The sequence below is a fragment of the Barbus barbus genome (genome assembly GCF_936440315.1).
Source record: "Barbus barbus genome assembly, chromosome: 19".
In the NCBI taxonomy this organism is placed as follows: domain Eukaryota; kingdom Metazoa; phylum Chordata; class Actinopteri; order Cypriniformes; family Cyprinidae; genus Barbus; species Barbus barbus.
In genome coordinates this window covers 22,429,702-22,536,707 of record NC_136747.1, presented here as the reverse complement: position 1 = coordinate 22,536,707, position 107,006 = coordinate 22,429,702, and the positions used below count along the sequence as shown (strand labels likewise).

The following is a 107,006-nucleotide window of genomic DNA, read 5'->3' as shown; positions in this document are numbered from 1 at the left end:
TTTTATTTATACTTAAAAATGTAATCTAAAAAATAAAAAATAAAATTAATTATAACAATTAATACAATTCTTTATTATCATTATTATTATTATTATTAAATGTATTTTCATAATATTATATAATATAAAAATATGAAAATTAAAATGTAATATAAAAACTACATATATAAATATTTAATTACAACAATACAATTGTTTATTATTATTATTATATTATATATATATATATATCCAGGGTTTAAATTGGGCCGGGGCCGTCTGGGCTGAGCCCCGGCACATATATAGACTCCAGGGCTCGACATTAACGCTTCATTAATGCCAGACAAGTATCACTCACCATTACCACTGTTTAATAGTTCTATAAACAGTTCAATGAGCAAATACAATAATATTAGGTCACTTACATTTTAGGCGGAACCACGGCGCATCTCAAAGCAATCATCCGATTCATTGCTGAATGATTCAGTGTTTTGAACGAATCGGTTGAGTCAAAGTTTCATTAGTCCATGCATAAACATCTGATGAACGACTCAATGACTCACTCATTAAACGCTCACTACTGGCACTTACAGGCGTTTTAATTTCGTTGAAAAGTATCATTTCCACCATCATTTCTTGTTTGCATATTCAAAAAAAAATAAAAAATCGAAAAGAATCTCATAATTTAATGTAATTGTATTTTTCACTGTAAATGATTTAATTTGATAACGTATAGATAATAGCAATCACATTATTGTAATTGAATTTATAGATCAAATGTAAGAATTTGAAATGAAAGTTAATGATTAGTGGGAAAATGCCCTCTATAAAGGTAAAACAACATGCAGATGTATAGCCTATGTTGCAGCTGATAGAAAACCAATGAGAATATTGCATTAGAATAAATAATATCTGCACAAAAAAAAACACACACATAATACATATATATTTCCATTGTTCTCATTTGTAAGTTGCTTTCGATAAAAATGCCTGCTAAATTACTAAATGTAAATGTATATATATATATATATACATGTATATATATATATATATATATATATATATATATATATATACACACACACACATATATATATATATATATATATATATATATATATATATTTATACATATACATGTGTGTGTGTGTATATATATATAAAAGCTAGATACCATAGAGCCCCCCACATACCAAATCCCAATTTAACCCGTGTATATACATATATATATATGAACATATTATTAATATTAAAATGTAATATAAATATATATATATAACAATTAGTACAATTGCTTATTATTATTATTTGACAAATTTAATCATTTTTGTATATAAATATATAAGTATATGAATATTATATTAAAAATGTGATATAAAAACTATATAGAAATATTTAATTTAATTATAACAATAAATAAACAATTATTGTTATTATTAAATTTTCATAATATTTTCTACAAATCTTGTAATTTTATATATATATATATATATATATATATATATACATATGTAAAATTGTGTGTGTGTGTGTGTGTGTGTGTGTGTGTGATATTTTACAATTTTCTAAATATTTAAATGAATATATTGTTTAACATTACATAGTTTAATTTTAATAATATTTTAATACTTGGCCTGTAAATTAAGTCAAGCCATTTAAAAGTCTATAAATCTTTAGCAAGCTTTTAGTACATTTTTGCAGCCGATAGTTAAACATATTAGGTCATATCCCTCATTAACTACATTTACAGTTACAGTTAACCAAACCCAAAGTGACAGCATGCATAAACATACAGTGTACCAAAAACCCATTTCGCCTGGCCTGCCTGTCATGCCCTTTTAAATACAGCTATTGACATCATAGTTAATTGGCACATGCTGGGCGGACGGTTATTTCTAGTGAAAGTTTGTGCACGGGACTGCAACAGACATCGGTTTTAATGAGCTGATGTAGGACGGACCGTTGTGACCTCCACAAGAGTTTACCAATGCTTTACTTTGAGACCGGAAGGCAACTGGCACAAAGAGCACCTTTTTAAAATCTGTCTTGAGACAGACTTGCTCTCACGATGGGACAGTTGACAGTTGCTTTCAGTGTTTGTTTTGATGCTGTGACCCAGTGTTGAACTGAAATGCCCTCTGATGAATTGATTCAAAACAAGCAGTTGATAAGATAAGCATTAATAATGGTGAAGTGATATCAAATGTTTAATAAATGAAGCCATGTTGCGTCTTTAGCAGTGAGACCATAAGCAGTCTCTGTAAACAGTACTGAGTGTGAGTTTGAACTAGCTGTTCTTCCCTTCAGGATAAAAGCGTCTCTGTGTCTTCTGTAAGGTATGAAGGTTGGAAAAAGGTCAGCGCAGTTGAAGTAGACATTCTCTGTCATGCTAAAATGTGTTTATAGAAATAAATAATGATTGATGGTTTATTGTTCAAGCTGTCTCAAAAACGTTCAAGGAGTAGTTTGCCAAAAAATGAAACCTTCCTGTCATTCCCAACTTTTTCTATTGTAAACAAAAGAGGGGGATTTTATTATTATTTTCTAAAGGATATATTTTAGTTTTGTTGGGTTTATTTCCTTAGTTGACCTGTAGATGTCTGACCCTAGAACTTTATTGACTTTCTATGCTTCTCTCGCTCCCTCTCTCCTTCTTGCATCTGTCAACCTTTGACCTTTAACCCTACAGGAGTGTCAAGGAGGAGAAATGAAGCATGTGTTGACCGTGAAACAGATACCATCACTATTTTCTCTGTCTCTCTCTTATTTTCTCTCCTATATAAAGGTCAACTGTTCTGACCTCACCAGCTTCATCTTATCCCTCTCTCCATCTGCTTTCTATCTCTCTCCTGATGTTTATCTGTCTCACTCTCTGTCATTTCGTCCTTCTCCCCTGGACCAGTCTCCCCCGTGTGACAGTATGCCCTGCCCTCACTGTTTACTTGTTTATCTCTTTTTGTCACATCTCTTTTTGTCTTTCTGTCCCTGATTCATTCTTTCTCTTAGTGACCATTCATTATAGTGATGTATGCACAGCTGTTCTTGAAGGCGCGCGCTAGAAAACATGTGTTTTCCTTACAAACCCCCTGTTGACAGTGTCTCGCCTTGCCTTTTCGCTTTTCATGGGATCACAGCCACGGTGTGTTTGACAAATGGTCAAAATAATGCTAAAATTCATGGTAAGATAAGTAGAAAATGTCAAAAATAATCAATTGTACAAATGTCACTCCAGCAACTCACACTGACCTATTTGCCTAGATATATATTTTTTTTTTTTTTTTTTTTTACTTATTATATAGCACAAAAGATAATTATAAATGAATAATTATTCAAATAACATAATAATGCAAATAATGTTTAATATTTAGTTTTATTAGTTATTAAATGTAATATAAACTTTTTTTGTTTATATATATATATATATATATATATATAAAATTATTTTTTATTAAAAATGAAAAACACTTTTTATACAAGCACACATATTTAAACTATCCCATTCTCATAAAACCAGTTCTTATATTCTTATGCAGTTTTAAACAAATGAACACCACTGAACGATTCCTGTTATTTTACACCATGGGAACAGCGTTAACCTGCTTGCAGTGAGTTATGGGCTCACATTAGACGTCTGTCTGAGGTTACACCTTTACTCCATCAGCAACTCAAATCTGCCATGTTTAACACTCTATGAAACGACTGTCCAACAGAAACATAATATACAGGTAACTAGCAATACAAATAAGGACATACATTGTTTTGAGACTGCCTCAACAGGTCTCTCTCAATGTGTTGTTGTGAATAGGTTAACATTCAGTTCTTTAACTCAGTGTTGTATAACTCATGAAGGTTTATTAGGGAACCAAGCTAAAAATAAAACAGATGCACAGCTGAAACATAACTTCAAAACTTGATGCTTCCAGATGTGATCCAAGACATTTGGAACAAAATGGAAATACTGAACAGATGCTGGTCATGTTCCATAGGGATACATTATACTGTATATACTTGAGATGATGTAAAATTTGATTTTTCCAGAGACTACCTTAGACGGCCCATCAAATGGGTGGTTGGCATAACTGAAAGCATGAATTACATATTCTATTTAAATCTGGTTTTGTTTGCAGAGAATGTTTGCCAATGTCACTAGTGAATTTAATCAGCATTCCAGTGCTGGACTGTGCTTCTGAAGATCATAGCAATGAACCCTGATGCATTGTTGTGATGTTCACATTAAAGGAATAGTTCATCTAAAATCTAAAATTTGCTTAAAAAAAAAAATGTAGTCAAGTCACCTTTATTTATATAGCGCTTTTTACAATGCAAATTGTGTCAAAGCACTGCACAATATCAAAAAAGGAAAATAATGTGTCAATAAGTTTATATGGTGTCTTGCAATCAGGTCGACGATATCGCTGGAAATGAAGCGTCCCCAACTAAGCAAGCCAGAGGCGACAGCGGCAAGGAACCAAAACTCCATCGGTGACAGAATGGAGAAAAAACCTTGGGAGAAACCAGGCTCAGTCGGGGGGCCAATTCTCCTCTGGCCAAACAAACCAGCAGTTCAGTTCCAAACTGCAGCAAGTACTTACCCTTGTGCCATCCAAGCTTGCGTTTCCATCAGCCTTGCATCACTTGCTCACCAGTGGATCCTCTGCAGTGAATGGGTGCCGTCAGAATGAGAGTCCAAACAGCTGATAAAAAAATAACAATAATCCACACAACTCCAGTCCATCAATTAATGTTCGAAACCTGCATGTTTGTAATAAGCAAACCCGTCTTTTCAGCCTCAAACCATGGCTTCTAACTAAAATACAAGTCCTCTATCCGTAATATAGCTTTATTCAGTGAATCAGGAGAGAAATATGCACAGATCAAGCGCCATTTAAAAGTGAAACAGTCCAAAACAGTTCTAAACAAAGATGTTGCTTTTTCACTAGAGGAAGCGTTATTATGGATTTTGGCAAGAAGAAATGGTTTAATGATGGATTTGTTTCTTACAAACACACAAGATGTTAATTGATGGACTGGAGTGGTGTGGATTTTTTATGGATTATTGTGAAGATTTATCAGCTGTTTGGACTCTCATTCTGATGGCACCCATTCACGGCAGAGAATCCATTGGTGAGGAAGATTTCTCCCAAACTGTCCTGATTAATAATCAAACTCATCTATATCTGGATGGCCTGATGCAAAACCTTCATTTTTGGGTGATTTTTTTCAAAATCCCTTCATAATTATAATGCAGTTTATAGCCTTTTTTCCACTTGCTGAATATAAAATTGTTAAATGTGCTTATGATTACATATTTTTAGACAAAGAAAAAGGCCACAAAAAAAATCTCATCCAGGCCAGGAGACTTCAAATCAATGATTAATGCTTCATATGTGAAAAAGTGAAAACACCCTGCAGCATGTTTTTAACATTCATGCTGTATCCAGACACGCATAACTCATTTTCAGATGTCTGAAATGACTTATTCAGAGGAGAGAACACCTGGAAAGCGCGACACTCCAGTACTGGACTTCATTCATATTATATGATCTAACATTGATGATAAACCATGGGTCACTTACGATGCAGAACCAAACAGGTGCTCTTTGAAAATGAGCTTCATATGATGTGCTGTCTGGCTAATTCACCAGCAATTAGTCGCTCAGCTGTTATTCTAATATTAGCGTACAATGAAATGGTTTTGCACAGGATGGAGCGGGGCGGATTACATTTGCACTTAGTCAGGCCAAACGCAAAATGTGGTGCAAGTTTCTATCGAGGTCAGCCACACTTAGTCTTGCTCAGACCGTGGAAAACCTGCCTAGGCAATGATCCTCAAAAGCTTCTATTTATCTGTGGGGATTTACTAATAGCAGGACAGATGGGACGGCCGTGAGGGGAGGGTGAAGAGGGTGAACAGTTAAACGTGGCCGATCCCTCCACTCCAGCGCTGCTGTCCGGCACACGAGAGGATCCATATGGAGACGGAAGAGTATTAGTGTAACGTTCATGTATACAGAGGGGGAAGGGAGTCAGGCGACAGCTTTACCTCTCAAATCTTCTTAAGTAATGAAACGGAGTGATTTTGATCACCCTGCTTTGCCTTTCATGTGGGACGAGAATCTTTCTGAACTTCATAGTAATGCACTTTTCTAATGCATTCCTTCCAGTAGTTGTTGTGCCAAAATGGCTAATGTTGGTTGCTAGCAGCTTTAAAAGATGAAAACATCCAGATTTCCTGTTAAAATGAATGTGGTGCGGAAAAGCGTGCTGCAGGAAAGGTTTTCAGTTGGGGCAAATTGTCACACTTTTCACTAAAGTGAATATTGTTTTGTTTTGAGAAGCAAAACGTCTGGTAAGACTATACAGCTATATAGTTTTTATAGTTTTAAATGCAGCCAGGGCTAGTTGTCACAGTTTTCCTACTATATTTTTTTTAAGTCAGTTTCTGTACAGACAAAAGCTACAGAAACATCATTATTGCCAAAGACAAAAGATACTGTTTCTTCATGCCCCAATAGTTTTAATAGAGTTTTGAACTAGTTGTTTTAAAACAACATATAAAACCATTTCGTAATAAAACCACATTTGACTTCAACTTTTAGTTACGGACATATATGTTTTCCCAGTGTGACAACAAGCCCTGGTTTCCCTATTTGATTGAAGAAACAACTAAATATATCCAGCAGTTTAGATAATTTCTGTTTTTCCACAATTACTTTTTTGAGAAGTGAAAAGTTTGACAACTCTTTGATACAAAGCATTTTTAGATACGTCTGCAAACTCCATGAAACTCAATCCTACAATTAGTCAATAGTCATTGCGGTGAATAAAATCAAAATATGAGCGTGCAGTGGTCAGTTGAGAGTCTTTACCCTACAACAACGGAGTATTACCACCGCCTAGCCCTCCTTTCTAGTCTAGTTATCTAGAGGCTTGATGCAGATGGCAACAACCAGGGTAGACCTACAACAGCTGGTATAGGTCTAAGCTCGTAACAAAAATGGATCATTGGGCGCAGCTGTATGACAAGCCACCAAGACTACGGACGGACGCTTTACAGATATTTTAGTCTGTGGGGCTTTGGGAAATGACTGGTCTTATTAAACGAAAATCACAGAAGGTTAAGCAGCTGCAAAGCTTCTGAGGTATTTAAAATTTCCCCCCCTGACTATTTCCCCCTGACTGTGCATAAGACTTCCTGGTACGGATTAGAGGCTGCAGCTACATGTGGTGTTGTGGCTACATACCTTCAGTCAGTCAAAATCCAATCTGCTGCTTAGTTTTCCTTCTCCCCGGGCCGAGAATCGCCAAAAGCCAAATGGATGATGGAGAGGGGCAGGAAAAAGACAGAAAGAAAGAGATCAATATGAAGATAAAGCGTGCAAAACTTTGTTGGAGATGAATCGTGGAAAACGGGAGAAAATGATGGAGGAGACGGGATGGATCTGTCGTTTAGATGAAAGCGGAGATGAAAGACAGAGAAAATCAACCTATGACTTACAATCTTTAAGAAATATCACCCTCGGCTCTTATTGGGCCATCACACTCCCTAGAGTAATGATTTCGATGAGGGCGAGAAGGTGTGCGTATGAGAGAGAGAGAGAGAGAGAGAGAGAAAGGCGACGTAGTCTTGGATTTCTGTCACCAGAAACTCAAGCCAGAAGAGAAATCTATGCTTTTAAAACTTAACATTTCTGAAACGTTACATTCCATGAGAGGAAAACATTGGCTAACCCCTCCTTTGGTTCATCGGCTCTCAAAGGGTCGGTCTAAGCTGAAACATACCTAACCACTCGACTTTCTGGTTTCTAACCAATATGGCAGCAATTAAAGACATATGTGGATTTTCATATAAGAAGTTTTCTAAAGGAGCATATACAGACATGCATATCTGCATAGTATCAAAACTTATTTGGTTTCTTTGAATTCTAACCAATATAAAATTAAAAGTAAAATAGGGTGCACATATTGTATGTTTAATAGAAATTCATAAATTAGAAATGGCTTAAACTGCTTTTATAAATGTATTTTTAATTTTAAAAAACAAGGTATAAAAAATAAATGCTTAACCAATTAAAAATTAGCTACAGTGACATCACTCTCATACATGTCCACCAGAACCTAACATGACAGTAGAAGGTAAGGTGCATCCTAATTTGCATACTTATTCTATGACATTTTGCAATATAAATAGTGCAAGAAGTGCGTTCACATTTTTTTTTTTCAAGCACACCTGAATGAAGTGTAGAATGTTGTGGTGGCTAAAGAGTCATATATAATATAAAAAATGAGTCATTATAAAATTCAGACACTACATTGAGTATAGTGCACAAGTGTATAGTTTATAGTGCGTCATTTGGGATGCGGCTTAAGTCTCTGTGCCAGAAATAATTCTCTATAGTGCGCTTCACTAAATATTAAATAGTATATACACCTTCTGTGTACAAATATTTAGCGAACAAAATTTTTGGCACCCCTAGTGCAGTTAGCTCTCTTAAAGACATGTTCAAATAAAACACCAATGGTTTTTGTTATATAGCTTTGATGGCAGTAGCCTACTTATTTCTATTTATTTATTCAGTTATTTTATTTTTTTGACGTACCATCCAGTACTAAGCGATCATGCAGCTATAGTTTCCGCCTCACAAGATTGAATTTTCTTTTTTTTTTTTGCACAAAATTGAGCACAAATGGACTAATTCCTAATCTTTTGTGGTTAATAAAACACGTAAAAGCTGTTGAAACATACTTATATAGGCTATTGTATGTAAAAAGAATCCTTGTCTGTGACCTCCTTTGGGGGTTCAAGCCTTACGGGGGGGTCATGCGTCACCAGATCTCCCTTTATTTAGTTTCAAAGGACATGGTCTTCTAAAATGGCACATTTTCTCTTCATATGCTTGATAAAAATTAAATAAAAATGCCATGCACCAATGCATATGAAAAGCGCACCATATGTTGTTTTCATATGTGACCTGAATTCCTTTGATGGCCAAATGTTTAGCTAAATGGAGGCATTTGCAGTAGTTCAAGTCTAATCCACCTTGCAAGGGGACAGGCGCTGACATGTGTTTGAATAAACTGCTGCCCCCTACTGATAGAAAACAGTAATACATAATTTGTTCTGAGTATAATCTGTGAAGGATATTTATTAGAATTATTTATTACCAGCAGGCAAAAGCCACCATTCCTCTCCAACAAGATTCAAACTACACACTAAAGCCATTCCAGGCAAGCACAGCTTTAGGCTGGACTGAAATCAAGGGCATGAGTCAAACTCTTAAAAAATACTCTCTACAAGCTTCAGTATGAATTTGCATAAGGTGACTTATAATGGTGGAGTTAGTGCACACACACATACACGTTCAATCGCATAAATACTGAGAAAAGCAGAGCACTTTGCATACTTTTCTATTGCATTGACGATTTTCATTCTTAAGCAGAAGCTTCACTTAATTTATTTAGCTTTAATTGTTCGATAGCATATGGGAATTCAAAACAACAATTTGTGTAAGCTATAAGGTAAGTGTGCCCTAATAAATTACTCAGACAAAGTCCTTTTATATGTCCTCTGCAGTCTAGAAGCCACATATTTCAACAAATCAAAATTCTTCTTAACCATCTAAGGCAAAAACAGCAGCGATAAGCATTTGGTCTGGCATTAGGCGTATGTTGAGTAAATATCTTTGTAAATGCTGCAGTTGACAGCTGAGTTTGACAGGTCTGTCCTGAAAGCACATGGCTAGAGGTTAAAAGAGCAGATGTTTACGATTGTATTGTGGGTTACAAAATGAAGCCTTGTGTAACAATTTGGAATTTCTGCTCTGTTTGGAGATTAATAAACAAGAAACACTTTAATACAAGGTATATTATATCACTACAATATCTGCAGTGTGGGAGGAATCTAGTATACAAAAACTTTGAGGCACATTTCCTACATTGGAACAGAGAGGTCACTGATTATAAGTTGGGAAACATATATTTTTGCATATATATTGTGTTTGTGTGTATATATAGGTGAATATGCATTTTAAAGAGTTTTCTTGGGTATATAGGATGGCATCAGCAAATTAATAATTCATCAGTAATTCAGCAAGCAGTGCAGCAATAAAGGCCTCTCAAAACAAAAAGAAAAATAAGCAGAGATTGATATTGGGTGCAATTAAAAACAACTGTCTCTAAAATCGAATTATAAAAATGATAATCAGTCAGAGTTCAGTTCAGTTTTGTAACGCGTGATTGAATAGTGACACGTCTTACAGGGGTTTGATTTGCATTACGATTGGCTACCAGCTCCTGTAGCTGCAGAGCTCCACCTCCAATGAAACAGAAAGCAGGGCACACAGGGGCAGAGCAGTCCACAGGCCCTTCCCATAGTGGGCGGAGAGAGTGGGCATCGTAAAACGTGACACGCCCCTTCTCAAAGTCGAGACACAGTCCTAGTCTCGGAGGCAGTGGATAGGTGACGCCAGTTGGCGATGAAGGCCCATTGCCATTAGTGAAGCCAGACTCTCGGTAATTGGCGTTGCTGTGATGGGAGTTGGCGGAGGAGGGCAGGTAGATCTTGCCCATGCCCATTGTGAGGAAAGAAAAAGGGGGAGGAGAATCTGACGAATCCTCGGCTCCACTGTCATGGCCGCTGTCTGGATCATATCTATCAGACAGACAAAATGGATTCAATACGGTCAAAGCTAGCATGAAAAATGATTTTGAAGACAATGGTGTCATCATCCTTCTCAATTGAGTTTCAGTTTTGTTCTCATCCAGAACTTCAGAAATGTCAGTGCACTCAATTCGAAGAAACTCTGATATCATGGAACTTTTCATTTACACAAAAGGTGGAAAAGGTTACATTTAAAAAAAATGCATCCTAAGAAAACTAATGTTCTTTTAAGAATGTTTTTTGGGGGGTGGGAAGGGGTGAAATGGATCTATTATGGCATCAATGTAAAAATCCCCCTTTAAAAGCAGTTTTCATTTAGATTTTATTATTATTTTATAATTGCAATAGTTTTGAACATAATAAAATCGTGTAATCATATAATCGCGTTTGGTCTCATACTGTGTCGCGTGTCTTGTCGGTGTCTGCACTTGCTTGGCCATTTTTTGTGATAAACAGGAGGGTGGGTCCAGCTGAATTCAAGTGGTGATTTGTTAGATAGGTATGAAAAAGGTTATTATACCGCAGCAGAGGTCACGGCAGCCGTCGTGTAAAGCCCTCCTCGTGTGAGGACCGAGGAGTGTAGGGACCATCAACTCTACCGTGCGACTCCACCGGACAGGGACACCGGCAAGGGATGCGGGTGTCGCTTTTTATTTTTCCTCTTTCCTACTACTTGTTTCACTTCTGTTTCAGTTTTTATGACCATTTCTTACTATGTGTAAGTAAGTTGTTGTTGTTGTTTTAAAACATGCGTGCTTGACTCAGTGTTGATGTCTGTATGGGTTGTTTATTCAGTTTTAGTTTTATTTAATTTTAGTTATTTTAGTACTTCATACTATATGGAAATGAAATACTATATATATATATATATATTGAATTTATTTTTATATGTATATATAATAATAATAATAATAATTCATTACATTTATATAGCGCTTTTCTGCTTTTTCTAAGCACTCAAAGCGCTCTACATTGTGAGGGGTGGTGTCTCCTCGTCCACCACCAGTGTGCAGCATCCACCTGGATGATGCGACGGCAGCCATAGTGCGCCAGAACGCCCACCACACACCAGCTTACTGGTGGAGAGGAGACAGAGTGATGAAGCCAATCAGTGTAAGGGGATGATTAGGAGGCCATGATGGTCAGAGACCAATGGGGAAATTTGGCCAGGATGCCGAGGTCACACCTCTACTCTTTTCGAAAGACATCCTGGGATTTTTAATGACCACAGAGAGTCAGGACCTCGGTTTAACGTCTCATCCGAAAGACGGTGCTTTTTTTTTGGACAGTATAGTGTCCCCGTCACTATACTGGGGCGTTAGGACCCACACAGACCACAGGGTGAGCACCCCCTGCTGGCCTCACTAACACCTCTTCCAACAGCAACCTAGTTTTCCCAGGAGGTCTCCCATCCAGGTACTGACCAGGCTCAACCCTGCTTAGCTTCAGTGGGCAACCAGTCTTGGGCTACAGGGTGATATGGCTGTCTATATGTAGATGTGTGTGGCTGTACATACACATGTAGTTGTTTTTTTGGTGTTTGGCTTAGTGTTATGTTAGAAGCATTGTTATACTCATACCTTTTGTTGTTTTAATATTTTGAATTGTTTTTAGCTTATTTTATTTTATTTTTTTTCATTTAAATGTTTAGTATTGAAATGTTGTTGTATGTTTTTGTCAATTTTATTTAATTTCTTTATTTTCTTAAATGTGTGTATATAGTATTTACAGAGTTTTGACTTTTAGTTTGTTACTTTTTCTTATTTGTAAGTCGCTTTGGATAAAAACGTCTGCTAAATGACTAAAAGTAAAGTAAATAAAAGCAAAATTGGAAGTACCAGGTGCCATATCTTAATATTAACATATCTACTTCCTGTTCTCATCTCAGCAGTTCTTTTCTGTCCTTTTCCTTTATTCATTTTGAGATTTTGTTCTTACCTTGGACTAGCCATATCTTGAGGCAGATGAAACCACTCCTGAAGTTTGGATTCCAGGCCCACTCCAACCTGTAGAACAGAGTCAAGGACAAAAAAATGAGGGAAAAAGTGATATAAAAAGAAAAGTTACAGGGAAGACAGTTCATATATTTTTCTTCTTTACAGAACTCGCCTTAACCAGATATGAGCCGGGCTCCACTGAGCATGCCCAGTAGTGTCGGCCCTGCGTTATGGCCACGTCACCCACAAGCAGATCAGCTGTCAGGTGACAGGAAGTGAGTGCGCGATCGGCGGCCTGCAGCAGGGAGAGACCGGGCACACTGCGAGCACACCTCTGTTCCTTACTCACCACCAGTCTGTCCGAGTGCAGACCCCAACGAGAGTCCAGGTAAAAATTCAACACTGTCGGGGAGGCGGGAGGAAGACAACAGCGAGGGAATACGGGAGAAATTTTGAGAGGGATAGAAGAAGAAGGGAAAGAGGGACAGTATTAAGGCACCAAAAGGAGGGACGTAAGAGTGGGCGGAAAGGGAGAATAGAAGTATAGAATATGCAAAAGGAGGACAAGGCATAAAAACAGTAATCAGGAAAACAGTAAACAAGGAAAGAAGACAAAGAAATGCACTCTGGGAATAGCAGGGTAAAATCAAGACTGCAAAAAGCAGGAAGATTTGTGTTCCAGCAGACAGGCAGAGAAGAACAGGTGTATTTCCTCATTTGTATTTCAGAGATAAAGACTATTCACATTAAAATCTAATTTATTTAATCTTAAAAAAATCGGATTCATGTCTTTGTATCTCTTGCTTTCGTGTTGGCGTTTTGTCGTGAACATCTGCCTTCTGGTTGGATGTTGCAAATCTTGGATTATTATTTGTAACATGGGCCTACGTTTATTGTGATTAATAAACATTATGGAGCATTAAAGTTTGCTTATGGCCACATTTACAAAGCAGATGGGTCAACATTCACATAATGTTTCACTACATTGAGGGTTTTGTGTGGAAAATAAACATACTGGTGGTTTAAAGAATAAATGGCTCAAATAGTCAAATGATGAGGGAATTATAAACAAGAAAAAAATATATAATAACAGAAAGATTTTTAAGGGCTTTAAAAAGGGAGCAGGAAAATAGCGCTGTTATCACTAAAGCTGGAAAACATGGAAAAACCAAAGGTTGTAGAGAAGGAGATGGGAATGGATAAAAAAAGAAAAAAGATAAAGAGAAAAGAAGATAAATGAGCAGATGAGTATCATTTGGGAATGAATTTTGTTTGTGTTGAAAAATCCTCAGGTGTTACCTGGAGCTGGTGGTGTGTGTAAATATACTTCCTCACTGTATTCGCCAAAGCCGGCCTTGTTGCAGCCTCTCACCCTCAGCACATACACACTGTCCATCTCCAGCCTGTCAATCACCGCACAGGTCCCGGTCACCTCCTCCAATCTCTGCCAGCCCCAACGAGCAGCAGCCAATCCCCCGCGAATCCCCCCTCTCGCCCCGCCCCCTGGCACCACGCCCCGCCGCCGGAATTCCACAGAGTAATGCCAGGCAGGAGTGGAGTCTTGAGGCAGCCGCCAGCATAAGAAGAGCTGGTCGTAGGCGAGGGTTCGCTGGGTGTCAATCACAGGAGCGAAAGGGGCTGATGGGATAGGTAATTTTGGTTGGGGTTAGATTACATGACACTGCAATTATATTACTTTTTGCAAGTAAAGTAGTTTTCACCATAATATTATGTGTTTCAGATAAGTTACTTTTTTATGTATTTATTTACTGACAAATATGACACTTCTCCCAGTAACTTTCTGTGAGCTTTTCGTGAATTTCTGTGCATTAGTGTATACTAATATGTCTGTCATAACACATTATCATTATATTAGCAGGGATTCTGCAGAGCTTTTAAAATCATATTTAACCTACACCATGCATCCATTTTCCAAACCGTGTTTTTGGCTTTTCCTGAATCATTACGGGACACCTATAATATGTGTTTATTTTCAGACTATTTTAGACTGGTTCAGGTAAGTACTGCTGCAGAGTAGCCCAGTACCACATAAACAGAGAGAAGTAGCTCCAGCTACAGTGTTCTTCCACAAGACGCATGCAGTTCTGTTTATTAACCGCTAGTGCGGCAAAAGTTACGGACTGCAGCTTTAAGATATGTTTTCTTCAATATATACCTTTGTACTGAAAGTAGTTCATGTACTAACATAACAATACATGAGAATTAGAAGTTGAATGATGTTGGATTTTGCTGTTATGATAATGTGTTTAAATTAAAGCTGTTACAGAATCAGACTACAGTGATCGTGCTATATTGGTTCTTTCTGTGAATAAAGTTGTACAGTGCGACCAGTGTAGTCCGATTCCTAATCTAATGGCTCATATGAGTGGGCTTTTTGAATGACTCTTAAGAACCGGTTTGTTTTAGTGACTCAAATTCATACAATGAGTCAATCAAACTGCTTCCAGAATGAAAAGTTTGTGGAATCTGGGTTTTTTAGTGAGTCAAACACATTCACTTTACTGTGTAATTGTGTAATTAAGGATTGCTAGTCTGAAATAAATCAGTGTAGTGCTGATCTAACAACTCATTATGGATACACATCAAAGATAGACATTATGAGTTTGTCGGCAGTATTTTATAAAATGTCGGTGATCATTTATTCCTTTCCCTACCCTGAATGAAGTTCAGGTCTGTGAGGAGTTTGAGCTCTCTGGAAACATCAAGCTGGAAGTGTCGGAACGAAGGATCAGCAGAGAGAGAAAAACGCTGCATAGATTCAATAGACTGGGCCAATCTGCCAGAAAGAGAGATAACAGTCCAGTGTTTTCGCATTTTGGGAACAGACATCAGTATTATCAGCAGATAGTAAGGGGGGGTAAGCCATCCCACCTGTTGTGTGTTATTCTGGCTGCATGCACAAAGCTCGATGGGTCATTTTCTTTGAGCAGCTCTTGAGCGAAAGCCATCAAGCCGGCGTGCTCCAGCAGGCTCCGTTTTTCGGCCACCTGATTGGCCAAAGCCTCTGCCCTTCTCTGCCGTGAGCTTTCCAGAGCCTGGGCCAGCATTGTCTGCCGCTCGGTCAGCAAGGCCATTATCTCCTTCACGCAGTGAGAGAGCTGCTCTTTGGCTGATACGCTGTTCACCTGCATTCATGCACAATTGCTCAGCACATCAAACACCTGCTTTCCTTTTGTGACATAGAAGGGAAAGGTGGCCGTACCTCAGTTTGAGTGATGGCATTCTCCAGTTGTGTGATCTGAGTCAACACTGTGTCCTGATTGGACAGGATGTAGTTCAGCTCCTTGGTGATCTTGTCCTACGGTTTAAAAACAACACACAAGATTTTTTATTTAAATCTAGCGCCTTTATTGAGAAGGTTAATAATAGTGATGTTTTTCCTTCTTCATTATAGTTTGGCATCAATTATACAAGTAGAAATGTAAAACAATGAAATGAATATGTGATATGATGCATTTGTATTTTTATAATATTTGTTTTTAGCACTAAAAAAATAGAGACAGCCCATTTGTGATCAGATTTTGTAAAGCTTTCAAACGTCACTGTGAATGCGAAATATCATCTTATTGGATTATTTAGTGACCTCTCATATGCTTTGGATCCTGGGAATATTATCATCCTAAAGAAAAAAAAACTAAAAAAAAAAAAAACTACAGAAGAATCACCCACAATGGTGTGTTTACTGCTGATTTCCTGGCTTTCACGAGTTCATAAACTATGGATCTAAGACATGCGATGAATAGACTTAAACATCACAGCTAAACAAACTGAACACCATTGTGCAAAATGTTTGTGATGGATAAACTCATCTGAACACATGACTTTCCCCATTGTTGTAGTTTTTTTTAAGATGCTTCTAACTCCATATGATTACAGTAACTGCTTAAGGTAATGCACTGGCACTGCCATTAGGTGGCACTGTTGTAGCTTTTTAAAAAATGACTTTATTTGCCCATACTTTGCTTCTAAAAATGTTTTAAATAAATTTCTCTACAAGAGAAAAACATGGCAGTGTTTGACAGTGATTTATGTCAGGTACTTCATTAAAATCGAGATGAATTGAAAACACACCTTAAGAGTCTGGTAGGCTTGGGTGACGGGCGCAATCTTGTGACCCGCATGGATTCGACGCAGTTTACAGAGTGAACAAAGAAGCATATGACATGATTTACAGTAAAACTGCAGCCTCTCCTGGTCATGTTCTGTGCATGTCAACACCTAGAGAGACGGAAAGAAACTTTACGAGACACTATGGATAAAATAAAGCTGCATCTGCATACTCATTTTGTGAAAATTCAGTTTCACTTAGAAATACAGCATATTATGGAAGTAAAAGGGGTTGTGAATGCAGTTTGGTGTGAGAGGTAATCGGGTAGTCATCTCACCTTTGGCCTGAAGTTGAGGGTGGGCTGAACATGTTCATGCTGGGCGCGTGGAGTGCCCCAGGGGTGGTAGAGTTTGAAGCACTCATTACAGAAGCTGGCTCTGCAGTCAGTACAGCCTTTAGTGGCCTCCAGGGCCTGTGGGGGTTTACAGAACTGACACATCACAGCCACACTGCCCAAGCTCACTGTGTGCCTGTACCTAGAGAAAGCCAGACAAACAGAGAGATCCTGCAGTGAAGTGTTTGTTTATATGTCTATGTGGTTTTATTCATGTAGATACAGTAACACACAGGGAAAATTGGGTATTCAAGATTCTGCTTAAGATCAATAGGCCACTCATCAAATAAATAAACAAGAATAAATGCTGAAAATATATTATATTATATTATTATGTATTTAAGATTCTGTTTCACTAAAATACACTAATCAAATAAGAAAATAAGTAGTATAAATGCTGAAATTGTTTTATATTATATTACATTATATATTTACGATTCTATTAGATGTAGATCACTAATCAAATAAGTAAATCATTACGAATGCTCAAATGATATTTGTTGTTAATAGTAAATATGATATTAAACTATACCATTACAAATATTAAATGTAATAGAAAATTGTGTATTTAATATTTTATCTAAGATTATTAGGCCACTAATGAAACAAGTACATAAGTATTAATGCTGGAAATGTATTATATTATAAGTATTACAAGTAACATAATATAATATATTAAATTAAATTGTGTATTTAATTTTATTTAAGATTACTAGGTTACTAATCAAGCAAGCAAATGTATAAAATCCTCAAAATGCTATATTATATTATTATATGTTCTATTATATTATTATAATATTAAATTGTCTATTTAAGATTCTATTTAATATTACTAGCAAACAAGTATAAATGTTCAAATGATACATATTTTATTACAAAAAATATAATATAATAATGTGCATTTAAGTTTCTATTCAAGATCACTAGGTCACTAATCAAATAATTTATTAAGTATAAACACTGAAATATATATTATATTATTACATTTTAAATATATAATATATAATTTCAGTGTATCTGATTGTGTGTATTTATTACCTTTCTACAATTCTCTCCAGTGTAAGGTTCCTCATGCACTCAGCCAGTCCTCTCTCACCTAGTTCTACATCTCGTCCACAGGGGACGCAAGGAAAAAGCATGACAGGTGGAGGGCCTTCCTTTCGCCTGCGGCCTGGGTACGTCCCAGGACCTAAACATACACACACAGTGAGATAAACTAAATATATATCAACCTGTTTATATGACATTGAAGATGGCACATACTCTACACACCTGAGCGCAACAGGCGGTCCACGCGGTCAGATTTAGGCATGGGTCTGCGCATCTGCCGTGGGGACCGTGTGTTGGGGGTGGAAGCAGGCGAGTTGGGCTCCGGGGGGAGCTCAGGCTGGGGATAGCCGCTCTGAACCAGCACCTCGGAGGCACACATGAGACAGACGCTGTGCAGGCAGGGAAGTACAATAGGCTGCTTCACAATGTCCTTGCACACAGGACACTGCAATTCCTGCTCCATACTCTTCATATTGGACTGAAATAAATGAATGGAGGAGGAAAAGAAAGGGGATGAGTGAGAGAAAGATAATAGAAGATCTTACAAGTATTGACTACAGTGAAACACCATTATAAAAAACACTGCATGTGCTACAACTATAAAAGAGACTTTACAAACAGATAAAACTATTTTTTTAAATGTAGTACATATACTGTACTACTATTCAAAAGTATGATTTTTTTTTATGTTTCTGAAAGTCATCTCATTCTCATCAAGGCTGCTTTTCATCAAAAATAGAGCTGAATTTTTACTCCAGTCTTCAGTGTCATATGATCCTTCAGAAATCATTCTAATATGCTGATTTGGTGCTCAAGTAACATTTCTTATTATTATCAATAATGAAAAACATGCTGCTCAATATGTTTGTGGAAACCATGATATATATATTACTTAGGTTCAAAGGAACAGCTTTTATCAATAGATTTTTTAACAGTGTATTCTTTACTGTCAGTTCTTATGAATATAAATGTATCCTTGCAAAAAAAAAAAAAAAAAGTATTCATTTTTGTATTCATTAAAAATGTGTCGTGGTCTTAACATTATAAGTTCAATGCACTACCAGTTGAACTACAGAAAAATTTAAATAAAAAAATAGCCTAAATAAATTACAGATAGCAAGCAGTAGCCCCTTCCGTGATAAATTTAGGTCCTAAATTTAGGTCCTTGAGTCATATTTGGGACAGAATTGTTGTGCTCTATTAAGAAATATGTCTCTGATGCACACTGATTTTAAGAAAGAGGAAAGTGGTGGATAAAATGAGTGATGAGACTAGATTTCCATGCTGCCTGGTTGCTGAGAGAGACATGCACACCTTTATAAATAGCTGTCTCTGGTGCACTGCTACTGGCCTGCAATGCTCTTTAAAAATGGATAGTGACCTGATGTTGATGATTTAAGCAGACAGCTGGGTGACATTGGAAGCTCCGGAAAGGCCACATCAGCTAAAGCATGACCTTGTCCATCAGACTAGTACAGTATAGACATATTTGTGGTGACTGTTTGAAGACTGAGCAACAGCACAACAAACAAATCTGACACCTGTTTTTCTCAAACATGCAGGAACATACACAATTTGCATCTCCCTAAAAACATATAGTATGGACAAACAAAACTTGTTAAAATGAGCTTAGTTAGCCTACTTTGACCTCTAGAAAGCACTGTGAAAAATCATTTCTAGTTAACTGAATCTGAAGATCACTTCCCAGTGCAAATACAAAACGCTAGTTATAATTATTAGTATGCTAGTTAGTTAACCACCGGCCCGTCCAATACAATGGTAATATGTTCCTAAAATCTAACCGCATATCTTTGTATTATACACGTTTTACCCTTTCAATCATACTTTAAATAATCGAAACACATGCTTTAGGAAGGCCTACAGCAGCTTAATGGGCATCTTTATCATCACGCGGTCATTCAGCAATGTCACCTGGCCTTATAGGTAACTCCATCTCACAATACTAAAGACTTAACGTGATTTTAGCCCAAAATGAACGCGACTGAGGTTTGACCTACAGACTGTAAACCGGTTAGCACGGTGCACCGGTTCGTGCTGTATTCGGCAGCGCCCTTACCTTCACCTGAAATCTGGGCGCCATTACGGGATGCTGCTGTCTTTACTTATGACAGCACTGCTGTCGCAAACCAGTGCGACTTACCGAGATTGACCACACACATTTCATTCAAGCATGAAAAGCCTACATGCGGTTTCCAGCCAGCTAAAAATATTACATCGATAAAACACCGCATGCCGTAGAAGCATCACTGCCACATGCACCATGCGGATTAAATACATTGTCTATTATTCTTGTAAAACATACCGTTTATGGTTCGTTTCGTCGCAGTAGATCATCATATGTCAATGGGCAAATCTTCCGTCGGCCGCCATTGCCTCTTACATGTTGTAATGTAGGTTAGTAGGATGTCGCTACACCCGCACGCAGCTGGAGATGCTTGCAAACCGACGCTCTCAGTCTCAAACCCGCATCCCGTTTCCGTGGCAACGAGCACGTCCGCTTCAGCAGCAGCAAGCTGCAGGTTACTGCCTCAGCATAGCCGAGCCACAACTGAGCTGCTGAATTTAACTATGTGTTTTAGTCAAACTGACAGTCTAATCCAAACATTGTCAAACAAAAACATTGTAAAAAAAATATTGATGCAGTGATGCTTCATGAAGCTTCGAAATGTTTAGGAATCTCTCGAATCAGTGATTGGAGCTGGTATCGAACAATCGCGAGGCTTCCTACGTCTTTCTGTTTCGAATCTTGGTTTTGAAAATTCCGATGGTTCGCCGCCAAATGGCTTTGATCTGATGAACCAATGAACGAATGTCCAATGTTACGGTCAGTTTTATAATGTAAGTTAATTTTTGAATATGAATGAATTTTAATATGTAGGTCTATGCGTGTATAGTAGCTAATAAAGGAGAGTGATCTTTGCTTCTAATCGGCCTGTCCCTTCCTAATAACACACAAAACAAAAAAGACGAATTTTACAGAATAATGGTATTTAATTGTTGCATTTAATAGATTCCACTTTCATTAAACTATTTGCAATTGGTTTGTAAAAGGTGTCATTATGTTTGGGCTGAGTTTTCGTTTTAATTTAAGCGATTTAGCCAGCAGATGCCGCCAGCATGTGGTGTTTCGAGCGCTTCGAAATACTGAATCGGTTCAATTGATTCAGAGTTTCGAAAAGCTTCGTTTCTCCTGTCACTATCAGAAGATTAAGAAACACAAAACAAATCAAATGAAAACATTTAGTTTCATTTAACTGTATAATATTTTAAATGGTTCATCGGTATTCTGTATGAAACTGTGATACAGAACAGCATTTACATTAAATATTAATCTATTGTAAAATTATAAATGTCTTTGCTGTTACTTTAATGCGTTTTTTAATTTGTTTGAATTATCCCTAAGCTTTGGATAGTAGCGTATCACAGTTTCCACAAAAACAAATAAATAAATAATAATAATAAAGCAGCAAAAATAGTTTTCTCTTGTTTGCTGGGTGTGTCAGAAATGTCAGCCCAATCAGCAGCAATGTGTATATAAACCACGTGGTATTAAAGAGACAGATCGCACAATGGGTCCAAGTGAAGTCATTTAGAAATGTGTCCGATGCAGCTCGGTATACACAACAACTGAAGATATTAGTAGACATGTTTGTCGTAAGAGTTTTATAGTAACATAGCATATCAACATGATGATGATGAATTTGTAAGTAAATGTAATTAACATCAAAATAAATTCACAAGAGCAAGTATATTGTTTGCACATGTTTATTGACATTAAAGGCAAAATAACTGAAATAATAAGAGCACAAGTATAGATCTGGAACTTCTTTAAGTCTGTCTAAATATCATGTAGTAATTGCAATGTCTTCTGGTCCATATCCTTTCCTCAGGAAGGTGTGCTAGACACTGATTAATGTAACATAAAAATACTATACATATTTATATATTTTGCTATTGTATTGTGGAGTGACACTTTCGTAAACTTTTCTATGCTCCTCTGATTATATAATGGTAAATATTACAATATCATAGCACAACAACAGTGATCAGCGATAATGCTAAGCCTAATACTCACAATAAAAATAACAAGGTCATATAGATCATAACACAGCCTCGGAGGTAAGAAGTGGATTATGCTTCACCTGAAATGTTTGTCTTTTCATCCTGAAATGCGAGGCAAATGTTGGATCACAATAATTAGGAACCACAGTTTCCACAAATCCCTTCACTCCATTAAGATGTTCTCTTTTATTCTGGATGGCAAGGGCAGTGACTGTAACATCGAGCGTATTTTGCAGCATTAAAAATGTATTTATACCGAATTAATTTATATATAAATTATGAACAAAATGAACACACAGAGTGGCCTTCTCAGCTGCCATAGTTGCAACTCTTGTGTCATCAGAACAAGGTGTTCAACGAACCACCGTTTCCGTTTAATAAACGTTTTGCACCGTTTTTTCAGGGCTGAACGTGGCCCTGGAGTAATGATGCTGAAAATTCAGCTTCGCTAGCAATAAATTATATTTAAAATATAGCCTATTTAAAAAGAAAACAATTAATTTAAATTGTAATAGTATTTTTATAATATTACTGTTTTTACTGTATTTTTGATCAATTCAAATAAATACAGCCTTGCTGAATATAAGAGATTTCTTTCAAAAACATTTAAAAAATAATCAGAATTATTCCAAACTTTTGACTGCAAGTGAATATGTGTATTGTACAATTTCTGGTGTTTCATCTAACATTACTTTGCCCCATTGAGTCATGCAATCTAGCTATATAGAACACACAAAGTCCGCTCAACTCATACACTTAGGTATGCTGTGCTGTAATCAATATATTGCTCAACTTCCCCTGATAAGACCTTCTCCTGCCCATGGGCTCGGTCATATAAAATCTTGAGAGAGATAACCAGCATTTCTCAAATTCTTCACTCAGACACCCAAACGGTAAGCTCTTCGTTCTGATGTTTAGCCTGTTGAATGCATTGTCAAGATCAGTTGTGTTAATATTAGATTCATACTAGCTTTCTACAGTGAGCAGCCATGCCATCCGAACTAGAGACCGCCATGGAGTCCCTCATCATGGTATTCCACCGCTACGCTGGAAAAGAGGGCAAGAGCGGCACCCTGACTCGCCGTGAACTCCGAACTCTGATGGAGAACGAGCTCTCCGGGTTTCTCAAGGTGAGGAACTTATGTCATTCTCTCACAAATACTAGAATTCTGGTCTCCTCTCTTTCATTTTCCAAGACCAAATCTCTTGTTTATCAAACATATTTCACTCCCTTTTCCCACAGTCTCAGAAGGATCCGACTACCATAGACAGAATAATGAAGGACTTGGATGCCAATGGAGATGGGGAGGTGGACTTTGAGGAGTTTGTGTCTTTGGTTGTGGGTTTGTCCATCGCTTGTGAGGCGTGCTATAGAATGCAGTTAAAGAAGACACAGAGCTGGAAATGAAGAGGAAAATGATCCATGCATACAAAATGTAAAGTTGATCCCGTTGTCTATTAAAATGTCTGATTTTTTTTTACTTTTCTTTTGAATTTGTGTGTGTACATTAGTATCGGAGGAAAACCATTAAAGCTACTTTCGCTGGCAGGTTAAAGTACAGTGGGTGTGTATGACAGGTCTTAACGTTCTTTGGCCTACAGACAGTAGGTCTATTCTTTGAGCTTTAAACCGTCTGTGCTAAAAACAAATATGGTTTTATTTCAAATAAATCTTTAAAATATTCAAACGTCTTCATGTGCAAAACTTTATATTTAAAATGTCTATCCAGTTATGCCAAGTATGATTCATATCCTGCAGTTTTTTGTATTCCTCGTTGTCACAATACTTTTACTAGGGTGTGTTCCAAGCTGTTAATGATTACAATGTAAACCCAAGGCTGCTCGGCTGGAAAGAGAGTTATGGAAGTTAGAACTCAGTAAGCCTTAGTCAGGGTAGCACCATATTTCATTTTTTGACAAAAATGAAAGCGAGGTTGTAAGGGACAGAAGTACAGTCAATTTAATCGATTGTACTGTTGTTTAAAATCATACCAAATGTTCATCTAATTTTATTTTATTATTGTAAACAAAAACTCCATAAAAGAGTGTTGAAAGTTGTGAGTTGTGAAAATTACACAAAATGAACACACAATGACATTTTACTGTATGTCCAGTTCATTTGACATTTTTGGAGTCATAATTTTATATAAGATGAATAAAAATGTTCACATTTCTTTAGTTACAGTACATGTTGTCATTAGTCACAGCAAGTAAAGCTCCAGAAACTATTTCTTGCTTATGTTTAAAGAAACCTGTAATTTTGTGGGCTCCTTGTGGTCATGTAATTTTACATTGTATTCAGTTTAGCATTTTAGTATCCATAATATATAATATTACATAATATGTTCTATTACAACTATTAATACTAGTGCTAATACTATAATAACAATAAAGATCAATAAATAATAACAAAAAAATAAGCCTCCATTGCCACAAGACAAATATGCATGATCAGATATTTTGACCATAGCACAATTGCCAAGTCATCACAGTCTTGCTTACTTACACGGGGCTTTGCCAAAGTTGCTGATTTTCAGACAGTTGCCACCTTGTTTGCGCTGCTAAAAATACAAATAGCAAACCACCCCGTCAGCAAAACCAAATAATCCCAACTGCAAATAATGTTTCGTATGTTTCCTTGTATACCGCAAGAGGGCAGAGAAGACCCGTACAAGATCCATACAAAAATATCACACTCTGCAGACATGAAAAATAAAATAAAATCAGTGTCCACACCTAGGACCCTCTAGCTTTATCATTCAGTAAGCCCAACACAGAGTTGATGAATGTTATATTTTGCACAATGTTGCGTTTTCCAATATATATATATATATATATATATATATATTCCTAATTTTTTTCACCCCCCGAATATTATATTGAAAATAAATTAATTCGAAACTGGATATGGGTTTTAATAAAACAAATAATAATTTTACAACTTATTTTTATAAATTAAGTTCATAAGTTAATTTTATAATAAAGTTTAAATCTCTCAAACAGAAATGTAAATAATCAGCATTCTATTAACTTTACACAGATTTATTTATTATTAATCCACATTAATTTCTCTTTTATTACAGTTACTAAGGCAAAAAAAAATTATTTAAAGCATTAATATATATATATATATATAATTTTCTTCATCAAATATATATATATTTTATATTTTATTTCAGTTTTATTTTGATTACCAAAAATGTTTTTATAATAGCTTTTTTTACAACACTGGGTAAAGACAAAAACATATTAATAGTTATAAAATAGTCTTCATTGTGTAATTTATATCCTTTTGGTGGGGGTGGGGGGGTGACCTAGACATTTTAATTTATTTTATTTTTTATTACAAATGATTTATGTTGCTCTGAGGATGTTTTTGTTTTGTAATCTTTCCACTAAGCCACAATGGAAGTGGTTTTGCACGCTTGTGTACAGAGACTTTGTGATAGATGCACGAGCTATGAAATGCACTTCTCTATGTAAATATATATCCTGTCTTTCTCTCTGTCTGTCGACATGTCTCAGTGTGCTCAGTGCGGGTCATAGGTGAGAGTGACATTATGCAAGAATTCCTGTCTGAATCAAACGAGGTAAGTACAGTTTGTAGGCCTATGTGCAAACACAAATAGTTTTACTCAACAACACCGTTTCATCGCGTGTCTTGTGTTAAAGAACCACAATGGCATAAATGATGACGTGTTACGAATAGCACTGCCTGATAAAACCACAGCCTCAGTGAGAGTCAGAAAGAATAGCACCACTGACCAGGTCTACCAGGTAAAATATCATACACCACAGACTGACTATTCTTTTTCTTTTTTTTTTTTCTTTTTTGTTTAGTTATACTTCCAAACCCAACACCCAGTCACACACACACACACACAGACACACACACAAACCATGTTGGCTGCCATGTATGTTTTGTTGACCCTGGTTACTCTGTATCTGATTTGTCACCTGTAAACAGACTGACTATTCAAATATCAACTCAATGACTTCAACAGAAGCTCATCTGAGCCATAAACAACTATCATTTTCCATACCATTTGAACTGTGGTAACAAATAGCTACACTAGATGTCGCTCTAGCTTTATAATTCAGTATAAGCCCAACACAGAGTTGATGAATGTTATATTTTGCACAATGTTGCGTTTTCCAAAGGTATGTTGCTGTCAAATATACTGTATATAATGTAGACGTGTATTAAATGTAGGAGTAATGGAATGTAATTACACTATATTTGTGATTAAGCTATAGGCTAGTGTTTGTGCATTTATAATAAATGTATTTAGACTACTGTTTTACATATAAATAGGCCACCAAGAAACCATATAGTTGCATTTTTACCACAGTATTGAGGTGCTATATGTGTGGTTTTAACTCTGGTTATCATGATGTAAATGTATGGAAGAACAATGGTTAATTTTAATAAAACTCAAACAGTCAGAAAAATTTAATTCCACCATATAAATAAGGAGATTGTTGCAATTTTTATAGATGTTACTGATTTTGATAATGAACATAAATTTACTACTGTCGACTCAATGTCAAATGTGCATTTCTAAAGACAAAAAATATATTGTTATTATTGCATATATATATATATATATATATATATATGGGCGTGTATAATTATAATATGGGGGGGGGGCATGAAAAAAGGTTGGGTACCACTAGTCTACACAACAATTTCAATAAAAATTTAAATAAAGGTGACGTAATGTAAAAAGGATTTTTGGAGATAAATTCACAAAAACTATGAGCTAGGTGTCTGAAACCAACGTACAATGAATAATTAAATACTATTAGTGACAACTTGCCCCGGTCCCTTTTTATATTGCATTCTGTTCTGGTATCTGATGATACTTTATTCTGTTCTGGTATCTGATGATACTTTATTCTGTTCTGGTATCTGATGATACTTTTTAGCTATGGTAAAATTGTATCGCTCTAGTAGCTTTTTCTACGCAACTAACTTTCAGTTGTGCCTTGAAAACGTATATCCTCTTACATAATTCACCAAAACAAAGTGACAGGCTCCACAGAGGCTCGGCCCCATCTAAAGACACTGGACACTGTCTGTGAGGGAAAGTGAAAGAAGTATTGTGATGCTTGGGCGGGTCAAGCGTATTTCTGGCTTGTTGTTTTGAAGGCCTACGGGAGGAGAGGGGGGTAAAAAAAAAAACCTAGTTAAAGATGGCGGAAGTTGAAGGAGATGAGACTGCTCGGCCCGCAGCAGCGCCCCGCGTTAACGGATCGGGGATGGTCGGTTCTGGTAGCCAGACCCCGACCATGGTGACCTCGGGTCCCCGCGTGGTTCGGATCGTAAAGTCGGAATCGGGGTACGGATTCAACGTCCGCGGTCAAGTGAGTGAAGGCGGCCAGCTGCGGAGCATTAACGGGGAGCTGTACGCTCCTCTCCAGCATGTCAGCGCCGTGTTACCCGCGGGTGCGGCGGACCGGGCCGGTATAGTGAAAGGAGACCGAATCCTAGAGGTGTAAGTCTTTCATTTTCCACTTTATTACACATTTTAGCCTAGAAATCAGCATTGCTCTACTGTCTGTCTGTTTGACACAGCTTGTTGGCTTGACGTTATTTTTGCACGTTAGCATAGGGATCTGTGGACATGTTTAAGCTTTCGTGGCCGTGCATGCCAACACATCCCTGCTAATACAATAAACCGATCGTTATTATGTAAGACATGAGCAGATAACGCGTACTGGGAAGTTCTCGAACGCTGAACGGTTGTTGTGCAACAGGATCATTGGTTTGGTGTATTCAATACTTGTGTATGGCTCCATTGAAGCTAAAGTGTTACACATCCAGAAGAGTCTCGCACCCTGTGACTTGTTGATGCATGACAGTTGCATGATCACATGCTGTCATATTGATCTCTTATCATTGATTCAGCCGATAAATGCAGTTCCTGACACCTTAGCATCCTAAATTGTACTTGATTTCAACGTCGGTTTGCCTGGGAAGTGCATATGATTGATAATTTTAAAAAGTAAGCAGTCTATAAAAGTGTTCAGTTCATACGTGTTTTTAAATGGCCAATACCTGTATTTGGAGCTGGATAGCTGATATAATGCACATATAATAGCAAATGAGATTTCATAAAATTTATCAATTTAAAGAAACATTTTACATGATATTTAGTGATAAATATCCCAATATTTTGGACGCTTTGAGATGTCCATTTTACTGCTTTTAATAGAGCATTCCTTGTGTCAGAATTCACAATTTCTGTTTTCTGGTATTTGTTAGTGAATGCGGTGTAAAAATGGTTTCATTTCATCATACACTACGGTAGAAGGTTGTGGTCAGTAGGATTGTTTTGGTTTTGAAAGAGGTCTCGTACTTGCAGGATTCTAATAGAAAGTTCAGAAAAACAGAACATTTTGATCAAAGATTCTTTTGTAACATTATAAATGTTTTTACTTTCACCCTTGATCAAGTTGTTTCCTTGCTAAAATAGCACTTGCTTACAAAAAAACCCTATTAACCTACCTATACTTGCGCATATAACCTTGATGCCATAATTAAGCTTTATTAACCTGTACCCATATGCTTGTTTTTGGCATGGCATGTCAACCACAAATAATAGCCATTTGCTTAAACTTCACCAAAGAATATATGAAAATACATGTCTGTAAATTTTGACATTAAGCCGAATAACTGATCTTATTGATAGGCCAGTGTTAATAATATTAATTTTAAAATATCGGCTGATTACTTGGCCTTTTACTATATATTAATATTTATATAGTAGTGTAATTTGCAGTATTTACTGCATTGTGCGACTGTGTGAACCTTGAGAACAGTTTTAAGAAAGTATCTTCCTTCATATTTTGCATTATATTTTGCAGACGCTCTACATTGCATATTAATTTATAAGCTGCATTATGCATGTATAGAGCCACGCCGCTGGCCATAATTAGTCATTGGAGGTGTCACAGGTAACGTGATCAGCATTATAAAAATGAGACATATTGGGGTCACTGTTTTATCTTATGGGAAAATCAGAAGTTGAATAAGGCTTCACAAGGGCTGCAGAATGTGCTGTAGTGCTGTAGTCTTCATTATGTCAGTCCCAGTCAATAAACTCAAATGTTAGTGGTGAGCTTTTGCCAGCTTCACTCAAACCACTTTCCCCACACAGTCTTTATCACCTGAACTCGATGTGCATTACGGTCATCTAATTTGTGTGTATTACATAAACTCAAGGCATGCGTATGTAAACGAGGAAATTGTTTGTGTGCTGCACACTATTGTCAGGAGACTACAAGTGTAGGCTATTTCTATTATTATTCTGTTTTCTATATAAAAATTATGCTAAACTATTTTATAGTTCTTTTTATCACTCATTGTTATCTTTAAAACATAACTTTTATTCACATTGAGCATGATCTGATTCGATGTTGCTCATTTTATCCCATGTTGACATATTACATTCATTGAAAAAGTCATGAAAACATTTACCCCCCCCTTGAAAGGAAGGAAATGCAAAGGGTTCATAGGGACATGAAGGTTGTTACTTACTCAGCCTCGGTCAAGTTAACTTTAAAGGAATAATTCACCCAAAAATGAAAATTCTGTCATTAATTACTCACCCTCATGTCGTTCCAAACCAGTAAGACCTTCGTTCATCTTCGGAACACAAATTAAGATATTTTTGATGCATTCCGAGAGCTCTCTAACCTCCCATAGACAGCAAGGATCCTAACACCGATCAAGGCTCAGAAACGTAGCAAGGAGATCGCTAAAATAATCCATGTGACGTCAGTGGTTCAACTGTAATTTTACGAAGCTACGAGAATACTTTTTGTGCACAAAGAAAACAGAAATAATGACTTCATTCAACAATTCGTCTTCTCCGTGTCACCCTATAGCACCATTTTGGAGAGTATCACATATGTAAACAACATATGCAGTGTATGTATGCGTATACGTTTTAAACGATTTTTAAAGAATCTAACTACACTGTAAAAAAAAAAAAAACGTTGAGAGAATTTAAGAGTTTAAGGCAACTAGCTTCGGCAGATTTTTGAGTTTTCTCAACTTGTTGTTTTAAGTTTATACAACAAAAAGTTGAGAGAACTCAAAAATCTCCTACGAAAATGGGTTGAGAAAACTCGAAAATCTGCTGAAGCTGGTTGCGTAAAATTTTTTAAGTTTGCTCAACTTTTTTGTTTTTTTTTACAGTGTAGTGATTTGGGATAATAATTGCGATCTGGAATTTCAAGATTTTATTTATTTATTTTTGTAATGTTTTACCATGATCTTTTTTCTGTCTGGAAATATTCTTAATACGTAAAAGGATTCATCAGCCCAAGGCTGATTTCCTGAGGAACTCCTTTGAGGAAGAAGGAGTGGGTTTACAAACCCAAGTTTATTTATGAGCGTTGAGCTGTTTTTCCATTTAGTTTTTGGTGTCTCTTCAGTCCTCAGGTCAATCATATAAACATGAATATGTTGAAGAAGGAAAAGAAAATGAATGTGGTATGCTTATAATAGCCTATATCAAGTTTTTTCTTTTTAGCAGTTAGCAGTACTTCCAGTCTGAAATGAGGAAGTTTACAGTAGGGAATCATTGCAATCACTAGCTGGTCATGTGAATGTCATGTTACACAACAGTTTGTTCCTGTTCCAAACTCGTTATTCAGCATGTTCAAGTTTTCAAGCACGTGATTTTATATGGATCCATCTGATTAAAGTATGACACCTTGGCATAAGAGATCCTATCTTAAGAGAACCTAAGTGTCAAATTTTATGTTTTTTATTTGTTAAAAAAAGTGTTCCTATTATGCAATAATATGCTAATAATGTTTATCCCAACTGGGGGATGTAAATCAATTATTCCTGAAGAATTTTAGATTTTTAATTTCCCTCTCCCGTTTAATATAATCAGATCACTAATGGATTTGTTTCTGTGGTAGTGTTTCACTGTCATGAAATATATGGTCTCCCTCCATCTGTCACCTGGTTTATGAATTAGTGATGGTGGTAATAATAAGTGATGGGCAGGTGGCATGTGCTTTCTCTGTCATTGTTTGTGGACTCGTGCATATGCAATATTAATTCATAACTAAATGAAGATCCCAATGACCCTTAACCTTTATTAACTGAAAAACTCAACCAGCTGCAAAAAAAAAAAATTCTAACTAGAGACTTTTTAAAAAAGACATCATCAAGTCCCTAAATGAAATGTAGACTACTTGTTTGTTTCCGCAAATGGTATAGTGGCTTATTACACCAGTTGAAAGAGAGTAACTTTGTCTTAATAAAGAAGAAACAATGTTTGAATTGTTTTATTATTTAAGTTCTCATCTCTTGATGCAGATGTCCATCTGTATGTTAAAGGGCTTATTTGCATGCAAGTTACAGTTAAACGTAAAATAAAATAAAAAATGTCACATTTTTGTTCAGCGTCATCAAATGCAAATATTGAGTTCATTGATGATAATAATAAGAAATGTTTCTTGAGTACCAAATCAGCAAATTAGAATGATTTCTGAAAGATCATGTGACAATGAAGACTGGAGTAAAGGCTGAAAATTCAGCTTTGCCATCACAAAAAAACTGCATTTTAAAAATATTAAAATGGAAAATATTTATTTTAACTTTTTAAGTATTTAATAATATTTCACAATTTTATTGTTTTGACTGTAACACAAATGCAGCCCTGGAGAGCGTAGAGAGACTTCTTTCAAAAGCATAAAAAAATGTAACTGACCGCATCTTAATATTTCACCTCTGTAACTTGACACACTTTTTTTGCGTCTCTCCTGCAGTAATGGGGTGAGCGTGGAGGGGGCGACGCACAAGCAGGTGGTGGATCTGATCAGAGCTGGAGAGAGGGAGCTGGTGTTGACCGTACTCTCTGTGCCGGCACAGGAAGCGGACGGACTTGAAGGTGGTGAGGAAAGCGCAATGCAGCCCAATTATGACTACAGCGACAAGCAGGCCGTCCCCATTTCAATCCCCACATACAAACATGTGGAACAGCACTCAGAGAAGTTTGTGGTGAGTCATGTAGAAAGAACGAAAGCTTTTTACTTTTTGGCTGTTGTTTAGTGCTGATAATCTTTGTGTTCTTGCTCCTCCTGTCTTAGGTTTTTAATGTGTACATGTCGGGCACACAGCTGTGCTCGAAGCGTTACCGGGAGTTCGCAATACTTCATCAGAACCTGAAGAGAGAGTTTTCCAACTACAATTTCTCAAAGCTGCCAGGGAAATGGCCCTTTTCTCTGTCTGAACAGCAGCTGGACGCTCGCAGGAGGGGGTTGGAAGAATACCTGGAGAGAGGTGAGACAGAGGACAGAGAGTGGAGGAAATAAAATGTCAAATGAACCTCCAGCCTTTAATTCTTATGTATTACTTTTTGACCTGGACATTTTATTTTGTTTTATTTTATTTTATTTTTTGTCAGACTGTCCAGATTTTAGACTGTGATTTAATTTTAATTACACATTAATTGATTTTTATTACAAATGATTTATGTTGTTTTGAGGATGTTTTTGTTTTGTAATCTTTCCACTAAGCCACAATGGAAGTGGTTTTGCACGCTTGTGTACAGAGACTTTGTGATAGATGCACGAGCTATGAAATGCACTTCTAAATATATATCCTGTCTTTCTCTCTGTCTGTCGACATGTCTCAGTGTGCTCAGTGCGGGTCATAGGTGAGAGTGACATTATGCAAGAATTCCTGTCTGAATCAAACGAGGTAAGTACAGTTTGTAGGCCTATGTGCAAACACAAATAGTTTTACTCAACAACACCGTTTCATCGCGTGTCTTGTGTTAAAGAACCACAATGGCATAAATGATGTCGAGTTACGAATAGCACTGCCTGATAAAACCACAGCCTCAGTGAGAGTCAGAAAGAATAGCACCACTGACCAGGTCTACCAGGTAAACTATCATACACCACAGACTGACTATTCAAATATCAACTCAATGACTTCAACAGAAGCTCATCTGAGCCATAAACAACTATCATTTTTCCTTCCTTTTCAGGCTCTTGTCGTGAAGGTTGGGATGGACAGCATCATGGCCAGTTACTTTGCTCTCTTCGAAGTTATTAACCACTCGTTTGGTGAGCAATCGCTCCATTTTCCTTCAAGCATTTATGTTTTGAAACAGTGTCTGACTCTTAGGTTAAACTTTTAGGTTTTCACTGTGGAAATCGGTTGACCTTGTTATGAAGTCAAAAGTAATTGTATTTATGATTCTTATTAAGAGCAATTAAACTGCCGCTTTGTGATACCTTCTTAATCAAATGTTTTGACCCAGCTGGCAAGCTCAGATAAGGTGTTACCCCAGCACATAAAGGACACCGGGCCTTGTTAATGGAGCATGAACAGAACACATTTCAGTGTAAATAATTAGCAAAACCCTTTTTATGTAGACTTACAGAACACTCTCAAAGAAAAAGTTACAAAACTATCACTGGGGTGGTACCTTTTAAAAACATACTAATATGTAATTTTAAAGTAGTTCTATCATGACAACTCTTTAGAAGATTTTAGCAAGGTAATGGATATGACAATGTTAATGTATTTGGTCTTGGCAGAATAGATATGCTATGCTGCTGAGTTGCTGCTGCTGTTGGTTATTGCTGTGGTTGTAGATTATTGCTGCTGCTACTGCAAAACAAGTACAGGAACTTGCTACTGCCAATGCATACGCTCATATGCTGCTATGAGTATTTAAGACATACTGTTGCTGCACAAATATTATATATAATAACCTGTAGCAGATCTATACAGGTGGAGCTGGGGACGTTGGAGGGTTTCAAAAGGAACTCTGAAATGCTCTAGTGGATGCTAACCAGCCATTTAAATGTAAAAGAGAAAGCTTATTGGCTGTGTATGCAGCATGAACCAATCAGCTTATGCCAAGTAGTTTAACGCTGTGAATATTATCAATTTGCATTAACGACCAATCTGCCTTCTCCATCTAGTTGCATAACAGAACTTGACCTTAGGGTACTGCCCAGTGACCTTTGTTTCTGAAAGTGAGGAATGTTTTGGTGTTTTTTTTGTCTGTAAATAATGAACATGTGGTTATGCTACATATGATGGCTAAATGGTTCTAAGTATCAAATATAGTGTAGAAACGCATGACTTGTGTGGGGCTTTCGAGCTTCAAAAATGCAGAAAGTGTACCAGAAGAGTATGATTAAAGTGGTCCATGTAAATTTTGCACTATTCCCAGTTAAAAAGTATTATTATTATTACTATTATTATTATATTTTAAAATATAATTTATTCTTGTGATGCCAAAGATTAATTTCAGAAATATTTATTATTATTACTAATGTTGAAAACAGTTGTACTGTTTATATTTTTGTTGAAACTGTAATACCATGTTTTCAGAATTCTTTGATAAATGGAAAGAATTTGAATTAAACTTAATTTATAATTTATTACTTTGAAAAAAAACTTACTGACCCCAACTTTTTAAGATTTTCAGTGAATTACAAGATTTAGTAACACTTTATTTTAAGGTGTCCTTGTTACACGTTACATGTACTTACTATTGTAATGGCAATACATTATGCATAATTACATGCAAGTAACCCTAATCCTAACCCTAAACATATAGTACATACATGTTGTTTATTAATATTACTCAGTACTTAAATGTATAATTAAGTGTAATTAAATGTATAACCCAATATTTAATTTTGTTCATAATACAAAGCTGAAGTCTAATGAATTAGATTGACCATAAATCAAACTGTTTGTATGCGCAGTTTACTGAAAATCCCTCTTTTTCTGTGTTGTCAGTGCGCAAATTGGCTCCTAATGAGTTTCCGCACAAGCTCTATGTTCAGAACTACACATCTGCTGTGCCCGGGACGTGTCTCACAATGCGGAAGTGGCTCTTCAGCACACAGGAAGAGGAACTGCTGCGGGACAACCCTGTCGCCCTGCACTACTGCTTCCATCAGGTCAGTCCCAATGGCCTTAGCCAGTGCTTTACTGTCAGTTCTTTCCTTCATTGCAAATTATATATATATATATATATATATATATATATATATATATATATATATATATATAGATAGATAGATACATATATATTGTCTCCAGACTTTTAAAACTGTCTTTATGACGGACACTTGTAGACTAAAACAATAAGTACAAACACATTACAAGAAATGCAGACCATAAACAGCACAAATGGACTTTGTACAGCTAGCAAGGTGTCTGGTTAATGTCTCATCTATTACCACACCTGCTCATTTACATTTTATTCAACATATTTGTATAGCTGAAGTCATATAAGATGCCTCTAAAACAAATTCATGGTTTTCACTCAAACAGCTCTTCAGCTTAACCTCATATAATCATATCAGTCAGAGCTATTCATCTTTTACATTCTGTGTTTTTTTTTCAGGCACAGGATGATGTGAAGAAGGGATTCATTAAAGCAGAGGATAAAGCGTACCAGCTGCAAAAATTAGCAGAACAGAGAAAGATGACCACGGTCTCTCATACTTTATCCATCATAAAATTCTGCATAGAAATGCTATTTATCTTTTTGTTGAAACCTGTCAATAAAACGTCCAGGCCCCACTTCACCTCAAAATCAAATAAAAATGATAAGAAAAATAAAATCACAAATTAAAAGCAAACGTTTTCAGTATATTTCCCTCAAAAATTCGAATTACTCTAAAGCAAAAAAAAAAAACTTTATCATTAGTGTAATGTAAAAATACATATAAAATATGGCACAAATTGTATATTTGTACACTCAGTTTTTATTGATATTTTGAATTGTTTTCAATTGCTTGTTTTTTTTTTCAGTTTAACGTTTAGTAATTTTATGTTTTTGTCATTTGTATTATTAACATGTTTGTATTGTGCCCAGTGTTTTTAACTAAAACTAAAAATATATAAAACATTGTTAATTGAAATAAAACAAATACTATATTAGATGGAAAAACTATAAATAAACATAAAAATGCTGCCTTGGCACCTTTTGAAACAAAAGATGTTGAAGTCCTAAAATTACTCAGTCACTATTAGTAAATGTGTGTATCTCTATATATATATATATATATATATATATATATATATATATATATATATATATAAAAAATTAGTTTTTTTGTTTTAGTTAAAAACACTGGGCACAATACAAACATGTTAATTGTTCTAAAATAGTCTTCATAGTACATTTTCTTCTTCTTTCTTTTTTTTGTGGCGAATGTGACCTGGACATTTGACCTTTTTGTCACAAAGCAAAAGCATTTAATAACACATTTTGTGTTAACATAAAATAAACATTTGTGTGTTTGTACTTTGTTTTCAGTATCTGAGTCTTTTGCGCTCATGTGAGGGATATAACGAGGTGACGTTCCCTCACTGTGCATGTGACTCACGGAGGAAAGGCCATGTGATCACAGCCATCGGCATGAAGCATTTCAAACTGCACGCCTGCACAGAGGATGGCACTCTTGAGGTGGGCAAATGATACCTACATTATTTTTAGTCCCAGAATGATTCATTTGCCTCTATATATATTAAAGCATATCACCGAATTCTGTGAGAAGATGTTTTGCCATAGTAATACTTTATCTGTGACTCACAGAATCAGGTGATCATCTTTGAATGGTCAGAGATGCAAAGATGGGATACAGATGAAGAGGGTATGGCCTTCTGCTTTGAATATGTGCGCGGAGAAAAGAAACCTCGCTGGGTCAAAATATTCACTCCTTATGTAAGTCACCCAAAAATGAAAATTAAAGCTTCATCATTTACCTGTTGAATTGTTTCGTAAAACATTTTGAACGGAAATAGTCCCTGAATTGTGTGCTTGTGTTCCCCTCTCCAGTTTAACTACATGCACGAGTGCTTTGAGAGGATTTTCTGTGAGCTCAAATGGAGGAAAGAGGTATTAATAACTAGAGTTAGAGTTTCTTTACCTTTCTTGTCATTTGTTATTAATGAGTTTCTTTTTGATATGTTAAAGGTTGAAGACGAGGCCTCAGACAAAGGCAATAAGAACTTTAGTAATAATGGTAAGAAGAAAACCTTTTGCCCTCATTTGCACTGAAACCTGAAATACTGGTTCATTCTTACCACACTTACTTTATAAGTATCAAGTACAGAGTCACATGTCATGTGTGTGATGATCATTTGAAGCGTCAGTGCATAAAATGAACCCTGCACCTTCTCGAAAGATCAAATAATGGAAATTTATTCCTTTATTATGTAAAACAAAATGCAGGAAACGGATTGATTCAGAACTGTAGGCTAGCACAGATTGGAAATACTCCAGCAAATGTGCTTTTTATTATTGAACACTGCTTAATTAATTGAGCAAATAATAAATTGGCATATTTTATTTGTGCTTGTGCAATAGAAGTGAATATGTGAAATTATACAATAAATTGTAATGGTTTCTGTACTACATTTATAATAATATACATTTATATTAATTAAATAATTTGATCATATACTCATTTAAATATAAAGATAATTATATCTTTGATTTTTTTATTATATCTTTAAATGTAAAGATAATTATACTTTTTTTATTATAATGGATAATATATAATATGTACAAATATTTTTAAATATAAAGATTATTTAATAAATTTTATATATGAAACAATATCAATTTGAACAAATATACTATAGTTAAATATGAAGTATAATAATTATTAAATAATCTTTCCATTTAAAAATATTTCTAAATAATGTATTAAAATTATAATGTGTGTGTGTGTGTGTGTATATATATATATATATATATATATATATATATATATATATATATATATATATATATATATATATATATATAAGTAAAGTAAATCTGAAGATTATTTAATACATTTTGTGATACATTATCATTTGTAATAAATATAAAATATTATAAATATTTTAAAATATAGTTATATATAATTTTTAAATGTAAAAAATATTATTATTATTATTATTATTATTAAAAACTAGCATACATATGTTTTATTGTGTATTTATTTTTAAACATTTATATACAGTATAATATTTTGCATTTGTTTCGATGGGTGATACAACATTCCCTTATACTAAACTATACGGAGATAAAGTGAGTAGTATTCACCATCATGTCAACCCACTGAAAATGACGGATGTCTTCTGTCATTGGAGTGTAAATGTGATTTTAAACTTGGTGGACCTATAAAACAGAAAGCAGAATTGATAAAAGATCTATTAATTGTTCAATAAAGCTAATGACACGATTCTGTATTGCAGATTACCTCTCGCCGCTGGAGCAGCAGAAGGGATGGTGCCACCTAGGGGGCGAGATTGCCACTTCCTAAAACTCCTCTCTAGAGCCCCTGTGGAATTGCGCTGGATCATCACACTAGAGCAGACCATAATGACCATCTTACCACGGCAACACCCTAGCGACGCCATACCAACCACGTTTCCCACGGAGACAAAAGTGTGCCTTTCATATGCAGAGTGTTCCATATGACAACAACGGCAACGCAAAATGCCATCACCGTGGCAAAGCAGACGCATAACTATCGCTGCGGGGATGTTTCGCACCAATGGGTTCTGCTGTCATTTCATCAATAGATACTTTGAACTCGCATAAATACATGTAAAATACCACATAGGACGAGACCTAAAGATCTTCCACGCCGTCGGTTTAGAAGACACGCTCTTCTGTAAGTCTACTTTAGAGCACTGTTATCACGGCAGCGAAGTAACGAATGACCACTTTGTGATTTGAACAGCAGCCGCTATTGCAACTGTTCAAAAAAATCGATATATACGGGAGGGGGAAGTCATGCCTTAACAAAAATTAATTTGTGTAGCAAGGTCACCGTAATACAGTATCTTTCTAAAATTATATTGTGATGGCATTATTGCTTGATTTTCCCCAGTATTGCTGACTAAAATTAGTTAATTTTCATCTTATTTCCCATTAAATGAGGAGTTAATAAGTGTGTGGGAGCAGTGAGAAGTGTGTGTGTGTGTGTGTGGAGTGACAGGACAGGTGTAGTTTGCATAAGCGACCTGTAGGGGGTCCCAGCATCAAACACACAAGCAGCTGCGCTCAGGATACAGTTGTTTTTGCATCCAGTTTATTTGTTGGTCTCAGAGGAAACATCATGGAGTCTTCGTCTGAGTTAGTTTTAGTGTTATTTATTGTTTAAGACTGCAGAGGCTTCCCTTGCTCAGTCATAGAGAGACCGCAGCACCACACACCGTACCTGCTGACAGGATCTGAAGTGGAAAAACAAGGGATAGATTGGGAATATCAGAATAGTTTGCACGGTGTTTATTTTCTTATATGGTTTGAGGAACAAGAATTGAGGCAGCAGGCAACTACTTCAAATTAATTTACAAATTTTTCTGTTTCTCTTTCTTTCTTTAACGTGTAAGTAGAGAACCAGAGCTTAAAATATAGTGTAGCCAATAAGATATACCATAAAGGACCTTAGTGGGCCCCCCTTGACACAGGAACAGGCACATTTTGACCATTTTCTTAAAGGAATAGCTCACCCGAAAATGAAAATGTACTCATTCTCAGTTCGTTTCTTCTTTGCTTTTCACTTCACAAGATGTAAATTGATGGACTGGAGTTGTGTGGATTATTGTGGTGTTTTTATCAGCTGTTTGGACTCTCATTCTGACGGCACCCATTCACTGCAGAGGATCCACTGGTGAGCAAGTGATGCAAGGCTTAATTTCTCCCAAATTTATTTACATTTTGGATGGCCTGAGGGTGAGTAAATATTCAGTCAATTTTCAATTTGGGGTGAACTGTTCCTTTAACAGACATGCATGTCTAAAGCTTTGCATTCCAGCACAATACAGTGATAAATCAGCTTATCCTCATCCAAATGCTTAAGCCACCTTGGCTACGATGCCCTGATCAATAAGTGAGTTTGTAATATATATATATGTGTGTGTGTTCTACATCAGATTGCTCTCTGGTTAGAGTAAAGGCTCCTGTTATAGCAGCACAGTAGCAGCTATGGTCTAAGCATATTTACAAAAACTTCATTTGTGTATTCGGTCCCGATTATTTCTGTATATGATTAGTTCAGCCAGTTTATCAATGTGAATGAAGAAAAAAAAAAAAAAAGACCTGTGTGTTATGCTTGTGTAATTTGTCTTTTCGTCAGGAGTGCAAGTGCTACACTTTTTGTATTGTTCGGAAATGTCAAAAGTGTTCCACCTTGTAATGTTCACCAGCGCTATAAAATATTAATTGTTTGGTCAGTGTTTCTTATTTTGTGTCAATGTGCCAGGGGAAAAAAAAAAGAAAATGAATGTACCAGAATGTATTTATAACATGGATGATTTTTTTTTTATATATTAACTTGAACTGCAACCATTTAAGATCATCATAACGCTTCAGTTAAAACTTAAGACACTAACCAGCTTTTAACCTCCCACATAGTGTTGTCTTAACTTTAGGCCCACCTTGAAAGTATTATTAATGTTTTGAGTGTTTTCCCCAAAATTGGTGTGTCGAGTCGATTACTGGCAAGTTCAACGGCTAGATGTCTTTGTTCTGCGCTTCATCTGTACATTTTACTGCTGATGTGTAGTACTGACAGAGTCTTTGTAGCTTTTCTGACTGAAAACATTCATTTATTTTTCTGCTAAATCAAGGGGATTGAAACAAGGCCTTTGCTGTGGTGGGTTTAGAAAGGGGCTTTGTATGGAAAAAGATATAATGCATACGTGAAGGAGATAAACAGGCGTGCATTATTTCATGTAGCCTAGATAATGGCATAAATTAACAAAAATATCGGAATACAATAGTTTTATATCTGAAATGCGTGAAGGTTAAACTAACCAGAGTTATAAAACATGAAAAAAACTTTGAAGAAACATCATGTAGGTTGAAACATTGTAACATACTATTTTAAATAAAATGACCTATTGAAAAAAAAAAATAAGTTAATGTGTTATTTGTTGTTTGATTTCTCTGCAAGCCATTTTTAGTGCACCCTAGCCTGTTAGTAACCAATTACATTAATGCATTTGAATTAATATATGGACATTTATGAGTGCGAGTCAAATTGCATGCACTTTGGTGAAGTACATTTATGAAACGCAGTAAAGTATAACCTCTATTGAAACTTACACCTGATTAAGTTGCAACAGAACTAAGCAGTGTGTGCCAACTGTGTTGGCACTGAAGACTTTGATAGAATGGCTTTTTAATTAGTGATAGAAGTGGCATTCATTTTTAATGATCATTATTACATAAATGAGTCTGCTCCTGGGTAATGATTACGATATTTTTCAAGGTAGGTATACAATTATATAGGCAATTATATGTGATCATGTACAACCATCTCATTTTTTAATGCTGTAGGTTTTGTAAACAATCTGACAGCGACCCTATTAACCAATCATAAAATGGGGCGGGGCTACTCATCGGCTCGACCAATAGAAAATAAGAATCATATTGGGAATTGGGTTTAGAAATATCATAACTTTGTAGTTTGGTTCTGATAATGGCGCACATATCTCTCACAGCTGTTACTTTTGATTGCTGTTTACCTTTATCATCTCAACAACACTTGGCAGACTTAAAAACAGGAAAAGGCACTGCACCTTAAGGTATGTCATATCTGTTAATGCAAAATACGTTTAAGTCAAATGACCTGAAAAAGTAGTTATGTAGGCTATGCTTCAAAACAACATAGCACCTTTAAGAATTATTTCAAATAAACAATGAAACAATAAAATTCATAACGGTATTCATAACAAGAATATATCTCATTGCTGTGATTCCCACCTTAAGAAAAAATATAATTCTGTAAGTCATAATAATGAGATACTTTCTCGTGTGGGATGCTGAAGACCAAGCGGTTGCCGTGGTAACGAACAATGATGCTTTGTGCTTTTGAAATGAGAAGTCTTTATGAAGCATGTGATGCATGAAAGGGACCGCTAATAAAACTAATAGATCAAAGAAATAGACATCTATAAATTAAGTTTATATGCGTAATGGCTTTCATTTCTTCATAAAATGCCTGTATTTCTTAACTGAAATATTAGTCTGGAATATTTGAAGCCGTAACTATCTGGCAGAGTAACTTGCTGGTACGTGCAACAAATTAACAAGACTACATGCAGAATATTTATCTGAAATCGTTATTTAATGATAGGTTATACAGTTTTAGTTTACAGAACAAATGTTTGCGGTGTTCCTGCATGGCTTTGACCAGCAGATGTCGCTAGCGTGCCGCCACTCATGCACTGCGCATGCGCGAAGTAAGTCTTTCGAGAAAGTTTCTCATTATTACGAGAAAATAAGTAATTATTACGAGAAACTAAGTTATTATTATGAGAAAATAAGTCATTATTACGAGATTATTACGGGATATAATTATGAGAAAGTATTATGACTTACAGAATGATATTTTTTCTTAAGGTGGCGGGAACGGGCTTCCGTACTCATGCGCAACCACTTGGGAAATAATTTGCCTCAAACCAGCTAAATATTTGAATGAAATTTAATTTATTTATTATCACAAGGACTCCAGGGATTTAACAAGTGAATTAGCCACACAAGCACGCGCCTGCCTGAATGTCAATATGAGCAGAGAGTTCAACAGGCAGATATGTTTCAGTAGACCAATTACTATATCACACAAAAAACAGCTTTCAGCAGATAAAAGACAAGGCTACAGCTAGTGCATGATATTACATATTTGTGCTGTTAACTGGATATTAACTGGATATACTCATCTAGATTCATCTAGACAAAAACTCGTGGTATTTATACGCAAAAATGGACTTTGGCGTGTATGCTACGCGATGTGTAGAATCAGGGTTGTGGGGTAGAATTTGTTGGCGTGCATATAAACTGCGTATAATATGCACGCCAACAAATTTCGTATCGTATGCACGAGAAAACTGCGTATTATATGCACGCCAAAGTAAAAAAAATTCGTATCAGTACCACTAGTTTTCGTTTTTATTTGGCGTACCATTTTCATGAAAGTTTAAATTATGTGAGTAGAAAAAATAATGCAAAATTATACACGAGACATTAAACAAACACACTGATGCAGGAAATTGATTGCATGAGACAGCCATTAAATATATTAGAAAGACATGAGGGTGAGAATAATTTGCTTCATTTATGGAAATATTCTCCTGGTGTAGAGAAACTGTCAAGTACACAAGTGTCAAGTGGGGTTATTGAAGTAAATAATTAAAACTAAAATCAAAACCATATAATTAATTACTAGAAATACATAACTGTTAAACTAAATCAATGTATTGAAAATATTATTTTATTTCAGCTAGTTGCCAAGGAAACTATTTTCATTGAGTTGAACTTGATGTACATAGAATGCCAATGATAATTAAAACAAAACAAAACAAAACATCAGTTTTTGTGTTTCTGCCACAGAATAAAAATAAGGTAATTGAGTTTGCCGTTCTCCTGTAGTTTGTCTGAATTTAATTTATAGTACATACGTGGATACTTATATGGTATTAATGGTCAAGCTCTTCATTCAGTTTAGTGAGTCTTCATAAACAAATGATTCATGAGCTGGATTTTTTTATTGAATAAACACACAGCATGCGCAGTTTTGAGTCAGTTTTGAGTCAGTTCTTTGATTGAATGAATCAGACTGACTCATACTGAATTTAATCCAACAGAGCGTTTTCTGAATCAACATCTGGTTCACTTATTTCTGACTGATTGTCCATATGACAATGATTGAAATAGCTGATTTTCAGCATTACATGACATTTTACACTATAACCCATGCTGTGCACATAAACATAGGTACTTAAGAGACTTTAGCACGCTCCGCCCTCTACATACATAATTACATCATCATAAAAGCACTGTAAAGTTAAGAGGGATCGAGAATGTAATAAATTGCCGTTGCAGGATTGAAGGATGAAGCTGTCCATGGGGTTAGAGGGAATCAATACAGCTCTAAAGTGCAACGATCTGCAGAGGTCAAACTGGATGAAGTGTCCGTCCGCTTCACCTCAGATCTCAGCTGTCTGAAGAGTCTTTGCCTATAAGTGCTTGATGCTTGAACTATTAGAGTCTCAAGGAGGGATACTGTGTTTGAGAACGCGCAGTGGTCACTCCGCTGGACTGAAGGTGTTTTAGTGAGCCAAATCAGTGCTAACAAATGCTCCCATGAGACAGTCATCAATCCTGGAAGCATTCTCACTGCATCTTTATTCTATTGCTTTTACATATTACAGTGCTGTTATCTTATGCTAATTATATATATATATATATATAATATTATGTATTAAATTTAATCATAAAAGTACTGTAACATGTAAGAGGTTTAGATATTAATGTAATGTTATTATTATTATTATAACGTGAAATATTTGCATTTTAAATAATTATTACTATTATTAATACATATTATTATGATAATAATAACATGTAAAATGTTTTCATTGTTATTTTTACTACTATTATTAAATGTTAAAAAATACAAACAAATAAAAGTTTTAAACATTTTAAACCTAAATAAACTTTAATTAAACTTTACCTAATTTGATATGATATAATCATAGGATCATCATGGGATTTTATTTTATAAATATTCTATTCTTTATCCTTTTTCGTTTGTTTAGATAAGATACAAAAAGGGATACGGTGATAGAGTCATCTTAAAAAATATTTTCCAAATAATATTTTCACAAACTTATGTGTAAACCTTATAAATCATCACTGGGAGTTTGAAGCATTAAAAAGTTTGAAAACCCCTGACCTACAGAACACATAAAATTCTCTCACTTATCTTTATTCATTCCTTCCACATTCATTTACAGACCTGCATCTTTATATCTTGTTTTATTTTTCCCTAAACAGCCCCATCCCTTTCTCTCAATCACTCTCTCTGCCTCTCCCTTGTCATTATTATCGACCGTGCCCATCTTACCCCGTTAATTAAAAGCCATTGATCGCCGGCTGCACGCCAGCAATATTGTGGACGGCGTCACAGGAGGAGCCATTCAGAGATCAGCCGATATGTGTTTGTGTGTCAGTCTTTAAGAGGGACAATGAATGACACTGAAAAAAGAACAGACAATTAACAAATTTAGAGAGCAAATATTCATGCATCTTCAAATATTGCTGCCTTTCTTGAGAGCAGATTGCTTGTTATCAACATGCTTCCACCCTGTTACCCTCTTACCTGATAAGGACAAATTGATCTGATTTTAAACTGACTTTATGCATTTAAGGCTCATTAAGGATTCAATTTCACACTTTGTCGCACCATTTTGAGCCCTCGTTCTCACTTGCAGTACACATAGTTATATAGTTATAAATCCTATAGATCTTTACAGTTACATTCAGTTCTTTATATTTCATGCACACCGAGAAGCCAATCTATCAATCTAATAACCACAGTATCGTCATTGATGCTCAAATCCACAATAGTTTTACCTTCACACAAGACTAGCTCCGTCCTTCTCCGGCTCATGCACACAATCATCATCTCTGGCATATCTCTGCAAAAAACGTGTGCCATCACCTTTATTTGCCACACATACCCACTCTTATTCCCCTATATCCTCTTTTTCTCCATCTGAGTGAGCACGGTAAATCTGGACAAGTCAATGTGCCAGCACAGCACATTCACGGAGAGAGGCGAGTGAATTACTCTGGCAGACGAGCCATGGCTGCTGCAGTAATGGCAGACACATGCAATCTTTATTCATTGATGCACTGACTGAGAGCCATAGTGCATGTTGGGATAGGAAATTGAGCTATATAGAATTTCAACTCTGTGGGGATGTCTCATCATAATGTTGTCAAAATTGCAACGGACATTTACTTTTCTAAAATGCCATTTTTGGCCCAGCACTCTGAAAATGGTTAGAAACTGTATTATCACAAAATTTACTGTCACATAACAAGTTTTGACAACAACCTTTACATTAATTAATTAACAGATTCATCCACACTTTGATATTCATTCATAAATGTTTATTTAATTTAGAAATACATTTTATCAGAGAAATATGAAATCAGATTTGAGCCCCATTTACTTCCTTAATACATCCTTCCATATAACATTTAGCCATTTTTCTCTTTAAAATATCCTGTTTTATCCTGAAATTCATCACAATATAGAAGTAAAAAGCATTGTTAATGTATTTGTGATCTTAATTGGTCTTGATTTTAATATAATTACATCAGAATCTAATAATCTCATTGAATTACATGTTATTGTAGTTCATAACATTTTGTTTGGAGTGTTTTGGCAGTTTTGGGGGCGGTGTACGCAATGCACGAGTGTTTTCCCTCGTAAATCCACCCAGGGGCTGAGACGCTGTCCTCTCTCCCCACCATTAACTTTCCACCCTCCCTCGCTCCATCCCCGCATCCCTCCTTCATGAACGAGTGATCAATTAAAACCCTGTCCAGCCGGGACCACACGTCAGCATTTCCCCATCTCTGTCTGTTTAGAGATCTAGATTTCCTATTTGTCTGCTCCAGTAGCTCACGTAACTCATGATAGGATATACACACTGTGTGTGTCAAGTTGCATGAGAAATACTTAGAATGGCATATGCGACCCTGGACCACAAAACCAGTCTTAAGTCGCTGGGGTATATTTGTAGCAATAGCCAAAAAAAACATTGTATTGGTCAAAATTATTGATTTTTCTTTTATGCCAAAAATCATTAGGACATTAAGTAAAGATCATGTTCCATGAAGATATTTTGTAAATTTCCTACTGTAAATATATGATATTATGTCATTACTGAAAGAGCTTTGCAAGAGTCTGACATGAGCTTTGCAATTTATGGCTTGTTTAGACAACCTTTTAAATGTAGGAAATAATATGAAATTAAGAATTACATTTATTTAAAAATAACAGGCACAGTCCTAGTCGTCTCTCATTGTGCATCAGCAATGTCACACATTTCCCACTCTTATTTTCAGCTCTATCATTTTCCTTATTTAAGCTACAGCCAGCCATGAAATGACGAAGCACAGACTACATATTAGAAAGGAGTACTTTATTCAAAGATGGGAAATGGTTTGTGTCTGCATCTGAGAGAGAGAGAAAGAGAGAGAGAGAAATTTGAAAGTAATTTGCTTGGTCCCCCATTAAGACGAAATGGCTGGCATTTCATAAGAGCACAGCGAGCAGCAGCAATCTTTTGGCAGAGTGTACCTTTTTGGATGAACTTTAATTAATACCGTAACAACCACTAATTGCTATAATGACAGTAGCAATAAAGTAGTACTTGCGATATGTGCTGTCACCAGAAATGTTTTGCAGAAAAAAAAGTTTTCCATCTGGTTTATCATAAAAATTCACCTGAAAGATTTACTGGCCTAAAGGCAGATTTGTAACACTATACAGTCCATTCAGTGCAGAACCACTATATGCTTCACTCTGAAGACCTTCACTGTGAATTGTTCATCTGGAACTCTATTTCTGTTTTTCTGTGAATTGCCAGGCCCAATAAGTCACAAAGCAAGGGCCTTAGGGGCCATTCATACAGAATTTGTTCATAAGATGCTGGGTAGTAGAAAAAGGACCGCTAGAACCGTTCATGCGAAAGACGTGAGACACAAACGCAGCAGTGAAACATCCTTCTAGTCCATGTTTACAAGCTGACAAGCTGAACAATGGATGCAAAAACATCCTCCATTTGGCTTTGAACAATGTCAGCACAAATCCTTCTCAAATCATTTCTTAGAATGGAAGCATTAAAGTAACTTGCAATTATTACTGACGATCAATAAAAGTGATTTTCTTTTGGATTACATAATGCAAATAAATAGAGTTAGATTGTGATGTTTTTAAACTGGATTTAACTGGTCTAGGTTTCTTTTTTGACGATTATTGGGTCAGCACACTTTTAGAGCTTTAGGGATTGATTAACAGACCAATCACAAAATAGGTTACAACAGTTCACGTTTGTTCTGGATACATTAATATTTTATTTACTAAAAGGATTGTGTTGTCTGTTATCAGTGCAAAATCATCACAAAATGGTAAGGATTTATGCTGATATTGTGCAAAACCCCACTTTACCCAAGGCGTTTCCAAACATTTGTAGGACACTGTATGTGTAAGTGGGAAAAACAGAGCAAGAAAGAGAGATTTACTTCAAATACCCGTGTTTTTTTAAGTGACAGTAGAGAATCAGCACACAGTTGCTGTTGCTGTTGTTGTGGCTCTGCTCCTACTTAGATATTCATAGGATCATCTCTGAACACCTCACACTGTCTGTCATTTCACAGAGATGATGGGAGAGAGGAAAGGAGATTCTAGCCATGTCTCTACTGTCTTTGTGCCATTTCTCCAGTATGTCTCAGGGGATTATTAGCCTTTCTTCCCACACTCTCTCTCACTTCCCTTCCGCAGTATGTTTTTCTCTCCTCATCTGTTTTGTGACGGTTGCACTCACTGTTTGGATTTTTTGGGGCATGATACGCTATTTCTCTCAAGCTGCGAAGCCATTCTTCCTCTTGCCAGTAAATGTTGCTGAGTCTCACTTACCCCCCGACCATCATCTCCGTCTGTTTCTGTCCATCCCTCTCTAATTCCCCTATCATTCTTTCATTTTCTTATCCACTTGTCTGAACCACTTCTTCAGCCCATCCTTCTCTCGTTTTGCGCTGACTGTCTCTTTCTCTAATACACGCTGTCTCATTTTGTCTTTCATTATCCTTGTTCTGCTCTTGCCTCATCGTCTTGTGAGGCCCTAATCTCTCCATCGGTCTGCCTCTCTGTCCACGTCAGAGGGGTATTCCATCTTTCACTTCTTCTGTATCTCTCCATTATTTGAACCACTCAAACCCTCTAGCAGTTGTCCAACTCTCCTTTCTGTCCTTGAAACAAGTGCCTTTTTCATTTTTTTAAGATGAGATTTTTTGATCTGGGTTCATATGAGCCATTCACCTCACGTTTGCCGCTATTATCAATATTTCTCTCTCTCTTCTGCTCTTCCATCCCTCTCTCCTCGCCTTCCCATAGATGAACATTACCAAAATAGATTTTGACATAGAGTTTTTGCACTGTGCTAGATGTAAGATGTACAATGTCACACAAGTTTGAGTAACACTTTACTGGCCGTTCCTCAGAGGTTCATGTTGGGTTATGAGGCATTCGACACAGAAGATCAATAATCAGTGGATCACTTTTTATGTTTAAGTTTTCATTCATTCCATAGCCGAACATTTTACCATATAGCGAACCAACCACTTTGTCATTTACAGACACCTTGCAGTGAAGGTCTTTAGCGTTCCACCATCATAGTTCAGTTTGAGATGTCTGAGCGAGCCTTAAATGTCCAGTCAGAAGCGTTCTCAATCCAGACCTCAAGATTCTGCATTATTCCAAACACAGTCTTGGAAAAAAGCTAAGTCACTGTTTTAGGGAGATGAATATTCCCCATTTACGGTCAAATCCAAGTTTCCCGAATGCACGTTCTTTTCCAACAAAATAATCAGATGAAGTCCTTGGAAACTGCCTCCACAAAGTTAGGTGCTGACATAAGAATGGAGATGGTGCAGATGATGTTGAAAACGCTGAATGCCACCAGACAAAGTCGGTCGATTACGGCTGCAGCAAACTTCCACTGTTCGGCCACACTGTCGTTCTCATCCTGTCCGCGGAACCTATCAGCAACGTATCGCACCTCTTCTAAAATAGCCTGAAGCTGTGGGTCTCCTCCGCCGCTGGTTCCTGAGCAAGAACAGCCTCCGCCGCCACCAGACACTGTGCTCGGACAACCCGTGGCCTCCAGATTGGGAGTGGGAGGCGGCGGAGGGCTGCAGAACTGTGAGGGCAGGTGAGGTGGCGGACTGGAGCCTACCGCTGGAGGTGAAACCACCACAGGACGCGGGCCGCCTGACATGCTGTTTCTTTGCACAGATTCGGCAAGCAATGATGGCGGCGAAGCTTCATCGAGACTGGAGAACCCGATGTAGAGCAGGTTGCCATTGTTGTTGGCACTGTTGGTCTGGTTGTGAAGATGGTGGGTGTGGCCGGTGGCTGCGGCAGCTTGAAGGAGGCTTTGGGGATGAAGCGGGTGTAGCGTAGAGGACATGTGGTGGTGGTGGTGGAGGTCTACAGAGGTGGAGCCGGGTGCGTTTGGGAGGCTGCCGCTCTGGGAACCCGAAGAGCAACGTCTTAAGTGAGGGGCACAAGGAGGGCGCTCAGGGTCTTCACTCTCACCAGGACGCTTCATACGCAAAAACCAGGCCACCCATTGGAGCAGGACTAGCTGAACCTAAGAGAAGGCATATGAACAGGGAGAAAGGTGTTTCTCTTGTAGTGTAGAAGTACTTTACATATTTCATTTTTTTATTGGTTTGTTTGTTTGTTTTTATTTTGTATATTGTCTAAAATTTTGAACATTGAGTGATAAAATGTACTATATACTGTATATATTAAATTAATACATTTAAATTTAAATAGTAACTTTTTAATTTGTGCAGAAAAAGATAAACTGAATCAAAATAATATTGTGCCTTTCTATTCTGACAGAAAGTCTTGGTTATTTATAAATGGAAAAAAAATTATATTGTAAATCCTCACTCCAAGCTACTCTTTTATAATCAATACTTATTCAAAAACGTATGATAAATAAAAGCCATCTGTCTTGAACTATATGGGTTTCTCACTACTACTCATTCCAGTGTTGCTAGTTGTGAATACTGTAAGGATGATTTATTCAAAACCGAATTAATAAAACGGTGTAATTTGAGATATTTGGAGATACCATACTTTTCCTTCAAGTTAAGAATATTATCTTTGTATAAATCTACAATCCTATGGTACCAACTTTTAAAACTGAATCAAATTTTACCCATATCCTGCTTTCTCAGTAAACAACATTAGCTTTGAATATTAAAAGTAAAATCCAATGCGTAAACTGATAATTTTATGTATTTATGTAAGAGGAAGCATGCATTTCACAGCAGTGTGTCAAGCCATTTTGAACTATATACTACATATGCTCTACACGTACAGTCTAAACAAATGGTTATACAGCACTGTCTGAATAACAAATAAAGCAAAATAATCCATGCAAACCATTTTCGGCTAGCATCTGCTGAGTCAAGAAGGGAAAAGTTTTGGAAGGAAAAGAGTTGTAAAACAGCAACATATGCCAGCAAGGACTATGACGCAGAGAGAGATAAAGAGGTGACAAGCTAGAATTATTCAGCTGCACTGCCGAGTCCTGGCCAAGGAGAGGCATAAAGCATGGCAAAATGTACGACTAGTGGGGTTGGCAATGCTTTTATCCACAGAAAAACTGCAGTTTAAGCAACTAGATCCTTTTTTGGCATCTTCACACGTTTTGGTGTATTAAAAGATCACTCAATGCAAGCCAATGCATGTTTGGCTATCATAAACAAAAGCAATGCAACTCGTGCATTATCAGAAACTTTGCAGAAAATATATAATGACAAAACAGGCATTACCAAGACACTCTAGACAGTTGAGGTGTGTGTTTGCCCTTGAGGGTTTGACAAACATCATAACAACATCTTTCCCTGATCAGTATCCACCTTTTAGCATCTTCTTCTGAACTGTCTCTTTTTAGCTCTTTAGATTGTAAGATAACTACCATTGCTGTTACATAAGTGTTGCTTTTTCCCAGTTGTTCAGATAAAGGGGGTTTTCTTTTTCAACACCTTTGAGCCATGGCTCTGGTGGACATTTTCTACACATGTCGTGCATTCGGTGTGAATGTTGCTAAAAGCTGATCCCAGGATAGGAACCTAGGACGTTGTGCTCAGGCAACCGTCACTATTATTATTGCTCATACTTTGAGTTAGAGATTAAATAAACCTCTAACTTTCAGTATTAATCCTCAAATTGTGCAGCTGAGATGTGCTACTACTTTTAGGAGCAGTGAGGCACACAATTTTTGTCCGGCGGCTAAACTATTCCATGGACTTACATTTAAGGAAGACAGAAGTCATGTCTAAGGGCCAGAAAATCATTGAGATTTCTAAAAATCCAGTTGTGACGCAGAATTGATGTTAGTGTCATTGAGTAAATACACCTGTCAGCTTTCTCTTGTTGTTGCATTTGGCTTTGTAAGTGAATGGGGTTCGATCAGCAGGACCGGGGCACATCAGCTGAGCTGCTAATTGGCTTGCAGAACGCTCAAATACGCTCATTCATCAGCGCCGACAGATCACAGATCTATATCCATCTGCATCCTATTTACTCATTTAGTCCCCTTCTGTTGGCTTTATCTCTATTATCACTGAATAAGTAAATTACTGCTTTCAATGCAACTGACATGAGGAACATTGCTGCTTGCATTCGCGGATCAGGGCATTGATTGTGTATATGTTTGTGAATAGACGTACCCATTTGGGCATGTTCCCTCCATTGGGGTCATGATGGTGATATTGGAGCACAACCACCGTCGCAATAACTGACATTCCAACAATGATCATTATACTGGCAAAATACTGTCCTGAGAGAGAAACAAAGAGATAAAGGAAAGCATAAACATTTCATTTATTACTCTCTTAGCAGAATAGCCTTTAATCATCCAGTCATGCTAGTGAAAACCAGGGCAAATGTAACAAAAAAAAGGGGCATTGATTATAAAAGAGTGACGCAGGGAAGAAAGGCAGAATGAGGAACAGATGAGTGAACCATAAAAACTCAATCATAAAGGAGAGGGGGAAGCGCTGTGGGTGAACACTCTTCCAGCAAACGCATTTCTGCAGATTACATCTTTGCGGCTTCTGAGGGCCTATAAACCAGAGGGTGGGAAAAGAGAATGGGGGGGGGGTTTCCTGGAGGATCATCTCTAGGCCGGTTTCATTTTTATTTTTCTCCTGCTTCTTCTCTCTCCTGACCTGCTCATCATTTCCAGTTAGCAGTCTTTTACGATTCATGTTGCAAATTACCATGAGAAGCCAAGTGTATGGTTGCCAAGACCAGAGCTTTTGGCCGTGATACAGAATGGTGATCGATTTATTCTTCATTGGTGCAATGTGTGCATCATTCTCAGCACACGTAAAATATACATCCTTATGCACCAAATTTTACATTTCATTAACAAAAAGATCAAAGGCTTGAATGAAGACTCTAATATATTCAAAGAGCCCTGTATTGTCATTTGCAAAAGAACTAAGAGGGATAGTTGCTGAAAAACTGAAACACTTTATGAAACATACTATAGGAATAGTTCACCCAAAATTTGAAAATTTGCTCACCCTCAAGTCATCCGAGATGCAAATACGTTTGTTGCTTAATGAGAACAGGTTTTGAGAAATTTAGCATTACATTACTTGTTTACTAAATTGATCCTCTGCAGTGAATGGGTGCCGTCAGAATGAGAGTCCAACGGCTGATAAAAACATCACAATATTCCACAAGTAATCTACATGACTCCAGTCCATCAGTTAACATCTTGTGAAGTGAAAAGCTGTGTGTTTGTAAAAAAACAAATCCACCATTAAGACATTTTAACTTTAAACCACCACTTCTGCTGAAAATAGAAGTCTGTGATCACTAATAACATTTCCTTCAGTAAAACAGTTCATCCCCTGTTGTCCTCTTACATCAAAATCCACTGACGTGTTTATAACTGTTTTGATCTGTGTTTGCCTGTAAACGATGCTTGCACATATTTCTCTCCAGATTCGGATGAGACAACTTTTCTCCGGAGAATATTACACATAGAGGACTTGTATTTTAGCTGGAAGCCAAATGTCTTCATGATGGATTTGTTTCTTACAATCAACTTTTCACTTCACAAGATGGTATCTGATGAACTGAAGTCATGTGGATTACTTATGGGTTATTGTGATGTTTTTATCGGCTGTTTGGACTCTCATTCTGACGGCACCCATTCACTGCAGAGGATCCACTGGTGAGCAAGTGATGTAATGATAAATTTCTCCAAATCTGTTCTGTTGAAGAAACAAAATCTTGGACATCTTGGATGGCCTGAGGGTGAGTAAATTTTTGCAGCGAATTTGTATAAACAATTCCTTTAAAATGTTAAAATACTCACAAACACAGACATGCGTGCTTTACCTATTAGCGGGATGGAGTCTGAGGTTGCTGGCATGATTTCTGCCACCAATAACATGAAGACTGTTAATGAGAGTAGCACAGTAATACCTGTGAATAGGTATAAAACAAAAGAAATGACTGCATGAAACATACATGTAATTGCATAATAATTTATACACATATAACAATATATTAAATGTTGACTGCTCCAGGTCGATGAACTGAACTTCATGAAACTCTATGAAATTAAAGTTTATTTAATCTGAGCTAATTTTTGTATCTCTCATTACTATAAATCATATTAAGTGATGTCTACAAGTTTAATAATTGTATTTATTTTTCTATTCATTGGCATTAAATCTCCAGCCCGGCAGTGTAGATATTAACATCTGCCATTGAAAAACCAATAGAAGTCGACCACTAAAATAAATGCATAGTTATACAGCATCTCTAGTTATGTGCGACATTGGCACTACATAAGATGCCCAAACACAGCTTCTTATTGGATGTAACTCATCTTGACAGAATTTGATTGGATCTGATTGGACGGCAGTGCAGGACTTGATGGAGTGATACATAAAGTGAATTACATCAGGCCATTTCTCTTCCTCAATCACTCTTTAGTTCAGTTCAAGTCATCTCCCTCCCTCTCCGGCTGCTATCCATCTCTCTCTCCTCTCTCCCCCCACACACACACAATCCATCCATCTCTATCTGCTGTTTAAATCTGCTTCTGCTCTCCCACTCAGCCTCCTTCCTCTTACATATGTTTTTGTTTAGATTTATAAGTGCTATCTTGGCATAATGAACACTCAATAAAATTATTGTCACAAATACTCCACCAAATGAAACTAACTGAATTCATAAAAATAAAAATAAAAACATTCTTGGCTTTACATCAGGGCTACCATTAAATTTTTTTATTAATTAATTTGGTTATATGCTGATTAACTGAACACAATTACTGGACCTTTCACTGTTTGCATTACTTTGTATTACAGCCTGTGCAGTAGTGGTGGGGATTTTTCAGTAGGTGGCAACAAGTGATTTATGAGTGAGTCACTGAATTGTTCATTCAAATGATTCATTCAAAAACACTGAGTGAGTCATAAAACGAGTTACTCTCTTAATAAGCGAGTCACTGAGTCATCTACTTAACTGATTCATTCGAAAACACTGATTCATTTAGGGATGAAATTAGCACTGTTTATTTAAAAGTAAAAAATAAAAAACACTAGAGTGCAAAATTAAAATAAAAAAAATGTATACATAAAAATTCCTTCAAATTAACACAGTGCATTGTGCCATAATTTTGCTGAATTTTTTTTTTATTTATTTTTTTTTACAATGAATGAGTGACTGCCTATAGAAAAAAATAGAGTATAGGACAAATAACTGCCAGTATTGTTAATATTTGGGGGGGGGGGGCAATTAAATATACTTACTACCCCTTATGTCGTTCCAAACGTATATGACTTTATTTTTTTCGGCAAAACACAAAAGATAATTCTTATAACATAATGCGCCAAATAAACTTACTTGTTTTTGTACGCGCACGCTAGTGTATGCGTACAGTCGAACGTGTAGACTTTCAAACTATACTCAAAGCCTTTCAAAGTACACTCCATTTTGGTAGATTATCCCTAGAATAACATAAAATTTATGTTTGAACTTTTTTTGAGGTCTATCCTAAGCTAGTTTCTGATACTACATTTATCAAAGATGTTTCAATATTGCAGGCCATGTTCCTGGAAAGTGCAATGCATTCTCTCTCTTTCACTCTCACACACATTGACTCATCACTACTTTAATTACATCAATAGATTAATTGTCCATATGAGTGAACAGCAAAGCACTTCCCTTCACAGTGCTTGCAGTGATACACATTCTTGAATTGAGGAAACTGCCTCTTTTCCATTCTCTTTTGTTGCGCTAAGCTTGTCTTTTCGCTCTCCTTTACTTATATACTGTGAGTTCATGCCTCTTTACATTTCCTGACAGACATATCTAAAATCTCTGGTGACTGCTTTAGCTCCTCTTTGAACTGTCTGCATCTTTTGATGGCAAAGGTCTCTTGACAGAGAGTGGAAAAAACGTGGATAAAAGCCCTTGATGTAAACCAAGAGTTCATTCGACATGGCACAGCTAGGCACTATCTATGAGATGAGCACCCACACATTTTCTTTTGCATGTCCCTGCTCTCTGTTTTGTGTCTAGACCTTGGCAAGGCTGTGGAATTATTTTCTCCTCGGCACTGAAATTGAGAAATGCAAAAATATACAACATCTTTCTTCCAAATCAGTCATGTTTAGTTATAAAACATGGACATAATCTAACTCCAAAAAAGAGGATCTTTAAATTTGATGCCATCTCCACTTTTTCCTGCTTCCATAAGCTGCCAATATATTTCTCTTTCCCTGTCTGTCTTTCAAAATACCTAGTGAAATCTTCTCTCCGGAGTCGGCAGGCAGTAGAAAGATAAGCAAGGTCATTGATGAAAGGAGAACGCAGGGAACGAGAAGGTTTAAGGCGTAGTAGAGCGTCCGTCTGCGGATGGTCACCACAAATGTCACATCTGGGTAGGGTTCCTTGCAGCAGTCATAGTACAGCTCGTTTCTTGAGCCCGGCACACCTGATTAGACACAGAATGTGAGGAAAATAAAGAGTATATAATGAAGGAAGGATAAAAAACGTGTACTTGTTTTTTCTGTGGATTGGTCTCATGTTCAAAGAGATGCTGTTGTCCTCAAGAGCAGTCGAAGCTGCTCTTCCACCTTTGATCTACTAGAGAAAAACAACATCCTAATCAGCAGATGCCAGCCAGAAGCAAGTTCTTCTCTGCGACTGAGCATCATCCTTTTGTCTGAACATCATTAGAGATCACCAAAGTTTTTTTTTTTATAGCGTCCTCGGTGGCCTTTCAAAAATGTAAAAAGCAAGAAGGAAATCAACACTAAAGTGGAAGTGAGAAACAGACTGAAATATTTTCCCATTAGATTCTGCATCAGGTTTGACATCTGTGTTTGGTAACAAGACACGGAAAAACCAAAGGCATTTTGTGTCATTTTCTGTAGTTAGTGTCATTATATGAAAATAAATGGCAAGCACATTCTTCAAAAACACACCTTTTATGTTCTACGAAAGAGGAACGGTTTAGAACAACATGATGAAACAAAATGACCTAAATAAAAAGTTAACTAAACTGGGGTTCATGAGGGAACTGCAGGAGTTTCACAAGTTGATGAAAAGCTAATAATTAATTATACAAAATGTAAAGTTAAAAGAAATAGCTGCATGGTAATTGTAATATGATCCAGTGTATTCGGTATCTTAGAGCAGCTTGGTATCTTTAATAATTTAACTTACCGTATTTACACATTTATTTACATTTTTTGGGACAGACGTTTACAGCAGTTTTTCACCAAAATAAAAGCTCAGTGATTTAAAATGTTTAAAGCTTGAGGGTTTGTTTGAAAGTGAAGAATTTAAGACATAATTATTATTATTGTAACTTGTAGTGTTAATTTAATGGGCTGAGACACTAACACAAGTAAAAAGAGGTTTGTTTCCACTTTAAAGTCCAGCTATAAAGTCAAAATAAACCTCTTTTTACTGTGAACATGTGTCATTGAATTATTGAAATAGTAATTCTCTTGGGTACTACAAGTAAATGTTTTAGGTTAACCAAAAGTTTGAGAACCCCTTCTTTAAAGCATGGTTACATAATCAGATTACATTTTTCAAGGAACTAATAAAGTAACACATTACTTTTCAATTAACAAGAAAATTAACAAGAGTTACTTTTTCGCAAGTTACTTTGATTTCCTATTTAATCACTGACACATTTCCTGTCCCCGTGTTGACAGAAATTGGGAGCAAGTGCAGAGGCATTTTCTTCAGCCTGATGCTTATTCATTTCACTCTTGGTGTGAAAGGGCCTTTACAATCATCAAAAAATATACTCAAATGAAACCAATCTATGATTTTTATATAACTGATCTGATGTTCTAACCAAGTCTATAATCAGCAGTTTGTTCAACAAATCACAGATTGATCAATAATGGCTATAATTAAGTGAAATCCAGTGAAATAAGTACCTAAAGCAGATTGGACCAGTTATTGATCATAAATAAACAATTCTGACCACATAGAAAATCAACAACCATAAGCTGATTTGGTAACACTTTTTAAGGTGTCCTTGTTACACGTTACATGTACTTACTATTACAATAACAATTAATTTATGCATAATTACAGGCAAGCAACCCTAAACCAAACCCTAATCCTAACCCTAATAAGGTATAAACGGAAGTACATGTAGTTAATTAATATTACTCAGTACTTAAATGTATAATTACACTATAACAAGGACACCTTAAAATAAAGTGTAATCGCTGGTTTTAATTCCAACAGGGCTGTATTGCCAAGACCATGTAAACCGTTGCAGTCTTTCTAAAAATGTTAAAGAAAAGTTCAAGAGAGTGACTGGCATGATATTACAGATGTGCACAGCAATTTAACGAATTACACAATGAAGCAAATGAGAAGAGAGTCGGTAAGAGACAGAAATGTGCAGTGCAAGATGTTTTTCCAGTCCGCTTCCTCTTATCCACTCAATTTAATTACATTAATTTGAATACTAGCAGGCTCGTCGGATGAATATGAATGGACATGAATTTAACAAGATGGGCTGGATATTTTCTTTTCCAATTCTGAAGCCATTTCAGTTCTATACAGCAGGTAAGAGGCCTATAAGTTTTAAAGGTGTACTTACAACATCTGTGTTTTTCAAAAATATGCAGTATGCATTTGAACCATTTAAGTATGCATCTGCCAAAATGACTTCTCGCTGCCTGAGCCGTTGGCAGTTACTACAGCAACACAAAGCGCACATCATAATCTGCCTGTGGGTGTTACGTTCGCTTGGTTGTGAGAAGCTTACAAGAGATGTTGTCTCTACACACTCACCCACAAGATCCCACTCTCCGTTGGGCATGTAGCCAGAGATATCAGCCTCATTCATCTGGAGATCTAGCAGCCATCCGTCAAACGTCCACGAGCCGAATTTAAGCTCGCACTGCTGGATGTCAAACGGAAACCAGCGTACATCCACGTTACAGGTGCTCATGAAGATACCTGGATGAAGAGAACAAATATGAGAAAAAAAGAGGAAAAATATCAGTGATTTTCATTCTGATCTCAACTGCTTGACGTATGTACTGCCTCGAAATGCCACGGTGGTTCTTCATCAGCACCGTATTGCAGCAGCCAACGCCAAATTGAATCCAATTGACCTTTTCACTGGAGTAAAACCAGACAGTTAAAAGATACACATTCAGAAATGCCGGAGCCCTAGCAAACACCATTACATAAAGACCTTTATGCACTGTACAGATAACCAGGCTGACACCCTCATTATTATTACACACAGACACAGACACCAGCTAGATGAGTCATATCAGAAACCAAATAGACTCACTCAAGTTTAAATACCGCAAATTAGGCAGATAAACTTGTTTATTGTTTCAAACAGCTTGCAAATATGCCATTTTGAACACTGAAAAGAAAAATGATGACAGATGGATGGGACCAGTAATAAGAGTAATTAGTTTTATACCGCAGAGCGGTTGAAGAGCTTCCTAATCAGAAAGTTCCATATTTATTGAAGAAATCACACTGGAAATGGAACAAAGATATGAAAAGGGAAGTTTATATTGCCTCTGAACACTATTTAAACAATCCAGCAAATTTGAACCTTTTACAGCCTGTTCTGAATATGTGATTCTCACATAGCAAACATATTTACATGCACAAGGACTAAATCGTCACAGATGTATAAGTGAGAAGTACTTGTGCTTGAATGGATTTATTGAAGAATAACTGACAAACTAGCCGTAGCACAAACACTTTTCAATTTCTAAAGTGTTCTGAGTGGCTGTCAGAGAGTTGTTATCTGGTTTCTGTGGTGTTTTCGGTGATTGCTATATTAATGGCCTGGTTTCAATCACTTATCAAACTAAAAGCAGATGTATCATTCATGCAGTAATCATCATTCATGATGAGTGAGAGTGATGTTTTCTGTAGGAGAGCATAAGTAACTCAAAGCATTTCAGTGCTTTTCAAAGAAAAAACAACAACAGAACATGCTGTTCATTCCCTTGACTACGCTAAATACATTTTAGCCTTTGAAAAGGAGAGTTTCCAGAGCTGAGGAAAAAATGGATAAAACAGCTAAAAGATTTCTTACAAAAAGAGAAACATTGATTTTCAGAGAAAAAGTGATATTTTTCAGGTCATACATAATGTTCTGCTGTACTGACCCAATCCACAAATCTCTTCAAACCGATCTACACTGCTTCTGAAGATTCCTAAATAATTCACCTCAGTACTGGGCCTCTGATATGAGACAGAAGATTCTCTTTAATCTATGGTCCAGATGAAGACTAGAAAGTCTTCTGAAAATGGTCCCAGGATCTCAATTCTACGGAGCCCCTTAGAGCTCATGGTGGTGGAAAGATTTCGGGGTGGGCGAAAAAATATTTTTCAAATCTTATGCGTTCTCTAGTTTTGCGAGGGAACGCAAACATCTTTGCAAGAGATCGCAAAGATGACACGTCTTTTATGGTTCATTTTCACAGCTTTTATGAATTGTCTGTCATCAACTACTGTTGTTTTCTCAGCCGATCAGGTAGTTGTTGGTTGCTGGTGTCACTGGTGGTTTCCAAACTCTTGATTTCTCCATGCCCTTTGTTTTTGCTATAGCTCTAATTGACTTCCTCTTTTCTTTTAGCATCTAAATTGCTTGCTTTTCTCTCAAAGTCAGCTTCCTCGTCTTCATCCTGGTTTGTGTGTGTCATCATCGAATGCAAGATTCAGAATGCAGAAGTAATGGATATATATTGATACAACACATTCCCTGTCAGACCTCTGTCGTCTGTGTCTTGTGTTCCCACCTCATGTTTCCTTATTTGGTTTGTTTCCTGTCCTTGTTTAGCATGATTATTAGTTCATTCTTGTCCACCTGTGTTTGTCTCATTATCTATGATTAGCCTGTGTATTTATAGTCCTGTCTGTTCAGTTTCGTGTCGTCTGGTCTACTTGTTACTCCCTGGTTTTCCTGTCTGTCAGCCTTGCCTTGTCTTGCCCTGCCTTGCCCTGATGTCTACATTAAAGACTGTTCATTTGAGTTTACTCCTCATCTCCGTGTTCTTGTATCGTCCTTGTGTGTGCACCGTGACATTCCCTGCTTTTAATATCTTAAGAATTAATGCAACAGGACACAGCTGATCACTTAGAAAGACCTGTGAGGCAACTGTTCCAATACTTATGCTCTCATCAGATAGAGGGATGAAACTCTAAAAGTGCTGAACTTCTTAGCTGGTAAAACATCTATGTGTTGAATCACCCAATAATAAAATGTGACATTCTGTAGTTTTGTCTCATATTCATCTTTTAATCATATTTGTAAATGTCTTGACTCCACAGCCAACAGAGCAATTTTGTCTTTACTGTTCCAATACTTTTGGAGGGCACTGTATATCCCCAAGTTTAATACTTAGGGTTTTTGCATATGAGCAATTACATGAGTATATGGTACAAAAGTATATGAGCAATTTGAAAAAAAAAAAAAAAAAAAAACTGTCGTAGGGACAAACTAAAATATGCCGCTGACAGTGAAACAAAGTGGAGGGAGTCAGTATGTGACTCACTTATAAAAATTAGGCAGCCATTGTCTTTGCTAACCAGACCCCATCTAGCGTATAAAAACCTCTTCTGATATCTTGATATTTAGAGAAAGCTTATCCAGAGCAGTTTACAGTACACTCAAGAGCACAATGGTGACTTTTTCAAATCAGTTTAAATCTAAATCAATACCGGACTTAAACACAGCTCAGTCTAAGCACCTCAGACCTCCGCTGGATTTTTGCTGCCTTTCTTCTTCATGTCGACAGCTTCTACTCCAGGGAACCAATGACTAATCCTAAAAGCTAATCAATAAGAATGGCTAGCGAGCTAGCAAACCCACTCCCGCTAAATAGATTCTTCAGAGGCATGGGGTAAGCAGTACAGATGCTGAAAAATATTGAATAAGATGACGCAGGGAAGAGCAGAAACCTCTAGCTGAGTGAAGCAGCCGGTGCATGCTAAAAGCCTCTTATGAGCGATTAGACATCTGCTAATCATGTTTTCATATGTCTGGGCTGATATATGTAATATTCATGTAGTTTTAAGTGTTTCATTGGTCACCACCACCTTTTTGTCAGTAGTATATATACACAATGTTTCATTATACCCGTTTGCATTGTGAGGACTCTCTGAGATAAACAAAATGAGAAAGACTCAGAGCCAAAACCTCATCAAGTCAGTCTTTGTACAGCAAAAATAATCAAAATGGTCCAAATACACATCCTGATTTTGTGTAACTCGTTCAAACACATGCAGGCACTGTATTTCGCCTTGAATCTGTCAGAAAAATGAGCCACCAGCCCTACAGGGCATCTCCTGTCAGTACCAACAGGAATGCCACCGCAAACGCAGACGAGTCAATATTAGAATAGGGTAATCTACTCTGAAATTAAGTTTGCTGTCAACACAAGCCGCTCATTGCAGATTACTTCTAAATGAGTCTCTGATCTACTCCACACTTATAGCAATCATGTACATATCATTCTAAATCAGAGTATTGAGAAATCATGAAAGCTTTCAAAAACACATTCAGGTCACATTTTATTCCAATTTTAAATAGAAAGAAAATCAAGCCTTTCCTATAAATGTATTATTTTATTTTATTAATCATTTATATTGCATGTTTTCTGTGTGTGTTTTTTTTTTGCATAATTTGTATTGTATGACAATTAAACAAATACATTATAAAATATATATATATATATATACATTTTTTTTTTTTTTTGCACAATGATTATACATTGTCGTAGTTGTTTATAGCTTTTAATTTATGTTGATTTAAATAAAAAAAAAATTAAAAAATATTTAATAAAAACTGCAGGGTGTCCTTAATTGTCAAGAAAATAATGTATATTAAAAAATAATTAAACAGACTTTTTTCATTACAAAATACACTCTGGACATGATTTATATGATTTGCTCATTAGAAATAGTAAATTCATGAAATGAGGCAAATGTGGTAGATTTCTAGATGTTGTAACACCTTTCACTGCATCTTCTTATTGCTATCTGTGTGCATAACATCACTGACTGACACAGATGCCAGGACAAACAGTTTCAGCAAATAAACAAAGCTTTTTTTCTCTCTCCGTGTGTGTCCCTGGCATCTGCCCAGATCGCTGGATTACCAAAATCTGTTCACGCCCACAAGCCACTAATGAATAAACATATTTCTGAAAACGAGATGTGAGATTTTCTCTCTATTTATGACTGCCTTTTTCCTCCCTGCTTTTCTTCTCTCCTCGTCTCTCTGCCTGACTTGACTTCAAAAAGGCATTTGATTTCTGTTTGCTACTGAGGGACTAGATGACTTTAATGTGAGAAAGAGAAAAGCAGCGTTAAATTGCGATGAAATCAGCATGAGCTGCAAAAACGAGCCATTGGGGCATGATCTGCTCGTGATAGCAAATGTGAGATTGTTTGCATCTGCAGTAACTCTGAGGGTTATTTAAAGACTCCAGCTTTAGTGCTGTGTATGAACCTGCATATATGCATGTAAGAGATAGAGGTGTTTTTCTACATAGATATAAACTGTGAATCTATGAGACTGGAGAATCCGTGTTATTGCTTCAGCCTGTATTAAACGTACCATGCATATATTTTCATCAAAGGGAGATTTCCGTTCTCATTCAGTTTTCCAAAAATAAATGCAATATGCATTTGCAATGCATATTCTTAAGCACTACTGCCCTCAGAGGAAATAAAGTAGCTGCAACATAATTCATGAACTTCCCATTTCCTTTTGCACCATAAACGTCCCTGTTTCTGATGTACAAGTCTATAAATTGATGACCCGTGAACCATCATTTACTATGACACATGAAAGAGGCTTCTTTGATTTCCATACTCAGTATGCAGAGAACTCTTTAATACTTAAACGGCTTTAAAAAAAAAAAAAAAGAAGCCATTTAAGTATTAAACATCTTTTCATCTGTATGAATGCATTTATACCAACAATATTCATGTATGCTTCAACTGTTGCACTTCCCATAAAGCAGGTGACCTTTTCCTATGTTTATTTCCATGCAGAAATCCTTTTATAATGCTTTACTTTGAATACCACTGGTGTTTTTGTGTTATGAACCGCAGCATACTATTGCTTTTATCATTATATGTGCCATATACCTTCAGCATAAGCATTCACACTGACCTGGAGGCAGGTAGTTGCAGTAGCCACTGGAGTTTACTACAATATTCGATTTGAAGGTGGAGTCAAACTTGTCATCTGCACTGCAAATGGAGAAAGGGTGCATATATTAGACATTTTATGTTGGGTATCAGGAAATATCGCAAGCCAGATTCAAACAATGAGCACCAAACATTAATGTTCACATTTAAAAAATACCAAGCCACAGCTCCAACATCATATTTTTTTCAAGACAAAGACATGATTAACATTCAGAGACTGTGATAAGGACAAAATCTGGATGCAAATTTAGATAGTCATCAGATTAACTCAAAATGAAAGCTAAATATGAGAAAAGATTCCTGTGGTTCATAAGGTTATAACAAGGTACGAATGAATAATGTCCTTTTCAAAAATTAGCTTAAGGCCATGATTAAATTTAATGCACATCTAAGTAGCAAGCTCCCAAGTGAATCAGCTCTGAATAAAAAAAAACAGAGAGTCTACAGCGAAGGATGTTAATAGGCTGTTTGGACACCAGCTCTTCGACTAAACGATCTGCTCTTGCCCAAGGACCAAATTTTCAGTTCATTGATCTGTAGTTGCTCTTCTGTTTAGCCCCACACTTTGAATTATGGCCCCAATACCGCAATCCTCAATCACACACACACAAACTAACATCTGCTGATTCCAGTTCCCAAGGATTCTTTGGCCAAGCACACGCGGATAGCCATTTTTGATGATCATTTCACTGAAGGATTTTCTTCTTATTCTGAAGCGTCTGCCTGCATGATCACTGTAATTACTAGATTTCATATCTATTTCTTCATATCTCGTTGAAGGATGTACCATATACACTTATTTTTCCAAAGTGAGTTACAAATGAGAAAATAGGTCCTCAGATACAAGACGCAAGATGGAAATGTCTCCCCAAAGGAGAAGAGCAAGTGAGAATAATACTATTCAATGTAATAATATGAATGGAAAAAGTGTCTTGTTTCAGTAATACAAATGCTTATATACCTATTGTAGAGCAGGAGGTCTGGTGTCCACACTTGGTCTGTGGTGAAGCGAAGGTTTTTGACACCTGGGTACTCAGATTGGTTCCACTGCAGATAATGATCATACCAGTGCTGAGGAATATATAAAGAACTGTGTCAGCCGTTTCAACACATGTACATGTATTCAATTAGCATGCTTTATAAGGCTGGATTTAATATTTTGACTCATGACCTTTATAAAAAATTACAGTGAGGCACTTACAATGGAAGTGAATGGGGTAGATTTTTGGAGAAATGTATCATTTTAGAAAAGAAAATACATCAAATCTGTTTGTATTATTTGAGCTTTAAAGATGTTTTAAGAGTGAAACTGTCGTATCAACAAAGTTTTGTGGCTTTACTCTTAATAGAGTGAGTATTTTAATATTTATGGTTTGGCCCCATTTACTACCATTGTAAGTGCCTCGCTGTAACCCAGATTGTCCTTCATTTTCTTTACAACAAGTGGAATCAATATTATGCTACAAATGCCACAAATCTGTACTGAACCCAGAACAATTGATGTCCTAGAGATATACTGATATATCATTAGGTCACTTAGTTAAGCAAAACTATACTAACTGATGTGGCTTACCATGTTTAGCCAGATATTGGTGGTCAGTACTTGATTTTTCTCATCCTGTATGAGCAAGAAAAGTTAGAATGAGTTCAAAATCAATTGTGAGCTTAAAAATAAATGTCATAAAATGACAAATGTAAATACCACTTAGGGAGTGAAATTAAAAGTCAGCCAGTGAAAGCTGGAAATAGATCACCATTTTCAGCTCTAGACAAATTAAAAAAGTATTTTGACCAAAGAGCATCAATATGCTAATAGGTGGTGACAATAGAAAACAAGGTGAGCCGATGGGGTAAAAAGGGCTCAGAGAGCAGTATGCAGAGCATTTGAGAAGTATATTGCAATTAATTTAATGGGTCAATAAAATATGGTTACCAAAGATGCCACAACAGAAAAAAATAAAACAAGCGAAGAGGAACTGGACAGAAAAACATCTTGGGGTATCCGTCCTCCATACGCCACAACACAAATGAAGGCAATAAATAGATAAAGAGTGACTTACCACATCCATGATCTGTATCAAGCTCATAGACAGAAAGACAGTGAGAGGTTGAGAGTCGTTTGCAACAGGCCTTTCCATGCGGTTATAATCCTTCAGGAGGTTCTTCAACAGGGTCCGCTGGTATGGACCTTGCACAGACACTGACAGAAAGACATGAATGTACTGTACAGCCCAGAACAGAGACTTCAAAACAAGACATTCATTCACTGAGCCGAGATAGAATGATAGACAGATAGAACGATAAAACAACAGTCAGTCAGTCAGTCAGTCAGACAGACAGACAGACAGACAGACAGACAGACAGACAGATAGTAAAGGACTGAACGGTAATAGAGGTGAAGTGTAAGGGGGGGGTATAAAGTATGTCTCAGATATATGCCACCTTTGCCAATTGCTAATTAGTGTCATTAGCTTTTACCTTAAATTTTGCTGTCATAAGTATATCTGTGAAGGACCAGAGTTTAAAAACTCAATTATTTCTGCCTAATAGCCCCAGAAAAGAGGTTTAAAAGCTGCGTGAAGAGTGAAGTGAGTGAGTGAGTGAAGTGAGTGAAGCCAAGTATGGTGACCCATACTCAGAATTCGTGCTCTGCATTTAACCCATCCAACGTGCACACACACAGCAGTGAACACACACACACCGTGAACACACACCCGGAGCAGTGGGCAGCCATTTTATGCTGCAGCGCCCGGGGAGCAGTTGGGGGTTCGGTGCCTTGCTCAAGGGCACCTCAGTCGTGGTATTGAGGGTGGAGAGAGCGCTGGACATTCACTTCCCCCACCTACAATTCCTGCCGGCCGGAGACTCGAACCCACAACCTTTGGATTACGAGTCCGACTCTCTAACCATTAGGCCACAACTTCCCCACGACGAGTGTGTGTATGTGTATGGCACGTGTGGAAACGGTATGACCGAATGGAAGAGAATAAATTTAATATTTAACAGCAAGAATGGACTTGAATTTATTACTCTCATTCACACTAGAAAAGCAGTGTTAGCCTTCAGCCACAACAACAGGCTTAATATCATCAGATTCCTGCTGGCATTCTCAACTGACTATGACCACTACCAGCAATGAAAAGAGAATATAGAGCTTGTAGCATTACTGACATGACAAATCCTTCAGGGTCATTCAGTGTTGTTTAGCAAAAGCATCAAGCAATGTTTTTCAGGTACAAAGACATTCCCTAAAGTGCATCAGACTGAAGATAAGCCGAAAACCCCCTAGAATACATGATTACTAAGATTAAGACCATAGAAATAAAGGTGGAGGCATGCCATTGTTTACATGAGTGAAGTAAGCAGCGTTTACCCTTGTGGTGATTGACAGAATTAGAAGAACATGCTCTGCCCACTTACACATCTGAACCTATATTTGAAGCTCTCACTCTTCAATCAAAACACCAAATGTGAATATAGTGAGCGTGTAAGTGTCATGTGTTCACCAATAACTTAAGACTCAACCAAGTAGGGATATTGGATACAAGAAATAATATATATTTGAGGATAATTAAATTTAATAGTTAAAATGTTCCTTCATCAATGATCACAGACTCTATATCCATAACCTTCTATCTGGGAATTATTTTACATGGTTTTACTCATTCAAAAACAGAAAGATCTGGAAATTTGTGCAGATTATCTTTGATGCCTCGGCCATCTCGTGCCACTAAATGGCGATTTAACCCTAAATTGTTACAGGATGGAAGTTTTTGCAGTCAATTCAGAAATAAATTTACTGAGTTTATTGAAATGAACCAAGGTTAAGTGGATGATACTCGAACACTTTGGAATGCAGTTAAAGGATTTATAAGGAATAACTCAATCTCATATGCCTCTTTCCTTCAGAAAAACCGACACAAAAAGATAGTTGAACTGGAATCACAGCTCCAGAATCTGACTAGAGATAATAGGCCTCATTTACGAAACGAATGTACGACCGAAATTTGGGCGTACGGTCGTTTCTACGCAAAACTTGGAATTTATCAATATGTCAGATTCAGATTGGGAATACCTGGCTGAACCGATCACTCTTCAGGAGCTGGAATCAGCAATTCGATCTATGAATAAGAGGAAATCCCCAGGCATAGATGGCATTCCAGTCGAATTGTATACTACTTTTTGGTCTGATTTAGGCCCTCTCATGTTAGATATGATCAATTTTTCAGTTACTCAAGGCTCATTTCACCCATCTATTAATATAGCTGTTATTTCTCTCTTGTTAAAAAAAGATAAAGATCCGACTTCCTGTTCTAGTTACTGGCCACTTTCTTTGATAGGGACTGATGTTAAATTATATGCTAAAGAACTATCTCGTCGTCTAGAGAAATTTATGAATAGACTAGTTCATCATGACCAAATGGGATTCATTAAATCTCACTCAGCTTCGGATAACTTACGCAGGTTATATCATATTATTAATTCAAAGAATAGTTTGTCCTCCCCTTGCGCAGTATTATCTCTAGATGCAATGAAAGCTTTCGACCAGCTAGAATGGAACTATTTATGGGCGGTTCTACAGCATCTGAGCCTGGGATCGAGTTTCATAAATATGATAAAAGTTCTGTATGCTAATCCAGCAGCCACTGTTCTCACAGGTACTGTTCGCTCTAACCCATTCTTTATACATCGAGGTACTCGTCAGGGTTGCCCGCTTTCTCCTCTGTTATTTGTCCTATCCTTGGAACCCTTAGCTCAAGCGGTCCGACAATCTGAAATTATTTCCCCCATAAATATACGCAATACTCATCATTATATTTCTTTGTTTGCTGATGATATCTTATTGTTTTTGGAGAAGCCATCACATTCTGTTCCTCATGTGTTGAATTTATTTGACTATTTTGGATCTCTCTCTGGGGTTAGCATTAATTGGAGTAAGTCATGTTTACTTCCAGTCAATTCTAAAATTGATTCCATGTCCCTTTCTATATCTATTCCATTGGTTCAAAACTTTAAGTACTTGGGGATAGATGTTTTTCCTTCCCTGCAGGAAATCGTCTCAAAAAACTATAATGATATTCTAGCCAAAGTATCCTCAGATTTGGAAAATTGGTCTCGTCTTCCTACTTCTTTTCAGGCCTGTATATCGGTGATTAATCTCCCACGTATTAATTTCTTTTCTTCCATGATTCCTCTCGCTCCACCGGTTGGCTACTGTAATAAACTAGATGCATGTGTTTCACGGTATATATGTGATGGGAAACGTCCTCGTATTAAACTGGCTACCTTACAACGATGTAGATTACATGGAGGTCTTTCTTTCTCTAATTTTAGACTGTATGCTCAAGCCTTTTCCCTCCGCCCTTTAGCAGTTTGGTTTGATCCTGACGCTTCTGTGTCTTGCAGAGCAATTGAGGAATCTATTGTTTATCCGTATAAATTGAAGCATCTTGTTTTTTCAGGAGTTCCGCTTAGGCAGTGTAAATCTCGGTTTGGTCCCATTGTAACCCATCTCCTCTCCACATGGAGGGATGTTGAAAGACGTTCACAACTAGTTACAGAATGGCCTAGGCATTCGCCTATTTTCCACAATAATAACCTTTTATCAGGCAGTACTCCATTTCATTGTCCGCAATGGACTCATAATAAAGTAAACACTCTGGGAGATATCTATGATGATAGTGGTTTAAAATCCTTCCAGAATCTTATAACACAATATAATCTGCCAGGCACCTCCTTTTTATGTATTTGCTCATTAGATCGGCCCTACAGGCGTATGGGGTGCCTTGGAACTCTCAACTGCCTGTTCACCCTTTCCACAAACTAATCCTTCCTTCTGAGGAATCTCCCTCCTCTGTTTCAGTCATCTGTCTCTTTCTTCTTGAGCATTCATGCAAACCTTTATCTATTACAACGGTTTGGGCTAAGGATCTTAATGAGGATGTGCATGTTTTATTTTCCGATCAGGTATGAGGTATGTTTAAATTGTCTTCTAAAAACCCTAATCACCAAATGATTGGAAATTGCTGCATAGGGTTTACTGGACTCCAATGAAACGTTTTTATATGAATCTGTCGTCGTCTCCTAAGTGTAGTCTCTGTTCCCAAGGAGTTTTAGGCACGTTTTTTTGGGGAGTGCCCCTCTCTCTCACCTTTTTGGACTCAGCTCTCACGGGACCTATCATATTTGTTGGGTACTGAGATATGTTTGACTCCACGCCATTGAAATAATGGATAAAAAATTGTTAGTCATCCGTTGGAATCCTCCTCACACAATGGACAGACGAACCTGGACGGTGTATTTGTTGGACATTATCTCAATGGAACTCTCTACTTCTCGTATACATGGATCTAACGTGAAAACTCTAAATTCATGGCATTCAGCTTTTAATGTTGTGTCTTCTTTTCTAAACTCTTTGTAAAAAATATTTTATTATTATTTGTTTAGCTATTAATATTAATTAATGTGTTTATTATTATTATTTATTTTATGTTATTAATTTATTTTCGTCTACCAAGGGGTGGGTTTTAAATTTGTACAGTTGCTTTTTGTTTTGTACTACTGTTTCAAAAAATAAAACAGTTGTTAACAAAAAACAGAAAGATCAACCCTGGACACATAAAGGAGAAGGTATTTATTGCTTTATTGCAGGTTCTGAGAAATCATTTCTTGAACTTACGGTAGAGGCAAGTAAATAATAAGAGCTACTGACAGAAATATCTGAAGAATGGAAGTTGTAATTTAAACAAAAATATCTACCTACTTTCGAGTCTGATAGACCTCAAGGCCATTTTTATTGATATGTGTTATTTTTTCTAATATTTAAATAAATATATTTAATCACTGAAATATTAGCTTGATACTGCATGACTGTTTCATGTTCTAATGAGAAACAATAATATACAAACACGCAGCTGCCCTTCATGAAAAATGTTACATTTTTAGTGTTTAAAAAGATAGAAAAATGTAATTAATTTTCATATTCAAAAACTCCCTGGACATTGTATAAAATTTAAAGATATCACTGGTTTGATTTCTTTTATTTCTCTGCGGTGTGTTTTAACAAATTAAAATGACATGTCACCTTTCTGAAAAGTGCATGAATACTTTGTGGTAAAAGGAAGTGTTAATGCTTCAATAATATTAGTCTATCGTCTACTTCAGAAGAACTTAAAATAGAGTCAGAATAAAGACTAAATCTTAAAATTATTATTGCCATTTTCCCACACATTACTGGATTCTCTGAAAACACAAAATAAAACATAAAAACACACATAAAATTAGTCAAATCAATAGAAGCCTATACTTTTTCAACATTTCTATCAACACACTTCATTTTCTGGAACTGAAGATGCTGAATATTCTATGGTGTGACACAATTTTAAAAATTATAAAGAGAATTATATAGTAAGAGAATGTACGTGAAACAAATCCAGATGGCCTGATGTGAGACTGACAACCCAAATAAAAGTTCTGCTTTATGACAAACAGGCGAGAAGAGAGGGAAATAATGAAAGAGAAAATAGAGGCTTTCCATGGCAACACAAACACACTCCCTGTTTCTACTCCACTGCAGCAACATGTCCACTACAACACCGGAGATCTGAATCTACAAATGCATTCTGTGCCTCCGTCACCTCCATGCAGTACTCGTGGATTTAGAGAAATGAGCGAGAGAGAGAGAGAGAGAGAGAGAGAGAGGGGAGAGACGGGAGGGGGAGAGAAGGTGCAATTTATGATTGCAGCTTCTAATTCTTCATGGCAAAGCAATTTTGTTTCATTCTGCCTCTCGTTCCCTCCGATTCCATCTGATTTTTCTCTCTCTCTTGACTGCAACAGTGGTAAAAACACACACGAAACATCTGGTGGCATAAGGTTGCCCACAAGCAAACAGGTCTGCAGAGCGCACATATGAGAGAACCAAAAAATAATAATAATAAAATAAAAACCCAAGATTTTATGCTGCTTTCTTTCTAAATGTTTGCCTTCTCTTTCCCAAACAATTATTTCATACACACATTTATATACTTACATGCATGTGCACATAGTGAGGAACCTACCCTGGATCAAAGCGGAGATCCCACATAGAGTGAAAGCCAAAGAGTGCCACATTCCAGGAGATATGAAGGAAAAGCAGGGCAGAAAAACAGGAATATGTTCGAATATGGAAAGAGGAGAAGGAAATATCCTGGTGGAGTGAAGGAGAGGAGAGGAAAGCAAGAGCTGGCTTGATGCAAGCAGTGGACAGAATAAATGTGGAACAGAGAGAGGGGGAGAGAGAGAGAGAGAGAAAGAGAGAGAGACTACCCGCGATGTCGGCAAATCGCAGCAAGTGAGAGAAAAGGGGGGAAAAAAACTGATTGATTCGAGACTCACAAGTCAGCTTTCTCTCCAGCCAAATCTCTGAGATTCCCTAAGAAGGACAGATGAATGAGAAGGAGGATTGGGAATACAAAGGGAGGGAGATCAAGGACAAAAAAGGGGAAAGGGGAAACTGATCTTCCAGTCTACCTAAAATAATCATGTTCGGTTAAATCCTAATCTTTCTTTTCTCTCTCTTTGCCCCACTTTCCATTTCTATCATATGTGGTTTTGTAGAATCGCACAAATTCTCAAAGTGAGGCTATCATCTTCAGAAAAAGTGAAATGCATCACAGCAGAAAAACTTTTGTTATATAAAAGATTCAAAAGGTATACGCATTGCTGGATTTGGGGGTTTTGTCATTTTAATATATTATAGGCTAAGTTTGAGGTTAGTATGATTTTAAAAAGAAATTCTATTTTGATTCAACAAGGCTGCATTATATTTATCAAAAATGACAGCAGCACAATTGTTTGAAACATTGTTAATAATGAGAAATGAATCTTGAGCACCAAATCAGAATATTAGAAAGATTTCTGAAGACTGGCGTATTGACTGCTAATAATTCATCTTTGCCATCACAGGAATAAATGACATTTTAAAATGTATTAAACATGATGAACACAAAGTATTGTGAATAAAATAGGAAAAATTAAAAGTAGCCTACTAAACAGAGGTCTGAACTTATCAAAATAATTGTGTCCTCAACAGCGATACTATTTTATTTTGATACAAACGCTTGAGTTGACCAAGACAAGGCAAGGCAAGTTCATTTATATAGCACATTTCATACACAGTGGTAATTCAAAGTGCTTTACATAAAAGAAAGTGAAATAGACATTAAAAATCAATAAAAACATGGAAATAAAAATAATAAAAACAAAATGATATAGAAATTGATTTAAAATAAATTTAAAGAAAATGATTATACTTAAAATTCATTGCAGTCAGTTCGGACATATAGCACAGTGCTCATTCAAATGCACAGTTAAACAGATGAGTTTTGAGTCTTGATTTAAATGTGGGTAATGTTTTAGCACATCTGATCTCTTCTGGAAGCTGGTTCCAACTGCGGGCCGCATAATAGCTAAAAGCGGACTCCCCTTGTTTTGTGTTAATTTCATCAATGCATTGGCAGAGGGAGTCAATGGGGCTGTAGTCATTTGGAGATAAGGCTAGGTAAATCTGGGTATCATCAGCATAGCTGTGATAGGCAATTTGGTTCTTCCTCATTATCTGACTTAGTGGGAGCATATACAGGTTAAACAAGAGCGGTGCAAGAATTGAGCCTTGTGGGACTCCACATGTCATGGCCGTCCACTTAGACGTATGCTCTCCTATACTCACATAATAACCTCTCCCTTCTAAGTATGACCTGAACCATTTGAGTGCCATCCCAGAAAGCCCGACCCAGTTTTCCAGTCTCTCTAGAAGTATGTTATGATCGACAGTGTCAAACGCAGCACTAAGATCTAGGATTATCTTAATGAGTGCTGTCTCTGTGCTGTGATGTGCTCGGAAACCAGATTGAAAATTGTCCAGGTATCCATTTGAGTTTAAGTAGTTGTTCAGCTGATTAAAAACTACCTTTTCAATAATCTTACCTATGAAAGGAAGATTTGATATGGGTCTATAGTTGCTCAACATGGTGTTATGAAGATTGCACTTTTTCAGGGCTTAACAACTGCCGTTTTAAGGGAGTTTGGAAAAGTCCCAGAAAGAAGGGAGGTGTTCACCACAACAGTTAAGCACATTTTTGAAAAAGGATGTGGGAAGTGTGTCAAGATAGCAGGTTGAAGATTGCTGTACTATTTCTTTTAAAAATTTTGTGATCAATTTTTTTTTAAAACACACATCTTTTTGAAATTGCGGTCGAATCTGTGTGACCTCTGCATGACTTGAGGATGTGCCAATCTCCTTTCTGATATTATTGATCTTCTCAGAAAAGGAGGAAGCAAACTCATTGCGTTTGCTGTCGGAGAGCATTTCACTGGGAATCTGACTTGGGGGGGTTTGTCAGTCTCTCAACAGTCGCAAAAAGAGTCCAAGTGTTGTTTAAGTTACTGTTTATAAGGTTTGAGAAGAAGGTCTGTCTAGCTGTGGCTAGTTCCACATTGAAAGCATGAAGGCTGTCTTTATAGATGCTATAGTGAATTTCGAGTTTCGTCTTCCGCCACATCCGCTCAGCTTTTCTGCATTGTCTTTTCATGCTCTGAACTGCTGTTGATTTTCTCCAAACTGATTTTTGTCTGCCAGTCTTGCTGACCTTTATCGGAGCAATATCATCAATAACATTCTTAACTTTTGAGTTAACCCTTTAAGACCGGCTGTGTCGTCGCCGACACACTAAACCAAGCTGTATTCATGTTACCGTAACTCTTCAACCGTTTGCACCATCACAATAATTCAAATTGCTCCTGACAGAAAACTACATGCGCTTTTCGGCAATATATTGCTTATTACGGTAATTTCTTGCGCTCCGTCGACAAATGACGGCTGATTTCCGGGAGAGCGGGGAGGGAGAATTTGAATGGAGCGATAGGGAGCGCGGAGTTTTGGATTGCATAAAATAATAAACGAAACAAACAAAAACATGGTGAAGGAGGAGTAAACAGCATAAGAGTCGATTGGGATGATTTTTGATGAGACTTTGGGAGCAGTCTGAGTGAGACTTTTTCACATGTAGTGTGTGCATCGCTATAATGAGTCCGTGCATGTAAATGTATGGGTGTATGCATGTGCACGCATTTACATGCATGTATAAATGTATGCGTGTATGAACAAAAAAGCCTCCTGAATGAAAACTGTGCAACCCAGTGTCCCAAAACTACTTGTATATATGTAATATAGTTGAATTTTGAAGTAAGAAGTGTTGGATTATTTCGATCACGATTTTTCTCTTTTTTATAAATAAAAAACAGAAAATATTTTACTGTTGTTTTTTATTTTTGTCTATTTAAATTCTGTTTACAAACTCAACACACGACATTAATGGTCAAAAACTGTACTTTTTTGAAAGCCGTCTGTTTTCTGAAAAAAATGACACCTTGCACTTGAAAATAGCACATTCTGTTAGAATTTTACAGTCAAATAAACAAAATATGTAAAAATGACCTATTTTACCCTTAGGTTTTAAAGGGTTAAATGACTCCAGGAGAAGATCAACAGGGTCTGCAGAAATGTAGTGTTAATGATATTGCCTCCATAAATAGCACACTAGTGCTCTCGTTAATGCATCTCTTACTGATAGAGACAGATCTAGATTCAGTGGTGACTGAGATCAATATATCAAAGAAAATACAGAAGTGATCAGATAGTGCTACATCATTAATAACAATGGATGAAATGTTTAGACCTCTACTGATGAGTAAATCTAGAGTGTGTCCTCGATTGTGTGTGGGTCCGTGCACATGCTGACTCAGGTCAAAAGTGTTTAAAACAGTTATAATTTCTTTAGTAGTTTTGATTTCTGCATTATCTATGTGAATATTAAAATCCCCTGCAATAGCAAAACAGTCAAACTCTGAGGAAATCATTGCTAACAGTTCAGTGAACTCATCAACAAAGGCTGGAGAATATTTTGGAGGCCTGTAAATAATGATAAACAGGGTGCGTGGAGCACCTTTCAGCACAATACCTAAGTGTTCAAAAGACAAATACTGACCAAATGACACTTGCTTGTAATGATAAACATCTTGACAGGAACACTGTAGCTCTCCCTTTGCCTCAAAAGAACAGAAAGTAGATTAATTATATTGAATAACTTTAGTTAGACACACAACACTTAAAACGCTCGTGGAAATATATATACGCACTGATACTGATAGATACTTTGCATTGAAAAGTGGTGGGGACACCGCACAACTCGTTTTGCTATTTGTTTATTTAATAACCGAATTTACTTGGGGACTGAGTTCAGAGTTGGAAATGCACTTAATTTTCACTTTGATGTATACATGCATCACATTCACAAATATGTCTATAAACATCCGAATAAGCAAAACGTAACATTCACAATGTGAATGTTACGTTTTGCTTATCACAACACATCCAGGGTAGCTAATATCAATCAAAATACGCAAGATAAATATGGTGAACTTACCATTTCATGGTCAGCTCAGCTGCAGCGTATTCATTAATTGCACAATTGTGTGTGTGTGTGTGTGTGTGTGTGTGTGTGTGTGTGTGTGTATTACGATTCATTCTACTTTGAATTACTTGCATATGTTCTCTTAATACCAGCCGGACAACTTGCTGAAAGCAGGTGTGATCGATGCACGTGCTGAACATGGAAGAATCAACATTAGGTCAAGAGTCAAGACAAGCCCACAAAATGTTTCCTCATCCAATCAAATAATTTAACCAATCCTGAACTAAACCTTGTGTAAAACATGAATGAGAGTTAATTTGTGTTTAAAATGGTGAAACTACCTTTATTAATTAAATAATTAAATAAATGAAATTGTTTTGACGAATCTTTTTTTTATGTTTTTATAAAAGCTCCATTTTTACCTCCCCCACCCCACATGTAAAGGCTAGTTAACGGTAAATGTTGCTACCTATAGCATAAATGTTAAAACATCAACAAAATTTTATTGAAGCAGCCACGCACAGTAAGTTACTTTGCTTAACACGAAAAAATATTATATTTAACTTACGTGAATATAGACATACTGTCGCTAATCATGTTTTTTGGCGGCCACTGGAGCGCGCTGTGACTTAATACAAAACTGAATTAAAGGACTATGAACTAAAGACTTGTACTTTTTAATTGTTTTTATTGTGAAAATCCCAGTCATAACATAGAATTGTCCTGTTGCCTAAAAGGTTACTTCTATGTTACTTCTTACATAACTTAATTTTTCATATAACACTTAATCATGACTTGTAATAATAACCGTGACTTGTGACTTTTTAACAATGCCTCAAGTGAACTCACCTCGTTGCGTGGTTGAAGAAGAACCGTCGTCCACCTTCTAGTCATCACTTGATCACTTGATGACTACAGTGAGTGATGATTTGACTTGTGGACCAGAGATATTGTCTAATTAATCTTCTCAAAAATCTCAAATAAAATATTTCAACCTTGAAACAGTATCCAAACAATACGAACATCGTAAAAATAAAGGTACAGGATCTGTAGACTAATTATAGGGAAAGGAAACTACATATTCCATGACGCATATCGCGTATCTCGCGATAGTTTCACAACGAGACTTAATATTCATCTTTGAGGACGTTGAAAAGCTTCTGACCGGCGGAAAAATTTGTTAAATTAATTAATTAGATTATGAAGAGTGCCGATTTGTAGATGGTGCTTTTCCTTTAATACATACCTTACGCAATCTATTTTTCAGTTACTTTTTAAAAGTGGTGGGGACAATATCGAGCCTGGTAAAAAGTGGTGGACATGTCCCACCCGTCAATTACGTCTATGGATATATATCCGGTTTAATGCAATGGGACTTTGATTATCTAATGACTATCGCCCCCCTAGAGTCAATAGAGTCCTAAGATTTCTTACCGCCAAGATCAATCGGAGCGCTTGCACTTCCGGCCTAAGAGTGTCTAAATTGCGTTGCATTACAAAATGCGATCAGACACATTTAGTAAAGATTTGAACATCACATCACAACTCAATGTTAGAGTAACAACAGAAAACAACAACACATTAGCATAAAAAATCTAACAAAACCATAGCAGTAACAGCAATCATTTATTCTTCCGCATTGCATGCTGGAAATTAATACAATTTAATATGAAATTGTTTGCTCAGAGGTCTCTTTTAGGCTAGCTGGGGCAAAATTTGGAGGAATATTGTTATTCTAACATGTCAATTCAAAGTAATTTAACACTTTCCTATCTGTGACTCTGAAAAGCTAGACACAATGTGGGCTGATTGCTTTTTTACAGTGTGAAATTTACCAAATATACACAAAAAAAAAAAATTGGTGAGGCATACCAGTAAAGTCAAGCATGTTCAGGCATGCCTGTGTGTGTGTTAATGGGATAACAGAGATTATGGAGGGGGTTTAATTGAGGAAGTGCTGGGATATGCAAGTGGCACACAGTAATGTGCTTAGTTAAACTCCTCCTCTCATTCGTCCTGACGAAGTGCTGAGACAAGGGCCGGGGAATGGGAAACCAGAGAGCGAGTGAGAGCCCTATAATAGATTACCCTATTACTACAGATGCCCTTCGGTAGCCTATACGCATGGCGAGGGAGACGAGGTGAGCAGAACCCACAGTCAGGCGTCTGGAGAGGCTTTCACACCCCACTGCTCTCTGAGAGAAAGCCTAACAGCGGTTTAACATATAGATATGTCATGGAAAACAAGCGTTTAATATATCAACTAAAGACAGCGGCATTAAAAATTATGATGGCGAGATGTTTTTTATGCATTTAGCAGGAGGGTTTCTTTCCTGTCCAGTTTTAGGTGCTATTGTTTTGTTTTCATAAATCATCTTAAGAGTATGTGGAAACCTATAGTCTATCAGGAATTGATTGGACTGTGAAAACTGGCCATTGCATAACAGAATGGAGCCGGTCCTGATTGTGAGTTTAGGGATTCTCGAGGCTGAAAGTCAAGTTCTGATCCCAACTGAACACCTCTGGTGTGACTTTATATGTAGACCTTGAGCCAAAAACTCAACACCAATGACTTGTATAGACACTATAAGGACAAAAGTGTTGGGACACCCTGTTCTTTAGAACAGAAAAAGACACTAACAAAGATGGAAACATAATTCATGTATTTAAAAACTGTATTTCCATCTCTGTTGCAACAGTTTTGGACGCGTCTAAAATGACTGTACCCTTATTCATTGGTGTTTGGTGATGAGCTTTTGGCTCAAGGTCTGTATATAAATAATATAAAGTCACACCAGAGGTGTTCAGCTGGGATCAGGGCTTGGCTTTCTGCAGACCAGTCAAGTTCTTCCACATTGACTGAATCAATCATGTCTTTTTGAACCGTGCCTTATACACAGAGGCACTGTCATGTTAGAATAGAAAAGGGTCCTGTCCAAACTGCTGCTATAAAATCAGAAGCACACAATTCAGTAGAATATCATCATATGCTTAAACATTATGATTTGTACTCATAGAAGTAGTCAAACATGTTCATTAGAAGGGGGTGACCCAATACTTTTGGCAATATAGTGTAGTTGAATGTATAAACATGCAATTTATTCTATAAAATGATCATTAATACGCCTTAAATATTATTTTGAAATTATTTGGTTTCTATTAACCTACATTTTAACTCATTATAATAATTAGCCTACTGTTAGATATATATTTTTATTATTATTATTTCAATCAAATGTATATCTAGTATTTATTTTAATAAATGTAACTTTATTGTTTGTATTTTAATTAATACAATTTTTTTTTTTTTTATAAATATAATAGTTCGTCCTGTGCAATTTATTGATTAACATAGCTTTGTTTGCCAACAGAGCATGTTTTGATGACGAATAACAAGGCACTCAAAAGTCATATGTAGTCAAAACAGAAAACCACATGTGCTAAAACAAAAAGCCAAAGCAGACTTCTGGGCTTCAGATTTTCTGACACTATGTGGTCATTTTGGGAACTGCATTGTATAGAACTGTTGAAGCTGGCCTCTTGCTCTGGTATGAAACAGAGAGCAAAGTGTGTGGTATTTAGACTAATGTTCTTCATAACGGGAAAATTATTATCCATAGCTTGACTGCATTGTTCCGAAACATGGTTCACAGGAGAACACCATGTGGTAAAGATGCATCCTGATGATTTCATAAGAAACAATTTGTAGACAATATATCTACATCTATCTATAATAAGAGAAGGTACTGGAGTATGCTAAAGTTTTGACTCTTGAAAGTAATCATGAGGTCCTCCCATGAGGCTGCAGTTTCATTCCCACAAGGCATCATTAGGCAGCCACAATTTTCAGTTGATTTGGTTAAGGAGGGACACAGACAATTTAGCCCACTGGTCTCGATCCTGGAGGGTAGAGAATACAATTGAATTGATTTCATATATCATTCAGGAGCCACTGAAGATAGCAGTTCAGCAGAGAGAGGCAATCAACTAATGATCTGGGAAACTAAATGACACGGCACCAGTGCTTCCTGACAAAGGCTGCTATCTGTCAATGTGCAGCGCTGTGTAGATGAGTTTGAGTATTCTAGCACAGACACATTACTACACTTTATAGCAGATTATTGACAGTTCATCTCATATACAGTATTGTAAGCTAACCGCTTTTTCTGATGCATCTTTTCATGCATCACTTTATCTTGCAGTTCTTCTCTCAGGTAACGATTAATAAAATGTCATCCATTAATGCTATTTGAACATTTCCATTCAACACAGTGGGTTACTATGTTCAATAACCCACTCATCTGGGTCTTTGGTCCCTTGGCCTTGATAATGAATGTCGTCTATGTGAGTATTTTATGAATACTGGGAAGAAACGCTTTTTGAAAAGCTATTCAGAAATCTTAATGCATTTTTACTGCAGGGTTTTATTACATTTAGCCAGAACCTCAGTAATATGACTTTTTATTAAGCAATACTACATTTTTTTAGATGGGTATTTTTCATGGAAAATATGCAGGCTGTTATCTAATTGTAGGATTTTTCAAATCATAAGTGCTCACTTCCATTCATTGTTGGTCAAATTATATACATAAAACCAAAACATTTTGATTTGGATGTTTTTTTTTCTCTCTTTTAGCAATATTACAATTACAACAGCAAGGACATATTAATCAAAAATGCCACTATAAAGACTTCATATGTTACAAAAGAATGTTTCAAATAATTGCACTTTTTAATTTTCCATTCATTAAAGCATCTTGAACAGTTACAACAGAAATATTAAGCAGCATAATAAAAGACTTGCTCTTTAAATGATATTAGCATTCATGGTAGTGGGATTCTTGAGCACCATCATTTATTTTCCTCAGAATAACTTTGGCAAGGGTTGAATAGTTGAAATAGTCAATATTCTGATAAACTAAATCACCTGTGTGGATGAAGCAAGACATTTTGAATAAAAACTCATCACAACATCATTGTAGCCCAAACATTTTATTGAGACCGAGAGAAAAAGAGACACTAGGTTGGAGGGTGTTCCTGTCAGTTCTTCAGACCTCTATAGGCGATTGGATCTACTTCTTCATCTCGTCTGAAATAATCAGGCAGCTGTCACTGGGGCTGGTCCGTCTCCTCCCTCTCTCTCTCTCCAGAAAACATCTTAATGCTGCTTCCTTCTAAAGGAACACCCTGGAGAAACCAAAATAAAAAGAGAGGTCGTTATCAGAAACAACAGCTAAGCTCATTAACAACAAAAGTATGAATAACACCCCTCAAACATTTGGAAAGAAGCGCACATTCTGTTTTTATACTGTATGCTTTTGCGTGAAGTTTCATTTCTGTGCATCCAATAACAAAAAAAGACTTCAAACGGATTTCTAAAACACTTTTGCTATTAGTAGGACAAAAAGATCTCGCATCCAACTCGCACCATTCACTGGTTGAGCCAGTGCCCAAATAAATAGGTCTAATAAAGCTCTATTAAATACGCTAATTAACAAACCAGTGGCTTATTTATAGTTGTCAACACATATTATGCTGGATTTAACAGAAAACAACTACACACTTCACCTTCAAATAGACCAATGCAATGCTTTGCTTAATGCAAATGAATATTTGCTTCTGCTAGCACAAAACCACACACAAATGTTATATTTCAGAATATCTCATTTGCAAGAATTGATAAGGTTTGAAAGATATCAAAGAGACTCTAACTTGAGTACACCGCAGACCTGTGACAACAAGAAATATAATATGAATGAATATTCAGAAACAATATCATGCACAACAAAACCCGTGAAATACTGCAATAACAAATTATGGACAGATCAGCTTATTAGCTTTATATAAACTGACAAATAAAGAATGGGAAGTGCTTGAGTTTGGGGGGTTGTCAGCATCTAAACTCCCAATAATGACTGAGAATAATATCATACTCGATGAGAAATGATTTTAATCTATCATAAACTGAGCACAGTGCAAAATAATGTTGGCGCCAGTCAGCAGCTGCTGATAGTTCATTTCAATGCTATTCACAATACAGTGCCAGCGTTTACCTACGTGGCATCATCACAGATCTTCCAGCATCAAATGTAAGCAAAAGCTTACAGTGCAAGCAAAATCACTCATTTCCATTCAAATGACTCCACTAAATTACAGTAATTTACAGGATCCACAGTAAAAGCCAACAAATATTAATGAGACCTCAAAGTCTGCATTTCAAATGGTCAACTTGGCTTATGCATCATTCTTTACATCCACAGCACATTTTCAGGCAGCATTAAAAATTACCATTCGTCTTATTCCAAATATATTTGTACTTATTTGCATTGTTTTATCACTATTGCAACAATACTATTGTACTGTAAAAAAATAATTTAATTCAAATTTTATTTACAGAACAATAGTCAAATAAAAATATATATATTATATATGGAAGCTACAGTATCAAATACATGAGATATTTATTTTAGATGTAGTATGAAATAAATGTATTTTAAAATGCATTTCAAACTGCAGCAAAAAAAATTTTTACCTCCAATTTATGCAATTCACATGACTAACGAGTCTCAGTGCAGAAAATATGTATAAATGTATATAAATACTATAAAGGCGCATCCCTGATTCTTATAAAGCAATGCTGAAACTATTTTTATTTTAAAATTAGATCTACTACAGCTAATGTCAAACCTCCAGACAATAACTTTAGTAGAATAACAGAAACTCTCATAACCCCAATAACATGGTAACTACCAAACGGCTTACAGTTTGCTTCCTCCATTCCACTGTTGATCCTAAACATGTCTGAGTTTGAGTAAAAACACAAACGAACCTTCTGTGAGTCGAGCTTTGCCTCCGGTGGGCTGACACAGCACAGTTGAGCAACCGACACAAAGCACGACTGTCTGTGCGTGGCTGAACACTGTTGTGATCTTATAACATCCTGAAAACAAGAGAAACATGATTAAGACCATTCAGGCACTGACCAGTCCAATTATCCAGAATCAGGTGAAGCACACTCACCTGGACACTTGACATCCATGAAATACGAATTGGGACTCTGTACGAGACGCTTCTTCTTGTGACTCCTCCTCTCCTCCTCGGGGGTCGGGTGCAGCAAGTCTTTTGCGAGCTATTTACATACATAATATGATTTTACATGAGAAAACTGCCATTAAACACCATTTGACCAGCAACTTCACATAAACATGCATTAAAATATAGCGAGCAACCTATCCAGACAGCATTTTGGGCATTAGAATAGCATTACATGACGTCCAAAAATACTGTCTAGGTAGGTAAATAATTATGTTTTGAGAAAACCATGCAAAAGCCTTTGCGTCTTGATCACTTTCAGTTAATTCTGGCAACTCCAGAAAGCTGCATGAAATCATTTACAGTCATAAAGCAATTGGTAACTTCTCTCAAGCGTAGGTATTACACAGTTTAGCCGTTTTGAAATATATTTTCATAATATCAGACATTTTATGAACACGTCGACACTTAATCGTGCGTCACATTACTGTTAAACGTCCATGTTTTGTTGTATGTGCGCCGCCATCTTGATGCAGGGCGAACGCACGCTACCGAACCATTCAAGACTTAACGCTTATTTTTACGTTAATCTTCTAGTTCACGTGACAACGCGCACATTAAGGTCAGCCATAAGAACATGTTCTTGAACGCGTTTCGATGTTTAGGCCTTAATGTCGTGTAAGTGGTGCATATTGACATGTTTTTGCTCTCTGGTACTCACTGGCATGTTGGCGAAGATTTAGCCGCTGCCAGAAAGGAAGTTCTAGGCGGAAACAGACGAATATCATCGGACGTGAGCGGAAGTGAGGCATCGGACGTAGATCGCAGACATGTTAGTAGAGGCAGATGAGGTCAATAAAAGTAATACAAACGGGGAAAAGAGAGAAAAAAAAACTTATTTTGGCTAAGTTTCACATACATAAATATATCTGCATCTGAAAATAAAAAGTATTTTTACTGTTGCTTTTTATGTTATTTACTTTTGATCATTGTTATGATGGCTTTATGTGGGCCTGTGTTTTGTACTTTTTTTGCTATCTATCTATCTATCTATCTATCTATCTATCTATCTATCTATCTATCTATCTATCTATCTATCTATCTATCTATCTATCTATGTAGGCCTACTGTTCTTTTCTCATATTGTTAAACATTATTCGGCTGTTTGAATAGGTCTACTTAATAGATTAAAAATAAATATAAAAAGGTGCAGAAACACACAAACTGTTTAACATGTGTCCTACATATATTTTGGAAATATATGGTCAACGATACCTTTTTTAAATGATATTTAATTTTTTATTAATTCCTACTAAAGCTGTCTTATAAACAAAAATGATACCATGATGCTGGGATGTTTTTTGTTTGTTTGTTTTTTGACAATAATCATATAAAAATATTCAGGCGCATGATTATGGCATTCATTCAGTACTATTGACATTGTATTAGGCCTCAAAGTATTACAAAGTATTATATTACTATTCGATACCTTGGTATTTTTGTAAGCGTTGTTTTGTAACACAAATGCATTAATTCATAAGTGTTTCTGTTAATCTTATATAAGAGTACTGTTCATTGCTTTATATGTTGAACTGTTTAATGAAGGGAGAAAGTAGGAATATGCAGCTGGTGACAGGAAGGTTTTTCTAGGAGGAAGGTCGTCTCAAGTACGCTAATATTCATGGAGTGAGCAGAACCTAGGAGGTGGAATCAAGACTGCTCACTTCCAGCTAATCATGAGAGACAAGTGTCTGCAGATGTGCCCATCCAGAGACTTCAGGCAGCTGGGAAGCACCATGGTTCACTGCGACTGCTGTAGCAGCTCCTGATCAGCATTCCACAGAAGACAGTTTATCTATAGGGGATCAAGGGCAATTTGCCTACAATAGAATAATGAGTTTGCTGATAGGATCCTGTTGGTTACAAGCCCAGGGTTTATGAAATGTAAAAGAGGATGCTCAGTATGATACATCGGGCGGCTTAAAAATAATTGCCCATTATTCTGGTCTGATTATCTCTAACACATATCATTGAATTTATTCAAAATAACCAGAGTTAAATGGGCCAGTTGTGTTTCATCAAATTGTGGTCAGGTTATTTACACAGCCACTGAAAATGGCTGCTTTAGCATTAATCTTCAAATGATCTCTAGTACATGTGTGGACTCAAGTGGCTGAAATGGTAGAGTGCCTCAGTATGTGAGACAGTTTGATCAATGCCTGCCTATCAGAAGAGCTAAAAACCCTATTCAGACAGCGGAAGTCAGCAGCATGGCAGGCAAATTCTTATCTTGTATTCTTATTCTTATAAATAAATAAATGATCAGACATTTGATAAAATGCACAAATGTTATTAACATAAAATCCCTTTATTAGTTGTGCTGCTTCACGTCAAACACCCTGTTTTCAGTTCTTCTGTGGCTCTAGGTAATATTTTCGTTTACATGACTTTTCAAAATTACTACAATATTGTGTCTAATATATACCACAATATTAACTTCTTCTTATTGAATTGTTGTAAACAAATATCACATTTACAACTGGTCAGTGTTCAAAAATCACCGCACGTAAACCTAGAAGAGTGATTACTGATAGGCTGTCAAAAAAATCACATTTTAGAGAAGAAAAAAATCACCCACTGACTTTCAAAGCTGCTACGATTTTCTAATTCGACCACCTTGATAGAAATGAGTGAAAATTATGATACATGTCTTTCAAATTTAGTGAAGTTACACAAGTTTCCAGAAAAAAATAATGCTCAAGTAAAGTAGCCATACACAGATACTCAAAAAGTGTAGGCCTACTTATAAGTAGCCTAGGTAAGTAAGTAGCCTAAATGTAGGCTAGCCTATACTGTTCACCTCTGCTTTTTAGAATACAAAATAAACTGGATTCAAATTGAAATCAAATTCCATATGCCTACGAATAATGTCTATAATATTTTGTAAAATTTCTTTAAGAAAGTGAAACTAATACATTGGTTGTACAGTAGGAATATCTTCGCCACCGTCACTTAGGCTACAAACAACAGTAGGGAAATATTCGCCAATATGTAGGCTACATTTAGCGTTACAACAGCAGACTTTAAATTTAGCTAATATGCCATATGCCATCTTTTGACATATTCAGTATAAACATAATTTAAACAACGCAACTAACAAATGTTGCACATTTCTACACTGACTTGTTGGTCTAGACCTAGGGGTATGATTCTATGATTAGGGTGCGAGAGGTCAACCCTGGCCGAGTCTGGAGTTTTAAAACTAAAAGCCAAAATTCCTCTGCAACTGTATTTCATTTCATGTCTAGTCATGTACAGCAGCCCAAGGCGCCTGTCAGATATCGCGAAGTGTGGTATTATTGTGCAAAAACCTACACATACAGTTCTGAAAAACCCCTTGTGCTTAGGCTATTTATACTTCAAAACAGAAGGTATACCTCAGAGTGTTGTAACAACATGATTTGTTCTCTGTATTTTTAGTCCCTTTGGTAGGAAATTGTCTCCTATGAATTTAAATGCAATGTAAGAAGTGTGAATGTAAGGCAAAAAGAAGACAGGACACAAAACAATATTAGTGTGCAGTATGCTACAAATGATATAGGATTTAATTTATAAAACATTTCACTCAAAAAATGTATTTATTACAACGAAACATCAAGGTACACATGAAATTTTTAAAGACTGAAACAGTATATTTTCTTAGAAATGTATCCCAATAAACTTTCTTTTATTTACAACTTCAAAAGCCTTTTTCTACGTTCTTGTTCAAACATTTGGCCATAACTGCATAATACCTGTATTTATATTTTATTCATTTCTGGCATGACACTGACCTCATTTCATGTTTGAAATGATGTAATGATATCATGTGACAAATAAGGTCATCTGACAATTGTTCATCATTGCATAATGCAAAGTCTTCTGCTCTGAATATAGACGTTTTCGTAAAATCCCTTGTGTTGGATTGGCGAGATCAGATATCAGTTATTTATCTGCTCCTCCTGGTAGGTGGAGGTGGAAATGGCTCCGTATGGATCCACAACTGTTTGAGCGCAACGCACAATGGTAAAAAACAAGAAGAGGCAGAGAAGAAAGAGAAAAAAGAGGGCAAAACCCAAATCCACATCGATCTCCAGCCATGATGAAACTGGTGGCGCTGGCTGGTCCATCTGCGTCACTCCAGAGATTGCTAGTGTTGAGAGTCAATTAAAGACCCACCAGACCTTTTAGCTACAGTCTGTACCAATGTTAAATGGATCATTCTCCCACAAGGAAATTGAGATGTTATCCACCCTACCTGTGTTATTGTTTCCTTGAAATTTAGTCAAAATCCATTGGTGGAACTGGGACAGAGTACAATGGCAACCCCTCTGGCAAACGCACAGTTTCAGTGTTGGTTTTTTTGACAGGAGAGCTTCAGTGTGGCCTTGCGAATTGGATCCCATCGAGAATGGTCGTTTACAGTGTATGAAGCCACATCACCCTGATTAAAAAGGAACATCATTATCAAATTGAAACAGTAACATCATACAGGCTTTGTAACTAAATATTTGCCGCCCACATTTGATGTCAAATTAATTAAAGCATGATTTAAGGCATGATGAATTATGAATCAACTGAAATATAAATAAACTTGACTGGCTCTGTTCCCATTACTTCATCAAGACACAAAAGACATAAAGGAGGAATATTCATGCTAAAGGGTAAGATACTGCCACCCGTCATAGTCCTCTAAAGGTGCAGTTACATTACATATATTGTCTCTTTTCAATAGTGCAGTGTTGTATAAAGAACCTCTCACACAAAAGTCAAGAATTTCCTGATCCTGTGGATTCCTATGACTGGGTTTCAACAGCAAAATTTGAACAATGGTTATGTGAACTCAACTAAAAATTAAAGTTGTGTTGTGTACAATTGTGACCCTGGACCACAAAACCAGAGATTTATACACTGACAGCTGAACAAATAAGCTTTCCATTAGTGTATGGTTTGTTAGGATAGGACAATATTTGGTTGAGATACAACTTATTTGAAAATCTGGAATCTGAGGGTGCAAAAAAAATTACAATATTGAGAAAAATTTTGCTAATGTAATAAGGTGACATAACAGATATGGAACCTCAAAAGTGACAATTGTGAAATCTCCTCACATGAAGTACATAGGAAACGTGATGAAATGCTATTCATTTCATCACGGGGAAGTCATGGCCTAATGGTTAGAGAGTCGGACTTGTAATCCAAAGGTTGCGGGTTCGAGTCTCCGGCCGGCAGGAATTGTAGGTGGGGGGAGGGAATGTCCAGCGCTCTCTCCACCCTCAATACCACGACTGAGGTGCCCTTGAGCAAGGCACCGAACCCCCAACTGCTCCCCGGGCGCCGCAGCATAAATGGCTGCCCACTGCTCCGGGTGTGTGTTCACGGTGTGTGTGTGTTCACGGTGTGTGTGCACGTTGGATGGGTTAAATGCAGAGCACGAATTCTGAGTATGGGTCACCATACTTGGAAGTATGTCACTTAATTTCCATCCTTCGTAAACTTCTTCACCTCCTCACATGCATGGCTTTCTCTTTTACCACTCATAGACCTCTGGATACATCTCATTACCCATGCTAACCTCTATACATGATACACCATTTCTGCTCTCCCTCTGACAATCTTTCAGTCAAACATCGCCGTTCTTCAAGTTTACCTGGTCCACCTCCATCAAACAGAGCGTTTGCATATTTGCGGCCTCCTCCTGGCACCCAAGCAGTTATGAATAGTTTAACAGGAGTTGAATAACATTGTATTGAGCCTGGCTGTGCCCTTTACCGAGGGCTCTGGTCCAGTCACCTGTCCGGTTCAAATGTGTCCGTAACTCAAGCCTCAGACCAAAAAGGTAAAAACTGCCACACGTCACATCAAGAGAAAGGAGAAGGAAGGACAAAGAAGAGCGTGACGGAGGACAGGAAGGAGAGAGGACGAGAGTAGAAAGACAATACACAACTGCAATTAAGTTTGCCACCAGGGGCAGCGTGAGGGGAAATTGAGTCAATGCAGGGAGGCGATAGCTTTAATTTGATTGGCTGCCAGGCCAGACAAGGGATAGAACAATGATGTAGTAAAGACATCCTCTCCAGTTAGCAGTCTGCTGGCTTCTACACTCATGATCAGGAGAATGAGAGCAGGAAGCAATAGTTGAGTAAAGTAGAGAGATGGGTGATTTCCAAAACCTCTTATAAATAATGAACAATCCTAAAGAGTTTTCATTAGGGTAACAGAATAAACCTTAGCCAATGCACAACTATTCTGGTGCCCCATGGAGGTAGATCGCATTTCAGGTACAAAAAAATAAATAAAAAAATACATGCACTGTTACTGTGTTATAAGACATATTAAATGACATGTAATTATTTAACAGTAATTGTTAATGGATATATAGAAATATACAACAATTAATGTTAAATAATTACGTTTTAGTATGTCACTTAAAATATCTTTATATATGAATGAATGATGTATATAATATTAAATTCGATAGAAAGTTGACTATATATATATATATATATATATATAGTCTCCGGGTTTTCCAGTAAAAATATACTAACAAAATCATAATATTTAGAAAAATCTATACATTAGTTCACTCAGTTTAGTTTGGACTCATTATTACTAATATATCCAAAAATGATTATATAGTCTCTTATGCTCAATCAGGCTGTTTATTTGATGTAAAAAAAAAAAAGAACTGTAATATTGTGAAATATTACTGCAATTTAAAAATAGCTGTTTTTCTATTTTGTTATATTTTAAATTGTAATTTATTGCTTTGATGCAAAGCTGAATTTTCAGCATCATTACTCCAGTCTTCAGTCACATGATCCTTCAGAAATCATTTTCAATCTTCTGATTAAGATTTGCTGCTCAAGAAACAGACTATTATTATTATTATTATCAATGTTGAAAACAGTTTTTGCTGCTTAATATTTCTCTCTCTCTCTCTCTCTCTGTATATATATAGTCAAAATATAATTATTTTCTAATATATAAAATATATATAAGATATACATATACATATTAAAGTTTTAAATTAATTTGGCATCATGCACTCACCTGCTTCCCATGTCCCATCCCATTCTCCTCTGAGAGCCGTACAGACCTTATCTGGATAGATTACAAACTAGCACATGATTAAAATGACCCATAGGCCAGGGTATCATAGAGATATGGAGAGAGAGAGCGAGAGCTGGATCACTGCTGCCAGCCATGGACATCTGAACTCCAAGCATACGGCCGCTGTGACCTTTACGTGTGCAGGTAGAAAAGCGACACGGCCACATTACCATAGAGGACCAATTACAGTCAGTGTGTGATCACGCTAATGGCTGATCTGAGATCAGATTTCAGCCCATAACCCTACATTTTGGCTAAGAGTCATAGCGTGGTCGGTAACTGATCTCAGATATTAAAGTGGCAGTTAACTGTAATGTGGTCCAAGGTTCATTACACAGGGGAGAGTCAGGTAGCCACAACAGTGGAGAGTTTCAGCGGCGGTATCACACACACACACATGCTGTGCGGTACAAACATTTTGGGATGTGACAAATCCAAAAACAAACTTCTAGCATGTTTACATTTTACATATCGCATTTATTTGATTGGGAGATTCTCTCTTATTAAAAGAAGCAAAATGGTGGCATTTATGCATCTACTACTTTTATAGCCATTAAGTCAAATTTAAACACTCAGGTCACAAGGTCAAATTAGACCATGGTGCTTAATGGTAAATAATATTAACAGAATTGTAAGCATATGGATGCAATGTGGAACTACACTTTTGATTTCTAAATGTATTTAACGACATAATTGAATGTAAAATCTCTAAATACACTTAAAAAGCAAAGATTCTACTCACAGACAGACACACGTAGCCAATATATCAAACATCTAATTTTTCTTTTAGCTTTGAATCTTCAGGATCTGCATAAATTACAGTTTTGGGGTCAGAATTAATACTTCTATTTAGCAAAGACATTTTAAATTGATCAAATGTGACATCATATACATTTACATAGTTACTAAATAAATCCGATTGTTCTGAAATGTCCAATCCTGAAAAAACTACAGCAGCACAATGGTTTTAGAATGATTTCTGAAGGATCATGTGACACTCAAGACTGAAGTAACTGCTGAAAATTCAGCTGTCATCACAGGAATAAATTACATTTTAAAATATAATGAAATAGAAAACTGTTATTTGAAATTGTAATAATATTTCAGAATTTTACTGTATTTTAAATGCAGCTTTGAGCACAAATATAAACCATTAAAAAAAACAAGCAGACAAAAAAATCCGTCATCCAAAAGAAATCTTTATCTTTCATCATTGAATAATGAAGATACAAAATACAACAAAACACTGGCAACATTGGGACACTGTTCAAATTGTTTATGTTTGTGCAGTGAACCCACAGTCGACAGGATGCGGTGAAGGGGAAAGATTGGTCCTGGCACTGGCCCGCGAGGAGAGATGAAGTTGAATGGATGTAAACAGAGAAGGAGTGAGAGAGAGGAGGATGGTTCAGCTTAAAATCTAAAGGCTATGAGGTCGAGAACACAAGGACAACAAGCACACATGGAAATTACACAGATATACATTTACAAATAAGGCACTTGTGACAACATTTGGAAGCTAAAAATAACTTTGTAAAGCCAATCTAGATGTCCCCTTTCCACTTGCAAAAATGCATTATGCTGAGCACCTGTATTAACACTGACTTTCATACGTTAACAAAAGAAATACTGGACCACAATTTATAAACCTGTTGCTTAAATTATAACAAGAGGTCATGTGGAACTGAATGTGACACTTAAAAGGATAGCCCATAAAATTAATCTCAACTTTTTTCAAAGCTATGGAATCAATTTCCCATAAATACCACAAATGCAAGCCAGAGTTTCATTTATGTTAAACAGTTTGCTAACAACACAATCATTATAATGCATTTTACATTAGACGGGGAGTTACAAAGTGCATCCAGCACTCGATACTGATTGTTATTGTAATTATTCATCATATAAATGGAAGAGAAAAACACTAACTACAGGTTCTCCTGCCAAGTAATTTGTTTTTGCTCTTTACAAAGTCATTTTCCACATACTGCATAAATTATCAGCTTATCAGGTTTGCTGAAAAAAACTGGACCTTAAATAAAAAATTATCTTAAATGAAAAAACAGAAAAAAATACTAAAAAACCCCCACTAAAATAACTGTAAATAATATATTTAAGAATGCATTTTTAACAGAAATGTGTTACAGAACACATGCCGACCAACACAAATATTAGATATGAGATTCTTTCACACACACACACTTGTTGCTTCATTACAAACTCAACAGACAAATGTTAAATGTAAAAAGCACCTTTGGGACAGGATATCATGGCGATACAAATCTTTAGAGTCTTTGCGTCTCTGTAAAGTGGTAGTGTTGCAAAATTGGGTCAGTAATGTTTATTAGTGCAGCTGGATTGGGGAAAGATCAAGTTTTCTAAGTAAAGCAGGTGTGTGAAGGTCACTTGGTGAGACTGTTATTATATAGCAAACAAATGGGTGACACAAAATAAAAAATTCCAGTCAGTTTCCAGCAACTTCAGAACTCAAATACTGAGGGATTCTTGGAAATCTGACAGTTGACCAGACAAAAATGCCACAATGTATTACTGAAGTAAAGGGAGGATAATAGTGTGTGTGTGATGCCCAAAAGACAAATAGGAAATTAAACATGAACAGCAGTACAACTTTGTACTAATAAGGCACTAAACATGTAATAAACCGGAGGAAGTATTTCCAGTAAAGCAAGTGAATGTTGAATTCACTAACATTAGACAAGATCCTGAACAAACCAAAGGGTTATTTAATTATACAGTGCCTATTAATAGTGTTTTAAATAGTTTGCAAGGGGAAAGAAGTTATATCGTTTCTCCTTTTCAAAGTATGTCCGTTTCCAAAAATTAGTATCATATATATCTACATGTATTGTGAGTGTGTGTTTGCTCTGGGCCTTTTCAATCCATCAAACACCCCTGGCATTAGTTTGTTGGTCTGGTCCGTGTGTACAGGAAGGGGAGTGCTGTACCTCCTCTCTCGTCTCTGCTAGTAATCACTCAGTCTTGCGGTGATGGTTGTTGTTTAGAGGAGAGTGGCCGTTCTGGACTGGTCCATTTTTCATTGGTGCTTTCCTGTCTTCCTGTTCTTCCTCATCGTCCTCAGAGTCTGTTTCTTCTCGGTCACTCCTCTCGTCCTCCACAATATTCTGTGGCATGACAAATGAACTGTGATGAAGCTTTAAAATCCTTGCAATTCATACTTCTTACAATTTTATGTAATTATTTCTGCCTGAATCACTTCAAAGGGTAGTTCATACAAAAATGAAGGTTGTGTCATCATTTACTTACACTACACTCATGTGGTTCCAAACTAATAGAACTTTCTTTCTTGTGGAACACAAAAGGAGAAATTTTGAAGAATGACCAAGCTGCACTTTTGTAGAATTAATTGGATGGAAACCAGGAATAGCGATGGTCACAATTGTACGGAGAACAGCAGCTTGGACACTTTGCTAAATATCTTCTTTTGTTTTTGTGAGTGAGCCAACCATTTAAAGTGAAATGGTAAAACACATTTTTGTTGAGATGTTACCAGATATAGAAACGTTTGGGGTTAAGTTTTTTTTTGTGTGTGTGTTTCTGAAGGAAGTCTCTTATGTTCCCCAAAGCTGCATTTATTTGATCAAAACATAATATTGTGAAATATTATTTCTATTTAAAATATTTTTTTAAATATATTTTACACTGTAATTTATTCCTGTGATGGATTTATTCCTAATGCTGAATTTTCAGCATCATTACTCCAGTCTTCAATGTCATGTGATCCTTCAAAAATCATTCTAATATGCTGATTTGCTGCTCAATACTTATTAATATTGTAAACAGTTTTTGTATAAATATTTGTGGAAATTAAGATTCTATGATGGAAAGAAAGTTCAAAAGAACATTTATTTTCAAAGGAAATTGGTTGTAACTTGTAGCACTGTAAATGTCTTTCCTATAACTTTTGATCAATTAAAGGCTGAATAAAAATATTCATTTATTTCATAAAAAAGAACTGTGACCCCAAATGTTTGAACGTTAGTGTATGTACACAATAGAAGATGATATATGATACATGTACATGATAGATATTGGATATATAATTTTAAGAGGAAAATGTACATTTATGGGATTTTTGTGAGGCTACTTTTATCTTCTCGATTTGAAACCAGCTGTCACTGATACAGAACTATAGTGCATAAAATGCCAAAATATAATATCCAAAGTAGTCCAGGCTGTGCTGGATAACTTACATTGCCTGGCAAGAATTTGATGGCCATACGCAGAATGAGTACGGCCCAGAAGATGTGCAGACACTGCAGCACAAACAGCAGCCCATTAAAGAAGTAATATCCAAAGAACGGAGGATAAACAGTCACCGGATACACCCAAGTACAATGCAAAATCCTGAGAGACACAGAAAAGAGAGAAAGTGCGAGTTAACATCTGACATTTACCTAGCAATGAAGAAAAAAAGCCATCTGGAGTTAGTTTTCGCAAAGGTTTATATTAAACAGTGTGACATTTCAACCAAACTTTGAGACAGGCACAAATTCCTATTTATAGAGCTTTCATTTGCTATCTCTTGACAAATACAGAAAGTGGGTCAAGAGAAATGCATGATTTATACCTTGGGATCAAAATAGAAAATTAGCCAACTCACCAAAATGGGAAGATGATGAGTCTGGTGATGATAAAGATGGCAGCAAATACGATGAATATGTAGTTGCACGTTTTTCTCCAGCCGGCGTAGTTAAACATTTTGGCAGACTGTTGGGACAGACAGAGATGGGACATGTGTCTGTGAGTCTTGCACACAAGCACCACTAAGAGGCAGTGTTTTACACCTGCATTCATAACCCTGACTAGTACATACTGTAGATTAGATGATGTACTGAATTAATTTTGTCATTTACAAGAGCGACATGACTTTACAAACACATAAAGCTCAGTAACAGGAACACAAAAGATTTTTTTAATAAAAAAACATTTGTCGCACAATTATTAATATCATGTAATGGACATGACTTTGAGTGTGTATCATCTAGATGTAGATGTCACAAAAGCCAAATATGTAAACAAGACTTACGTGATAAAATCATTTGTTCACAGAAATTGAAGAAAACACATTACAATCACAAAGTATGTCTGCGAAACACTCGTTTACTCACAGAAAACTATTCACGATAGCATTCTATTACACAATCTGATGTGTGGATTTCACTTAACATGCATTTATTATGATATTGCAAATGTTTGAAAAACATTTTCTGTCTGTGTTGAAGTGTAACGAGGTCAAAGCTCCCAGGACACACAGTCTCTACGCTAATGTTCTTCAGATGTTCCATTACCTCCAGCAGATAGTCGGAGGCATCGTGCACCAGCATAATAAGGGTTCCTGCTCTGATGTAGTTCACACACCAGGAGAAACTAATCAGCAGGATGGTGGCAACATGGTGCACTATTTGTTCTTTAAAGTCCTGAAGGAAAGAGAATAAGAGAAAATATTAATCTTACCTATAAAATAACGCAATGGTTATGGACTTATGCCATAGAAATGCCATGGTTTATTAGAAGTACCATGTTAATGACATAAATATGGTAATTCTTCAGAAATATTCTTCAGTACACTGTCAATCAAAAGTTTAATGTTTTTATGATTAGGAAAGAAAATTTAAGGGACTGAATTTGGATTTCAACATGCTCTGTTGGAGAATATTAGCAAGATATTGCCAAAGTTTAGACTCAAAGTTCAGGATGAACACAACAGACTAGGAGACTGATTTATTGAACCATCACTTAAAATAGGTGACCTATTAAAATTCAGTTTGTGAAAATACCATCAGGTGACATTCGATCTGCTGGATGGATTTTATTATCTCAGGCAGGTGACTTTTTTCATGTTGCACTAAACATGATGCACTCCATGAACAGATTTGAAAGATAAACTGTTTAAACTAGCCCAAGTTGGTTTTAAAATGGTTTTGTCAAGCTGGTCTGAAAAGTGTCTAAAATCTGCCAACAGAGTAGCAAAGACAGGCAAACCAACTTAGGCTGTTTTTTCAGCAGGGTTTATAGTAAATCATTGGGCAAGTAATGTAAAGTCGCTGATAAAACTAATCCTGCTGTACTTTTACTGTTCACTAATGCTTTGTGGAATGGCTAGACTTCTCTCTGTGCTGGAAATAGACTATACAAAAATCCAAATTAATGTTATTAACAAAGGGCTCTGTGAGATAAGAGATTTTCCACAGATGCGCAAGTAAAATATTAACTATCCTCAAATGCACGCACACACACACACAGCAGGTAACACTCCACACCCAAGCTGGACATCTTGGAAGTCCTTTTGATACTAATATTGAAAAAGAATGAATAGTGAGTATTTCTATGAAAAGGATTGGGTTTCTTTTTAAAGTTTAGGTAGGGATTTAAGTTTAATGTGTTTGGCTCACTTTTCGCTTGACGTCTGATGCAACGCTGAAGAGGAGGGACATGTAAAAGCCTAGTTCAATCATGTAGTACCAGTACTGAGAAGGCAGCAGCGTCTAGAGGGAGAAACCACAAAATTTAGCAAGATGACATTTCAGTATCACTAACAACAGAACAGCGATGTGGGTTAAAAGACAGCGGGCTTTACAAACGACAAATTCATTTACAGATTATTTATTCTGCTGTACATGACCCGAAGCTTTAAGGAAAGGTACTGTGGCATCAGTTTGCATATTTCTCATGTGAAATTCAAATTTCTACGATCCTCCTTGTTAAATCGTATTTACATAAGCTAAGCAATATCAAAGTTCACTGAAAGATCATTATAGATTTAGACAAGATTGTGGAGACACATTTTACACCCACAATCAATAGAAGAATGAAAGAAGGGAACGTACCAGCATTGGAAACCCTGTCCACATCTCCTTCATATTGTAGAACCAAGGTTTCTGCACAACACAAATAATATGAAGACAAAAGTGCTCTCATATTTCATCTCAACAAAAGCGCTGCAGGTCACAAGTATGACATTACGTGAGTTATAAACAGGAGGGGTTGTGGTCCACCAGTAGGGGTATTTGAACAGCCGATGCCAGAATTAGAGAGCAGGTTGGCTGATAGATGATAGATATAAAGCACAAGTCAAAGTTTGCTTGGTTGGTTTGGCTGGTGTTTTAACGCCATTCCAGCTGTTGGCTATCATTGGGAATAACAAGTTGAAATTTGCTTTGTAATAAAACTGTAAAATGGGTAAATCAAACATTTAGAGACACTAGATTTAATATGTTTGGTTCTCGTGATCTTAACATTTTGATCCAAGGCTTTTCTTTAAATTCTTAAAATTAGTTTTGTAGACAAAGATAATTTGTCCCTACGTATGGTTTCGGAATTTCTCTTCAAATATCTGAGTGAATTCTGAGTATTTACCCAAAATGCAATCAAATATTTGAAAACAAACATGTGCTTTATCCCTGGACAAAGATAACAACCGTTTTTGGAAACGTACTTGGGTTAGCAAGCCAAGAGAAAAATGTTTCATAATACCCACACATCAGCTGATTAATGAGGCCAATATTACAGGAAATAAATATATATAATAAAACAAAGTAGGTTTAGGTTCATGCAATGAACTTAAAATGGCCAAACACTGATTATATACAAGTATATGCTACTGAAGAGGAAAAGGGAAGCATGTTTAATACTCACATCAATAAGTACAGCAAGGCCAGCAATGAAAGCAAGAAGGTAAAAGGTAAATCTCCAACTGTAAGAAAATGCATATTCATTTCAGCAAATAATATCCAGAAGCTAACACATTATCAGCAACATAATATACAAAGCCAAGCATCTCTCATATGAACAAATGACATTATTTTTTGGATTAATAGTCCAAAAACATTACTTGATCACCAGCCATTCAATTTAAGGGTCTAGACTCATTTTTTCATTATGGAGTTACTACATACAGTGACAAAATGTACAAAAAGGAGGCAAAAAAAAAAAAAACACATACAGTCCACTCACAATACAAACACTACTATTACAAGCCCACATCACGACCACCAGCCCCTACAACTCTATTTAAAGCATCTACAACCTACTGTTGTGACTGACAGCTGGAGACGGCATGATAAACTAATTTAAAGGATGTTCCAGGCTCAATACAAGTTAAGCACTATCGACAAGCATTTGTGGCATAATGTACATTACCACAGACAATAAAAGATGCAGTTCAGTTGGACACTTACAGGTAATGCACTTTTGAAATATGAAGCTTTTATTTATGTTAAAGCGCCTACATGAATTACATTTGAACTTCAAATTAGCCTAAATTGTCATTTGTGTTGTAGGTGCATGGATTTTTAGCTATTCAGAAGTATGAATGTAAAAAGCTTTACATGGTCATGACAGGATAAATATATATACACACACAATTAAACAATTGCTCAGACAAGGTTAGTATCACTTTAGTCTTAGATTGACAAGTATATTATCAAGAAGTATTCTTTAAAAACTGATTGTAATGTTTGCTGCCTAACAGAGTAATTTTATCAGCAATTTTTCAAAATTAAATGAATAATTATTTACGCACACTCAAGCCATCTAAATGAGGATATATTTCTTCGTCAGAACAGATTTGAAGAAATTTAGCATCACATCACCAATGTGTCACAATCACAATCACATCACAATCAATTTGCGGTGAATGGGTGCCGTCAGAATGAGAGTTCAAACAGCTGATAAAAACATCACAATAATCAACAAATAATCCACACCACTCCAGTCCATCAATTACCATCTTGTGAAGTGAAAAGCTACATGCTAAAAAAAATAAATAAAAAATAAAAAATAAAAAAAAATCCGTCATCAAGACATTTTTAACTTCAAACCATTTTTTCTGGCTAAAATAAAAGTCCTTATATTATTGCTTTCACCAGATCAAGCACGGTTTACAAACTAAAACAGGTGGATTTTGATATGAGGGGCCAACAGGATGGACTTTTTCACTGGAGAAAGCATTATTATAGATTATGGACAAGAAGTGAAGGTTGAAGTGTTAAATCTTAATAATGGGTTTGTTTTGTACAAACATGCTGCTCTTCTCATCACAAGACGTTAATTGATGGGCTGGAGTTGCGTGGGTTACTTGTGAATTATTATTTTGTTTTTATCAGCTCTTTGGACTCTCATTCTGACGGCACCCATTCACTGCAGAGGATCCATTGGTGAGTAAGTGAAGTAATGCAAAATTTCTTAAATCTTCTCATGAAGAAACAAACTCATCTACATCTTGGATGGCCTGATTTTCATTTTTGGGTGAACTATTTTAAGGTAATCAACATTACCCCAAATGCTTTGGCTTAGTCTTAACTTTGTATTGAACCCTGTGCATTCCTTTAATTACATGTGTTTGATGTGGTTCTGAAGCACAAGACAAATAAATGTTGAAATGTCAAGGACAAGAGATTAAAGGACCAACCCACAGTTAGTAAAATACATGGGTACATTAGCCAAATTTAGTTTTTTAATACCACATACCGTTTCTCCTGTGTGCAATAGCCTCCCTACCACCTAATGGAAAATTGATGTGTTTTTTCTGTTTTACAGTGAATTTCTTGTATAATAATTCCATGTTGTACCACTCAAATTATCAGTGAGCATTGTTACTTAATCATTTTATAATGTTCACGACATTAAGCAAGCTAATAAAATACACAGCATGGTGGAACTTATGGCTATTTATGATAGGATGGAAACGGGTTCAAATAGTCTGTGTGTATTGTTCTGCACCTGGCCTCTCTGAACTTCTTCAGCTTGTTTGGTCGCTCTTCATTCCTTCGTCGCCTGAACCATCTGTGGATCTGTCTCTCCGAGTACCCAGTCTTTTTACCTAAACTCTCGATTTCGCTCTGTGGAGTAACAGAGAACATGAAGGGTCACTTAATGGTGAGATATGACTTTAAGGGTATGACGGTATGAGATATGTCACTCAAGAGTGGACAAACAGTTCAGCGTTGAAAATGTGTGTACATATACACAAGATAGCAAAAACTGACTTGCTGCATACATTTAAAGCAGCTTGTAAATGTGGAAACATAAAAAGTAAAGGGTTTTACTGTATTGGTAAATTTGGGAGTGTAGTACCTGTTTGGGATTTTTATTTGTGATTCTGAAGTAGGACTCCAGCGTGGGGTTGTGTGCCGCTCGCACTCTGACTTTCTCCTTTATACCCAAAGAAGCGGCCAGTTGAATGGCCACTGTCCTAAATTTGAAAAACTTTATTAAACTTTCAACACTTGAGTTGGAAAAACTGACATATTTAACCACAAACGTAAAACGATTACTGGGATATTTCCAAACAGATGAAATTATATATTAAAAAAACTCCTTCTGAGCTCATATACAAAACAGTATGTTTTATTTACTCCATATTACACTACTGTGCTTTCTATGTTTTTAACCAATTCAAATAAAAACGGCCACTAAATGTGACCCTGAGATTTTTTAAACAGCTTTCTCGCTAGATGAACAGCATGTGTTAATATGTACACTTCTGATAAAAAGTCTATTGCATAAACCATATGTTGCAAATACAATATTGACACTAGTGAAAAACACATAAAACACTAATGAACTAATATGCTGAGTAGGTTTCATGCTGACCTCTCAAAGATCTGTCGTATAATGAGGAAGGCGAGGGCAATGGGCAGGGTCACCCAGAGGTCAGATGGCTTTGAGTAGTGGAGACCATCGCGGTCCTCCAGGTCAGCCCAACCCAGGCCTTCTGGAAACCACAGCCTCTCGTTCCAGATCCACTCGCTCAGCCTGGACAACATCCTGAGGCAGAGGAGAAAACAAATATGACATATTCAGATATTTTGAAGACTACTAAAGAAGACCTCATGGGGCTTTTGCAAGTGTGAGCTGCTTAACTTGTTTTCTTAGACTTTTAATGATAACTTAAAGTGCTTTTTTAATGATAAATATAAAAAAAAAAACTAAAGGATTATAGGAAATCTACTATACATATATACACATATACACACACACACATTATATATATAAAAAAATAATTCTGAACCCAAACTTTTGAATGGTAGTGTACATGAAATCGGGCAGTGGTGTTAAAGTTTTGAGAAAAAACAAATATAACACACTAAAGATATATATAATAATGTCCATTTATTAAATGAAAATGATAGATGCAAAATACCATATATTTTTAGCTACTGCTGGACAGATACGCTCGTTTATAATGTGCTTTCTATGTTTTCAACAAATTCAAATTCTTGTAACAGATTTGGTTCACGGCTTGTAACTCTTTAACCAATACTTTTTAAAATGCTATAGGAAAAATTAATGGGAATGAATGAGAAATTAGAGAATTGAGAATTATTTTTACATCAATAATTCAATACTACATACCGGGATTGCTTAGAGGACGGAATAATTAAGTTTGTCTACATAAGCAGCTTACTAGTGTACATGTCATCGTCCCACAATATTGATAGTCCACATTACTCAATCTAAATATGAGCTCAAAACCACTGATAAGCTATTGTGTCAGAGCAAGCTTTCCTAACAAGATGAGCTCTCCTGAGAGGTACATACACACAGCCCTGGTACAGACCATTCACACAAATTAAAAAAAACACGCAAAGGACTTTTCAATGAAAGCCCCTCCTTATCGTCGTGCTGTCAGTGACACGGTTTGAGCGGATGGGCCGCCAGCTGTACTAAAGCCTGCTCCGTCTCAATGGAGTCATTCTGAGAGGTCAGCATGACATCATGGGCTCTGTCATTGGCTGGCAGTGGCTGAAAGGCTGTACTGTCACCTGTGGTAATGAGTACTGCTTGGAGGCGGCCGGGCCAGAGAATGAGACAGATTCTCTTCCTTTCCGTGCCATTCAGTGTGAATGAAGAGCTAAAAGCACTCTGATAAAACCAACTGTCAGAATGCTATCCGAGCAAGGCCTGAATATATCAGCAATATCAAAGAACGAATAAAGTTTAATAAAAGAACTGCCACAGATGATGATACAAAAGTGGTGCAAGCCAATTAATGTACTGAAGTACTGAATCATAGATGACTAAATAAAGGTCAACGTGCCTTCCGATTCATTTTTATTCTTTGAAACAACTGGTCAAGTGGCAATCCAAGACATTTTTTCATCTGCACAACTACAAACAAACTATTTCACAAACTTTGGCGAGTACAAGATAGCAGAATGTCTCTCAAAGGACTTAATCAGTTGCCAAGCATTAAATAAGACAAATGGACTTTGAACCCTGAGACTAAAGACTGTCTGGCAACGTCAGCTTTTGTTTGCAGTCACACTCAGCTTTGAAGAATTGTTTAGTTAGTAAATACACAAACTATAAAAAGCAGCTGGAATGCTATGGTTGTGTTTTTGTTTGTGAATGAATCAGTGACTCATATCTGGGACAAATTGGAGGAAAAAAGATAAATCAGCTTTGTTGTCATTTTGGGAAAAATGCAACGTGATGCTTAGTCGCGATGAAATGGAAGTAGCGACATATTTTCTTCCATGTTGGGATGTTCATCCAAGTGTAATGGATTATCAGAAGAAGAAGAAAAAAAAATGTAGGGCAGGTGTTGACTGGCTCTTCGGAAGTGGGCGTTGCACTCAAAAGAATGGGGGGAGGGATTCAAGCGGACTGAATGATTGGAGAAGACCTGCATACATCATCATAGAGAAGTCTGTCATTTTCACCGGGAATATCGGAATGACATTTTGATTTAAATTTCCAACTAAACTAACATACTATACGGTACACGAAAAGCAGTACATCAAATAAGCATTATGTCCATTCATCCAGTACATGTCGTACTATGTATGTATATGTACGTATGTGACAAATAAAATTTGAATTGAGATGAAACTGAAGAAGCAACAGATGTTTTCCTCCATACTGTGATGTACATCCAGGTGTAACAAAATACCAAAACAGAAAAACGTAGGGTTGCTTCAGTTGTTGATTAGATTTTGTGATGAGGCACATAAATGAGAGCTTAAAGGGCCAGAATTGAAAATGGACTAAATGAATTGTTCACAATAACCTTCCTAACATGCATTTATTTAAGGTGGAGAAAGTGATTTCTGGAAGCCAATGTTGATATTTGAAATCACCAAAATAAACACACCCCGACCCCAAAAGGGTCTCGCCCCTATTTTGATAGCTCCGCTCCAAACATACGTAGCCTACGCAAACCAGGCAACAATTATTTCTGTGAAACAAAGCAAAAACAAAGTTACACCGTGTCTACACCGGACACGAGCAGCGTGACAAAATACTATAAAAGTCATTCTAATCAGTGATGCTGTGTACACTGGATGCTGCACGCAACAAATCTCTGACAGAAAACTGCTGCTGCATTCTATTTATGACGTGCTGACACAAATTTCAAATGGTTTTCAATGGTCGCTTTATCGGGTCCAGTGTAGGCGGACTTTAGCTATTGCGGCGCGTCCAGTGTATACGCGGTGTTACTCACCTATCGAGAAGAACCAAAGCAACCTCGGCGTCCGATCGCAAGCCTTCCGCTCCTTGAGTACTCTCCAGCACTGGAAAGCTGATCCAATATTTACACGGGTCCTACTTCTTGCCTAATCGTTCCGCAGACATTTTCCTCTTTTGTTTTTTTATTCGCCATCTCTATCTTTCTGACGCTCGGCTCGGCTATTCACTGAACGCTCTCTCCTCCACATCATGAGTAGACACGCCCCTTACTGCTGATTGGGTACAAGTTTGTTTTGGTACTCGGCCCCGACCCATTTTTGAAAAATGACATACCCCACCTTTAAACAGATAGGGTGAATTTTCTTTTCAAGCCAACAGTGAGTGTCAATGAATCATTTCAGTGAATGATTCAATGACTGACTCATAGAAAGTATGCATATCTGAACACAAATAGACATATTTCAATGTCCAAATATGCATAGTACTTCCATATTTTACAGTATACAAAAAGTAGTATGTCAAATGAGTATTGTTCATTTACGCAGTATTCATAAAACAGTAAGTGTAAAATATCCAGATGACCTAAACGCATTCATGAATGAATCTTTAGTGAACACAACCAAATATTTTATTTAAAGGGATAGTTCACACAAAAATTTTAATTTTGTCATTTACTCACCTGCATGTCATATGAGTGTCTTTATGTTGAAGATAACTTCTATCTTGTTTTTGTACTTCAAAATTACTCGTTTAATTCCATGTACTTGCCATTTCATTACTAGCAATGTCTCAGTGAGCATGCTTCTGTCATTTTTGAGTGTGTGAGTGACTGAAGTGACGTGGCCAAGTATGGTAACCCATACTCGGAATTTGTGCTCTGCATTTAACCCATTCAAGTGCACACACACATTAGTGAACACAGACACACACACCCGGGGTTCATTGTCTTGCTCAGGGGTCTCACCTAATTTTTTTTAGTGTGCAGTGTAAGACAATTTACAAATTACTAGAGGATAACAGTACAATAAAAAAAAAATCAAAGAGAGAGAAATGCTGCTTATCTAGACAAAGTATAACATCTTATGCATCGTACACCTACGTAAGTCATAACGTCGTGACGTCATAGGAACATGGAACCCGCCCCTAAAAAACACGAAAGTAAAACACTGCTTTTCCAGCTACATGAACAGCGTAGAGTACAAGTTACGACGGATATTTGTTGTAGGCGTGTTGTAATCACAACTATGCGTACTTCACATCACGCGCTACAAAATTGAGTGTGTACTTCCATTTCGACGTTCCCTAATGTAGGCCGTACACATCAAACAACTGACTTCAGAAGGCTGCTATCGTGCTAAAACAAAACAACAAGTTAGAAATAAGACAAATATGAGTAAATGAAAGCACATTTACGGAAGTGACAGTACAACGACATGCAGGAAGGAGCGCAGCTGCGTATAACGGTAGCTACGTTACTTACTTTCAGCGGTAGTCCGAAACTCAAGGGTGTCAGCAGATGAGATGGTTTTAGCAAAGGTGCATGAAAGAGGGTGTAATCTCGCAGTTATTCAGGGCAGTCTGTACAATTGTGTGCGTTTTTCATAATTCAGTCTGCATAGTTTTCTTAAATCCCCGAAATAGGAAAAAAACTCGAAGAGAAGTTTGACGTTAAACGGACTTTCAAACTCTTCCTGCGCTTCGTTCACCGTTGGTTTTAATCGTATATTTATCAGTCCATCGATGAGGAATCCACAATTATATACTTTTTCAATCCTTTTCTCTTCACATAGCCGAGTTGAAAGTGTCCAGACGTATTTTTGCCGGGTGTTGTTGAGAAGCGAATGAAAGAGTGAAGAGGAAGGCCAAAAAAAATAATAAAACGAGGAGTGCTTCTGAATCTGAAGGCGGGGCAGATGCTATTTAAGGTGACGTTCAACTGCATGTGAGTTATGACGTGTTAAGGATGACCAAACCTTGAGAAATGACAGAGATGTGAAAAGATAGGAGCGATCGTTCAACTGGAAGTACCTACATCAAGAACCATCACTGCATAGATTATAGAGTAGCTTGGTCTTATTTAAAACATTATACATTTGTTAGCAACCAAAACAGAACTAACGGTATGCAATTAATATTACAGACAACTAAAAAAAATGAGTTTTTTTCTAGTTAAGTACATATTTATTTTTTATTTTCTTAAACATTTGTCTGTTGTGAATTGTTAAATCCAGAAGAGCACATCACATTCAAATAATCATATCGCATGTCTCTGATTAATAAAACAGAAAATTTAGTTTAGTACTTGGGAATGCATTAATTAACATGAACTAACAATGAAAAATATATTTTTTACAGCATGTTA

General features: G+C 36.5%; 6 protein-coding genes across 10 annotated transcripts; 2 read left to right on the top strand and 4 right to left on the bottom strand.

Annotated features, from left to right (window-relative positions):
• Positions 1–9,112: 9,112 nt before the first annotated feature.
• Positions 9,113–18,561, bottom strand: LOC306885733 (tripartite motif-containing protein 46-like; the record flags this gene model as incomplete). Its single annotated transcript, XM_079442469.1, has 11 exons — positions 9,113–10,630; positions 12,578–12,645; positions 12,749–12,978; positions 13,876–14,214; positions 15,252–15,373; positions 15,469–15,722; positions 15,800–15,895; positions 16,669–16,815; positions 16,983–17,181; positions 18,078–18,228; positions 18,312–18,561. 11 exons carry the CDS (start codon positions 18,559–18,561, stop codon positions 10,192–10,194), a joined length of 2,295 nt encoding a protein of 764 aa, XP_079298595.1. The 3' UTR covers positions 9,113–10,191.
• Positions 18,562–22,964: 4,403 nt separating this feature from the next.
• LOC306885729 (protein S100-A1-like) lies at positions 22,965–23,695 on the top strand. Its single transcript, XM_079442462.1, has 3 exons — positions 22,965–23,065; positions 23,143–23,302; positions 23,416–23,695. Exons 2-3 carry the CDS (start codon positions 23,162–23,164, stop codon positions 23,578–23,580), a joined length of 306 nt encoding a protein of 101 aa, XP_079298588.1. The 5' UTR covers positions 22,965–23,065; positions 23,143–23,161; the 3' UTR covers positions 23,581–23,695.
• Positions 23,696–27,179: 3,484 nt separating this feature from the next.
• On the top strand, positions 27,180–41,088 carry LOC306885472 (sorting nexin-27-like). Its single transcript, XM_079442012.1, has 13 exons — positions 27,180–27,670; positions 31,968–32,199; positions 32,289–32,481; positions 32,837–32,901; positions 32,984–33,088; positions 33,194–33,272; positions 34,969–35,132; positions 35,582–35,671; positions 36,500–36,649; positions 36,779–36,907; positions 37,022–37,081; positions 37,160–37,208; positions 38,431–41,088. Exons 1-13 carry the CDS (start codon positions 27,369–27,371, stop codon positions 38,496–38,498), a joined length of 1,686 nt encoding a protein of 561 aa, XP_079298138.1. The 5' UTR covers positions 27,180–27,368; the 3' UTR covers positions 38,499–41,088.
• An 8,541-nt stretch (positions 41,089–49,629) lies between these two features.
• LOC306885071 (neuronal acetylcholine receptor subunit alpha-7-like) lies at positions 49,630–72,665 on the bottom strand (the record flags this gene model as incomplete). The annotated part of the gene is made up of 10 exons (XM_079441403.1): positions 49,630–50,415; positions 52,514–52,623; positions 54,201–54,287; positions 56,617–56,811; positions 59,148–59,315; positions 64,516–64,595; positions 65,515–65,624; positions 66,127–66,171; positions 66,614–66,753; positions 72,614–72,665. The coding sequence occupies 10 exons, from the start codon at positions 72,663–72,665 to the stop codon at positions 49,630–49,632; spliced, it is 1,773 nt and encodes a 590-aa protein (XP_079297529.1).
• Positions 72,666–81,981: 9,316 nt separating this feature from the next.
• Positions 81,982–84,803, bottom strand: LOC306885387 (small ribosomal subunit protein eS27-like). The gene is made up of 4 exons (XM_079441856.1): positions 84,759–84,803; positions 84,026–84,134; positions 83,835–83,945; positions 81,982–82,192 (listed from the first exon to the last, which is right to left on the bottom strand). The coding sequence occupies exons 1-4, from the start codon at positions 84,762–84,764 to the stop codon at positions 82,164–82,166; spliced, it is 255 nt and encodes an 84-aa protein (XP_079297982.1). The 5' UTR covers positions 84,765–84,803; the 3' UTR covers positions 81,982–82,163.
• Positions 84,804–87,611: 2,808 nt separating this feature from the next.
• LOC306885420 (ceramide synthase 2-like) lies at positions 87,612–106,571 on the bottom strand. Of its 5 annotated transcripts, none has more exons than XM_079441918.1 (12): positions 106,125–106,571; positions 101,825–101,998; positions 101,306–101,423; positions 100,952–101,070; positions 98,867–98,924; positions 98,059–98,109; positions 97,624–97,716; positions 96,520–96,648; positions 95,832–95,938; positions 95,422–95,575; positions 94,156–94,332; positions 87,612–88,520 (listed from the first exon to the last, which is right to left on the bottom strand). In XM_079441918.1, exons 2-11 carry the CDS (start codon positions 101,995–101,997, stop codon positions 94,180–94,182), a joined length of 1,155 nt encoding a protein of 384 aa, XP_079298044.1. In that variant the 5' UTR covers position 101,998; positions 106,125–106,571; the 3' UTR covers positions 87,612–88,520; positions 94,156–94,179. The 5 variants fall into 5 exon arrangements, with proteins under 5 accessions (XP_079298044.1, XP_079298041.1, XP_079298043.1 ...); XM_079441915.1 differs by lacking the exon at positions 106,125–106,571 and adding an exon at positions 105,324–105,453; XM_079441917.1 differs by lacking the exon at positions 87,612–88,520 and adding an exon at positions 91,642–92,609.
• Between the last annotated feature and the right edge of the window lie 435 nt (positions 106,572–107,006).

Excerpts from the sequence above, each read along its gene's own strand:
- LOC306885729 (XM_079442462.1), top strand. The coding sequence starts at position 23,162 with ATGCCATCCGAACTAGAGACCGCCATGGAGTCCCTCATCATGGTATTC. Across the intron at positions 23,303-23,415 it reads AGCTCTCCGGGTTTCTCAAG|TCTCAGAAGGATCCGACTAC; the intron begins GTGAGGAACTTA and ends CTTTTCCCACAG.
- LOC306885387 (XM_079441856.1), bottom strand. Across the intron at positions 83,946-84,025 it reads CATGGATGTCAAGTGTCCAG|GATGTTATAAGATCACAACA; the intron begins GTGAGTGTGCTT and ends TCTTGTTTTCAG. Across the intron at positions 82,193-83,834 it reads CAAAGCTCGACTCACAGAAG|GGTGTTCCTTTAGAAGGAAG; the intron begins GTTCGTTTGTGT and ends TGGTTTCTCCAG.
- LOC306885420 (XM_079441915.1), bottom strand. Across the intron at positions 101,071-101,305 it reads CAAATAAAAATCCCAAACAG|AGCGAAATCGAGAGTTTAGG; the intron begins GTACTACACTCC and ends GTTACTCCACAG. Across the intron at positions 95,576-95,831 it reads CTCATCATCTTCCCATTTTG|GATTTTGCATTGTACTTGGG; the intron begins GTGAGTTGGCTA and ends TGTGTCTCTCAG.
- LOC306885472 (XM_079442012.1), top strand. The coding sequence starts at position 27,369 with ATGGCGGAAGTTGAAGGAGATGAGACTGCTCGGCCCGCAGCAGCGCCC. Across the intron at positions 33,089-33,193 it reads CCACTGACCAGGTCTACCAG|GCTCTTGTCGTGAAGGTTGG; the intron begins GTAAACTATCAT and ends CTTCCTTTTCAG. Across the intron at positions 35,672-36,499 it reads AACAGAGAAAGATGACCACG|TATCTGAGTCTTTTGCGCTC; the intron begins GTCTCTCATACT and ends CTTTGTTTTCAG.